Source organism: Chaetodon trifascialis, chromosome 10 (assembly GCF_039877785.1).
Source record: "Chaetodon trifascialis isolate fChaTrf1 chromosome 10, fChaTrf1.hap1, whole genome shotgun sequence".
Lineage (NCBI taxonomy): Eukaryota > Metazoa > Chordata > Actinopteri > Chaetodontiformes > Chaetodontidae > Chaetodon > Chaetodon trifascialis.
Window position 1 is genome coordinate 17,311,941 of NC_092065.1, and position 115,236 is coordinate 17,427,176.

The window sequence follows — 115,236 nt, forward strand, 5'->3', positions numbered from 1 at the left end:
TGTTGCTTCTGTCCAAGCTAACTGTCCCTCATGTCTTTCCAGTGTTGTGCCGTCTCTGCTGAACAAAAAGGCCTTCGTGTACTGAGGTGAGAGCACAGCTGCGAGCTGGCATCGCTGTGACCGGAGTAACGGTGCCGCTCCCGCAGCAGGTAGCGGGGACCGTTAGCTGTCCCTCGCCCGCACTTTGGGACCCGCTGTCCCGCACCGGCCGACCTCTGCTCTCCGGCTCTCTGCCTCCGACTCCGCCTCTCTCTGCACCAACGCACGAGCCACCGTCTCCCCAGCCTGCCTGCCGCCACCCCGAAGCCCCCTCCGGCTCCAGCCCGCTCTGCCCGACCCGGACTCCCAACACGAACCCACCTCTCTGACGCCGAACGTAGTCGAAGTTCAGCCGGAAGAAAAACAAAAGTCGGGACTTTAAGAGCTCAAGAAGCAGGAGGAGCTGCAGCGGAGAAGTTTTTCGTCTTTGCCCCGAGTTTTTGGCCCCGCTGCGGGGCAGGACAGCAAGGGCAGACCGGGGGAGGAAACGGTGACCGTATGATGTGGATCTGGTACCTTCTGCTTGGTTCGGGGTCAGGCTCAAGAACTGTAGGTGAGTTTTTGGAAACACACAGAAACTAATGTTGTTGTCAGAGTACGGGTGGGTTCGAGGAGGAGGAGGAGGAGGGGGGGGCCGAAAAATCAGTGAAGTGTTCGCTGTGTGGGACAGTTTACTGTACGAGCTGTTCTTCTCCTTTCGATGAGTTGAAACTTATCAGAGCAGCCTTTAGAGAAGCTTTCAGACTTTCTATTTCCATGAACTTCTTCCTTTTTCTGGCTGGAGATTGGGAGCTGTTGCAGCCGGGGCGGCAGCGTCTTCAGTTTTTCATGCATGTCGAACGCGTTGCGCTGGCTGCGTGTCCCCTTCACTGCCGCAGACTCACTCCACGCCACATCCACCCAGCCTGCTGTGTGTTTCTCTGACATGGGCTTCTAGGCTCCTCCGGGTTAAGTTATGGCCGGGAGGTTGTTGACAGGACGATGTTGACAAGTCAATCTGTTCTCCAGCCCCGCCATGGCAGCTGGGGCCCCGGTGGAGGACGCTTGGACGCGGGGTTTATACTTAGGACAGCCAGTTGGCACTTTTCACGCAGCTGCACTTTGGAGCTGGTATTCCGATCAGTGACATCTATCCACTGGTTATTACAGTGTGCTGAAAAACTAACTGTCCATGTCAGCGATGGCTTGCAGTGAATAGATGTGAAACACATGTGGAATCACGATGACAAGGCAAGGGACCATTTCTGAGGAAGGAACAGAGAGAGGACATTTGTTTCAGGCCCAGCGTGTTTGAAATGTGTTCATCAAGTTTTAGCTGAGTTGTAATCCCACCTGATGATGCTGATTTACTGTATGCACGCCCAGTGTACACATGCATGGAGTGTAATTAATATATGTTATCCCTCTGCATGCACAGTTTGTTTATTGGTGGGATAACAAGCCTTTAAACTAACATGTTAGAGGTGCCTTTATGCAGTGTAAACAAAGCAACATGGTTTGAGCTCACTCTCAGTCATATCTCCTGTATTGAATACATGTAAATGTGCTTTGCTGGTATTGCAGGTGCGTTGATATAAATGCTTTGGGGTCCTGGTGGTGTACATGCTGACTCTCTGTCCCAGGACTGGCTGGGACACCTGAATATGTTGTTAGTCTCACCTGTGCTCTTCCTACTCTGACAATCTCATATTTCACAGTATTTAATTGCACCGGTTTTTGAATATACCTCCAAAGACGTCTGTTCTCCGTGTAAACAAGCGCAAAACTTGTGAAATATGTGTCAACTTTTGAATTTAACACTTGCTATCAAACGCAGGAAATACACACCTAGTTAGCGTGCATGTGCGTATGAATGTGTTTCTGTGGATGACAGCGAGGCTGAAGTGTGAATAACATTATATTAGGGGTAGAACACAGATTCAGTGCGGGCTGCCAAAAGCCACCCTGGTTTGCTCTATTGGAGCAAAGGAGCACGTACACATGATTGATGTCAGAAATTTTCTGGCAGAATATTACTGCAGTTTGTTTTCTTCAGTATTGCTTATGTGTTGTCAGCTTTGAATAAACAAATTGTGTTTCAGCCTTTCATTAGCTCATAGCCTGACCAGGGTCATAATAACATCAGCAAGGCTGTGTGTGTGTGTGTGTGTGTGTGTGTGTGTGTGTGTGTGTGTGTGTGTGTGTGTGTGTGTGTGTGTGTGTGTGTGTGTGTGTGTGTTGTGTTGTGTTGGTGCCCGGGCCAGCTTATTAGTAAAAATAGAAGAATAGAGCATAGATATTAGCAGCCAGTATTGTCCTCTGACAGGACATTGCTATTGGTTAAAACTCTGGCTTACAAATGAAACAATAATATTAGGCCTAAATTGGGTGTTCTGTCACAATGTTTTGCATTTAATTTGATCTTTAACCCAGACATTAATAAAAGCTCTAACACTTTTCAGAATCTATTTCGGTCTTGGCTGACCAGATAATCACAATATTGACATTTTAGGATATGGCAATGGAATATTGCATTGGAAGGATTTCCCACCCCACACAGCGTCTACCCTAAATATAATAAAGCAGATATAATATGAATGTAGGAAGAACTTCCATTGTAGGTTTTTCATGCACTAGCCTCAGGGTTTTCCCAAATGTCCACCATAAGAATCGAAATATTTTATTCCCTACACATGATCTTAGCTGTGGAAGTTGCAGACCTGCAAACACACACGATGTGTGATGTGTGATGTGTGAGTGCAGGTCGTTTTCCTGCACACGCTGCACCAAAGATTCAGAAACTGTGAATGGTTTCCATGGTGAAGTGTGCATGCATCGTTTGTATTGCATTGTAAGCGCTGTATTGCATGCTGTCATGCAAACGCTGAACAGATCCATTCATTTTAATATCTTCCCTGAACAGTGTCCAAAATTACTGCAGTTCACAGTTTGGGTGATAAAACCTCTTAATGGAATATAAAGTGAGCCTTACACAGCAGCCAATTTCAGTCTTTTCACCTGCATCTGGCTGCGATACTTTATTTACAAGATGAGGATATTTTCTAGCTCCTGTTTTACATTCTTTCCAGGCCATACAGGATCACCTGGCCAAGTCAAACTCAAGGCGAAGACAAGATTCATCTATACTAAATTTAGAGAATTTGCCACAAATATCTGATATATATCCAGTACAAATATCACAAATTTCACAACCTCAATGTAAAAAATGGCTGTTTCCTCTCTCCAAATGTTCCCATCTCTTATAAGTTTCTATCAGTGCGCTTTTTGTTGATTATTTGCAGTAATAGTTCTCTCACAGCATCCATCCCATAGTGATGACACCACATCAAATTGAGTAACCTTGTACTCACTTTCAGAGGATGCTAACAGACTTCACAGACACTGCACTGGACCAGACTCCTACCTTTGCATCCTTGCAGCCTTGCGCTCGCCCTGAAAGCTAGATGAGGTAAATCAGCGCTATTATGTAATACGAGATTTAGCCACACGATCCCCAAACAGTGGAATGTTGCACTGCAGTTACAATCAAGGCAAGTTTACAGTGCTGTGTTGTGCATCCTGAAAGTATATTGAAGCTGCTCGGCTGGTCTGCTCGGCCATGCACTGGGGGAATATTGATATAAATAAATTGAGGTAGAACATCGGAAAGATGAATTAGCCGTGCATCAGTTATTTCCCCCTGCACCCGAGGACGATTATTGCCTGTTAAGGATCAGCTTTGTGATATACATGGCAATTTTAGAAATGTTGGATCACATTGCTCGAGCATCCAGGGCTGCCTGGATCAAATATCCTATAATGCAGCTGTGTGGTGATCAAACACTATGCAGACATAATTTTGTTTAACTGGTTGATATATTTCAGCCGTTTGCTCCCTGCAATCCCTCACTTTACAGGCGCTGATATCAGATATTACACAATGCGTGTGTTCTTGTCTGTCACTTATTGCTCGTGCTGATGGGGCCGATGCACCGATAAAACACAAGAAAGTTTGAGCATGTGTTAAAGCCAAAATAATTACTTGCACGTTTGTATTAATATCCTCTCACGACTATGTCTCTGGCCAGAGTGTCTGTTGCGCATACGGGTCAGTTCAGGACGATGGCCACATTTAAAAGATTAATGCGAACAGCCAAATAAAAAAAAAATCAGATCTGAGCAATAAATCTGCTTTGAGCGCTAAGGCTCGCAGCGTGTATATGGTCTACCATTCATCTTGAATAAGGAGGCTTCTCGACCTCTGAAGGCCCATGTCTGGCTCCAGTGAGGAATTTTGTAAGAAATCTCGATGCTTTACACGTTGCTGTTATTTACCCGCTCACGCAACACATCTGTACAGTATCTGCAAAGCGTCTATGGACCACTCCACGCACGCTCTTGTCTGTTAAATAGCTCAGTTTTGTCGCGTTACCAGGCCACACACGCAGGCCAGGTGGTCGGATATTTTCATCCGCGGCCAAAGGCAGGCTATTTGGGTCATTTCTCCCACTGAACAGGGACACAGAATCACATTGTCTCCTGCTTATTGTGCTTTGTGCTTCTGCACTGTGGCTTCTCAGAGGCATGCCAGTTGGCCCAATAAACCGCTATGTGTCTGTGCTTATCTCTGCGTGTCTTTGGAACAGGAAAGAGAGAAAGAGAAAGAGCGGCTGACATGGTTGGTGTGCTTCCAGTCATGGTCTCAGAGAGAATGCCATGGAGTAAGGACGGCCAGTGTGGCTTTAGTTCCCAGAGCTGTTCACAAAGCCACATGACTGGAGTCACGTTTCAGCCTTTGGTAACAACTTAACTTTAACTACTGTAAGCACTTGTTGTGTGGAGTCTGTTTCATCATTTTTCAGTCAAATATAACTATATATAATGCATGTTTCATGTGAAGCGTGTTGGTACATTGTAGTATCTTTGCCCATCGAGTGTAAATCACATTGTATTTTTCTCTGAGAGGAATGCTGGTGCGGTGTCCATTCTCTTTGAGCATCTCTGATATATAAGTCATGATGCTAAATGTTTCATGAAGGTAGGGATATATGGATCCAGGGAGACAGAGAGAAACAGAGAGGAGTAAAATGTACTGGAAAAAGTTAGAGGACAGCTCATTACATATTGATTTTGGATTGATCTGAACTAATTTGCCATGCAGTGATGCAGAAGCTCTGTTAATCCCAGGTGGTTGCCTTATATTGATCCAGCACGTCCTTGGATGTCAAGATCACCTCAGTCTTGGGTGAATCTTATATTTACTGAACAGAGTTGTTTTGAGAATACTAGCTGTTTCATTTTTTCAGTTTCTGGACATACGGCATGCTTTTCACTGCATGCAGTATTTGCTCAGTGCATTTACCCAGTGCTGTGTATACTATCTATAGCTATTCCCTGTGGAGTTGACCATGACGGCATTTTGTGCTAGACATTGATTTTAACAATATACTGTGCTGAACCCAAAGGGTACCTTGAGTTTGTTTTAAAGTGAAGTCTTAATAGTGGATGTTTTTGGACCTTTCTTGCTGCTGTAGTCTGCAACACATACAGAGGTGCACATACACATATTTCACACATACTGTATGAGAGAGGACAGCCAACTTACCTATCACAAGTTTAACAGTGGACTGTTGTAAGCTATCATGAACTCTCCAGGCCTTTAGGGCGTAGACACCATGTATACGGAGAGATGGGGTGAGCTGCAGCATCCCATTCATTGCCTTTGTACAGCAGCGAACCGCTCCAAGGAAAAGATCAGGCAGAGCAGGGAGGAAAAGTTAATTTCAATGAACTGTGACATTGAAGAGGTGGAGAATTGCAGTGCGGTAATCAATCACATCTGACACTTATTGTGTATTTAATGTAAGTTGAGTAGAAATCCAACTGCAGAAAAAGTTGGGACATTGTGTGAAATGTAAATAGAAACAGAACAGTGTTACAAGTGTTCATGAGTCCCTGTAGTAATCTCCTTTATACAGTCATGTGTTCACAAAGTGGTGAACCTCACTCCATCCCTGCTTATGAACGACTGAGTCTTCCAGGATGCCCCTTTCATACCCAATCACGATACTATCACCTGTTACCAGTGCACCTTTTTACCTGTGGAATGATCCAAACAGGTGTTGTTGGCTTTATTTGTGCATCATGAGGGCAGTTAACCTTTTGGATATGTTCTCTATATATGCTAAATGTATTCGACCTATAAAATAGCAAGGTAATTTAACACTTAATTGCTCATTATGTTGTTGTGTTTAATAGTCAGAGCAGTCCTGTCGAAGGTCGTGATGCAGGTCCTAGTTTAAGACTCCCACAGTGGACTGCAATCACACAGAGTGCTGCTAGCTGATGATGTTGGAATGATGTTAAATATTTTAAATTAAAGCAGAGTCCACAGCTGTTTTATCTCAGTGGGGCCGAGCTGTCAGCAGCAGGCTGAATCGCTGTCAGTCTACTGTTGAGCCTTGTCCAAAGTTTTGAGCCTTCAGAAACGTTTGACCTTGACGTTGCTGATCTGTCGCAGTGCATTCAGTCCGCGGACTTTGGAGGCTCTGAACTTTTGGAGCGTTTGGACACAGCTTCAGAGGTATGGATTATTTCTCGCGCCGCATTGGCTCGCTTTCACCCCGGCCAGTCACCTTGGTTCCCCCGCTTTTGTCTTCATCCACGGTGCCCCCTCTGAGAGGAGAGCGACCCGCCGCATGTGTCCCCTGTGTTGCTTTGCCTGCTGTCAGACGGGGAGCGGACCCTGGCAGGCTGACAGCTGGCTCCCCGGCTGTCCCCCGTGATCAGCAGTCGTTTGCTGTACGGTGTCTCACTGCCACCGTGGCAGCCAGTGTGGACACCGACAGGCTATTTTGGACTGAAATTCCAGCATCCCTCTGTCAAACCAAACAAACACTACCTCAAAGGTCAACAAAAACCCCCGGGAGAAACACAGATAACATCAGGGCAGCTGCTCCTCTGTTTGTTCGTCGACCTGTGCGGAAATTCACGTGGTCTGACTACGGTTTATGCGTTTGGATCTTCGTGTGACTTCGATTTGTCTCTTAAGATGCTGAGATGACTATGGCCTTGGAGACGGACTCAGTGAATCCTATTCATTACAAGAATCATTCAGAAAACACAAGATCGCACAAAATAAATAATCTCCTGCCCCTGCTATTTTGGACATTTACAGAATATGAATGTGATGTGAAAGCGTTTTATCCTCATAGCAGCCAAATACCTGCGATTCCACTGTGTGGACATACTGTACCTTTAGCCTCATGCATAATTGCTTTAATTGATACAGCTCTGGCAGTTTCATCATTCCACTGAGTGGTCCAACTCCATCCGCCAGCTTTGGATGCTGTAATTAGATGCGGTTTTCCAAACATCTAATCAGAAGTAAAATGGTTATTTTGACTAGACACGGTTTTTTGATTGCAATCACACAGACATTTGTTTCTCTCAATTCTCCCTTTTTGCGTGCCAAGTGTGATGACGTAAGCATTCCATGGCCCGTGTGATAACTATGCAAATTGTCGTCAGTGGCATCGTAGAAACCCGTTTTAGAAACACGGCGTTACCGCTAATGTATTTTTCTGCTGGATTAGATTCATCTTTAGAATTACAGAGACCTTTAGTGGAACTCTTTTTCTGCTATCGCACAACACAGTGATTCAGGATTGATTAATAGGTCAGGGGTAAACGCTTAAGTCCAAGACTCACACGCGGGTAATGCCAGCTCATGAAACAAGCTGTTCGCTGAAGCGGAACTCGCAGTTATAACTGAGGTGTCATACGCTGCAAAATTTCAATCATTTGCAGACTGCGTTGAATTTTCTCCCCCCATATGAACGCAGTACAGCCTTATGTCTTATTGACAACAATCTGATTGTTCAGCAGGTTTTAAGTGTCAAGATCGCATTTGTGATCTTTGCATGTATGTTATTTCCATCCATCCATTTTCTATACCACCTATAGGTGGGGGGGCTGGAGCCTATCCCAGCTGTCAACGGGCGAGAGGCGGGGTACACCCTGAGCCGGTTGCCAGTCGATCGCAGGGCAACATATATAGACAGACAACCAGTCACGCTCACACTCTCACCTAAGGGCAATCTTAGAGTCACCAATCAACCTAATGAGCATGTTTGTGGTCTGTGGGAGGAAGCCGGAGTGCCCGGAGAGAACCCACGCATGCACGGGAAGAACATGCAAACTTCGCACAGAAAGGCCCTGCCCGACCCGGGGATCGAACTGGTGACCTTCTTGCTGTGAGGCACGTGCACTACCTGCTGCCCACATCTTATTTCATTTACCTTATTCCGGTGGCACAAGCATTGTGGCCAGGCGCGATGGAGCGAGAGCAGCTAGCAGCTAAAACCTGACTTGCTCTGATCTCTGCCCCTGTATCCATGGGGAAAAATACAAGAGACGTGACCTGCCCTTCTCTCTGCACCAGATTGACATTTAGTTGGCGGTGCCAATGGAAGACTTTCACCAATTATTGCGCGCTCACTCTCGGGGACGCACGTTTGATTTAGCAACCTCTCAGGTGAAATTCCAGTCTGGGGACTTAAAAGTCATTATGTACTTGAGGCTGCTCCTCCAGGCAAGTGCATAAATGAACAAATAAGATCAATCTCAATTCGGCTGACTTGAAATAATTGCCTATTTGTCACAATTAATTTCAGAGCTTTGAGTCAAGACCCCTTGATATTGATATTGAATTTCCCATTATTACATACCTGAAAACCTGCTCATTAAACGGAGCCGAATCCAAAGAATTAGTGTGTGTGTTAAATGGATGATGAAAAGGGTCGAGGCAGGCAGGGAGAATTTCTCTGTCTCTGAAGCGATGTGGAAGCTAAAAGCGGAGGAGACATGACTCCACCTTTGTCATGTCACAAACATGGCTTAACCCCCTGAGCTGTCGGCCCCTCGCTTCAGGTGCACGCACACTTTGATTCCTTACGCTCACTCTCGCTCCTCTCTAGTGAAGATCGTGCATTTGAGTCAGCGTGCATGTGTGAATGTATGTGTATGCATACGGTGCAGCGTGTATGCACAGTATGTATAAAGGGTAATCCTCTCTTGGGCAGGGACCAGGGGAGGCGAGGCATTCATCTTCACAGGAACTAATCACCTGATCCCGCCTGCTGTTTACAGAGGCAGTCCCGCCAGCCAAAATCAAATGCAAAGCCCATGTTAATTGCCTTAATGCTGCTTCCCTGTCAACCATGGCTTGGCAGCAGCCCCCAGCACTAGGCTACAAAATGAATTCTTTTCACTTGTTCAATGAATACCAAAGACGAAAGCGGGGCGGTGGAGGCGAGGGGGGGGTCTTGCTCTTCAGGATTGAAAAGCAGAAACCCATTTTTACCCTCCGATATTTTGATCTGGGGAGAGCAGAGGAGAGATACGAGAGGGTAAATGAAAGTGGGGGCGGATTCATTGTGGAGCGGGGGAGGGGGCAGGGAGTTCAGGTCATTATTGGACCAGAGCCATTAGTTTTGCCCAGGTCCAGTGTGTCAGAGATGGTAATTGAGTCTGTCTCTGTGCAGCCTGCTCTAATGAGAGGCTGCAGGCCTAAGATTTGACTAATTTCTTTTATGCCTAGGACGATATGTCAGCCTGGCCATCCCGTGCCTAATGACTCCGGATACTTAATGAAGGATTGGTGGGATTTCCGGAGACTTGGATGGAGCTTTATGTTCGTGTACTTCAGAAGTTAGTGCTCTCTGGAGACTTGTTTAATGACACTTTCAGGGCTTTTGATGTTCCGCCGGTGTGCTGCTGATCAAAAGCAGAGTCCATTATATGTATTTGTATTTATGTGTGTATTTTTGACAGATTTGTTGCACATATATGCAAAAAAGAAAGTCATATTGCAGTTATTTTGACAGATATGAGTTACAGCTTTAGTGGGAATGGAAACTTTTGCATTTCATTTTCACAGAAAAACATACAAAAATGATGATGATGATGATTTTTGCTAGATTCTGTTCCAAACAAGTATGTTCCCTTATGCCTGGACAACATGATTTGTAAGCTAAGGCGTCTCTGTATCACCACAGTGTTTCATTTTTATGGTATGTTGAAACACATTTTACCTTTATCAAAAAATGACAGCTCCTAGAATTTGGATGTTGTACTTTGTCATATTGTATTTTTGCTAACATTGTAATTGCTCAGCCATCATGCCGATGCACATTTGCTCAGCCTTAATGCGCAGACAATGGCATGTCCATCACTCCATCCAACCAACATCAGACAGGCAATCTTTCTGATGCAGCTGAATTACTCAAGTGACATTTCCAAAATGCTAAATGTGCGTTCACTGGGAAAAAAAAAATGTGCACGAAAGAATTGCCGGGCTCCCTCAATAACCGCATGCTTTTGCAGATGCCTTGACCTGCCCGAGTTGAAAATGTCTTATACAGAAAGTAGTCAAGCTGGTAAACATCACATTTCACCCTCGTGTGATTCTCATCTCCACCGTGTCCGCCATGGGTCAGGAGCTCATCTGTCCTGAAGGAACAGCACAGCGGCTGATTATGATGGATTATGATAGATTCCTCCTTGACTGACCTCTGCAGCCAGTCACACATTCTTCACTGCACCCACACCCACACATAGACACTCAGAAATCTATGGGCGCAGAATGTGCAAACACAGACACGTAAACGCTGATGCACAAGAGTGTGCGTGGACACTTGTAAGTCCGCGTTGCAATGGGAAGGCACATTCACCCGAGGCCAGGCGTGCATGCGTGAGCACGCAATACATCCTAAGACTGTGCAGTACCATGCAGTGTTGCTTGCAACTGACCCCTTTGCAGGTTAGCTCAGATCAGTACCGCTGACACTCCTGAACCAAACCCAATTAACTGACCACAAACTCACATGAAAGCAAATAAAACCACCGGAAAACAAAAAAGAAAAAAACAAAAGGAGTGGGAGCTGCTTTCAGAGGGGGGCCATTTGTTTTCATTTGGTTTGGTGTCCTTACCGGTGCCGTGCAACGCACTTTGAGCAGTGTGTCTCTGTCAGACCAGCCACCGCCGCCTCACCCCCCACCACCACCGCTCCTTTCATTACGAGCAATGGTGCTGGTGCAGCTGCGAGAGAAATGAGGTTGATGGCACTAATCGCTGGTGCAGACTGATGCACGTCCAGTCACCTGGTCAGCTAAAGCGCTGCTCATTGCATTTGAAGCAGAGCACATGCCATTAGAAACAAAAGCAAGTGGAATAATGTCAGGAGTAGATGGCGCTATTGACCCAGGTGGAAGCTATAGAGGTGTCAAGGAGCTGCACCTCTGAGCGTGACATGAGCCTGCATGTGATATGCAGTGAGAAGGACAAGGCTGTTTTCATAACATGATCGTATTAAGTTTTTTTTTTCCAAATGTAGTGCTGAGAGTACTTTTTATCCATTACCATGACAACACAGAGATCCAGGCCTCTGTGTGTGAATGAGGGTTACAGAATCACAGGTGTGACCACTGCAGCCGATCTCTGAGAGTAGATGTGCAGCAGGGTGCAGCAGGGTGCAGCGGGGTGCAGCGGGCTCCCTGCCGGAGACGAATTAAGTGGCAACCAGGAGGCGCAATGGGGGGCATCGGCACTGTGAGACTGAGACGAACAGCAGCAGTCAAACACATGAAATGCACAAATTAGCATCGCCCACGCCTTCCACGAGAGAAGAGTTTAACAGAGAGTGTGAAGGAGTGAGACATCCCCATGCTGTGAACTCGCCGCCCCGACTGTAATTACGAGCCGGGGAGAAAGTGGTCACCTAGTGCTCTCGTGACCTTTCTCATCACCGTTCATGCCTCCTCCTGTCATGTCGCTTCTATGTCTAAGTTGGCCTTTTACTGATAGCACATGAGACTGGGATCTTATTGGAATGACCTTTAGTTACAACATCAGCTGCCACGCTGGGAACTATTCGCACAGCCTCTGCCGTTTAAGCTGAGGCCCTCCATTTGACTTATTACCATTTTCACTCATTACCATTCACTTGAGTAGATATATTATCATGCAGAGAAAAAGAGAAAGAGGAGACAGATGTGGAGACAGAGAGCACAGGCGAGGGCCACTGGCACTCTTTTAACTCATCTGCATGCTGTCGTTATAAACACTCCCGCTGTAGCGCCCCCGCCGTCCCCCTTTGCCCTTTCTCCTTAATGTAGCGTCTCTGTCTCCCCTGCCGTAATATCTTCTCCCTCTCACCTTGTGCTCTCCCTTTCTGTTCCTCCTTCGCTCTCTTTGCCCCAGTGATTTTGGCAGATATACTTCGTTCCCTCTGCTTTTCAACCCCTGCAGTGACTCCATGGCCTGGCTTCACAATTAGGAGCTCATTACTTGCTAATACACAGACTAGAAGAAGCCAGACAAAGGCAGTCTTTTTTTGGCGAGCGCTCCCTCTCCTTCCATCATTTTATCTCCGTCTCACCCCAGGCGCTTTTTGAGTAAAAGGGTGCTATTTCTCTTCCTCCTCTCCCCCACTCCTCTCATCATACCCTCTGCACCAGTACATCTTCTCGGCGGTGCATAATGAGCCCGTGTGTGCTAAGGAGAATTAATAGTTCAATTTCCATCCCTTAAACATTTGTTTTTATGAAATGAAATGTACTCTCAAGCCTCACACCTGTGACTTTTGAGTTCTTGCGCGCCTCATTTAGCATCTGAAAAGCTTAACTGCTTTATAAATTTTGTTGACCTTGTGTAAGCGATGTCTGTTTTTGTAAAAAAAGAAAAACAAAAGATGGATTCCTTTATTTCCAGATGCTCTCCTCCTGTCACGTCCAGAGCTCGATGCGCTAGAAGGACGCAGAGAAGTCTCACAGGTGTAACATAAGGTCAGCAGAGGCAGCTTCCCTCTGTGCCACTGTCTGCATCATTTTTCACTATCTGGCTGGCTCTGCGGAAATGCCAAATTGCTCAGCAAGGGGTCTCGCGGCGTAGCAGCGGATGAAGGGTGTGTGCTGTTTACCGGTGTGCTCTGCGACAGCCGACTGCATGATGAAAGAGACGCAGGGGAGTGTTGACATTTAGTTTTGTGCCGGTGATGGCCCGGTGTGTGGAATCAGAATTAATGGGATAGATGTGTTTGTTTGACGGGAGGGGCTTCTTCCTCGGGAGTGATGAGGAATTCAAGTCCGGGAGAAGATATTTGTCTGGTTGGCTTTGTGTGTACGTGTCCTCTCTGTTCATACGATGTCTGGGGTTTTTTTTGCGTGTCTCTGTGGCGAACAAGGCGAACAAGCATTTGTTGTATTGGACCGGCGAGCAGCTTGACCACAGTGCCAACATCTAAAATCTCATTTTAGCCACCCTTCTCCCCCTCATCCTTTCCCCCTCCTCGCCATCTCCATCAGCTCCTCCTCTCTGTGAAGGTAATCCCAAGGTGATGTTAATAGGCTGGGATGCTGTTGAAAATGCTACTGTCATCTCTTAGAGGATTAGATGGACAATTACCTCACTGAGGCTAAAGCCAAGTGGTTAAAAGAAAACTGCAACAAAACAACTTTTCTGAAAGTGCCTCGCACTGCCGGCGCGCCCGCATGCTTTTGTCTTCCCTCTGCTCCTCGGTGAACATCACCGCGCTGACTTTTATATCACCAATATTGAGCATTGCATTGTTATGCATTGATGCTCTGATCTCCATTTTAATTTGACCACAGATGAGCTCACAAACAGCCAAAATAAACTGACGCTGTGGGATTAGAGGCTCAGTGTGATCTGTGATCCCAGATCATTGGGACACCAGTGCGTGATTAATAGGGCCTTGTTTAGCTGAGCCAGGCTCATTTGGCCAGTTACCGTTCCAACGATCCAAAGGCAGTAGAAGCCAGTCGGTGCAAGGCTTATTTGATAAAGGAGAGGCTGCTAAACGAATACATAATAATAAGGCAGAGGCTAATGAAACAATCAGTGTTGTGCTCATGTCGCCGCAGAGCTGCGCGTGCTTGCTCGCTCGCAAAGTCTGCATCTATATGTTTCCATTAACCTTTATGTGTCCATATGTGAGAACAGAAATACTGTAGCTGCAGGGGAGTGATTACCCGACCAGACAGCTGTTAGTTGCATATTACAAAACACATCTACTGTACAGCCACTGCTTGCTGCCGCTCCATTCAGAGGAAGGGAACGCTCACATTTTTTCCCATTTGTCGAGCCACAACCTTCACCTGAGAGCAGCACAGGTGTAGACAGTACGCAGATATTACATATTCTAAATTATACTTCCATACACCCCATAATGATATAATATTGATGGATGGAAATCATTTTCATTCTTTTTCTTCTATAAACACAGTTCAAAATCACAGTTTTTCTCTTCTTCAACCTGGCATTCACCCTCTCTGTCTCTCTCTGTCTCACTCCACTCACTCTGGTACTATTTCAGCCCACAGATGCACTATCAATAATGCAGCCTCTTTAACAAGGCCGAGGCTTTTAAGAGGGTCTGTCTGCGCCCCTCCCTTTCAGATGCCTGCTCGTCGCTGGGTGGCCACATGCTAGTGGAAGAACGGTTCGTTTTTTTTAATGAAACCAGAAATAAACTGGCTGTTCAGACATTTTATACTTTATTCATGTCATTTTAAAGGCTTTTTCTTCTGAACTACACAAATGCTGGGAAGCACTTAATGCTGCTAGGCCAAGAGGTCGATGTCTCATCTGGGAAGGAGAGAGCTGAGCACTGACTGCATAGCTGTGGAAATGAGACGAGAGTTAAAGCAAGTAGAAAGCACAGCCGCTGTATCGCTGTGACGTTCATATTGTTCTTGCGCATATATTGTTTGCATATCTGGCCAGACAACAGAAGGCTTGGCAGGCACTGCAAGCCCCAGACAGCCCCACGCATCTTTTCAGGCAAAACCCATGTGATGCACAAGTGTGTGTGTGCGTGTGTGTGTGTTTGGATTAGCTGCAAGGGGGTCTTGGGGAAATAGAAGCTGTTTTCTGGAATCACAGTTATCCCTCAATGTCTGTGATGATGCCATAAGCTAAAAGAGGTTAAAACCTTTCCTTCACTCAGGCGTGTTGACTTGAAGCAGCGCCGTGTTTGATGTTAGTCCAAGAGAGCAGATCTGATGGAGAGAAACAAAAATAACTTGTGTATAATGAATGCTTTGAGATAGTGATTGCGCTGGGATGATGCCATATTGTCCTGGTTTTCAGACAGGCATTAGCTGAGGAAGAGTGAAGTGCCAATGACGGACTTTTTTAAGGCCATTAAAGCAGTGTGACTGTTGCCAAAGCAAGTCTTTTCAGTTCTCATGCTGCATTCTACAGCTAACATACTATAAACTTGTGCCAGTTATGTTACATTAAAAGGAAAAATGATATAACTTGAGCCTCCTCGGGCTCATATATTGTAAGTTCATGCAACACTTCCTGTCTTCTGCCATCTTCTAAATAAAATTTTGATCACAACACAAACTGCGAGCTATAGTGAGATGCTATAGAAGAGCATGTTTTGCACATCAGAAGACTCGGCTTGTATTCTGCCTTCCTTCCCTTCCTTGAGGAATTGACTCCGACTTTCTGTCCTTATTCCATAAAACAGCAAACACTAAGTCCCGAAGCCAAACAATTGCCTCGTTATCTGCTGCGCGGATGGCGACTAATCCAGCTTCAGGCTGTGGAGAGGACAAGCTTGTGGTCCATTGTTTGTTCCTCTCCAGATTCACGCGGGGGAATTGGGCTGATGCCCCCACCTGTGAGTGTTAACCAGCGCCGTGGCCGACCCCGCCGAGAACGAGCCGCTCTCTCCTCCTGAGACTTAGACTTTCTAGATTTGGTGTGACAGTGGGTGGTTTTTGGGATGTCCTTGGATTCCTTTTGCCAGCGTGGTGAAGTCAGCTGGCAGCAATCAGCCTGGTTGCCTTGATGCGGTCACGACACATTTTTCACATTTTATTTTTTTTATAGTTTGAGCTTGGACTAAAAGAAGAAATGAAGACCCATCTAGAGTAATTTAAATGCAAGTAAAAATCCTCAGCATTGAATAATATTTTGTCTGTTTTTCTCAAAACATGCTCAATAGAGGAAAAGATTAAAAGTACATCCACTTCATCCTCATCAAAAATTCCAAAACCAGTCAAAATGCAAACATGGAGACATCCTCACACATCCTCACACCCCCCATGTGTGGAGTGTCGCTTGTCCATTGATGCTCAGTAACCAGCTAACACAGCTGCTCAGACCACACATATCATTTCAAAGATGGAGTTAAGCATATGTGGTGCATGTGGTCTGATTGATTCGGCAGGATGTGTTCCTCTCTTCTTCATGCCAGTTTCCTCACGATGTTGGCGCACATGTGCAGAAAGTTTCATTCCATTTGCACAGAAAATTGCGTGACGGTGCTGGTTTGCGATAAAATATTTCAAGTGTCACGCAGAACGGGGAAAGCGCAACATTGCTAATTTAGTGACGGACGGGGATTCTTAAACATTATTTTGCGCTCTTCAGCAGCTACCAGGCTCCTTTTGTTTTACTTTCTTTCTCAGTGTGCCTCCCCCGCTCTGTCTAGATCTCTGTGTGTGTGTCTGCATATGCATAGTACGCTGATCGAACTAAAACGTGTGAATGTATTAGACATTTCCATTTCACAGGATTGCTCTACTTCTGTGTCAACACAGAGAGGAAATATTCAAACCGGTGTATGATATTGTACCAATAAACCAGTTCCAAAGGAAAAAGCCAATTCCCACACACACGCGCACGCCTTTGTATTGATTTATTCAAAAAAGGGGGTTAACAGTTTGCTCACAAGGACCTTTCTATCAATTAAAAAGTCATGCAGACCAAATAGGAAAGGGGTGGGTCATAGACCAACTCTTAACAATCCCACAAACCAGCTCGAGGCGAAAGACGAAAACTTTATACACAACACCCATGTGAATAAATGTTTAATAATAAATCAATAAGAAATGAATGCAGAGGTGATAAGTGTGTGCGGGATTGGATTGGATTTTTTTTAAGGGGGGGGGGCTTGTGTGTTGTCTGCTCATACTGGACCAATGAGCATCATCAGCTCCACCTGTGAAGTATGTAGCTACATACACAACCACTGGGCATCTGAGCATGATCTGGAGGTCGAGGCCAGCAGGAGGGTGAGCAAAGACAAGGACCACAGCACATGTGGACGCAGGTGTTCTGAACTGGGAGGAAAATGGCAAAATTCATAAAAACTTGTTAGTTTTCTTGATCAGCACTATTACACTCTTATTGCATCAACACACCCTACTACAGGAATGTTTTATGATATAAGCCTATCAAAACTGTCTGTGTACTGACTAAACATAGCTGCACACAGTGTATCAAATTGATTATATAGCATAGATAACAGTTTAGCATTAGCAAACTGTGAAAGACTGAGACGGCGCACGGATGCGTTAAGAGATGAAACAAGCTCTAAAGCCAAGAATTTTCAGACGTCTGATGTCTGTTTGTCCTCACTGTGTGGCCTGTGCGTTAAACCGTACCGTATAAATCTGATCAGCAGTAGAGATATGCAGTACAAATTAACATTGCAGTTAACTTCAGCTGCTTCTCTTGACCTCCTCAGTGAACACAACAAGTGATGGCGAGAGATCAACACGTCTCCATTACAGTTCCAATCCCCGACAAAAGCGCCCGCAGCTTTAGATCTGATTAAAACTGTCAAACCATGCTGCGCTGGAACTGTATCACAGTCCCATTTTCTCACTTTTAGGTTAATGAAAATCGGGATTACATAACAAACTGTATGCTCACAGCTGTCACTGCAAATAAAGCAGTGAAGCGCGCCAGAGGCAAAGATGATTTGGTCACGTTCCTGTTGGTGTGGCAGGGTGACCAATCGGCATCAGTTTTGGCCTTCAGCTCTTGTTCTTCACAAGCAAATTTAAAACTGAGACCGTTTTAAACATGTCAGCTGTTTAACAATCTTATATAAAGCACTTCATTTGGAAGTGAAGATTAAGGTGACTGTTATTATCCAAACACTGAGCTGCAAATGAGCTTCCGGTTTTGGAGAGCTGCTCGGAGGTTAACTTTGACCCACTGCACCGAACACAGTTTCAGAAAGGAGAACGTGACTTCTATCGGACACTTCAGCTGAATGTGCTTTTGTTTCACCTCCAAATATGTGCTTTCATACAACTGGGTAAATCTGGGATTTGTTTAAAACCTGTCTGGTTGTAGGATTACTCGTGTTGGTCGCACGCTGGCCTCAGCTGTAAAGCTGCAGCTGCCAGTGCTGCCGTGTCCCTAGCTGTGTCATTGAATCCAAAAGGCTAAAAGCGGAATACAGATGTACAGAAATGTACGTTTTCCTCTCAATATTAAGTCATGTTTGTGTTGTCACGCCGGCATCAGACGTGCAGCAGAAGAATACAGAGCGGGGAAGAAGTCGGCTGTCCTGAACTCTAACATCCACGTTCCTCTCCTGTTGAGAACAGCAGACACTCTGGCAGGAAGAGTGACTCACATCAACGCCTTGGCTATTTTCCCTTTGTGGGGAAGTCTTATTTTTGGAGTGTGCTCCACATTAAAGCTACAATGACAGACATGTCCTGGATGTTGAGTGTGCCATGTCAGCACACACAGAACGGCATGAAACGAGCGAGCATTGGGAGCATTGTGCATCATTGTTGCAGCTCGATGGGTTATTGCATTGCTGTGTCTTCATAATTTAACGTACAGTGTAGCAGACAATGGGAGACAACCATCGTCCACCACCATTAATCACGCACAAATTTAGCTTAAAGTTTAGAGTTTAAGAGAAGGATTGTCTGCAGCTCATCCCTGTCACCAGAGAAGCCACAATCACATTCAGAGCATATTACTCTTACAGTTGTCCACCGAATGCTGCATCCAGTCCCAGCGACTCAGCGGCAATTATTTTTTATCATTGTGTTTCTGGACTAAATGATTATTCAGAAAGTGAACCATAAAATCCCTGCAGAGGTGGTCGGTCTTCTTCCCTGTGGTTTATTTATAAAGCATGTATCCACCTTCTTTATTAAAAAAAAAGTATGAGAACTTTTGATTTACCTCCCCCTCGTGCCGTGCTTTTATTCTGCTCATTACCATTTCCTCTATCTGTCCACGCTCGCTTTCCTTCAAACGCCCCTCATTTGCATTTTCATGGAAGTTTGTTTCATTGATTTATTTTTTTATTTTTTTTCACAGGATAACGAGGCACAGCATGATCCACTACACATTGCTAATTACCTCTTTAGATTACTGGAATGACTAATATCGTTTGCTCACCCAAACAAATGACCACCAATCAGATTCCTCCTGTGGCACACTGGAGCTGGGGACTCCAGGTCCAAATCTTGTTTATCTGAAAATACATATGAAAATAGGTGTCTTATAGAATAGCAAACCTGCATCCTCAAATGGCCTTTAGTTCTTTATGTTAAGTCTTATTTACTTTCTTCTCAGCCATTTTTCCTTTTGCATTTTCTAAAGCCTAATTGCACTCATAATCTGCTTCTGTTTTTGCCTTTTCTTCATCAGGTACTTACCCTCTGCTGTGGATTTTATGGGGATTTGGTAATTGATTCACATGAGCGAGCGCAGCTTGCCTTCGTAGATGTGAAACGTTCGTATTAATGATGATCAAACTTCTCGTCTCTTCAGAGCTCTGTTCTTCTCACTTCAGAATCGCGTTTGTAATGAAGGCTGTTTTCTCTGTGGCTCAGTTTCTCATTTAGCATTGGCTGTTATGGACATAAGTGTGCCGCAGACACCGCACAAACATAGTAATTACATAGCATGTGCTGAAGCCTGTGCCCCCCTCCCCCTCGAACACACACACATTCGCAGTTTCCATGTGGCTACAGAAAGGCTGAACAGCAGCTGAAAGAATCACTCCTAATATCATATTATTTGGGTTTTACTGTCTTTTTCCATGCATGACTGCTCTTTTCTCTATCCATCCCCATTAAGGCCCTGCTAGCTCTGTTGCTCTGTGCTCATATGCTGTGTGTGTGCGTGCGTGTGTGTGTGTATCTGTAGGGGGTCTTTAATTGATGCAGACCAGGTTCTTTGCACTTGTGTTTATTTATATTGGACGCTTCAGTGAGCAGAGGGAACAGGATGGAGAGTCTTTTCCTGTCTCTGGGAAGCTCTTTCTTTCTCTACCACACACACACACACACACACACACACACACACACACACACACACACACACACACACACACACACACACACTTCCATCTCTCTGGGGAGGCTACGTAGACTTACCATAACCATTAATGATTAATTTGATCATTTAATGACTTGCATTTTGTCCCTATTAGGAAAACAAGTCCCCACAGTGTGACTGTGTAAACAAATTTATGTCCCCACAACATGAGTAATACACGTCCACGCTCACAGACAATGGAAAAGACAGCCGATGCACCCCCACCCCTCCCCTGCTGCACCTCAGAGCCTGTTTGTATAGCCAGCCCATTACACGTTGTGTGGAATTGAAAGGAAAGTTTCTAACCTTGAGCCTGAGAGAGTCCAGTTTCTACTCGTATCAATTCACTCCTCCCTTCTCACCTCGCCGTCAGTGTTTGTGTTGACAATAGGCAGGCTTTGCTTGCTCTTTCTCAGCTTCCAAGAGGATTTCACATAATTCACTGGAGACTGTGTGGGCAGAGGATGGCATATTATTGAAGACAAAAAGCCTATGTTAAGAGATGCTTGATTGTGTTTTCCTCTGGGGAGCTCATCAACTCCCCTCTCTAAACATTTAATTGTCGTATGTCTCCCATAAGCCGTAGAAGCCTTGCTCCTACTGGAGCTTATATGGTATACTGTCATGGACTCTGGTGGAGCTTCTTAGCCCCACCCTCCTGCTCACACCCCTCTGCTCATCCTCCACTCAGCCCTGCCAGCTTTTCCCACCAGTGCTCTGCCCACACCCTCCTGCACTCCCATTGCATTGACTGTCAGCCAATCTGTGACCAGCCTGCTCTGCCACCACACACCTGTTTCTCATCTGCTCAATTGCTCCTCAGTATTTATACCAGTCAGTGTCCCTTTGTTCTCTGCCAGATCGTTGTTAGTGCCCATGCCTGCTTTGTATCCCGCCTGTTTTTCTGTTCTGCCTCTTTGGATTTTCGAGCTGTGCCTCTTACCTGACTCATGCTTCTGCCTGCCGACTCTGTACCTCTGCCTGATCAACCTGCCTTCCGGTTTTAACTCTAGCTACGGATGGTATTTTGCCCTGCTTAAAGAACCCAGTAAACTTGCTGTTTCTCCCATATATCTGTCTCTGGCTGGTGTCTCTGCGTGTGGATTCTCTCTTACTTCTGACAGTATACAAAGACAGCCCGATCACTTTTTAGGTGCTGTTTCAAACCTCTCACTCAGGGCTGATCAGTGCAGGACAGATATCTAAGCTTGCTGAGGAATATGGGGTTAAAGCAGTCACAGCCAAGCCAATAGTCATCTCAGATATAGATTTATATCACTGACCTTTCATGCGCAGAGCACAGGGAATAGAACTTGCTTAGCGTGGCTATTTCTAGGAATGTGAGGGCAGAAAATGATGTTACTGTCCACCTCTCTGTTTCTTTTTTTTTATTTCCCCTCTACCATTTTCCCTTAAACTTGCTCCAGCTGCATCCTAATCTTCCCTCCCCTCCCATTTGTTCCCCTTCATTTACTCCTCTTTATCTCTCCTTTTCCGTAGTGAGCGGACCGTCTTTACCTGCTTTCCCTGCATGCTCTCGCTTTAACTCCTCGCAGCATCTTTTTTTTGGGTTCCTCTCGCCCACCACGCAGCACTTTTCTCTATCTCCCTGTTGAGTATTGTAGCAGCAGTTACTGCGGCGCCTCCAATAGCACAACCCAAAGTCCAGACGCACCCAGAGGGGTCTTATAGGGGATGCCATCTATGCACTTTAAGGTTTATTAAATTTTCAGTAGGCTGTGTCAGGAGTATTATAGATTTTATTACCAAATTAGCTGTCCAGTGTCAGGGCGGCACGCTGACATTTGGTATGAAAATATTCATAAGACCTGCTGGGAGGCAGTTGCAGATGTGGGTGGCTGGACTGTAAGCTGGTTTGCACAGCCTGTCTTTGCATTTTTAGAATATGGTTTAGGCTGTACTGAAGTCTCCAGGCTGCCATTTCCACGATCATTATGTATGAAGTGTACCCATGGAAAATCCTGGAATGACAGTTGGAAGATTGCCATTTATGCATTCTCTGGATTTTGTGGTCAAAGATATTGAATAATTGACAACCCTTTTAAAAGATTATGGGTATACGTTCCCCTTTTCAATTCCAATTATGCAAAAAGTAATCACCTTTTAGAGTAATGTAAAGATCTTATACTCAGGAGAACCAGGCCCAGTCGCAGCGTTTTCATTTCATGACTTTATTTGAATTCGGGATGAGTTGGATTTTTTTTCTTGCTTTAACCCAGAAATGCTTTGATTAAGGGTGCCCTGAGGAGTTTTCTTGTATAATAAAACAATTTTTACCATTCAGTGTTGCCCACCTGACAAACATTGGATGCATTTCCTTCCTCAGAAAACATTTGCACAGCCAGTGTTTTACATCCTGCTGCGTTTACATCTACAGCTTGCGGTTGTGTTCTTCCTTCGCCTTCGCATGCAGATTACTACATTTCACTGTGCATCGCCACCGCCAAACGCTGAGCAGCAGAATAGACACTCTCGCGCTAGCCCACTTGTAAAAATACGGCCCCATAGCACTGCAAGTGGTACTTAAAAATGTGTTTTGCTTTATTGTTGCTTCTTTTGGATGTTTGACCTTCTCGGTGCAGAATGATTTATGTGCAGGGTTTAATACTCCGAGGCTGCTTTCACATTCAGCTGCTGGAGGGGGAAAGTTTCTTCAGCGCTCACCTCAAATCTGAGTTTAACACACACACACGCACACACACACGCATGGTTTTTTGACATCATAACTCATAGTGTTACGTGGAAAATGGAAACCTCCAGTGCTCATATGCTGAGCATGGACTCCACAGTGAAGTGGGAGAAGTGAGACATAATTGCATATCATAGATCTGGATTTCTAATGAGAGAGAAGGGGGAGATGTTAACTTTGAGAATTTTGAACGAGGTATTTGAACTTTTGTTGTGGAAACACCGTATCAGTATTTTTATGTGTCTTCAAACATGATTGAAGAGGATTTGAAATCAGAATCTCTTTAACTCGACTGCATACAATCTTAACACGGCAGCCGTGTTCATATTGCATGCCACTTATGACTCAATAAGGAAAGATTGCATGAGGGATGATTTTTTTTCCGTGAGAAGATATCAAAAAATATTCCAAATGTAATTTCAGTAAGATTCGGGACCATGGGGAAATTAGACTTGTGTTTATGCTGGGAGTTCTTTTTTATTTCATATTCTAATTGAGGAAATAGAGGTGCACTCTACAGTACTAGTTCAGCAGCTCAGCTAAAATGGGGATGAGGGGAAGAGTTTCACCCAGAGTGAACCAGCAAAACTTCATGGAAGGAGCGCAAACCCAAAATGTAGATGCTAATTAAAAAAGCATCCAGCTAATGCCTCAAAGACTCTACCCCTCTATGGTTTTAACAGTCTAAATAGGGCCTTAGGGGCCGCAGGCATGATGGAGGGTTGCAAAGGGTGGAAGACAGAGGTTGGGTGTGCAGAGGCAAGGATAGTATAGTCAATATTTACCCTGAGTAATTGGTCTACGCTTCCCCCCAGCAAGATACACAGGTGTCCAGCGTTGTCCCTGCCTTATCCCCTCCAGTTCTCCCTCACACACCCGCTGTGTGACCACAGTGCAGCTGTGCATAGTGCCCGTGGCTGCGCAATCATAATAGTTAAAAGCGGATGGGATGAGTGAGTAGACACTGTCATGTCCATTAAAATTCTCCAGGTCACCTTGTTGGAGTGTGGCAGTGCCCACAGAGAACTGTGGCGACGTATCATTCTGTTAACAAGCTCACAGAGCAGGCTGTAATGAGCTGTGTAGCCACACTTACTGCAGTAATGAGGTGGGCCCGTTCGTTACCTCCACGGTAAACCACTGTAAGTATTCAGGCTTATTACCGCATCGATAGAATGACAAGGGTGTAGCAAGCCTGTCAAAAGAGGAACTCACAACCTGGATGCAAGAAGCGATGCAAAGGTTTGCCACTGGCGGTGTTAGAGACTCATGGGAAAAGATGAGCTGTCTGTCAACCTTTCCTCATTCTTGTTGGCCGTTTCTCACACGCGTAACACATGCTCCGTCCTCTCTCTCCCCCCCGCGCTCTCAAAGCAAATCTCCAATTAACCTGCGCCTCCTGCACCGCCGGCCCTTTGAAGTCATTTTACATCTCCGTCCTAGTTCTGCGCAGACGTTTACGTGGCATTTTGAGTGAGCCTAATCACATTCTTCTGTGTGTGAGCTTGTGGCTCTGTAAATCCTCACAGAGGCTCCTGGCTGCTCTGTTGTATACTGAGTGGAAGAGGTACACACAGTATGGCGGCGGTATGAAGAACACGTCAAATAGAGCTGTTTCAGTTAAAAACGTCAAATTAGTCGTCTAACAGTATCTTAAGCTGCGATGGCTTGAAAAACTCCACAGTCTTCATTTACTCCTGACGCTGCTGTGTCGTTCTCTCTCTCTCTGTCTCGGTCTCTCTCTGTCTGTTTTGAATGAACAGAGCAAACACGGAGGGGAGGGGAAGAGCCAGGGGAGATTGTGTGAAGATGCTGGTGTTTTCTCAGACAGATAACGAAAAGTTGACATTTGGCAGTTTTCAAACATACTCGGACGGCTGTTTATGTATCCTGGAGGCTTGCCGTGGTACCCGATCACCCGCGCTGTCTGCAAGAATCAGTCTCTGCAGCACCGCTGGGACTGGTGTTGTTCTATTTCATGAAATGTTAGACCACACAGGTGAAGCAGGCACAAAAAGTCGTCTGGAAGTTTAAGTTTTGCGAAGGTAGTCATTACTAATATGTAAAACAATTTTCATTGCGTGTCCTCGTCAACAGTTGCTTCCCAGCGATGAGTGAGATGATAATTGAAATGCTTCCAGTCCTCGTAAATTGCACCAGGCTTTTCTCTTCATCCCTCACTTCCCTTTTTCTATATTGTAAGAGACAAAAGAGGGGTTTGCATCATGCCCACAGAGGGAAAGAAGGGTCGTGCTGTCTCATTTTTAGAGAGGATCCATACATGCTTTCCACAACCTGCTGCAGTAAGGGCAGCGGGAGAAGGATGATGTAAGGACAGATGATTTCTATGTGTCAGTTACTCAGCTGTATTCTGGGAACTGGCTACATCTACTAAATGAATATCAACTAACGGAGTTGAACCTGCGAGCTCTGGTTATGAATTCACAAGCATTCAGAGGTCAAACCTTTCAGTTTGTGTTGGAGTACATCAGATCCCTCAGTAATGAATACTGCCTCACCGAGAATGCGTGCCTGTAATGATTAAATAGAGGAAACAAGCTGTTTCTTCCACACAAAGTGAATTCATTTGTCTGATGTAGTCTGAAATATTGGACGAAGCAGCATCTCTTTCAACTGCACTATTGTAGGATGTTTAATGTCTTTGCGTCCCCACGGAGTATGTTTAAATGCTCATATTATATGTGATATTTGTAGAATGTCATCATTAAAGTAAATAAGTCAACGCAGTGGTTTTTGGAAACATTAGCATGTGTGACCACCAGCCTCTAACGGTGAGTTTGACATTTAATAAGCCACCGGGCGTCGCAGGAAATTTGCTGATTTAACAGACCTTGAGCGAGAGCTGACAACAGATGAGTTATGAATGATCTCCTTGGATGAGGTTTATAGAAAGTCTCATATTTGAGTCAGTTGAGTTATTAGATATCAATGTGAGATAGAGGCTGGCTCATCCTCGGTCTCAATCAGTCACTTTGCTTTTGAGGTGAGTCATTCTGGAGAAAGATTGTTGATATTTGCTGAATTTGAAACGCAGTGAACATCGCCTCATGGTCCGCTTTTCCTTCACGGCCCTGGCTCTGTAGATGGGAAACAATCTGACCGAGCCACACGACAGCATTCCAGCCAATCAGCAACAGGTGGCGTTCATGCTTGCAAGAGGAAGGGGCCGGGAGATGTTTCTCCACAATGACTCCACCTTTCTCCACACTGCCACATGAGGCGTAAAGGTCCACTCCTCCTGCATCCCGCTCTCAGTGTGATGGTGTGGCCCACCAGCTGAACACAGCTCCAGCACTGCAGATGAAAGCGTTCCCCCGCCTGTCCGGAACTCCTCATTACTGCCCTATAGTTTTGTTTACGAGCTAAACCGCTCTCTGCATAGTGTCAAACCTCAGCCAAAAGGCCGTGTTTCACATTCCAGCCCATTATGCCGCAGCTGCACTGCGTCAACTTGAAGTGGCCCGACCTCGTTCAGGGTACCGTCTTTCTTCTGAGTGTGTTTATTTGTGGTCTGCGTGTGCGTCCAAGACCGAGATGTGTGCTTTGTTCGTGTGACTGTTATTTGGTCTTTGTGTCCTTATCTGCCCAATTATGATACTGCCCCGCTCTAAACGGACGCCTGCGCTCGTAATACTGTTAACACCGAGTGACCTCCTCTGCTTTTCAAATAGAGTCTTTCATATTTCTCTATTTAGAGGTTGGAGATAACAGCAGTCTCTCATTGTGACTGCGCTGATGAATATCGCTGGAGTGCAGTATCCCTGTACCTGTTTAATTTCTTCATGGAGTGAGATTGTAATTGTCTGTTCTCTTTCTGCCCCCCCCTCCTCTCTTCCCCCCCCCCCCCCCCATGCCACTCTATCTGTTTTCCAATCAGAGAGCCAGCTGCTCCCAGGGAATAACTTCACCACCGAGTGCAACATCCCTGGGAACTTCATGTGCGGGGATGGGAAGTGCGTCCCAGGTGGGTGGCAGTGTGACGGATTGCCCGACTGCTTCGACAAGAGCGACGAGAAAGGCTGTCGTAAGTCCAGTTTCGACTCCGTTGTCAAATCTTTTTTTTTCAACCCTCAGCTGTGCCTTGAAGCAGCGAAGCCAAATAGCCTATTTAGAGTCACGTCATGTCTTCTCAACTCCTGAAGTCCTCTCGCTATCCAATATTGCAGTCGTACTTCAGCTCCCGTCCCTATTCATAAAGCCATAAGGGCCATTTAAAGCTAATTCTCTGCCAACTTAAACAAACTTCTCTCCTCAATCCTCACCTCCCTCCCCCCGCAGAGTGCGCCCCTCCTCCCCCGCCAGACCCTCGGCCCCAGTTTAGCACCGGGGCAGAACTTAATACCATCAAAGCAAAGGCCGATTACTACTGCGCGCAGGAAGAGCAGCGCATGCATAATTCTACTGTAAGGCTACAGTAATAGTTCAGTTTTGATCCTCACTTTTAGTGGGCTTTGATCTTTCTGGTCTGCTGCTCCTCCTCTTCCCCCTCCCGTCTCAGCCAGAGCTCCACGCAAAGATGGGATTGCTGATGAAGATTGACTTTGAGGCCCTGCCACGCTGAATGGAAACCCCCATCTCCAGATATATTCATCTCTTTAACCATCTCGCGTTCTCACTCCTCTCTGGGCCTTCCCTCTGAATCTCCTGTGATTATCCTTGGCTTTTGGCTTGCTATTTGCTTCACAGGGGCTTGTTTTCAATTAGAAAAAAGCGTAACCCGCTTCTCGCAGAGATTCTTCTTTTTTTTTTTGTACCCAGCTAATTCCCTGCCAAAAACAAAATCACATATGGTTTATCCTCCATTCTGTCACCTCTCTCATTTTCTTCTTTTCGCCTCCTCCAGCAGTCGCTTCTCTCACTGTTGTCTCTTGCTGGCAGCTCAGGGAACAGGCAAACTACTCTTGACAAAGTTGTGTCCCATGGCATGCCAGCACTCACAGACAGAGCCCACAAGCTTTGCAGTCATCAGTCCTCTTAGCTTGTAATGTCTCTGTCATTCTAAGTCATGTATACATGTGTCCTAAACTGTATTCTTTAGTGCACATTCACTGCTGACATCTCTTTAACTTAGAAAAAGTCTCCTGCATTACTAAACTACTTAGATGGATGAGTTCTGTGTCCCAGATTTTCATCACTCAGTGGCCTTAAACTGTCAACAACTGTCAGACCTGCAAAGATAATATTCAGATTCCTTTGGACTAATTGCATCAGAATGAGATGCATTAAGTCTTCCTGTTCCAGCTAATCACACAGTTCATGTGTCAGTTTGTTACATCCTCAATCAAATTCAAGTAGAAGTACTTCAACATTCAAGTACTTTCACTTTGAACCTACAGATAAGCAAGGTTTGGGGGGTTTTTTGTCTGTTGCTGACACTACATGCTATGCTGCTGTAGACAAAAGCTAGTAAAAGTTATCACAAAGCATCACACTCAGCCTGCCTCTCCGGTTGTCAGAGGTCTATTTGTGTTTGTTGTCGACGTCTACATTATCTGCACTGGCATAAGTGGGCCTTATTATCCTCAAATAGATGGCTAGTTGTCAGTCGATATCTCCGGTGACTGCTTCGCAAAAATCCCCAGACAAGCCTCTGGCTCCATTAGTGGCCTCTGCCGGAACAGACAGACAGACAGAGGGAGGGAGGGAGAGAGGGAGGGAGGGGGAACCAAGGGAGTTAGGGGAGGAGAGGAGGTAGAGAGGAGGCCTCATTATGGTGGCTACAGCAGGAGTTCTGTCTATTATCTGAGGAGAACACAATGCCTGAAAACTTTGAGACTTGCAGCACTGGATTTTCTGCAAGTAGAATCATAATTACACCCCCCTCTAACAGCACACACACACACACATACACACACACACACACGGTATATAAATATATATATAAATATTTAACAGAGGGGGGTGCTTGATTTGCTAACTTAAAAGACAGTTTGTTGACTTTGCTTCTTCTCCTCTTGTCATTCAGCTGCATGAATACAGTTCAAAGAGAAGTTGGAAAAATGTCTTCTGTTTAGTGAAGTATTGTCATTAGACTGACCTCTTTACCTCTCCATGTTCTGATGATGTCTCCAATCACAGTCATGTTGGCGGCAGACCGCTGTTGAGCACCTCAGGATATCAAACTTCCTTCCGTCTCTAACATGATCAGATGTCTTCTAACAGGAGGTTTCTAACAACATGTGGTTTAATTGTGCATCGATGGAGAAGATTTTTTTAAAGACTTTTGACCACTTTCTTTCCTTAATTAGTCCATTTTCATTGGATGAGACTAGATCATTAAAGCTTCAGTGGGTAAGATTTAGGGGGATCGGTTGGCAGAATATGCAGAAATGGAATATGATGAACAAATATCATTCATTAAATGATGTTTTCATTAATTTATGATCCCCTGAAAATAAGAATCACTGTGTTTTTTTTAACCTTACAATGAGTTCTTCATACCTACAGTACAGAGGGAGCAGGTCCTTCATGTCGCTCCATTTTTCTACAGAAGCCCAGAATGGACAAACCAAACACTGTCAAGAATCCATTTGTCACTGCAGGTTTTTCCTACAGGCTCAGAAACATAGGGGCTGAGGCCAGGAGTATTCAGTTGGTTGCAGCCTGCAACCTCACCACTAGATGCCACTAAAGCATCCACACGGGACCTTTAAAGTATTATGTTTTTAGTAACCCCTGTGCTCTCTTGTCTTCTCTTCCTGCGTCCTTTGTTAGGTATGGACACCGTGTGCCTTGCGTACATGCATGCTGTATATACACAATAACTTATTTATAACATGTATGTGTGAACATGTACAGTCTTTTGCTCTCCAGAGCCAGTCTCTATTTTTACCACATACACTTGCACCAGTAGACAGCTGTAGTTAGAGCACATATCCCCTGTAAGCCTTGTGCTGATGTGGGTGTTTCCCATCTGAGGAATAGTTCTGCAGAGCCTGAGGTAAAGGTCACATGTGGTGACATCTCCCCGGCGTCTCATTAATGAGAATTTTGTTTTTGGAAATCGTGCCGCTAACGGGGAGACACAAAGGCGAACAAATCAATTTGGACTGACAAATTACTTGGCTGAACATGTAACAGATCAATTTTCCTTTGAATCTGTGTGAAATGCGTAAAACCCAGATTTCACCAAAGCACAAAGTAGCACACCGACTTTCACATATTGGGTTGCATTGATCCAGTCAGTGCAAAAGTGTTTTGCAAGACAGAACCACCCACACATGAACTCGCGATGGCAGATTTTTATTTTTTACCAGCAGTTGTTTGCCTGGAAAATAAACTTCTCTCTGCCGTTTTTTGACTATATTTTCTTCCAGCGTTATCACTGGGTGAAGAAGCTATGAGGAGAATTATGCAAACCTGGTCTGCTTGCCTCTGTCTTTTATTTATTTGCTTATTGTAGATGCATCCCAGCCTGCTATGCCTCATTGGCCAGGGATTGTCTCTCGAATGGTCAGGGAATGTTTATTCTCTTGGAAAAGATGGGCTTCTCCCTTCCTCCCAAGCCCCACTGCTCCTCTCTTGTTTGTTTGTTCTTCCGGTCCCCTCTAGCACAAGGGTGAACTTGAGTCATGTAAATACTTTTTTGCTGGCTCTTACACTAAATAACAGTCTGGGCTGAGAGGAGAGAGGCAAGATCTCCAGCCTGAGTCTTATTGCATTAAAGATGCAGCTTATTGTATTACTGTCCTGCTGCGCGAGGCCAGGACCCCCCTACAGACCATTTTTATCAAGTCCAATTTTTTATGGAGTGTAACCTCTGCTTTGCTCCTCATGAATTTAACTGAATTTCACATGAAAACATATCAGCAGTTTCTACAGTATCTCCAGCACTGAACGTCTTCTCTATGTGGGCATCATTGTATGCATATGTGTTGGCACGTTTGAGGGGTCTTCAAGCAATGATTCAGAGACAGGCTGCTGACTAATTCCTCACACAAAGAGGTCAAAAGTACCAGGCTGCTCTCTGGTGTCCGTAACGACAGCCTGGGAGGGTGTTAGACGAAATGGATACTGACAGAGGAGAGAAGGAGGAGAGCTGACTGAGCTTACTGGGCCTCAGAGCCAGGATTAGCCTCTTTGCCCTTGTCCGGGCAGAGCATGAGCAGACCAGAGGAGAGATACATAGTGGGGCCGAAAGGGTGAGTGGACATGATGTATAAGGCAAGAAGTGGGGAATCAAAGACGAGGAAGAAATGCAGTTGGGAGAAAGAGGAAAGACAAGTTCGTTTTAAAGAAATGACTCTTCTGAACAAGCAGTCCTGCAGGCAGAGGCTGTGCGGCGTTTCTGTGTGGAAGAATTCATGTATTCACAATTCTACACTTAAAAACTTATGTGCAAGTTCAACTTTTAACCAGAGGGGCCATCAGCAGGGCCAGTGGCTCTTACGGAGCAGCCATACGATGGGACTGCTCGTCCAAAATGAAGCGTCACCACGTGTTGAATCAAGGCTCAAGTGCTCGTCTTGCCACTTGTTCAACATCAAAATGACATTACCTGTATAGGGTTAGGGTTATCTTGGCTTCCAGTCACGTACAGGATGTTTCTGGTTCAGTCTGTGTTTTCTGTTTGTGGTCGCCGGTTAAATCTGAGGGCTCACACGATGACAAATCAGTTGGTTGAGACCCAAAAACATTTTCCTTCAACCCAAAACGTCTTCTTTTTCTAACTTCTTTCCGACAGTTCCCTTTTCTGTGCAATACTGACTCTTTTTAGCCTTTCGGGCTGTGTTACTTTTGCAAGAATAACACCATCTTCCACTTCAAATGAAATGTTGAAATCGTAAGCAATAAAATGAACCATTGCCCAATTCATACACTCTGGGGGTTTGGCTAACTTTAGATGAATGTTGCTGTGTAGCTTACATTTCCGAGTCAGTTCACCGACGTGATGACTCTTAGGCTTGAGCTACACGTTTTAGCATGTAGCATTCGTGAAGGGAAAATCACTTTTGATCCGCTCAACAGTTGCAGACATATTAAACCATGTGATCTGTGCCATTAAGCGAACTGTCTTTGTTCCATGACATTCTAAACTCTGCACATGCCAGGCGTGTCTCTAACTCCTCTCCTACTTTATTCAATCACACTCAGGAAGGGCAGAAAATTGGAGGCTCAACCAAGGGCTGATGTTTTGTCAGTTGCTTTAAAAGTCTATTAATACTTCATAACAACTCAGGAAATAACTGGAGTTTTCATTACCTGATGTGCTGTTTATTGATCCGGTTAGCGCTACCCAACAATTAGGAGCAAAATAAATTCTGTTCATTGGATTACTGGAATATTATCACATTATTGCTTTCTGCAGTCACAACACAACCAAAGCCTGGAGCAACATCAATGGAGCTTTTTGTTTTTTTGTTGCGTACTGACCTCCACAAAATGCCCACGAGATATTGAGTTCAAAGAGCCGCTAAATGCTTATCAACAACAAAGTTCTCCTCGACAGCAGGGGTGGAAAATAGCTAAAAAGACTCCTGAGACAGATCGGTTATGATTTAGATATCAAGGCTCCACACACTGCCAATTCTTTACCAAACCCCACCGTGGGTAGGGAAGGGGCTGCTGAGATTAGGAGTGTGTGTTTATAGTGATAAGAACAATGACCAATGCTCTGACTCGAACACAAAGAGCCACATTCTGCTGACAGATCTGTTTTCCTTCTTCTGTTGTCTCCTGTTCGTGCACTGCTTCATTGTGCAAAGGTGTCCTTTGCTCTGTTTGTTTTTGTGTTCCTGTGTGAGCGTATGCAGTCAGGGGGATATCATGGAAAAAAAAAAAAAAAACGCACTTGGGATTGGGGGGGTTTTGGGAGACTGGAGCATTTCTTGGTTTGTGTGGGTTGTCTTCGCCCAGCTCAGGAAAAAACAAGAACTTTCAAGAGAGAATATGGAGCTTTGATAGCAGGAAATGTAAATGGGACTGATTCTGGTGCATCTCATGTGCGGCTGATCTATGAGCTGGTGTAATTAATACTAAGGAACAGGGATGAAATATTGATTAGGGTCTTACACACAGTCTTTTTTTTTCTCTTCCAGTTTTCCCTTTTAGATCGAATGCTATCCTTGTTCGATCAATAGTCACAAATTAGGTAAAATGAATGCTTCAAAACCCTCAAAGGAATAAGAAATACTGTCTTGTCATTTTACAATACAATGTCGGGCACCACCAGTTCAGACAAGGCAATTTTAGCAACACGCTGCCTTCTATGATGAATATTGCAGCAGGGTTATTATCAGACAGATCACTCGCTGCTTTTTCACTACATGCCCTTGCTTCCCTCTCCTTTTATCTGAAGCTGTTGAAGTATTGCTGATGTTTTGCACATGCGCTCGCTGTATGGTGTACGAGCCGCACTTGCTTCCTCATCTAGCATAAAGCTTGATGGCTTCGCGGAACGCCAGTGGCCCGTAAACGCTCGGCCCTCGAGCTGAAGGCAGCTCTATCATGTTGCAGTGCCTCTCCCTGCACACAGAAGGTTGCTGTGTTTTACAACAAGCGTGCAGGGCTTAGACAGTGAAAAGCACGGAATGATTATTTTGATCCCCAAGCCCTCTAGAGTGAAACTACCCTTGCCCTTCTTGCTTACACCCTGACTCCATTACCTATTGATTTCCTCCCCTCAGAAATGCTCTGCACGGTCAGAGAAACCTTTGAAGTCCTCAGCTGTCTCCACGCTTTCTCGGCCTCCATTCTGTCCCGCTCCCTTGCTGCTGTTTTCTTTCTTATTAGTCTTTTCCTCCGGTGCTTCTCCTCACTCTGTCAATCATGCATGCCCATCACGACCAATCCTACCTGTGGCAAACAAGTTACTCTGTTCTCTGGGGAGGCGAGGAGAGGGAGAAAAGGGGAGAAGCGTGGTGAGTGGCACAGAGGTGCATGCTGGGGAAGAGCAAAGCGTACTGCCTCTGCAACAAGAGCTCTGCTGTTGGATTCAGCCTGGCATGAATGCTGAAGCCACGGGGGAGATAAGGGCGGTGGAAAGAAGAGACAAACAGCAGTATTCAGTTTCAACTTCATGTCAGATTATAAAAATGATTTACTCTTAAACCCAAAAATCTGCCATGGTGCCGCACTCCCCGGCCTAGATTTGAACTTTGTTTTGCTTTTAGCGGGAAATGTTTGGGATTGTTTTCTGTAAAAAACAAATGAAGAATGGATGTTTGGAGAAAGTGCGGTACATTATTCTCAATTTGTGGAAGAAATTTGAGGCAGATGTCAGAATCTACAGCTCAGTTTGGTGTGTGGCGGTAATTGTATGGCAGACGATAAAACAGAGAGATGGAGAGTGTTTATGTGTGTGCTTTCGTGCCTTTGTTTGTGTGCCCTCCAACCATGTGTTTTCGCTGTGTTGCAGCCACGTTTTTCTGCTAGTGATAGTCTTACCTCAAGGAATCAGCTCCACTGCTAACCTCATTCGTTCTCATTTGTGCTGCTCGGCTGAACACTGGAACCAGGTTTGGACGCCATCCAACACCCTGCCTGCTTTTTGTAAACAACTTCTACAAAGGCTTCGGGAAGAGAAAGAAAATTTGGCACGAACTGAAGCGGTTCAAACCAAGAAACATGGTTATGACAGAAGGGATGAAGACTGGAGGAAATGGATGGTTGTAGGTTGCAGAGGGAGGCTGAAATGATTCAGCATCACCTGGATCTGCAGCAAGACTTGAATTTGAATAGCCGAAGCACCAGACGTGGAATTAAACAGGACACTGTCACAGGATCATCAAAGGAAACTTAATAAGTTTTGTGTTTTTACCATCTCTTCCGCCCTCAATTTGCTCCCTCTAATTAATTTTTCATATTCTTGCTCTGAAAACTGCTCAGCTCAGGCTATAAAGGGCCATGCATCCTCCAAAATACAGCTAAGCACATTAGCTCTATCCCTCCAACCAGCGCTGTCTCTCCCACCCACCAATTTCCCTTCATGAGCTTGCCCTTCATGTGACTTTTGAGCTAATTTGGAACACAAACACTGGGTCAGATGATTCCTGCCAGCAGTAGAAGTGGTAATGAGGATTTGGGTGAGGGAGGGAGTGGATGAGGAGTCTTAGAGCTGTCCTTCTAACCGAGCCGGCCGAGCAAACAGGAGAAAGAAAAAAAAAAAAAACGGCTGTCAGGATCCATAGCCAAGAGAGTTGGGTACAAAACAAAAGAATCTAGAAATAGAAGCGAAATCCTGGACATGTAAAATAAATAAAAATGGAGACGAAAGGATGATATTGCCTTTGGTTGTGGCCAGATGAATTTCAGCTTCCCCCTCCACCACAGCATGTTTGTGTATCTTTTCTTTTATGTATTGCTACAGCTCGAAGCCATGTCTGTTTTTCAGCCTGGCCTCTAATGAATGTGATATACCATGCAAAATGAGCTTTGAGTGGTTAGGGCCTCTGCTGTCCAGGTAAACAAAGGCTTCCCAGACTATAGACACAGAGATCGGGCGCTATACCAGCTTCCTCCAGCGTTCAGCGGATTACATTTCATCCTGGAGACGGGCGCTCCAAACCCTCGTGGTTGTTATGCCTAGCCCTCCCCCCTCGCTACACATAATCGCCGCAGCTTGAAAGAGCTCATAAATCAGCCTCGCACAATATATCGTAGAGGGAAAAATGTGCGCCCCTGGCATTTGAGACGGCACAATGCCAACCTATGAGCGGGCCAATTCCACCCTTTGTATTCGGTAGAGAGAGAGAAAAAAACAGAAAGGCTGTTTGGTGGCTTGCTTTGAGATGTCTAGTATGCCCGCTCACCCTCCCCCTCGCTGTGCGTTTAAGTGTGTGGGTTGTTCCATTCTTTTGTATGTTTATAATGCAGCTGCATCATTGGCGTTAACTTCTAGTCTTATTTAACTCGTATCATAACAATGTCTCAGATGTAATTGGTAGCTTTGCCTTTCTGTGTCTCTAGTAAGTACGATAACGGCAGTGGTAGCTCTCACACAAAGCCAAATTTACAACTTTAAGCATTTGTATTGCAATGCAAATTACCGGAAGGGAATAATCCATGAGTAGTTTAACTACAGCGAGAGTGGAGAAACAGTGGTCTGAGAGAGGATAGTGCAAACTAAATAGCTTTGGCTGTGCTGCATTGTCTTTTGTAGGTCTTTTTTGTCGCCATCTGGCTTTAAAATTCCCACTTCATAGTGATCGAGCTAAAGAGGGGTCCTTTATTTTCTGATGTCTTTGCTTGCATCTACCTTCTATCTTGTTTTTCTCCTCGTGCCAGGGAAGATCAATGTGTTTCAGTTAAAACTAGGGGTTACAGCTAAACGGAGGATGCCAGGCATTGATGTTCTGCGGGCTCGTCACTCAGTCTCAGGCCTGTCCTGGGAGATAAGTCCTGTGGCCTGCTTAGGCTGATCAATGGCTGAATCCATACAAACACTCTCCCACACGCTTTGCTCTCTTTGTCTTTGTCATTAACTTGTTTTCTTCTCCTATCAGGACTTTGTGCTCAGGATCTTACCCTTGCCTCGTCATACAGAGAACATGAAGATAAGCAGTGCAGAAGAAAATGAGCTTCATAATTATTTGGTCTCTATAACAAAGCAGCTCTTTGACTCTTTGAACCTTGTGTAATGCTTAATTGTTGAATGGTTTAACATAAATTTGAGTCTTTTATGTAATTGCAGTAATAACTTTCTGAAAGCTTTGCTGACCTTATCGGTGGGTCCCTCTCTTCCCTTGTGCATCACATCAATTCTGTCATAAAACATGATGTAACGCATTGAAATCTTCCTCATCATCTCCACATCACCCATAGACTAATCAATTTTCCTTCTTCCCCCAACCCTCCGTCTGTCCTCAGCTAAGGTCAAGTCAAAGTGCGCCCCCACATTCTTCGCCTGCGCCAATGGCGTCCACTGCATCATCGGACGCTTCCGCTGCAACGGCTTCAGTGACTGTCCTGACGGGAGCGACGAGGAGAACTGCAGTGAGTCTCACACAACAACCAGTTCCAACAGCAGCAATCTGTCTCATCCCATGGCCTCCAGAGGTCGTGGTGTTCAGTGATGTACTGTCCTCCAGTCATAACAGTTTAGATTGTTTTACTGCTCATATATCCAGAGGTGGGTTGAGCACTGAACATGTGCACAACTCAACTACAATTATTCCTGTAAAATCTGAGCAAAATGTTAAGAAGGAAGTGCAGAAAATGGTACACAATCAGTTTGCTAATAATGAAGTATTCAGCCTGTAAAGACAGTTGTTGTGCTTGGCGCCCATAAATTGATAACAGAAAGCCTGAATTACAAACCTGAGGTTGTGGAGTTGTAGGAGTTAACCAGACAGGGGGGGTCTAGTAGTACCCTCAGAAAGGAAAGTAAGAGTATCCCGGCTTCTGTTGTTTCAATTGTGGCAATTCTTTTTTGACTGAATCTCTTTCTCATTATAGAAGTGTCTTACAAAACTGCTGAAGTCCACCCTTTAAGCTAGAAAAATGCTTCCTCAACAAAGTATAAACAAAGAAGCACTTTGCATATAGTGTGAATGGGTCAGTGCAAAAACAACAGCAATAAAAAAAAAATGCGTTATTTCATTTAATTAAGGAGCAGCAAACATTGTTTGACAAATGTGCATCTTTCACACTTCTGCCTCTTCCTCTCTTCTTCCCTCCTCCCTCTATCTCAGTTTTGTATTGTGTGTAAAGAGAATGTCTTGCTGAACTTACATCTCAACCTCCATCTCTGGAGGTTGGACAGTTGATTTGTGAAGCAAAGATCTCAGTGTTTTTCCAGAGGCACAACATGCGCATGAGCATCATGTAAGTGTTGCTTTTTTTTTTTAGATTTGCTCATGTGCAGTGGGGGCAGGTGTTGTCAGAGATAGTCACTAGAATTTATTGTTCTGCCTTGTTGCTTTAGTTTTTGTGGTGTCTGAACTGTACTGCTCGTACTTTCTAAAGCGTGAAGCAGGTATGTCTCTCCTTTCAGAGGAAGAACATCCTTCTATAAAGAATGCAATTTCTGTACTGTTGCTGCCCCCTTCATTCACTATGAAATCCTGCATTTAGAGCAGATGATGACAGTGGTGGCATCCATGGTAAATTGCATTACCTTTTCAAAAATGTTTGAATCGTCTTTATTTGTTTGCTTTGCTTGCAAGTCCTGACTGTGCACCCTTGGGTCCAGCGTTGCCTTGTAGACAGGTTAATACCCATGTTATATTGAACTAGAGGAGAGGGGGAACATCCAGGTGTAGTCTATATTATCAGACACATTGTTTGTCCTCACACGACCCCATCGCTGCGTTCCCAGCGGGGATCGTGCATCAAGCCAGTCACTCACCATTGTCAGAGGCAGTGTTCCTAGCCTGCAGGGCCCCACGCTCATAAATCTAATCTAGCCATTTAAATGGAGATTTGCTCCACACTCCCAGCACATACTGCGTCACAACTGTGTAATTGTCTGGATCTTTTCGCAAGATAATTCTGCCTCGTTTTGCAGAAGGGTTTTTTTTTTTTTTCAGTTTGATTTTTATCACACAGCCCAAGATCAAATTTGCAAACTGGCACTGTTTTAATGTTTCAAATATTCTTCAGCCATGTTTTTCTTTTAGTCAGTGGTGGGTCATATCAAAGAGTTGTATGGGATGGGATCAATAAGCACACAAAAACATCTTGACACAAAAACACAACTGTTTTTTCTTCAATTTTTTTTACGCGCTGCAGTTTGTTTTTCACTGTCTCTGACACAGTTGCTCCTGTTTGTCAGGAAGCGTTGAATGGAAACCTCTCACTGTAACAACACTTACTCAACTAACACTTGACCCTCGACCTCTGCCCTCACTCCTCCACGACAGGCAACCCACTGGTGTGCTCTGAGGCTCGCTTCAAGTGTCGAAATGGCCACTGTGTAGACCGCAGCTTCTTGTGTAACGGCCAGGACAACTGCCAGGACAACAGTGACGAGGAGCTCTGCCTCACTACAGCAGGTAAGTCAAATGTCTGGTTTAAAAAGGGATACAAGATAATAATGATGTGTAAATATCACTGAGACACTATGTTTCTACTTGACCACTGGTCTACGAGGAGCCATAAAGTGACAGAAAGTGCGAAGGCGTTTGGCTGCGATATAAAGACTACAATGCACGACACTTCTACATAAGCAGGTAACTTGTGAACGGAATGTGCTGACTCAGCAAAGTGAATCAAAGGCTTCTACTTGATTACAAACTTCAGATTGAACTCCATACGTGCAGCAAAAAACCTACAGTATGCGTATTGATGGTCGTGTTCATTATCTAGTAATGGACGGTGGCGCAGCAGGTAGTGCGCGTACCCGGTTCGATCCCCGGGTCGGACGGGGCCTTTCTGTGTGAAGTTTGCATGTTCTTCCCGTGCATGCGTGGGTTCTCTCCGGGCACTCCGGCTTCCTCCCACAGACCAAAAACATGCTCATTAGGTTAATTGGTGACTCTAAAATTGTCCTTAGGTCTGAGTGTGAGCGTGAATGGTTGTCTGTCTATATATGTTGCCCTGCGATCGACTGGTGACCGGCTCAGGGTGCACCCTGCCTCTCGCCTGTTGACAGTTGGGATTGGCTCCAGCCCCCCCGCAACCCCGAAAAGGGATAGTCGGGTATAGACGATGGATAAACTACACTTTCTGCAGGAGGGTATTATACAAACTTATACAAACAAAGGATCGACTGTGGAAATGTCGTAATCATGTACATGACGATCTTTTGTCTGCAGTTTTGGAGCTAGTGTGAAAAACACTGCACACCGCACTAGAATCTTAAACCTAGTGTGATTCAGTCTGTCAGAAATAGCCACAGAGATGGCAATTATGCTGGACGTGTACGTTTTCTCTCACAGTGACAAGTCCTTAAATTGTCTCTATTTCCTCTCACTTTATCCACTTCATTCAGAGGTTGCTCACAGCAATGACACACTGGGTCGTGACCACTTGTTTGGACAAACTTGCTGAATTTAATCACACTGCAATAGCTGGAAATATTGGCAATGAGCTCGGAAGCAGATTTCAGAACAGGCGGAAGCTTGTAGGTCCAGTATTTAGCTTTTTATACATCTGATAAAATGATGAGACAGGCACCATGGCATCATCCGTATAATGTGGTGAAATATATTGACGACATTGTGCTGACTTGGCATTGTCACACAAATAGCAGCAGCATCATCCCTGACAGTGAGTCTGATGTCTTCTGGTATAGAATGTCTTATTCCACTGACAGCTTCACTTCTCAGGCGCAGCTGCTGCCACTACAGCACAACAGTCGACTTCTGTCAACACTTCAGCTGCACTTCCACTGGCATGATTTCTTCCAGCAGTCCAGCCCTGCTGTGTATATAACCCCAGGCTATCAAATGTGGACCAACGTCACTGTATTTTTTTCATTTTATTATCTTTCCATCTTTCCCAGTGTATCCCTACTCTCCTGTGTAGGTGCCGCTGTCACATCGATTTACTCTGTACTAAAAAAATTTAAAAAAGTCTGTCAGAAATGACAAAACGGAAAACAGGCTAAGTGCGGAGTTATAACAAAAAGAGGCAACGATAACCTGTCAGTGTCACAAGACAGTAATGATATCACCAGCACTGAGAGAAGCAGCAAAAACTCAAAGGGCAAAACATGTCTGAGAAACAGGGAAGGAGCTCTGCAGCGGTTACACATCAGACTTCAGAACATGAGCACAGAAGATCCTGGTGAAACTTTTTCAACACCGCTTATTCTCTGAAATAAAATTCAAGTGTTCAGTATTTCCCCGACTGTGAAAAATACCCCTGATCTGACACAGATTGAATTATGGTTGCAGGAGATAATTACGCCGCTTATTATGGTTTAGCCTAGCATCTAAATCGAATATGCTTCCAGTCTATTTTTTATTTAGCCTAATTAGTGAAGCTGATTTAGTCAAATTTCTTACCTCTGCGTGTGTGTGCGCGAGCGCGTGTGTTTGCGAGAGAGACAGAAAGGAAGGGAGTCCATCCATCATCACAAGGCCTTCTTTTCCAGACTCCACCGCTCAATGCAGAGCCGCTGAATGCTGGATGGAACTGCATAGTGATGCAGAAATATTGATTGATATCCGTTTCCACTGCACTCCATTTCCTTGTTGACAAGTGAACAATACCAACTGTGGTGCCGGCTGGCGGAACGTAGCTGTGTCTCGTTACGGTGTCTGAGGTATTACAGTAGATCTCAAACCAGACTCAGTAGCTCACGGTTAGCAGAAGACTTAATGCTTGATGGATTTGAAAAATGTTGCTTACGTTTAATGCAATTAGCATTCGCTGCTAATTACCTGGTAGAAAACAGTCTGGTGCAACTCAGATACATCATATCATAAAATGTTTTTGCAGCTCTTGGGCTGAGTGAAAATCTAAGCTGTAAGCTTTATGATACACGGTACTGCTGGTCCTGAGTACAATTAATGTACTCCATTTCCCACAAAGAGAAAGTGTTCTGCCTTGCAGCGGTTTTATTAAAAGGCAGGCTATGGTTGACTGAGAGGCTTCTCAGGCTGCCTCCATCTCGAAAATGTTTTCAGGTGTCTAATAATAGTGTATCCAGTTTCATCTTTTTCTTCTCATAAAAATGCCTGAATTTTCAACTACCCAGCTGAGTCGTTTGCATGATTTCAATGCAGCTCTCACAGAAATGGACAAGTGCGCCTTCTTCTGAGCTGTTCAGAAGTGTTGTGATGTACCAAAAGGCTCCCTGTCGGCGCTGATTCTAGAGGAGTGTTTGTATGTATGGTGCGCGATTGACCTAAATGTTCCCCTGCTTATTTTGCTGCTGCAAACCTGTGTAGCGCTGTGTTAAGTACAAGTGTCGAGAAGCTGTGAGCTCCATGTTGTCGTGACCTTCAGAACCAATGAATGAAGAGCAGCTCGTTTTTTTTTCTTTCATTTGTTTTTTAAGTTATTTATTTTTTATCATCGCCCTCTGTGGAGCGAAGGCATCGCCGCAGTTTGACACTCTGCATTTCTTTCCTGTATGCACACACACACACACACACACACACACACACACACACATACTCACCTTACATTCTGCTCTGACTTTGCCTCTCTATAATAAGCACAGACCTGCAGGTGACAGATAAGGCCTACAATATCCGCTCTAAGCCACCTGAGCACAGCATCTCCTTCCTCACTTTCTCTCCTGTACTTCTTCCTCTGTTCAACTCCTCTTCCTCCTTGCCCATAATTACTTGCTTCAGTGTCTCCACATTTGGTTGCTTGATTTGAATAGTCAAGTGAAAGATCAGCACGCGGCCTGTCAGCGGACACATCAGCGTGGCATTTATAGAGTAGCGTTTGCTTATCCTGCCCTAGAGGTGTCCGATAATTAGATCCACAGAAGCAACGCCATCCTCCAAGCTCTTTATGCCTCTAGTGTTTTTATTTCCCATCAGAGTGATTTGAAACAATTTGGCACAGTTAGATGCAAACAGAGCAGCTCAGAGCTTTACTGTTTATCGTTTTATTTGATGGGTAATTGATTTTTGAAATAGCAGAGAGGCGGCAAAGTGGCAAACGGTGCAATGTAACAATACACAATCTTCTAGAAATGCATTGGTGCAATCATCGCGCAGTGAGATAGTAGGAGCAGGAGAGGGGAGACTGTAACGGATAACAGAGATAAAGAAATGGAAAGTACACCACATAAACATAATATAGTGAACCAGAAAGGGAGTCGCAAGGAGCAATGAATAGCAATGGGCGGGAAGATGGAGGTAAGCAAAGAGAGGCAGGTGATTTGGTATAGAGGAAGGCCGGGATTTGGATAGAACTGAGTGAGGGGTCGCGATAAGCTGGGGAGGAGAGCAGCATCCATCTCAAGTAGAGGCCCGAGGCCCTAGCAGTGTCACTCTGGAAACAGAAACGGGATGAAAGCGAGCAAAGCAGAGCTTCCCTTTGCTCTCCCTGGTCTTCCCGGCTGCTGGTAGCAGGTCAAAGAGAGCGTGCAGTGATGGAGCGCATGTTTGCCCCCGCAACGAATCCGCCCCAGGGCTCACAGGACGCAGCCAGATGCTGGGGGAGCCCTGGCTGACTACAAGAGAGCCACTCTGCATATCCAAGGAAGCGAATGCATGAGCGCCTGAGCACACTCACACACAATCACGCAGTCAATTCTGGGAACATTACACAGACCTGCATTCATTTCTTGAGACTTACCATAACCAAAACAATCAAGCTTTCCTCACCCTAACCCTGACCGTAACCTCAACCCAAGTGTTCACCCTAAAATATAATGATTTATCTTATTGGGACTTGATTTTTTTGTCCCCACACATACACACACACATACACGCAGACTAACAGTGCACCTCACTGCGATTGTTCTGCGTATTTAATTGCAAAAAATAACTCCAGAGGAAACTTTCTGAAGGTCATAGCACCGACAAGTTAAAGGACAGAGTACAAAAGTGATGAGCACAGAAGTTGACACTTTTTTAAAGTGTCTGAGACTCCCCTTAGAGTCGTTTAAGAAAAGTAATTGATTTAAAATGCACACATCAGCGTCTCTCATTATGCATTAATTAACACAAGTAGTAAAAGAGTATCAGATGGTTTGGTGACTGTGGGAGAGTGCGATAGTGATTAATTCTCACATCTCCTCTATCTCAAAGAAGCCTCATCGAGGCCTTTTTTTTTTTCTTTTTTAACTGAAGAGAGAAAAAGCAGCCGAGCGAGGGCAAGTGTAAGTGATGTGAAGGTAGGAACAGAGGGCCAGAGAATGAGGGCTTCAAAAGCTCTCCGTGGCTGTGTGTGTTTTTGAAGATAACGTATGCTTTTTGTGGTCGCAAAAAATCAAAGGTGTTTGTTTTGGTCGTGCGTGTGCATACGTTTCCGTGTGCATTTGTTCTTTCGCTGAACAACTCCCACATTTAATGTCCAGATTGTGTTATGTTCTTCAATAACACCATGCGAAGCCGTGAGTGCAAAGCTGTACAATCGTGCAGTCAGTTTCGTGATAGGCTGTAGCTCGAGGAAGATTTATGCTTTCATGGCTGCGTCTCCTCTAGGCTATTTATTTTAATATCACTGCAATAACTAGACAAATAAAAGGTAAATACATCCTTAAACACATGAAGACTGCACCGGCTGCGGTGCACAAACACTTTGAAAGCTTCAGTACATCAATTAGGCGTCTTTGAACAAAAGAGGCAACATCAATGCTGCAGACCAAAATGGTTGAAGAAAGTTGACATTCAGGACGCATTGTGGAATACATTTACACTGTTTGCTGGATAAACTCATTTACATATGATTTAAATTACAATGCATTGTAAACAAAATTATTTATAGTCTTCCTGCTCTGGGGTATCACTCTTTCAGCGATGGAATCACACCCAGGGGTAGGACGCTGTTTGCACACTGCCTCACTGCATACTGTATTGTCTGTTTTGGAGTTTTCAGACTCCTATGGAGACAGACAGCAAGTCACTCATCAAACTGAAGAATGCTCATGCAAACTCTGGTGTGTGATCCACCAAGTGTAACTGCTGCAACACAATTCTGTTGCACTTACGTTCTTCACCACTGACCCCATCAGTGTCATCAATGGCCTACAGGTCCTCAGAGAGCAGTCAGTCAGAGTGAGATGTTGGGCAGCAAGCTGACAATTATCATTAGTCTGCCAAATGAGTATACTGTCAAAACTCTGGCAGCTAAGTTCTCTCTTGACCCTGGTCGGTTTGATGAAAATAAGCCACCAACTAAACACGGTGAGAGATCTGCAAAATTAAGTGGTGGCAAGACTTTTCGGAAAATGTGACTGTGTATAATTAAACTCGCCAGCTGCTTTTGATTTTCGGTGAGAATCCCTTGTTTCACAGTGAAGGGCGTTTGGTAACTAACAATGTCTGTCCAGCTAAAACATTAATATGATCATAAGCTTTATTCCAGCCACCGTCGCCACATATCCACAAACCCGCCGACTGTACAAAAAGCAATTTGAACCTTCTGGTTTGTGTATGGAGCGCTGCTCTCTGAGAAGTCAAATCCCTCATTTTAAACTCCAGGGACGCTTCCCTCCCACAGAGAGTAATCTGCAGCTTTCTATTTGTTATATCCTCCTAAGGCTGTGTAAGAACTACTCGATAGATCCACTAGCACTACATCTGCTGTTTTGCATAAGCACTATGTATTCAACAACCTGCCTTCACAGCCCTGCCATTTACAGGGCCAATAAACACCAGTAATTCAGACGGGGCTGTATATACAGTGACTGTGTGCTGACATCTAGCAGTAACTCCTGCCTCTCCATTAGAGTTGCCAGTAAAGTGGACATTAATATATAGTGTCAGTGATATATAAAGAACAAAGAATGTCAGAGTGATTAAATGTCCCTCAGTCTGCATTCGCCATTGGTATCCTTTTAGCTTGCTAATAGCTTCTCCCACAGCCACGTCCTCCCCCATTGACTGCTGCCACACTTTGGGCCCGGATAATATAGCTGCTATAGATTAAAATGACAAGTTAATCCATGTGCACTTTTTGTGGTCGAGACGTCTGTGACGTTGAGATGTTGGTCTGTTCATGCCCTTCGTCAGTCGCACTCAGAGCACTGGCAGAGAGAGAAAGGTGTGGGAAGGAGCATGAAATGGTGCAGGGGAATATAATGGCAGTAGACTGAGGTGTGGGAGTGGAATGTAATAATGCCAGTTCATCAGAGCCAACGCACACTTGACAGGCTCAAATAGGGAAGGTTGCACATGTCACCGCCCATGGATTTGAACTCTGGAAAAGTTTCAGGCTTTTGCTTTTGTTAGCCTAAAGCACGCTCACAAAGCAGTGCTGAGGGGCTCTCGGCCGTTGGTCTGCAGGAGAGGAAGGCAGAGCAGTTGCCAAGATGCTTTTAGCTGCTGCTGGCAAAGCTGAACTGAGAGGGTGCAGCTTCCTATTTCCATTATTTAAATTTTGCATAAAATCGTCTTCCAGTGTAGTTGTAGTAAGAGTGCATTTTAAATGAGGTCTGGCAGTAGCATTTAGCGTCTCTACTGTTATTTTATGTTTTCTTATGTGGCACCATGCATTGTGCACAGCCTGCTTTAGTAAAGTGTGAGAATATATCAACCCATATTTTCATCTTTCATTACTTGTCACCCTCCCCTCCCTCTCTCCCGCTTACCAAGGCTAAGTGTCAGTCTTTTCAGAGCTCCTGTTGTTTAAGGACCTTGTTGCCGTTTGCTGTGGCCACACAGGGGGGTCACTCCTGGGGCCGGAGTCTGCATGAATCATCCCTGTCCTTGAATCACTTCCAGTCAGCCGTGGCTGTTCAGGCTCCTGTAAATTAACAACCTTTCCCTCAGAAACCTGTCCTTATTCAGTCGCCATGGTGATGGTGGTCAAGTGACGACCTGCACCCACGGGTTGGTGGAGGAATTTCACTCCAAACAATAGCCCTACTGTTGCTGTTCGGTGGAGTTGTACTTTGAGCGTTGGTGCTTTATTTTCTTTGTGTGTGTCCATGTATGTGGGTGCATGGGTGCATGGGTGCACTTGATTGTTTTCCATCGCTCCCTGTTGCCATTCTTACTATACTTCCACTTTAATAGCTTTCTGGATGAATGGCTCAGAGGAAGGTTTGGGTTTGCCATTTAGAGATAATATAGCTCAAGTGTCAATCTCTGGTTGAGCTGGCTTGGTCCATTATGGCCACACGCCAGCCAAAAACATTGAACCAAGGTGAATGATCTGATTTTGAACCATTAGGTCACTTAAGTAACGCTATAAAACGTAAAACCCCCGAAAGGGAAGAAAACAAGCTCATTAGGCCGCTGATTTGTGCTTCTACGCACATCACATTTGCATTAGAGTGTGTTAAGCCTGGCCTCAACTGCAACATTTCCCCACTCCATCTACACTTGGCTTGAAAGACGTGTCCCTCTCTGGGCCCTCGCTACACACTTACTGGTTGGCTGACAGCAGAAAGGAGGTGAGATCACCACATAAAGTGTGCTTGAATGGGGTACTCTTAAGTCTTTTCTTTTCACCTCTGCATCCAAATCATTTCAGTCATTTACAGTGCTTCCACTCTTTTCACCATGCACTAGCTATTGTAAAAAAATATGTGCCTGCCTAGTCTGCTTTGAGGAAAATTCCAAGGCCTTTATCTGTCCTGAACAATTTCACATTAAAGAAAGACCAAGAGGTGTTGAGGCTGCAGCAGTACTAGATATTGAGTGCTCGTTAGTCATCCTGCCAAAGTCTTCAGTAGCCGTTTAGTGCTAGCAGATACTTTGACGACTTCTTTGCGAAAGTTTAGAGATTATTAATGAAGTCTTTAATGGGTTCAGTGTGCAGTAAAAAGAACTTGAAAGGAAATTTAATCACTCCTTGTTTTCAGTTTCTCTTAGAAATGTTTCCATAAGTTTGTACAAGCAGCTTTTTTTTGGTTCTAGCTCTGTTGGATCTTTGTCGCCCAAGAGAAGGAAAAATGCTGTTTTTGCATTTTTAAATTGCAGTTAAAAATGGGGGGAAAAAATTATGAATCCAGAGCAAGGAAGTGCACTGAGTATGATTTCATTCTCTTGGATGGCTTTGATGAATGTTGGAGAAATTTCGATACAGTACTTTTAAGAGATGGTTATGTGCCCAGAACTCAATTTAATTCCTCCCCACACACACGCGCGTGCATAGACACACATTTTTTGACCATATTATCGTTTCTTCAGGCATGTCTAATGCATCCATCCATAAGTAGCAGAATCACTTAGTAGCATTACATCTCTAGTCTGCTGGAGTAAATCAAAGTGACAAAACTGCGACATCAAATTTGAAAGAAAGACTGGTGTGTTAAAGCCAATAACAGAGGCTGAAATATCACTAAAAATGGAAGTAATCAAGAGCCGGTGCTCCATTGCATCTTGTGAAAAGAAGTGGCCTCATAAATGCCTCTCCTTTAGGCTACAAAATCACGCTAATTGGTTGTTGCTTAGGATATGGATCACTAAACACATCATCTAGTCTGCTGAATACAGCATTACCTTCTCATTCCACAATGTGCACTGATGTATTGGTTACCTGACAGTAACTAATCCAGTGTTAATTACTACTAAAAGGCAGCATTATCCCCACATGCATCTACTCAAGTGGCAATGGAGCAAAATGGTGTGCAGCTATTAGGAGCAAACAGATAGACACCCTTGAGTGAGGCATAAGGTGTCAGTGAGCTTTCATGAGCCGAGTTATTCTCCGTAAATGCGTTTTCTGCCAATACTTAAAGTGTGCATTCACCCGTGATGTGGTTGAGCTGAAGGTGTTGCTCGACAGACAAAGAGCCAGAGCAGTTATGAAAGTGTGATAAAATGCAGATGTGTGTCTGGGTGGCGATAAAGGTGAGGGTGCAATGGTGTGTGGGTGTGTTTTGGAGGTTCGAGCAACACGCTGTGTATGTGTTGGGTGTGCGCGTATCCATCAGGGAAATGCAAAAAGAAGTAAGGCTCAAGTGGAACGAAGGAAAAAGAAGAGTGCCCTGGAGAGAGAAAAGAGGGATTGCATGTCAGGGAGTGTGAGAGATAGATATGTGAGAGGACGGTGGGGGTGGGGGTGGGGTGGGGGTAGAATATGGGATGAAAAAAGAGCAAAATGTCAGTGTGAAGACGATGGAGCGGAAGAGGAAAGGAAAGCGAGAGGGAAGCTGATGGAGATGAGGGATTAGGGAGAGTGGCAAAGCCATTGAGGAAAAAAAGATAAAACCCTCTGGATTCATTGTGTAGAAAGACAGGGAATCAAGGGAGAGGACAAAGAAGCGAAGGAAACAGTGAGGTAGAAGCGGTAACTGGAGAAGGGGTCATGGGTGCCGGTAGAGAGAGAAAACCCGTGAAGAGAGACGAAGAGAGGAGGTGCAGGAAAAGATGAGAAAGTAAGCAGTAAATACAGCGTCCTCAGAGAAGGGAATAAACAGGCAGAAACCTGAGCGACAGGTGCAGGGAACAAAAGGAAGAGCTGAACAGAGAGGATGTGGGGGGAACGACGGGAAACAACAAAGTGAGTGATCAGGATGAGTGGATTGAAGTGGAGCCAGAGTGGCGAGGTGGGAATGAAACAAAGCAGGGTAGACAACAACAAAGGAGAGAGAAAGTAAGGAGAGCAGGAATGTGAATGATGACAGGAGAATGGAGGGGGGGGGTGAAAAACTGTAGGGGGAGATTTTACTGTAGGGGGTCATACTTGAAGCTCAGAGATTGAATGGTGGGCCAGGATTAGTCCCTGCATGCAACAGTGGTCTTATTCATGGTAATTACTGGATTCTGCACCATATTTCTCAACTGCTGTCTTCTCTTTTTTTATTGCTCTCTCCCTCCTCTGACTCACTCTGCTCATGTACCATTAACCTCCCATCAACTTTTCTCAATTTTGGCATTTGGTTTCCATCTCCACCCTTTTCTCATCACTTCTCTTTACTCTTTACCATTTCACCTCCTCATTCCCCACTGTCTTGTCTCCTCTCACCACGGGCTTTCTCCTCTCGCCTCTCTGTTTCCTCTGGCAGCGCGCTTTGTTCAGATGGGCAATGCTTAAATACATGAGAAGATAAAGCCACTCTGTTCCTGCACTGTTTTTCTTTTTTTTGTATTTGAATCATTCCCTCTACCATCCTCTTCCTCCTTTTTGTCTCTCTCTGTCTCTGCCTCGCCCATTCTCTCTCCTCATATAGTGTCATATGGACACTCAAGCAAGAGATACAGTGAACAACAGAAAGAGATTTTTGGGATGTGTTTCACCTTTGGTCCTTCTCTTAAGCAGCTTTGTGTGATGGACAGTGCGCCTGCAGGACTAATGTGTGTACGGTTCTGTGCTGTACGTTTGGGAGCTGCTGTGCAGTGTGATTGTGACATTGATGGAGAGAGAACAAATATAATTGTTCACAAAATGCATTGCTCTGAAAAGCCAAGAAAGGGCCTTAATTATTGTCACATTCACAAAAAGCAGTCTTAACCTCAGGCAGCATACTTAATTAAATGCATATTTTTTGACATAACAATAATAAGCAATATGAGTTCCTATGAAGGTGAAAACTATATTGACAGTCAGTATAATCCATCAATGCACGTTGACGCTTTCTAAATTAGTTCTTGTCTGTATTCTGCTGATGACTCTTGGAGCAATCCAGACTGTACATGCCTGTTACTGACATTATTATAGTTGGTACGTGGTACTCATCCTCTATAGGTAGATTTTAAAGTTCCTCTCCATGCATTCAATTAAACCCCTAAAATCATCTCCGTACATCACAATGACATATTTTCCATGAAACAAATATCCATTCATGTCTTACGTTGTCTGAGATGGAACTCTACACCTTTGCCTTCATGTAGTATTAATGTAAGTAGTCCCTGCATCTGTCTCCACCCACCCCTCCGTCGCTCGATTACAGCTTCAGCTCTGCTCATCAAACACACAGACCTCGCCAGCAGCTCAGCTATCCGACAGACTGTTGTTGAGTAACATTTGCTCTAACTTTCCTCATCCACATCCCCCAGCCATATAAAATGTCCTGTCAGCATTTGACATCGATCATCATGTAGCTTGGCAGGCTAACTTTGGCTAACTTATCTTGCACACTGCAGAGTTGTTGGACGCAGCTAACGGATAAAAGACGAGAAAAGTAAACTTACTGGTGAACCAACACGTTGGCTCGTCCTTGCTGTGTCTGCAGGATAAATGGACAGAGCACCATCTGGCTTCAGTATAAATTTTGTGGCAAAACAGTACTCTGGAAAAAAAAGGCTACGTCACCATTTCTCCATTTGCAGCTTTGCAACTGAAAACAGAACACGTCTCTGCCATCAATTTGAAAATAGTGAAAATTAGCTTGCAAAATACCAATACAATGCCTGGCTTCTCCCCTGCTACCCCTCATTTCACCATAGCCCCACCCTGCAAGCTGACAGGATTGGTTCCTTATGTATGTTAGGTATGAAACTCTGGCTGAATCAGTGTTTGTGAGGCGATGGTGGCAATGCTCAGACATGGCATAGGCTGCTCATTTCACTCAGAAATTGTTTTGTGGCATATAAAAAAGACTACCTGGACATGTTAGCAAGTTTCATTGGACAGGATCTTTAACATGGATTTGCAGCCATGATTCACAGTGATAACTTATCAGTGATCAGGAGAATAATCTCGTTTACTGCTTGAGTTTCTTATCTGAAAAACACATTGCAAGCTTTTCTTAGTCTTAGAAAAGACTCCAGACTTTAAAAGCTGCGAATGTTGCACGTAGCAGTGCGACTACACATGCATCTCTGAATCACTTATACATTTTATTGGCTGAGTTTGCAGTTTAATACCCAGTCGATTAAAGATATTGATGTTCTTTGTCTGATGTGCTCCTTCACTTTGAACTTTGTCAGACCTGTTAGACTACGTTTAAACTGAACCTTTTCATGTTTTTGTTGTAATTGTCAGTGCAGAAGAGCCACTGCAACATCAGTCAAGGTCAGAAGACACACACACACACACACATCAGTACATCAAATGTGGACAATGGTGAATATGCTGTATGAATACATTTGCAGGTCATTTTTAAATACATTGTCAACATCACTAGGAGGTTGAATGTGCATTTGAGCCATTAAAAAGCCAGACTTTGGTCAGTTCATTATTTTTCAGTACACTGAGTAACAGTTTCACACAGTACTGGAGTGAATAAAAAAGAACTTACAAGTGGCTGCAGGTAGGGAATACCAAAATAGAGTGAAATTTCTGCCCTCTATGAGAAATTCTTACATGGCATAGTCATCCAAATGTGTGGGTTCCTAAACCAGCCTCATAGCCAACAAGCATCTCAGACGGAAGTATATTGAGATTGACGTTCTCATTTTCTCCAGACTGCAGGATTATTGCATTTGGAAAGATGACTATCTTTCAGATGTTTAAATAAGACAGAGAACCACGCATGCACACACGCACGCACACTCAGAAACTCCATAGTTCTTTAGGTGCAGAAGTAGAACTCTTATTGCCTGTTAAAGCACCTCACATGGGCTATAATATGCATTTATTTACTCTTGTAAGTTATGAGACACTTCTTTATGTGCCTTTGCGTTGTATGTGCTGCGCTATAGGCAAGCTCCTTGTAGACTATGCACAATGGATGTAGATGTTTAGACCAACTGGGTGTATTCCTGAGGGACGGCTTTGAGTGATGTTTTATAGTTGCTAGCCTAGTTTCTCAAAGCACCATCTTCCAGCTCTGCGAGTCTACTGGGAAACCTTTTAGCGGTGTTTGAATGCAAATGTCATCAGGACCGCAGAGCTGTGGTTTTCTTTGCCTCGTCTTTTTTTTTTCTCTTTTATTAAGTTTCTTTTTTTCTCCAAGAATGGCTTGAAACATTTCACAACTTCTAAAAGACAGGTCTTATTTTGCATGCATATGCTGGCAATTCACCTTTTAGAAAGTAGTGATTTTTTTAAAGTCATGTAACTTCTTTTTCTGTGGCTCTGCCTGGGCAATGGTTGGTCTGTGCAACACTAATTCATTTCATTCATTTTTCTGACCCTGACTTCTTATCAAGCATCACAAACACATGACAGTCTCTTCAGTTCAACACAGCATCAGAAGGACTCTTTCTTAATGTTAGCATGTTAGCATGGTGTGTCGCATGGTATGGTATGAGCTGAGAACACTGAGGATCGCCTGTCTAAGAGCTTAAACTGATCAAAGTTGGCTTCAACCTAACTAACTCTTGACTGCTGATATCAGTTTTTATCCATGCAACTTCCTCCCTGAGGAAGAAAATATTTTTCAGTGAACATTACAGCCTCATTTGCAGGCCCTAAAAACCTCACTTTTATGACCCACTGTGGTTCAGTTTCATGCATATTAATCCTCACCAAGTCTTGAGTATGTCGTGTGTCATTATCCCACAAGACATTAAATTGCACATGTCCAAAGGAAATGGAGGAGCAAGTTATTGCTGGAAAAAATAGAATTATGTTGATGACACAGGCTTCAGGAAGGTTGTGAATGACATTAAATATAGATATATGCGGATAGGGCTATGTGATATAGCAGTATGTGTTGACACTTTGCATTCCTCCGCACAGCACGAATCCAGGCAGGAAATTTGCATGACAGCAATGTCACTCCCTGATCCATGCAGAAACCTGAATTACGTTACTTTCATTATGTTCAAGCTGCACTTTTGCAGATGTTTAGAATGAATCGGGTCTTGTATAGATCAGGCAGTGACAGGCAACACAACCAGCCACGACAAAATGGGAGCTTTTATTTATCAAGTACATTATTATTATATAAAACATACATACTATAATATATGACTACAATCTATACTATATATAAAAACAGAACTACCTTCATTTAAAAGTACACTAACTACAAAAACACGTTACTATGAAGACATGTATTAATATACTGAGTAGTTCTAGCATGTAGAGTGGAATTGGGACACAGTCCTGTGCCTGTAATTACATCTGTGAGGGGTATGCCTCATCATACAAACCCTCCACAGCACGCTACATGATCACACTCCCTAACACAGTAACATATGACTCCCTGAGGCTGCGGATGATGCGTAGCTGGAGGCTGCATTATTAATTAGATGGGCATTAAGTTGACTTTCTTACTCAGTGTGCCACAGCCACAGCGTGACGTGTGGTCTGTCTCATCTGCGGTCGTGTGGGCGAGAGATTGTGTGTCTGTGTTACAGAATATGTTCGTGCATGCCTGGGCTGGTGCTGATGGATGGGATCATGAATAAATGTGCATATTTTCAAAAGCATTAATTACAGAGATGAAATGGATACATGTGTGAGTTCATGGGCGGGGATCAGTTATGTTGGAAACGATGCAGCGTAATGTCAACGTATATCACGGCTGGCTGGTATTGATTTGGAGGAATCCAGTAACATGGCTGTGGAAACCATTAAAATGGGCTCCTGCTGAGAATATGGCATATAGAGGATCAGCTGGCATAAAGAAACAGAATTGTTTGATTCAAGCTGGGAACAAAGGCATCTGGGAGGGAAACGCAAAACAAACATTCATTGAGCTTTTAGTGAGCAAAGCAAAGAGTGCTGCCAATAAAGACGGACAAAAAAAGCAAAATGAAGTCGAGGAATGAGAGTGGGAGGGAAGGAGTGAGCAAAAGATACTGAGCAGGTAAGCTGTACAGCAAGGGTACAGCAGGAAAATAGATCTGCCTTTCCCACTTATAAAGGTTAAACACACACTAAGCCCCACTGCTTCAATTCAGCCAATAAGCCACAGGGGTGCAGCGCATGCAGCACATTCACAGTAAAGTCCATGCATAATTGATTCTAGATGCATTGATCCTAATTGTCTGTCTCGTGTTAAAGTCTTGCCCTTCAGAGGGCTAAAGGAGTTTCTTTTATTTCCTTCTGCTTAATGAAGCTGTTGCATGGGAAATCGCCAGGGGAAGAGGGTCCAGAGACTGTTGTTCATCACGTCCTCGTGATTTATCGAACACTGGTGTTCAGTCTGTTTGGTCTTCGAGAAGACCTCCGTCAGCTATTTCCAGCTGTGCACTCCACATGGTTCACAAGAAGATGCAAATGGATGTGCAGGGAGAGAAAAAGTGGATCAGAGACAAGAGAAAGATTGAAATGCAATAATATCCAGGAACCACACAGGGATGGTGACATACTTAGCGAGCCTTCTGCTGAGCCAAACCAAGAGCCCTGCTGGGTTTTTTTTTTCCATCCCGTCATCATTTTTTCATCGAAACAGCTCCTCGTTGTGTGTTGCGATCTCACAGCGTGCATGACTGACGTTCTTCGCTGATTGGCTCCATTGTGCCTTCTCATAGGTAAAAGGTCATGACTTCAAACAATTATCTCGCTCCCCTGAACGAGCCTTATCTCTGACCTCCAGGTACCAGCCTCCTCCTAGGCACTGATGCCCAATCTTTCCATGCTTCCTCGACCCTAACTGTCACACTGGGAGCAAATATGTACAAGCTGCACAACTGACCATCATGCTCCACTTCTTATCACTCAGACAGGGGCCATTGATTCCACTCTAGCTGAAGCAGAGATACAAACAGGAGCCATAGACCTTCAGCAGCGGGCTGTGTTGTTCTGTTGTTCGACTTTGATAAAAGACGCAGGGGCTCCTCACGCTTCCATCAGCCTGACCAGGCTTATTGTTGAAGGAGAGGGGATTAGATGGTGGAATGGGCATCAGGGGTCTTGCTCTGTTTCTTAACCAGGGAAAGAACAGGGCAGAGCTGAAGCCATGGGAGGACTGGCATTGTACGTGGGTACTGATATTTTATGCATGTGCATGAGCGTGTCTGCATGGCTGCAAAAGACTTTAATGCTCTTTGCTTTTTTAGCATGTCCATGGTTGCTTGTGTGTGTATGCATCACAGTGTGCATGTACTCTACAGTATGAATGTGCATGTGTGTGCGTGTGTTTGCAGGATTTATCCCACTTGATCTGAAGCCAGATCCCGGCCTGACTTGCCTGCGCCCCTCTCCTCTCTGAGCTCAGTCTTATCATAGCATGGCCTGCCAGGATGAAGTGGGCCGCTGCTCACTGTACCTTTAACAGATAAGCCATGAACAGGCTGTCCATGCTGGCCTTTGGCTGCCTGAACAGCATTGGCTGGCCTTTTGCATACTTATGGATGAGCACAGAAACAAACATAGAAACTGTGTAAACAGTTTGCTAAAGCAGAGATTTGTCTACTTTTTATTCCCAACTTATCTTTTTTCCACACCTACAGGACTTAAGCAGGCCAGATATATGCAGCAATATAGTATGATAATGCTGGTCGATCTGAAAATCTGGCAGGTTTGACGCATGGTGAAGTCTTCAGTGATTATACACGATCAGTGAGAAAATAAACCCAGGCAGAAAATACCTGGAATTATTCTTCAGCTGTCCCATTTCCTACATTGTTATTAAGAAAAAGGTCTGTATGCTCCTTAATTAATCCTGTCTGTGTAATTATGATCTCTGCCCCGAGAACTAAATGAAATGCTTTCAACTAGAACCCTCACTGAAACACAGTCTCCTGTCGCCACCGCTCCTCTGCAGATAAACTCAGCTTGAGGAATGTGTTGCTTGTGTGATCACGCATGTTCTTGTGTGTATTTGTAAGTGTGTGTGCGTGGTTTTCTTGAGTGCACAGTTTGTGTCAGAGTTAATATGAGAGCACTGCGATGTTTACTCGTCCTGCTATGAAAATCCAACAGAAACATTCAGTTTGACAGCTTGTCTTTCTTGTATTTCATGTTGCAGCCCTTTGTATTTGGATTTAAAATGCATCTTTAACCCTTTAAGATTACACCTCTGGTCGTATTATGCACCTATTTAACAATATATGCCAAAAAGAAAAGTCAGTTTCTTTGTACTATTAGGCCAAATCCAATGATGTTTTCTGCCTGTAAAACTAAATATAGCATGTAGTTACATAAGCTTAACTCAACCAGTTTCAACCTGTAACATCATCACATCCACCCATCAATCAATCTTCAGCTTTTAGTGTCACAGATCTAAGATTCATTAGTTAGCCAGCTAGCAATAACAAGGTACATTGGTGTGTCTTTGGGTGTTCGCCACCTCAAACCTTGTTCCATTTCTCCAAAGTACAGTAGTTACGGGCTTGGTGGCTAGAATTTATTCACTTTGAGGTTTCAAATTATGCGCAAGACCTTTTGCAGTGGACTGCTTCAGCACCTTCATGAAGCATAACGCCTCGTCTCTCGCTCCCCAGTGGATGCTGCTATCCCATTGGTGTATACTGTTGGGCAGCACTGATTAACCCTCCACCTCAACTGAACCTTGAACCTCCAGTTCAAAGGCTGCCTGCTCCACTACCAAGGGTGATGAAGGTGTTAAAGGAGCGTTTGAATTGAGGCTAGCATCCGGCTCTGAATCACTGTAATTCTCCATGTTTTGTTTTGACATGCCCAATTCCTCCCAGCATTATGCCCCGCCTGCCTATTCTGTAGCTGGATACTCTCAAAATGGTGTTTCATCTTGACTTACATATAATTGCACAGATATAATTTTGTATACAACATTATCTTGTGTATTTGGAAAGGGCTTGGTAATATTAAGTGAGCATTAAGTGCTCTGCTTTTGACACATGCTGAAATATGGTTAGATTAATTAACTCTGAACAATATGAAAATGATTGGATTTGAACTTCCAGTCCAAAGTATTACAATTTTCTGCACAAACAGAAAAAAAAGATGGCACATAATGCTCAACTGGATAAGTTTTCTCACAGAATCCAACACTTTGCAGATAAGAGCAAAAAAAAAAAAAAAAGGACTTTGTGTGTCGTAATGTCAGCACTGATACAATAAGCTGCACCGCACCAACCTTTTTAACCAGCTTTAATCTCATCTGTAGACCTGCCAGTCACCAGGGCACTTTGGGACAAACTCAGCAGGTGAACCTGTGAGTAGCAGCTCGAGAATGACTGACGGCTTAACTGCCACTTATACGATCAATACAGCTGACATCTACACAAGCAGCTCGCACATTCAGCCTCAAACAAGGAGCAATAACCACGCACTAATCTGATCGCTGCAGTATGTGGATGTGGGGATAGGTCTCTTCGGAGACTTGGGTAAGCACTGGCAGTCAGTAATAGGCATTTACACCAGGGTATTGTGACAACAGTGACAGCTACTGTATGCCCATTCACAGCAAGTTTTTTACACCCATGCTTTTATTATGAATTGCCCTTTCGTGCCCACCGTTTTTGTAAGAGATTTTAGTTTGATTTCCCAACAAAACAAGACACTTCCTTATTGATGTAATCATTATGACATGAGAGATTTGCAAATGTATTAGAGGAAGAAAGTACAATATTTACATTAACCTTTTCATGCCACCTCTGGAGGCTTCTTCCAGGGTTGGTCTCCCAGAATGATGTATCTTGGATACCTCGAATGTTTTCACGGGTGCATCTCCAAAGAGCTTTCAAAACATTCGCTGTGCACAGTTTAATTACCATGCAACAGTAGCAAGCAGCAACCAAAATAAGAAAAAAAAAGGAAATGGAATTTCAAATATGCCACCTGTCTCCACAGGTTGATTCTCATAGAGCGCTGAAAAATAAGCCTTGCATGTTTTGGAAAGTGTTTGGCATTATGCGCAATTTGTTAATGACTTAAAACATTCAAAGGCACAAGAAAGATGCTTTAAATTCTGCACTTTTGAAGATGTTTTCACAGTCTGGGAAAAGGTGCATACTTGGTTGTTGGTTTAGGACAGGAGCGCATTTTTCAAGTTGAAAAATCCTTTCAGTTCAAGCTCGTGATGACACACAGACCTCTGAGTGCTTTGAAGAGCTGCGAAGCAAAGGTTTTAGTTGACAGTGAAACTTAAATTAGTGGTGAGCAGAACAAAGAATCTAAAGATAACACTCGGGGATGCTGGCACTACAGCACGGTGCTCACTGCTGTACCACTCAGTTATTAAAAGACTAGCCCTGTTACACCCTGCTGCTGCCAGACTCTCAGTAATAGAGCTTCTTTTTAAGTAGTTTTTCTCCTTTACTGTGTGCCTCGAAAATAGTCGTTTTTCTCCAAATAACCATGTGACAGCATCATTTGCTGATCAACACGGCCTTATCCTCCTCTGCATCAAACACAGTCTTTCATCATGGCTTTTTTTTTTTTTTTTTTTGGAGCTTGCCTCTGGTAGTTCTCAGATGACCTTGTGTCTGACTTCTGATAAATCCGGCTTATATTAGACTCCAGCTGTAATGGAAAGAAAATGTGGGGTTTTACAGAGATTTCAGGTGTTTTTATGGTTAAGGGTGCTCATCCGCAGTCCTCGCATACTATTTTTGTAGCTCTCTTCTTTCCTTCAGCACACGCAGCAGATAAATGCGACTGGGTATTTAAATTCACTACTGTGCTTACGTAATTCTCTCCTCACCGATGTTAGCGTATTGTGGCATACTTTATTGTGTTAAATCATCCTCATGGCGGAAATATATTTCAGAGAAGATGACAAAATCCATTCACTTTCTATATTCATTTTCTGTTTGAGCTTAATGAACATCCTAATTCTCTGTGAATGTCAGCCTGAGCTCTTCTTCAACATTCAAACCCAAGTAGTGCTCGTCTGTATTGTCTGAAAGTTTTATGAGTCACTAAAACCAATTTGCCCTCAACAGTCAGACGTCCCATATCAGCCCCCTGTCACTGAGGCTGTCAGATGAGTCTGCATCTCCTCTGTGACTCCAGCGTGTCATCCTGCCTGCTGTTTTGTCAGTCTAGCTGCAGGCTACAGTTTATAATAGTCTCCTGTCCCTCCTGAGGAGGCTGGTAGAAGCCTGCGGGTCCTATGTCTGCAAACGCGCACGAGCCTGAACAGCACCCTTAATCTCCACAGGCTTGTCACTCATCTCCATCACATCTTGGCTTTGGGCGTCATCTCTTTGTGCACATCTGTCAGGTGTACGTGAGTTCAGTCTGTGTCCGCTCTCAGGCTAGCCTCCACCCCTTCCTAACTCACCTTTCGGCCCCAAAGAACAGTTGCCATGGCGACCGTACCCGTCAGGTTTGTAGGGACGGGCTCGTAGTCAAAGCCTCTCAACGATCCTGAGCAGCCTCTCACCCTCCCCATTCTTCCTTTTCCTCCAGGAACAAAATAGCCTAAATAGCCTATCCCTCACAGCCATCGAAAGGCTTTCTGAAAAAAGACAGAGAACAGCTGAAACTCAGACTTTTCTTCCTCAGCTCAACACAAAACATGTTACAAATAGAACCGTGACTGGCGCATCTGTGTTTGTGCAGCTCCTACCGTCTCTGATTCTCTGTGATGCACAAGCAAAAGTGATATTCATAGCCCATCTTTTCACCAGCGCTCTGAAGCGTGTTATTCATGAACACACCTTTCAGTCTTTCCCCACTGCGCTACAGCGTCAGCCCTTCCATCCCACGTCTCACTGCTCTCCCATGTTCCCTCAACAGCAGCAACATTAAGTCCTTTGTACTTCCACAAACTGTTCATATTGCTGTGGTATTACTGTTTCTACTTCTAGCAATATAGTACAGTCATGATTACAACAATTATTTTATAATCACAGTAAATTAAGTAATTAGAGGAATAGGTTGAGATTTGCAGAAATAGGCTTATTCACTTTCTTAGATGAGATCACTGATATGTGCACACTAAACACGAAGCTGCAGACAGCAGCCTGTTAGCATAGCTCACTGTAAAGAAAAGAGCAAGCCTGCACTGGTAAAGCAATAATTAGCATGATTTATGTCACATCCAGGTAGATAATACAGAAATATATCTATAAGCACTTACATACTGCACTGTATATGCACATATATGCTCACAAATATTCGAAAGAGCAAACATACACATACATCATCTGTACATATTAAGCATTAACTATATGTAGTTCTCTTATGCCTGTCCCAAGCGTACCGGCATCATCATTATAGTAAAGCAGTAACTGTCGTCTCTGCTGTTGTTGGTTATTAAATGAGTATAATAACTTTAATAATAATCTTTAATCTCAATGCTTGTTGTGGTCATACTTAATTTATCAATTGTACCACTTTTTAATCCCTTCGTTGCACAGTATTTCATAGTCATCATGTAACCTTTTTGAATAGCTGCTCCTTAAATCTATCAGTCGGTCGTTTTCTTTTCATCTGCCCCTCAATGTCCCTGTCATGCGCTCCCCAGCTATCCCTCCGCTCTCCTCCTTGTTCTCCTCCTCCTCTTCCTCTTCCTGTGTGGATGTTCTCTCGATGCTAAAGTCATCCATTAACTCCAACCCACCTCCCCTGCAATCTTCTAGCAACTCACAGTAAGCTGTGACTGAGTGTTATGGCGGGGGGGGGGGGGGGGGTCTGATAGTGGCGAGCAATGGAGCAGACAAGTTATTACAGGACAGGCAAATAGAGGCCCGATGAAGCATGAAAACCTCCCTTCCCCAAAGCAACACTCACACACACTCACACACACACACACACACACACACACACACACACACACACACACCGGGAGATATACAGACAGACAGAGGGACAGAATTAGAGGCAGACAGTAATAACAAGGGCAAACACATACAACACATGCACTTTCCCTGCTCTCTTCCATGGAACCATAAAGACATGCAGAAGTTGTTAATGAGAAAAAAAAGGCAGGCTTCGGGTACTATGCATACACACACACACACACAGCCTGCCCATTAATTCCTTCTTCTCTCTGCATGCTAACGAGAACAGACATATAGTACATGACAGGGCACAGCAACAGGAACAGGGTGACAGCATGGGACATGAATATTAATACTGGGATGCCGAAGGGATCTGAAACAGTCCTGTCACAGAACAGTTAACATGCTTTGCTTCCCAGTGTGGCTTGGCAGAGCAGCTTTCAATCAATCAATCTTTCATGTCCCACCAGGGGAAAGTTTGTTGGCAGCGAGGTTTTATGGAAACAATATCACATAACAGAGGACAACAAGGGTGATCACACACTAAGGGGAAGGGTGAAAACCCTAAGATCTCCAGGGAGCGGGGGTTTAAAATGAGATTAAAGAGTCACAAAAGTTCAACGACCAGCATCCCATTTTCTATAATGCAAGAGTTAAGTGTGTCGATGGCGCTCATTCTCTTGTTTAAATTGCGGCGTGAAATTATTATGCAGTTGCTCAAATGGCTTGGGCAGGTCAGAGCGATAAAGTATTTAATTTGCCACAAATACATCGTGTCAAGCAGCAACCTAATGAAAAATCCAATGTGCTTTCATTGAGGAAATTGGACCTCTGTTTCCAGGTCTCTGCCAGATAAAATATACCTTCGCGTTTCATAGTTCCTCAGCGAGGATGCCTGTATCGAAAGCCATTTATCAGTGTTGCCTGAGTGGAAATGTCTCATCGGTAAGGTGCAGCACACAAACAAACACCATACATCTCCAGTGCTATAGTGAAAACATGTGAGCGGGGACGGAGGTGAGGAATGCACCCCATTTATGTGGAGGAATTAAAGATTGATCTGTATCTGGGTGGCTTGTCTCAATGATGGAGATTTTATGTTAATGGCAGGTGGTAGGGCACACAAACACTATCAGCACATCTCTGCATCAGCCAGACCACCTCTGGAGTTGATCTGGCTTGCAGAGTGACTGGATGCATCCGACGGTGTGTGCTCATGAGTTAGAAATAAAATCACGACAGGCTCCGCTGTGAGCCAAAGTGATGTACCGAAAAAGGACAATTCTCATCTCCAAAGTCAACAAGAAAACACTGAAACATTCACAGTTGCTGCAAAACAAAACTGCTCTGAAACCAACTTGTTTAGAGACAGAAAAGATGCAGTCTGCACAGTAACACCGACAGGTTTTTTTTTTTTTTGTTAATGTTAATAGAAGAACCTCCCGACTTTCCACCTACTCGCTTAACATGTACGCAAAAAATGTAACCAAATCACAATGCAGGAATAAATGCCATGTGTTACACTACAGATGAAGACTAAAGTTTTACAGCAGGCATAAATTGGGTCAAGAAAGATGGTAAAAGCGGGATAGTTTCATTTTTATAATCCTTTTTAGCAAAGTTTATTGTGACCATAACCACCGCAGCCACTTTTAAGAGTTTGTTTTTCGCCCGCTAGATTCCTCACTGCTCATAGTGCTGTCTGGAGAGAATAAAGGCACGAGTGCACCAAACAAGCCACAAGTTGCTGTTTGTAGTTTCCCCCCTACCATTTTTTTTTTTTTTGTCAGATTTCTCCACCATGTGGAATGGCTTTAGTTGACTCACTCTGGACCAGGATGAAAGGATTTTTTGGGATTTTGTTTGTGTTGCTGTTTTTACTCGTATGATCATCTGAAAGCAGTCTGTGTGCGAATGTGTGGGTGCGTGGTTGTGTTTGAACTTTGTTTCACATGAGCTTACTGTATGGTCAGTTGATTAGGTGAAGATTAATGCTTATGCACATGAACATATGTGCCTGGTTGGCGTGCACTGTGTATGTGGGGACTGTAGGTTACTTGCATGTGCTTGCAGGTGTTTGGAGGCTGATGTCATGCCCCCTCAACCCAATGCATGCCTTTTCTCTACTCTGGATGCACGCCCAATGTAATGGATGTGTGTGTGTGTGTGTGTGTGTGTGTGTGTGTGTGTGTGTGTGTGTGTGTGTGTGTGTGTGTGTGTGTGTGTGTGTGTGTGTGTGTGTGTGTGTGTGTATCCATGTATTACTCACATTGTGGGGACAAAAATCTGTTTACACAGTCACATGTGGGGACTCACCTTACTTGTGGGGTCAAAATATAGGTCCCACAATTTAAATCATTACATTTTAGGGTGAAGACAGAGGATATGGTGACAGGTTAGGTAAGGTTAGGTTAAGTATAGGGTTAGGAATAGGCAAAAAGTGGTTAGGTTAGGGTTAGGGTAAGTCGCCAGGAAATGAATGTAATTCTATGTAATGTCCCCACAAGTGATGAAAACCTCACGTGCGTGTGTGGGTTGCCAATTAAGCATGAGGAGCATCTGCCCCCTAGTGGTTTTATTCTTTTCTCTTCTCATGGTCCCTTCAATCATACAGGATTTAATGCGCTGAGCCTGTCACCGTTTCTGCGCCTCATTTTATCACTCTGTTGTTCACTCTGGCAACCGAGCTGCCAAATGAGCCAGCAGCCCCACACCTGTAATTAGCGTCAGCCAAAGTGACTCTGCAACAAGGAAATGCACCGCTGTGACCAGCCTCTATCAGCTGAAGACAGCTGGGCTCGACACGTAGCAGGAAATCCTGGAGTGCCGAAACCAGAGGACGATTACTTTTTTCTCCCCACTTTGGACTCCTTTTCAAGATGCCACTTTGTGAATGTGAAATTAGTCTTCAGTGCATAGGGGAAGTACGGCACATCTGTGCAGGCCCCATCGTCTCCCTCAGGAATGAGCCAGAGGGGGGGAAATATCTCCATTCCCTTTATTCAGAGGCGTTTTAAGTGTGGCAATTAAGATATGTGGAGTCTTTTATTAGCCCCGACTTCTTTTCATTTTATTTCGCTCATTCATTTTCCGTTGAGCGTATCCTGACAGTTGTTAGTTAGCATATTCAGTGGAAGGTAGCCAATCAGGATAAAGGAATGTGCTCAAAAAAACGCTTGTATCTCAGCAACCCAACAGCATGTCTGCTGCTGATCCGCAGCATAGTTTGATTAAAGACAGACAAAGGGGTGCTTCAGAGCTTGTTTTAATCACTGCCTGCTCAATAGCCTATTGTGCACCAACATCGGCCCTCAGTTTGCTTCAGTAGCTGCAAACACTTTTCTATTTCTGGGCCTGTTCTATGTGTGCAACAATATTCAGTCTCATCTTGTTCTCTCAATGGATTTCTGTTTTAATTTCATTTTTAGAGACATATTTGATGACTAAGCATCCCTTATATTTGGCTATTGAAATATACAGTCGAAATAATCCTGTGCCCCAGTGTGTATTTATCTCTTGGTATCGTAAATGTGTGTCAAAAAATACATTTTGAGAATCATATGTCAAAATCCGTATGTGCTCTTCCTGTAAAGCACTGAAATATTTGTGATGACTCATTGTGAACCCGGGGTAGAACATATACATTTCTCGACCATGAGCTCGTTGGTTGTAGTAACTAGCAGAGTGATATAGGAGATGTGTGTTTGGATCTAGGTCAGTAAAAACTTTTATATTTGCAAGATTGCACGGTTGACGTCTAATTTTGTCGAATTCTTTCACATCATCCTCCTAGAAACAGGCGAGATGTCCACAGAGGCTGACAGTCGCTCAGCCACACCCACTTTTGAGCCGTCCAATAACATCTGAAGGATTTGATTTAAATCCCTCTGACAACTAAACACATTTCTTTCACTTTGCCGAAAGTAAAACACATTCAAACTTCCATTTCAGTGTGACTTTAGGACAAACATATTTCAATTAAAAGATAAACGTGTCTGTATTGTTTTCTACAAACAGCATGAAACTGCACTATTTCTGAATTACTTAACAGCCATTATATACTCTTATATAGAATATTATTTATGACTGGGTTCCTTTTCTTTCACGCAAAAGTATAAGAAAAAAAATGAAACTGTCTCAGGAAATAAGGATCGTTAGCCAGATTTGGAAAGGATGGCGCAAAGATGTAGAAGAGAGCAAAAGTACAAAAAGGGATTCAGGCAAAAAGAGTGCGTTCCTGGTACTGAAGGCATACAGCGGGGGGCCTGTGTGACTCTGTCACTTGTAATAGATTTAAGGCTAGTTTGCAGCAGCATGTGTGGAGTTCAATTTTCTTATTCTGTGTTAGAGGAGATGAGATGTGAGCACATGATAGGCCTATTTCAAGAGAGAGACACTGTATGCTTATCTCGCCTCCCTCTACCTCTGTTTCTACTTCTGCCCTCTTTCAGTTCCTCTCCTCTGTCCACTGTTGTGCTGTCTGTGACCTCTCTATGTCCCTATAATTCTCTCCTCTCACGCACGGGTAATAAGATTGATGCAGGTGGCAGATAATGAAATGCAAAGAGAGTGGTGGACTATTGGAGAGGGAAAAAGCAGTGAGAGAGGGGACAAGGCGGCAAAGTGGAAAAAAGTGGAGAAAGATTGAAAAAGAGATTTGATAGGTTTTTGCTTTTGATAAGAATTTTATTGAGTGCATAATACAGGGCGAGTGCAGTTTTTGTATATCATAAAGGCGAGGTACATGTCATCTTCATGACAGTAAATTACCAGCAAGAGCGGAGCAGAGTGGAATAGCGGGTGGAGAGGAGAAGGGGGAGCTATGGAAAGCACAAAGCAGAGGGGGAGGAAGAGGGAGGCATTAGAGCAGAAACGAGAGGGGGAAACAAAAAGCACATGTGGTGGCGAGGAGGTGGGAGGGGAGGACAGGGGATAGGAGGGGAGAGATGTGGGGAGAAGGCACTCTGATGTAATTAAAGTGGTTGAGTTGAAAGGCTGCAGCCCCCCACCCCTCCCCATGGCTCTATATATGGAAGGGTTATGAGTTTATGAATACAGTATAGAAGCACTGTTGGAGGTGCCAATATCACTGGGAGAGCTGCAGAGTGAGGTTATTGATGTGGAACACAAGTATATCTGTGTCCAGCACCTTCAATCATGCAGCCATAGCTGGACATGCCCCAAAAATATTCTGAAGGTGGCGTCATGTTCACCCCCTCCAGATGGAATCCTGATAATTTACCACTCACTGATCCACTCACAGAATGGCAGCCGCACTGTGTTTCACAGACTGCCAGTATTTGAAAAGTTACTTGATATTGAAAACATAATAACATTCAAAATAGTGTCTCTGCTTCTGTTAAAGCAGCCTTGAAGTCCAGCAATGTCTGGCCATCAAAAAGAGTCCATTCCTTCAAATTCAATTCCAGCAGCCCATCTCCGAAAAGGTTAAAATGTCGAAATTGTTGCAATATTTTGTTCATGCAGTTGAATAGTCGGTGTTTAGGTCAGCATGGTCAAGTTTGCATCTGTACAACTACCACATGGAGTGGCAAAACAGCCAAAACAGTGGCATAGAAGGGTCAAGATAAGGAGAATACAGGATAAAAAATAGAAATCAACCATGTATATGTACATTATGTACAGAGTCTACAAATACTAATTGCCATAAAAATACTACTGCCCATAAAAAAAACTATTGCCGGCTGGAGCTGCCACTCGTGCGGCACCACCTTGAGCACTTAAGCTAACTATTTATTACTTTTAGCTAACTATATCAACCATTTATCCATTATCTTCAGCTAACTATTTGACCTCTTCTGCTTGCTTGCATGTTACCACCTTTCAATGGAAGTACTCTTTCGCATACAAACACCTCTAGTTGGCTCTTGACTGACTGTAAGCCTGCAGCAGATCTTAAGAATTTCAATTTTTGATATGTCACTGTAGACTTATGTGAAATTGAATGAGCTAAAAGGGAAGCTTCCTTCACTTTGGACTGTACCCCTTCTGAAGTCAACAGCGTCCAGCAGCTTTGCCATTGGTCGACAGCCCGATTGTAGCCTACTTGAGCCTTTCGTGTCAAGTTTGAGAAGACAGGAAAGCCTCTGGTGAACTTTGATGTTCAACTTTGATCCTGACAGTTCCATCAAATAAATTTGATACAGTAACACTGTCAGAGAGGCTGGCGGGACCAGGCGCTGTGAGCACACACTGTATGAGCTCACCATTCACAAGAAATTTGGGTGAAAGCCAATAAACATAATGATGTTCACTGCTTTGAAATACCTGTCTTATCTATGTGTCAGTCAGATGGTTTTTAGTTGTTTTTTTTTATAAGAGGCAATATGTGTTGAATATTGATCCATAAAATGTAAAATCAGAGTTATGAGTGTGTGGCTTCTCCCTTTTTTCCTTTGATGTACCCTACACACAACATCTGGCTCAGCTATCCAGGACTTTGATGTGTGAATCCATTCTTCATCGAGAATAAATTTATAGGCAGAAGCTAAGATTTGCAGATAGAAACCAATGGAAACATCCTGAGTGGTACTGCTATCAAAGGACATAAAGTGTCCGTAAGGTATGATTTGAACTCTTCTTTTATCAATCTGAATTACCAATGTTATTGTGAGCCCCCCCACGTAGCTTTGCATGTGACGATCTACTAACAGCTCAAATTGTGAATGTGAGGCTCGGTCACACACACAGGGGGAGGGAGCTGCTGGCTTGCTTCAGTCTCTTTTTCTCTGTGTCTTTTCATCTCCTGTGTGATTTGAAACAGCCTTTCAGGCCTCTATCGCTAATGTACCGAATAGGTTCTCATTGTTAATGTTACAGCATTATGAGTTCCTTTTGTGTGTGTTTCTCTCTGCCCTCAGAGGATTGCACTGAAACATGATAGGCAGCATAGGGTGGCAGCGGTGGGATCTCTTTATTTGTGCTTTTTGCGAGGTAATTATGATAATAATTCTTCTTTGTTTTGGCTTTTCTCTGCTGAGAGTCCAGTTCATAGTTAATTGGTAGCGTGAAGGACTAGCCACTTTTAAATCACAAGGGAGGGGTCGAGGGGCCTTGTTTATTGGCTGGTGCCTGGTTGGGGCAGAGAGCGGGTGGAGCATCTGAATTAGATTAGATTTAATTAAGGCATGGGGCCCCTGACTACACACTGGTACGTAAATAGGCTGTATGCCAGGCTAGTTGTGGTTGGGAATTCAACAGTATCTGCGCACACACGCACACACAAACACAAAGACATACTGCTGAAGACTCCCACAGGCCTTCAAGGTCAGATAGACAGAGGAAACATGCAGCATGGTGCCTGAAAGAAAGAGAAAACAAGTTAAAAAAAAAACAAAAAACCTTCTCTCTAATAATAACTTACAGCTTAGTCCACACAGGTGCTCTGACACACTGAGCTATAGTCTCTCTCACCCCCAGCACCCTTTTCTCTACTAAAGCAATAGTTTGGCATTTTGGGAAATGCACCTACTTGTTTTCTTGCTGAGAGTAAGATTAGAAGATTGACACCACCACAGCATCTTAGCATAACAAAAACCGAAATGTGAAAATGACGCATTGCATTGTCGCAGGGGTCATGCGCCAGACTATTTCTTGGAAAGGCACAGTGGCTTCCTGGATGAGCCTAGACTCCAGGAAGTCAAGAAGCCAAGAAGTAGTCTGGCACAAAAGTGTGGTGATACCTCCATTTGTTTTCACAGATTAAACAAATAGAGCCAGGGTGTTTCGACCTGTCCTGTTTGAAGTGTTTATGCTAAGCTAAGCGAGCCAGCTACTGGCTGTAGGATCATATTTATTGTACACACATGAGCGTGATATCGATCTTCTCACCTGACCCTTGGCGAGAAGGCAAATAAGTGGATCTCCCAAAATGTGGGGCTATTCCTTTAAGTATACATTGTGGTCACTATCAATGTATGCTTCTGGTACATATGAACTTGTTCTACTGGAATCAGAAAGTGTTCTTTCTTTTTTGATCTGACCTATAACTCAGTACTACGTGTTTGATTTCTCTGAACTCATGCAGCTCTAGCTTGTATGTTTGGGGGGGGTCGGGGGTCTCTACCCTGTGCTAAACACAATATCCCCCAAGAGCCTGTAAGTCTGTATAAGCCTGGAATACTTCAAAAAGCTCCAAAAAGGCTTGCCAGCTTTGCAGTGTCAAGGGATCTAATCCTTACAGATGGTAGCATTTTCAGACTATTGATTCAACCTCAAGATATCTTGTAATGGTCATTTCCTGGCAAGCTTTCTGGGCAATATCCACGACTGTCTGTGTGATGGCCAGTGGACAGAGATGTGCAACCTTTTAAGCGTATATTAGGCCTTAATGTACATAGTCTGTTAAGCAGAAACCTAGAAACCTCGAACACAGAACATTGAAAGTACTTCGATGAGTGTTTTGAACTTTTAGGAGGCACACAGAGGTTTGATGGTTACAGCCCCCTGAGGCATTAGTGTAATTTGAACTGAAACAGCAACTGTAAAATACTTTTATCTGGCTCATTCCTCATTAGCTCAGGCTTACTGCAGCTCAGTAATAAACAGGAGTCTTTTCACCCTCCCTCCCTCTCTCCTTAATACAACAACAATAGTGCTGCTGGTAAGACCAGCAGAAACACCATTTACATGGGCCTCACCCTGAGTGCCTGATTGAAATTCTCACACTGTAATATCAGTCAGCGGAAATGTTTAAGTGCTATTCCCCTCATCCCATCTGGAATAATAAACTGCACTGCTCTCTGGCATCACAGTCGTCCCTTTCCTCATTTCAGGCCGGGTGTTGGCTGCTCTGCATCTCTTACTGCTGGCCAACTCTCTCACGGTGAACTTAAAGTTCCCTGAGGTGGTTCGCAGACACCCCCTTTTGCCTGCGACAAACATGGTAATCTGTGGCAGCCCCTGGTGTTCGTATGCCTACTGTGCGTTCGTCTGTCATTGCAGAGCAACTCACGTCGTGTTTTATCTAAAACTGCTTTGAGCTGTTTTGTCCTCACAAAGAATTATTTAGCCTCTCTGTTCTGTCTCTTTCTTCTTATTAAAGAGTGAGGTCCCTCCGTTTGAACTAGGGGCTCAGAACTAGCCTCTGCACTGTACGCGATGTTCCGTTTGTTCTCCTTGTTTCTGGAAGCTCTTGGGGGGAGTCTGACTGCTGTTATGCTTATTATTTAGTGCTCTCATCTCCAGGAGTGGCTGCCTCCATTGAATCACACAAAACACATTTTCAGAATGAACCTGGAAACAATTTACTGCTTAATATCCGTGCCTCTCTCCTTCCCTCCCTCCTCCATTCCCCTGGCTCTGCAAGCCCACAACTCATCCTCCTGTTTCCTCAAACTCTCGTTCCTTTAAATAATTTTCCTCTCCCTCCTCATCTCCATCCTTGCTTCTTCCGTACCGCTCTGTCACCGTCCCCGCCACCACTCATCCTCCCTTTTCCCCATCCTCCTACACCATTCTCAACTTGCTCTTCATCTCCTTCCTCTCTCCTGCAGAAGCTCCGGGGCAGGACTTTGTGACACTGGACTATCGTCTGCGCTACTACCCCAGCATCACTTACGCTGTCATTGGCAGTGCCGTTATCTTCGTCCTGGTGGTGGCGTTGCTAGCCTTGGTGCTCCACCACCAGAGGAAGCGGAGCGTCCTGCTGCCCAGAGGAGTAAGAGGGAGCTCGCATCACCACCACCAGCCCCTGCTGCTGTCCCGCCTGGTCATCTTGGACCGGGGCCACGTCCACTCCGGAGGTCCAGGACTCTCCCCTGGCTCTCCCACCGCAGTGGGCCAGTATCGCTCAACTCCTCAGGCACTGCAGCTGCTGTCCGGTACCCTGTATCCCTCCGGACTCTCCATGGACTCACCTCCGTCATACTCACAAGCTGTTCTGGATGTCAGGTAAAAGGAATAATAATTCTCACAGCTGCATGGAAGTTTATCATCTTTTGCCTGTATCTGTAAAGCTAGCTTTGCACTGTACTCTGTGTATACTGTGGCAAAGTATAATATGTTTATGATTTTAATAAAGCATGATATGACATGTTTCCTTAACTATGGGTTCTTATATCATGGTGTTATTTAGTCAGAAATCATCCTGAATCTTTGCTCGTCCCAGTCAAAAATATTCATTGTGCAATCCACGTGTAGCTCATGGCCCTGACATCATATTCTCCCTCTGTTTTGTTTTGTTTTTTACCCTTTAGTCGCCCTCCCTGGTTTGATCTTCCTCCTCCTCCATACCTCTCAGATGGAGAGCTTCCATCAGAGGGCGAGCTGCCTCAGTACGAGGGCCCACAAGAGCCTTTGAGCCACCCCACAGCACATCCCTCAGCACCCTCCACACCCAGAACTGTGGCCTCGGGCGCACAGCCAAGCTCAAGCTCCAGAGAGGAGTCGGACCAGCTGTAGCCGCTCTCTTGTAGAACTTAGAGACTGTAGTTGGACTGCAGAGACTGCAGGACTGAAGGACCAGGCTGCGGGGCCACATGAGGCCAGGACGGTCCAAAGCAGAGACCTGCTGAGGAGAATCAAGAGACAATGAGAGACTGTAGACTAAACAGTGCCCTTAACTCGCTGCCCACACATCGGCTTTCAGAAGCACTGGACGGAGACAAGCTCATCCTGCTACACCAATCTTGTATGCCGGCTCCCCCTGCTGGGCTCATGGCTGCACTACACCTTAATCCGATACACATTCACTTGTCATCAGTTCAGTTGAATTGTGCTCCCCTTGAAGAGATACTGTGTACGATACCTAACAGTGACCCTAACCTGCACCTCCAGAGAGGTAGGAGTTCAACTGCCAATCACTGACATGTTCATGATCCAATCATATATGATGATAGCACCTGAAGTGATCATTGTGATGTAGTATAATCATGAGAGGTAGTGTTCTTTGGCAGCATGAGGACGGCTGTGTCATATTCTGATTCTCCTCCCTGTACTTCACATTTCACATCTACCACACTTTCCATAGTGGAGTTTATAATGTAAGTTTTGTTGTATTAAAACTGTAAACTAACTGAATGCTAGATAAAATCTGTACTGTCGAGAGTTACTGATACATTTGATGACTTACTGTTCTTAGATGATTTTAGCAGTCGCATGTTCAAATAGTTTAACAGAAGCACATGCAGTTGTGACATAGAAGAGCAGCTCAATCAGAGGTACTCAAAAGAAAATTGACTATATGGCTACAGTGAACTGATTATAGTAAAAGCAGCATTTTGTTGCTTCTTTAGTGGTACTTCAGACGCACATTGTTGTCACCAAGTAGTCGGAAAAATATGCATCTAAAAAAAAGCATTATGCTTTTTTTACAGTATTTTTCACACTCTTGTCGTTTGGTCAAATTCAAGCTACAAGTGTGAAGAGGACCATTGAGGTTTTTTAAAAATAATGCTGAGCAGAAATTATAGAATTATGTCCTTACCAAGTGAGTTTCATAAATCATTCCTCCATGGAAAAGATCCACCTCTGATGGCAACAATAACTTTTTATTACATTTCCATTTGAAGACCAACAATGTATGTAGAGACAAAAAAGAAATTCATTGCCAGTTTGGCAGTTAGTGCCTTTATATGTGACATGTTTGTGGGCACAAACAGCCTTTTTAAAACATTTTAAAACAGCAGCTTGGTCTGATATTTTACAGTAAGCTCGCATGACAACACACAGTACATTTAAGGCTATCTGAGATCAGATTGTTCAAATTTTGCTTGAGATTTTTTAGTGTACATAACTGGTTATGAGTCATTCTGGAAAATCCTGCTCAGTTGTATCAGACAATGATGATGAAATCGACTCTGTATCTGAAGGATGTGTGTTCATAGATCTTCTCATGTCTTTTGACCTTTGTTCGTTCGTTTCATAGCGGTTTGTTTGACACTGTACATAGGAGCCAGGCAAAGTAAGGAAAGCTATTTAAAAGCAGAGTTTAAAGTGAGAGATGAATGTGTAAATGTGGTTATGCTTTGCATTTTCCTTTTCCTCAAGAGCCAGCAGTGCTAATGCAGGCACAAGAAATACAATCAAACCAAAGATAATCATTATTCACCTTAACCCAATGCTATTACCCTCCAAAGGAATGATTATGTGTCACAACTGTTTATACGATTATTATATTCAAATGTGCAACGGTTTATTGAGGAAAACAGAATTCATGTTATTTGCTGTAACTGGAAGACATTTCTCAGGACTAAATTTATACCAGTCTGTCTGTTCTGTTGTTTATATCTTGGCTCTGTTTTAAGGAATGTTTAAGATCAAATTCCATTTTCTTTCTCTGATTTGATCTCATGAGTTATTTACATATTTGTGACGCTGTCACATCATGATCTTTTTATCTCATGTATTCTGTACATTGAAAGTAATATAAAATTCGGTCACTCAGTTTGTGTGTGTATTAGTCTTCCCGGAGATTTAATGTTACATTTTCTCAGCAACTCAATATATTGTCAGCATCTGTTTTGCAAAGTCTGCAGCTGTGCCGCCAGCCTGTGCCCCAGACAGACAAACCTTAGATCACAGACCCCTGAATGATAAAGACTCAGTAGCAGGAGCGCCATCTGATTCTCCACCGTGGGTGGAGAGAATGACACTTTCTGTGGTGGAAGTGTTCAGTATGCAGATTGCTTCCTGAAGACCGAATCATGATGTGAAAGTACAGAAGTGTTATCAGCTAAATGTACTTATCGAAAGTATCAAAAGTAAGTACTTGTTCTGCAGTAAAAATGGCCTCTCTTACAGAAATAGTATCATTTATCACATCAGATTGTTAATATTGATGCATATCAGTGCAAAAGTCGCATTTCACTATGGTAGCTGGTCAAGGTGGAACTACTTTTAGCGACTTAATATACACTCAGTTTAGTTCAGTGGTGCCCAACCTCAGGGTCAGGCCCACCTCTCACAAGATTAATCTGCGGGGTTGTGAGATGATTAATGGGCTGGGAGGGGAATGGGAAAAAAAGTTCATATTTTGGACTCAGCCCAAATTTGGACAATTTTGACTGTCATTTAAATGAAACTGTGTAAGAATGCACTTTTTTGTAAAGGGTCTTGGAACTACTTGTCTAACCTTAACTTTGATAATGTATCATATGTTATTAAGTAAAATTTCATCTGCAGTGTAACTAGTTACCCTATCTGTCACATAAGTACAAGTACATACAAGTAGTGCTGCAAAATGTAAAGATAAAAGATATCTCCTTATGAAGCCTTTAATCACTTTTAGAGAGCCTCTGCTGATGTGAAGTACTAGTCAAGAGACAGCCAATAAAATCAAAGTAACTATTATTTAGCTGGAAAGCTCTTGAGTCATCTCAAGTATCCATATTTTTCCTCCATGCCTGAATGTTATATTATCGAGACAGTGGCACAGAGCCCTGCAGTTCTACATTTCCACCAATAGATGTCCCCATGTCACCATAATGGACAAAGCTCAGAACAGAATCAGTGTGTAACACTGAAGCTCTACATTTCTGAACTGCTGCATTGTTAATCTAACATTTCAAATTTAGGTTTTGATGCCTAAATGTTAAAAGGTTTAGCATTCAAGCTGAGATCTGCATTGACTCATGGCAACTATCTACATCTTATATGACACCTACTCCAATGAATGCATAAATCAATATTATCTCACCCGTCACCCCCTATTTTCATTGTAATGTCCCCCAAACCCAGCATCTCATCCTGCCCCTCCCACCCCAATATCCGCATCACATTATGATACATCAGATAACGAGTGATACCATCTCTGACAGCGCATATCCTCTCCTGTCCTCCCCATCCTTCTACCTGCCCCTCGCTTCCTAATGGTCCCTCTCTGCTCATCTTTTATCTTCCCACACTTGCAGATCTCTCATTTTCACTCCCCTCGCCCCTCCTCCCTCGACCAACGTTAGGAGCTTTTTTCTCATCGCCCTGCTCTCCTTTACCTCATCTTAAACTCTGATGCCGGAGGCCCATGTTTGCTTAGCCCGAGCCCTTAACTACACAGACTTTAATTAAAAGCCTGCACGCTTCTCTTTTGCTGTCTGTCCTGTCTCTGTCTGCCCGGCAGCTGGTGAATTGGCAGGATGGAATTTCTACGTATGCTGCATAAAATAGTGGTGTTGCTGGACCAGAGGATGCTGTTCCTTCAGTTATGCCCCACAGGAGATGACACCAAGCCCCATTACTCTGAAGTCAAGGTGGGCAGAGAACAGTAAAGATGATGCAAACTATGACAAACCAGAAGAGGAGTAATAGTGGCAGTGGAGTCTGTTATGGTGATAGCGAGGGCAGCGGTGACGCTCATGCTCGTGTAGATGAGGGTTATTGCTAGCAGACACCATGGCAATATTCCAAGGTGATGGAGCTGAGAGACTTGTTTTCCTCTCTTGGGGGTCTTTGGTTTGGCATTACCGTAGCCGTTAGCTATTGGATACAGTGCAAGTGAGATAAAGCTGGTTAATATCCCACTCACAATAAAGACCTTGATTCTTTCAACTAGTGGTGAATGAGACTATTGAGTTACTGTGTATTTAATCTGCTCATGTAGTTTCTGATAATCTTCCTCAACTGGAGAAAGGACGCGAAATAAAGCTCCATTGGAACTTAAATATAGATTTAGCCACATAGGTGTTCTCAGTTTACTTGGTATCATTCATGCAGCTTTCTCCCACTTTTGCTCACACATACGAACGCTCACACTGACTTGGCTGCAGTGCCATAGCTCCAGTGAACTGGAGATAAGACCCAGTGTTTTCACATGTAAATGGCATGAGCGTGGAGGGGAAAGGAGGGTGTATTGTTAGCATGGAGGGCTCTGAGGGGCTCTGAGGAGCTCTGCTGAGGGTTTGGCCAGCACAGCCCTTATCAGATGAAGAGCAGGCCTCTGAGGGGAGGAGGGGTCGGCGAGGGACAAGGGCTGGGTAGGGTTGAGGGGGCCAACAGGAGAATAGAACAGCTGGCGGAGTCACGCGTGCAACCTCAAAAACACACAGAGCCCAGACACGCTGAGCACGGTGGGAATCTCCTCAGCTAAGAGATCCACAAACACACGGCCTCTTGTGTTATTATCAGCCACCAGGCAGCAAGTCTGAGCACATAATCACACACACATCAACACGTAAAGAGGAGCATTTCACACAATCGCAGACACGCACACGCACGAAAACACAATCATTGAAGACAATCAGACAGATTCACAAATACACATTTCCATACAGGCGTCTTTACGCATCATTAGCCTAACACACACACACACACACACAGACCATGGTTACCCCATCACACAGATCACCATTGAGAAATCAGATAGTTTCACTGAATGAATAAATCAGCAATAATTTCAACTACCACCTGGTTTCATCATCCTTGCATGTTCAAACTTTAGCATAAATCCCAGAATGGAATAAATAACATAAGCATCTTTTGCCTTTCTATGTGATTCTTTCATGCCATCACTGTACGTCTGACAACAAACAATATGTATTTTTGCTATATAAATAAGTGGATGTCACAGTGTGATAACCCCTAACAGACCAATTCCAGTACAAGGGACCAGCTGACCACATTGTTAGGAAATAGTCAAGGAAAGGTTCATGAAATGCAAGCTTCTGAGATATGACTTAAAACCCATTTTTATTACATAATGTCAAGTCATAATTTTTGCAATGTAACTTTTATTGCATCAGATTTCACCTCAAACAGTGCAGCTGTCATCAAGTTGGTCAGCATACCGATAGAAACAAAAATTCCTCTCATATATATGCATGTATGCGTACATATATGCATAAGTCAGACCAGCATTAGCAGCTGAAACAGTAACACTTCCCTGCTTAAGAATAGACCAGGGTGCTGGCTCTTGTCCTTTCCATTCAGGCCAGTGTTAAACACACAGACTAGCATGCTAATGGGTAATCCCTGAGGACCAGCCACCTTTGTCCCAGCCCTAAGAGGATGTCTCTCTCTGGGCACTGGGTGACAGCCACCAGGCTGCCGGCTACTGGACAACCAGCATGTTGTCAGATACTGATCTCAGTCCTCCAGAGGGATGCCAGCAGGTTGCCAGGCCCTGATTGGTATCTGATGGGTGGAAGATTGGCGTCTGTCCTGGTTTCCTTTATGTTTGTTTTCTCTTCTCTGTGATGCACCAGGAGGAGGTTTGCTATCTTTCTTGATGAGAGGAAAGTGAAAGTGTGGCGGAGTTGTCATGCAGCAGGTGGTCTGTATATATGAACAAAGACTTCCAGTTAATCACAGCGGGAGTGGTATGAGGTTGCTGCTTTGGTCTGAAAAAGTAACATCCTCATACTTAACATCTTATAGTCCCAATCAGTAACCTTGGCAAGAATCTGAAGCATCTTGAAACAAAATGAGCAGCAACAGCAGATCTATGCTATTGATAAAAACAGGTCACTTGATATTAAATGCATTTCGGCAATTACCTGTCAAATTCTGAATTTGAATGGTGTGAGGCAGCTGAATGGGGCTTTGATTTTTTTATGCAAATTGCTGAAAGGTGTTCCCGGGGTTATAAGCACTTGTTCATGTATCTCTATGGATTAGGACATTCCACATTGCAAGGTGGACAGCGGGAGAGGGAAGCGAGTCGAGAAGCAGGCTGTCATTGATTTGCTGAGAGGACATTCCACAGTGCAAGGTGCACTAAGGAGGCCCTAGGAGGAGGGTGATCCCATGGGAACACTAGTATTCCTAATCCTTATGAAGTGATGAAGTAAAGAAGAAGGACTTCTGTAGAGACACACGAGCGCAGAAGAGCAAGTGAAGCTTCAAAATTGATGACAACGCCATGTATCGTGTGTGTGGTATTATATGTTGTTGGCCAAAGGATAGCCATATGATGATTATATTAGACAATTTATCCAGCCCTGGTTTTATACTGTCTATGATGAAATATTGTGCTCTCATTCCAACTCTGTACCCTCATCTGTCTTTTCACCCCCAGAGAACTGAGCTCCACATACAGCAGCACCAAGAACATATGCACACATACACTACGAGCACGCGTGCACACACCCTTACAGGAATAGACAGCGCAACACACCGGTCTCTACTGTTTCCCAATAAAGATATCATAGATAAACTGGATTTTCAACTTTCATATGTAAATGTGTATGGATATTAAATTGAGCATCATGAAGGTATTTGACATTTAAGTTCATCGTATATACATTTTTGCAACTGGGGACAGTATCGGCCAACTTGAGAAAAAATCTGCTCGTGGTGGACTTTTCTTGCAGATTCATCAGGGAAGGCGGATCCCCCATGATGCTTATAAACAATTCTTTTTTTCTCAACACATACCCTCATTTACAACAATTCCCCACCCGCAGCAACATTCTTCTTCACGCGTATGTTCTCATCCATAGACTCTGCATGGACCCTCACATCCCTCACACACTCTGTCTCACCACGGCTTGTGCCCTCCCCCCCTATTTCCATCGAAACTCCTGCAAAATGAAACACGCACACAACATAGAAAGCATACCCCCCAGGCATGAGTCCGCCTACCACCCAGGGCCACCCCATGCCTCGCACGTTCCACTCAGACAGGGAGCACGACACTGGGCCCCTCCAACTCCGACTTCCCTGCGGCCCCCCCAACGCGTCCATGCCCCCCAGTTCCATCCATCATATCTGCCCCCCGGCCTCCATCACATTGCCACAAAGGCAGCTAACCCAAAGAAAAGAAAAGGCAAAAAAGAGGCGAGAAGAATACAGCCGCTACCATGCAGAACAGTGCTGGCCGGAGTACCGTCTTTTGTCCCCGGCCCTGCCTCTCCTCGCCTGGTCTCTCCTGCGTACACACCCTCTTCTCCGAGGGAACAACAGCCTGGAGGCTTGGGGGATGGAACCGGGTATGGTGCTATCTAAAGCAGTATAGTTTGGCCCCCTCGATGGCCCCCTGGTCACCAGCAGACCCTGTGTGTTGAGCTGTCAAACAGGGCCGCCCTGGCCCTCCCCTTGCGTCCACGGGCACTCCCTCTGGGGGGCAGTAGGGGCCCCCGCACTCTTGACTCAGGGGCCCACAAGCCAAGGCTCACCGTGCTCTGCTGACCTGACCACTGATGCTCTGTGAAATGGAACAGTAAAACTCAGGTGAGGAGGGGGGCTCAGCGCACATCTGCAAGGAACATTTGAAAAAAGATGGATAAAGTAGGAGATTTACATAGGCTGACATCAAAGACACCTTTGACTTTTGTGTGACGTGCATTCAAGTGTAATACTGCTGGAGCGCAGAATTTATTTCTGATAGCAAAGAAAGAAGGAAAGAAAAAGAGAAACCCCTTTTCATAGCAGCACTGCTTGTGCTAAAAGAAAAGAAGACAGAGAGCAAAAATAAAAAGAGCTGAGATTGAGGAGGGGAGTGTATAAGTGAATGGGCAGCATCCATTAAGTGCAAACAAAAGCGGGTGCCTTTCTGTTGCTGCTGATGTTCTGTTGCAGGCCACCCTGCCTTTGTGGCCCAAGGAAGAGAGGGATGTCCCTGCTTGGTCACGTTCACACCCTCTGCTGATAGAGCACCTCTCACTGCTAGTCATGGATGTTAGAAAGTCCTGCAGCTGCATAGGCACAAATGGAGGTGACAGGAGAGAGACAAACAGAGAGATGGGACAGACGCAGGCACAAAAACAGAGGCAAGTATAAATGATGGATTTAAGAAGAGGAGGAAGAAAGCAAGAAGCGATCATTCAAAAGAAGACTAGTAAAAACATGCCAAACTTCTTTGATGTCTAAGCATTATTCATACAGAGGAAGGACGGGAAAGGAGTGCAATAAAAGACATTAAAAAAAGTAGGCAAACAAATGAAGCAAACCTGGAAAACTGTTGGGGAAAAGGTTTATGCAGAAAAGGTTAGAAGGCGGGAAAATAATTAATGAGGGGAAAAGTCCTGGTTGGGGGAAACAAAGCACATGTTGGATTGTCCAAATTCAGTGTGCTAGTATATGAGACCCCAGAGACTTGTGAGGCAGATAGTAGACTGGTGGAACGAGAGGGGGCTGGAAGGGTGGAGAGAGGAAATGAATGGGGCTATATCAGGCATTGCTATTGTTAATTGGCATTGAAGAGAGGTAGGGGCCAGAGCATTTTATATATTATATGTATTGCACTATTGGCAGTATTAGTAATAATAAATAAATCCAATGTTTATTATTATGTTAGACCAAGGTGGGGTCGTTTGGTCTCTGGGACACATGCAGCCCACAAGGCAATTCATACACTGAATTCTGAGTGGTCCTTGAATGCAACACATGTAGCGGTTACGTTGTTGTCAAGTCAATGAATTATGGCAACTGTCGACAAAAGTTATGAGCTGAACCTCAAGCTCCAGCCAGCTTCTCAGCTCCCTGCTTTCAAATGTGGAATCATTTGAACTGAAATCAAAGCTGTGCCAAGTGCAACTGGAAAGAGGAAACACTGCTCTGCGAGAACAAAAGCCTGCTCTGACATCTGAATATGCTGGCGAGTGTGAAAACTCCTTCAGGCATTTGGTGAGAGGTTCCAGGACATGACACATAAACGAAAGGAACTGAACACATTTGCTGTTTTTTGCAAAGACTCAGTTCTGCTCAAGACTGACTGACCCTGGAAAACCAGCTGCAAGTAGCATCATCATCGTCATCATCATCATCATCATCATCATCATCATCATCATCATCATCATCATCATCATCATCATCACTACCATCTTAAATCAGATGCCTCACCAAAGAGAAGCAGGTCCAGCCATCACAGAGGTTAGTGTGATACATGAGAAGCACAAATTTAAATGAAAAAAATAAATAAATAAATAAAAAAACACACAAACACACATCAGTCTTCAAACACACAGTATCCTAATGGAACCGTGACTGACCACGTTCCAACCCTATTCATCAAAAGGACAATAGTGTGCTGAGGCAGCAAAAAGCCAGTTGAATGCGCGCGCGTGTGTGTGTGTTGGCTGTGTATATGTGTGTGTGTCTATGTACGTGGGCCTGTGTCCGGTCCTCGGGGTGCACAGATTGTGATTTTCCCAGGTGAACAACGCCATACGGAGCACTGCATCTTCAAGCTCATTAAAGACCATTCTGAGCCATTAGAAAGCATTCAGCAGGGCGTGCATTCCCGCAGACTCCGGTGTCAGGGCACAGAGCCACGTCTGAAGGCCCCAGGGTGGGGACCTATGCTAAACGGGCTGAGGGAACACACCAGAAGGAGCTGATCCTTTTCTTCAGTAAGCACTGGTTGCTGTGTGGATGGATAGGACGGCGCGGGGTGGGGGGTGGTTGGGTTGTAACAGCTTGTTGAGTTCCCTTACTCGTGGTATTCAAAATGTCATAGTAACTGTTGAATATAGAGAGGGATGATTTTCAAAAGAACACATCATTTGGTCTCACTGGGGTGCATTCAATAGAAAAGAAAAACGGAAAATCAGTTTAAAGGTTATTAATTATGCAACATCTTAATTATCAACTGAATATGGACATGTAAATGAGTTGAAGATGACATAATGCTGTGGTGACTGTGATGATAGATCGGCAAAGACGAACAGTCCCCCTTGTGGACAGCAGCCAGATCCTCAAACATCAGCCGTCTATTGATTCTGCTGACTATAGAGTTGGACCACAGAGCAGTGTGATGCCATTCAGCGCCGAGCGTTGCTAGGTAGAGTGCACTAGTCCATAGTGTGTGTGTGTGTGTGTGTGTGTGTGTGTGTGTGTGTGTGTCACAGAGAGAGACAGAGAGAAGGAGAATGAGCTGGGTATAGCTGGGTGCAGTATCCACCCCTGATGGTTATAAATGAGAGTCATGTCAGCAAAGGGACCCCAGGCCATCTGTGATACTCACAGATGATCTCATAGTGTGCATGCTTCAAACATACTCGACACTCCACACCCACACCCACACACACACACACACACACACACACACACACACACACACACACACACACACACACACACACACACACACACACCCTTAAGAAAGAGAATAAATTGCAAAGAAGAGCAAATGTCTGTGACCAAAACTGCAGAAGTAAATGTGATGTTTTATTTGGTTTAAAGAGGAAATAATAATTTATTTATAGAAAATCAAAACTCTGTAACAGAGGTGGGGAATGTAAAGTTTGCTTGACCCACTGAGAGCAAATTAGCCCACACTGAGTTGGCAGCAGTTTAAGAATGTTTCTCAACATACAGGTGCAGGAGAAATAATTTGTACGTTAAGCATGAGGCTGAAAAGCAACACTGAATGCCTGTGACCTTCAAATCCCTCAGGCAGCACTGCATTAAAAAACAACATGATTGTATAAAGGATATCACTACACACACTCAGGAACACTTCAGACAAGAAAAGTTTTGTCGGTAAACACAGTTTGTTGCTGCATCTACAAATGCAAGTTAAGACTTGAGCAAATCCATATATCAACAACAACAACCAGAAACAATGCTGACTTCTCTGCACCTGAGCTCATCTGACATGGACTGACACAAAGTGGAAAAGTGTGCTGTGGTCCGACGAGTCCACCTTTCACATTGTTCCTGGAAATCATGACGTTGTGTCCTCCAGGCTAAAGAGGAAAAGACCATCGAGATTGTTTCCAGTGCAGAGTTCAACAGCGAGCATGTGTGATGGTATGATGGTGTGTTCATGCCCATGGCACGTTTAACATCTGTGAAGGCACCGCTGATGCTGAAAGGTACAAACAGGTTTTGCTTATTGACGTCTTTTCGGGGACATCTCTGCTTATTCCAGCGAGGCGATGTCAAGCCACGTTCTGCAGGTGTTCCAGCAGCACGGCTTCACAGTAAAAGAGCTCAGGTACTCGACTGACCTGCCTGCAGTCCAGACCTGTCTCCCACTGAAAACATAAGGCATATAATGAAGCGCAATAAATGACAATGGAGAGAAACTGAAGTCACATGAAGCAAGAATGGGAAAGCCTTCACTTTCAAAACTTCAACCCAAACGCTCGCTGAGTGTTGCTTAAAGAAAAGGTGATATAACACAGAGGTAAATGCTGTCCTGACACTTGGAATGTGCTCAGGCATCAAATTCTGAAGTGAATATTTACAAAAAACAGTTGAATACGGGTCAAAAATGATTCGCAAATCCTTCCATTTTGTTTTTATTTACATCCTACACAGTGTCCCAACTCTTCTGGAATCGGGGCTGTAGATAAGAGAGCATTGGTTTCTACATGGCTCAGTTCAAAGAAAAGAATGTGGGAAGAAGCGGGGCAAGCTTTAGCAGCGTAATGTTTCACCAATAACAGGCTCAAATTTACTGCTGAATAAGATGTTCTGTAGGATACAGAGGAGAGGGCCAAACTTTTTCTAGGTCTCCCAAAAAACATGATCGATGTTCTCTTTAAGTCAATTAATCAGGCGACTTGCCACCCTGTTCCCTCTGGTAAGGAGAGCAGGAATAGGCAGAGCCTCTTCTCACGGTGAGGGCTCAATGAAGGAGAGTCAAATATTTATAGAGCTACACACTAGGATTCATTTCTCTCTCATGACATTCACTAACTCCCGCTTCAGCGAATAGCGTTTTGGCAGCCGTCTCCAGGTAGATAAATAGCTGAGTGTCCAATCAGATCTGAATTTATTTTAGCTCTTCTCGAAGTCAAATATAAACATCAACAGGCCCGTATAAGAGAGCAAATCATGAATCATACACAGCAGAGAGAAATTAAAAGTCAAAGTGACCTTTTGGGTAGTCACTGGAGAATACTGGCCAGAGGAGGAGGAGGAGGTATGCTGCCATTTCCTCCAAACTACAGTAGGGTGGTTAAAAAGAACAGCAGTTGCCAGGGTAACTTGTGGCGGCATGTTTTGGTGAAGGCCGAGACAAAGCAACATGCGACAGGCTCGCCGTCCCCCTACAGCTGTGACCTGTCTCCCACCCTGGAGAGTGACAGAAGAACAGGAAGAGAGAGGAGATGGATTAAAAGATGTGTGGAGGAGAAGGGCAAAAGAAGAATAAAAGAATGCGAAGGAGAAGAAAAAAAGAAAATTCAGAGCAATAATAAAGCGAGAGGAGAGATCTTCAGTAACACATGTGTCTGTGGCAATACGTTTCCCCACCAGCTCAATCCGTCCTGCCCACTGCTACTTCTACCCCTCCCAACAATGAGGAAACAAAGAGGTCGTAAAATAGCACAAAGTTGTAAAAGACAAAGAAATATAAAAGAGTGGCTTCACACAAAAAATGCTGTAACTCTGAGGGGTCAAAGTGGCAGAAGACCGAACTCTTGACCTCCTCTGTGACCGCGAGCTGCCACCCAGTTAAAACAATACATTCATAATATCTCCCCCCTGTGTGTGTGTGTGTCTGTCTTCTAGTGCCTGTGGGTCGAGAAACCTCCTGGTAGGCGTCTTTTAAAAACGTCTCCTTCATCAATAACTATGTCTCCCATCCTCCCTCCGTCTCAGTCATCTCCTCCCCCAAAACCTTCTCCGTCGCAGACCCTCTCCAGCTCAACTCGAGTGGGTTGCGTCGCTCCAACAAAAGACAACTTCTTCTCATCCTCCTCGGAGGAGACAGAGGGACGGATGAGGAGATGGAAGAGTGTCAGCTCATCCCTTTAATCCAGAGTAGACAGAGAGACTCTTCAGTGAAGAGGTGGGAAATCCACTGATCAGGGGCTTAAGATGCAAACTCTACAATGGACCTGTGGCTCTCTCTGGGGTCATCGCAGCAGGATGGGACACCAATCTCTGTCTGTGCATTGTGGAGCACACACTCTTGCTGCAACTGCATAGTGCACTTGTTCCAAAGTGATAATGCTCATTATGCAAATACTTACATTAACATAACAGCACTGCTTAGATGTTGCAACTGATTCACACACATCCACACAAGCACAGATTGACATGAGTGGACTGGCAATATGGCTGAAATCGCTACCATGATATTATTTGGAATGTTTTTACAATATTGCTGCACATTACAAACTAACTGACATGCAAATTACATGTAAGAAAACTTAATTCAGGTTCAAGTGCACTGTGAATATTGCATTAGACAAAGCTCTTTACACAAACTTCAGTCAGTCACGAAGGTTTGGTAGAATTATTGTCCTTGGTTATGGTTAGACTCAAGTCTTTTTGCTGATTGGCTTCCTATAAAAAGGCCTTGTTCATTCCAGACTGGCTTTGATCTTCTGTACTCATCATATAAATAACAAATAAGTATACATTTCCTGTGAGAACGGGCTCACATTTGCATTAATTATGAAAAGTTAATAATCATGCATGTTGTGCAAACCTGGCTCGTGTTTGAATGTCTGCACATGAGCTACAAATTGTGAGTACGTACACATGTGTATCAGTATGAGCATGCGTTTCACTATGTGCGTGTGCGTCATTGTGTTTCCTTGTGTGTGCGTGTAAGGCAGTGAGTGTGCGCCTGCATTCAGCATCTCCCTGCAGCTAATGAGTGGCGGCCCACCTCTCCAGCAGGCCTGGCAGTCCTTGGCTATGAGGCTGGAGCTGGCTGTTTTCTCATGGTAATCACACACTTTGTCCTGGGGTGGATAATCCTGCACTGGCATTGTCTGGGCCCCAGAGGAGAGCCCCACAAGGTCGACCCCGCTTCACAGAGAGCCACAAAGACCCAAATGCAGCAGCAGCACCCCACTCCAGGCCTGCGCTCCTCAACACGCACCCGTACACGCAGACACACACAAAAATGCATGCTTGCACAGAAATGCACGCACACCCACTGGCACACATTCATTAGTTATTCTCAATTTCAACAGCGAGGCCTGGAGTCATTAAAACGGGCTGCTTGTGCAGAAGCACAGACACACTCATTCTCACACACACACATACACATGCTGTACGTCTAAGCAAAAGCAAGCAGCGGTACATTTTCATGCATTTCCAACCATTTTGTGGGAAAGGTTCATTTGCTTCACTTGTACCACAAAGCAACACTCCCCCTGCAGTGAGTGAGAACAAGCAGTGCGAGACAAAAAGGCATCATTGGAGACCATTCTCAGCAGTATCTACAGTATTATATGAGCAATACACATGCAGTAATAACAAATGACTGTACCTGTGAGCATAAAAATCAAAACATTAACATTCCACATTGAAATGAACCTTCTTTGATCAAAACTAATTTTTGCAGCACTTAGCTTCTCCCACCATTGGCGGTGTTCCACTCTATAACCCCGACGTGTATAAATAGCCCATATTGCTGGAAGGAGTGTAACATGCTCAGGGCTTGCCGTGGCATCAGGGAGGATCAGCTCAGTGGAATATCTGGAGGGGCAGAGTGCGAAGAGAAAAGGCTGTAGCAAAGGAAAGAGCAAGACAGGCTCCCACAGGTCTCTCTTACACTCCATCTACTCCCGAATCGTTAACAAGCAGGCCTGGGAGGGACGCGGCTAACAGTGCTAAAACCACCACCTTGTTGATCTCGTGAAGCATCAGAGCAGCTGTGAGCAAACAGCAACTGGAGCTCGGCGGTCTATGCTCAGGCCTCGCACAGTGACTTTAGCATCAGAATTAGCCTCCGAGCCGTTACCTTCAGAGATACCAAAAAGGTCTTGTCTCTGCGGTGCTTTAAAAATCCAACGTAGGATCGCTCAGATAAAATTGTCATTGTTCAGCAAAGTCAACAAAAGCCTTTTTAGCAGCTGCACTCTGCAACATGAACTTCTCAAAGTCCAGAAAGAGGCGAGTAGCAGCACAAAGAAATCAAGGGAGTGATTTTTGAATTTCCCTGATTTTGTGGCCTCCGGTGTTCAAATGGTAGATGTAGAGGAAATATCAAGGATGAGCCCAGATCTGAGGTCTATTTGAAGGAATGAATGTGTCTCACTGGGTCATTAGCCAGGGGGAGTGGAGCACTGTGGGCCAGTGTGAAGAGGCAAAGAGAGGGTTTGTAATCCTCTATGGCCATTGGGACACAGCCAAATGTCTGTCTAGGGACACACTAGGACATTTTTGTTCCACAAACAAGTGAGACACACATACACACGGCCACGCATACATACATAAATGCACACAGACACACACAACCCTAGAAATCCCACTGCTTCCAGTCTAGTAATCCTCATTTGTTATTCTGATAGAGTTTTGCTGTGGACACCAAGTTGACAGACAAAGTTAGAGAGTAAAAGAGAAACAGAGGGAGGGAGTAAAGGGAGAGGAAAACAGACAAAAAAAAAAAAACTTTCCCCTTCTCTACTCCCCCAGCCCTCATTGGTTGATGGCACAGGGTCTTTTATTTCCTTTTTGCTAATTGGCCACCCAGGCATTGACTCTGGCGTGAGTTCTACCCCAAAACACGTGCATGTCTCTCAGTCCCATGAAACACCCCCTGGCTATTCTCCACTCACCTTGCCATTTAAATGACTGGGGGAAGCCTGTTACCATGGCAAATGTAAGCAACTCCAAGAGGAGATGGTGAAATCATTTTGTAACAGGTGAAAAAACAGTCATCCTTCACATCCACTGTAATTCTGCAGCAGCCTTAAATGAATGTATCCATAGTTTTAGACTCTTAAACAACAGGTGCTCTCATTAATTTGAATGACAAGTTATTGGCAATGGAGAGCAATATGTTGCTAAACAGGCTTCATTTTCATCTATTTGTTAGTTTAAATGTATGCAAGATGAATAGGCTTATTATTTTGTGCTGCTCAGCCATTTAAAAAAAAAAAGTATGTTTTTCTGTGGAGGTCTGAGATATCTGAGCCTTTAAGTGTCCTCGTCTTTAGAGCGAAGCACTTCCTCACAGAATTCTTTAGGGCGTGATGGACAAGGGATGATCTCATTATTTCATTAACTTATTAGGAGCAGTGGAATTTGGTCACATCTTCCACTTATGCCCTCCCAGCCTTGGGGTGGCAAATGCCAAGGTCTGCAATAATTTCTTTAAGAAAATAAAAGAAAGAAGGACGAAGGGGCGGGGGAGAAGACAGGAGAAAAAAGTAATTTGATTGTCTGGAGGCTCCATATGGTTCCATGGCTTTTTGCTTCACCCTGGCTGGCTGCGAGCAGACTGAGGCCTTTCACTGTTTCAAACCGATGACAAACTTCCCTATCCTCCCTTCATCCACCTCTCAATATCCCCCCAACATCCCCACCCTGAATCTGGTTAGGAGAATAATAGAAGAGGCAAACAATGAGGGGGCATGGGGGGGGCTGTTGGAAAAAAGAAGGAGGGGGGTGTCAAGTGACCCGCAGAAAACACTATCAAACAAGACTGGAACTCTAAGGGGCTGACAATGGAGCGGCCTGCTCTTTTCTGTGCTACGCCACTGCTGGGGTAAGATAAGGGAATTCCTCAATACAGCAAAAAGGGAAGAAAGGGGAGCACTGCTTTTGAGAGATTCAGACCTCAAATCCAAACACTCCCCCCTATAGATTATAGCTTGTGTGTTTTAAAGGGTGGCTGAAATAAAGCAGCACTTTGTTGGACAAGTTAGCCTTGTTGGTGTTGATCTGCACTGCCATTGTGTGTGACAGTTTTATGCAGTTCTATGCAGATGACGGGAGATTAGGAAAGGCCTGGACTACACAAGGCCTTTAAAGTTCTGATACAGAGATCTATCGCAATAATTCAAAGGGTAACACAATGGCACTAACTGCTGCAGCTGTCTGAATTTATTGAGCCTTAAAACACTATAGAATAAACAGTGGATTTAGCTGCTGGTCCCATACTCCTTATCAAACCTTTCAGTGCACTCTGTTTGACTTATGTGCTCCAAGCCAGAATGTCTGCAGTGTTTGAAAACCAATCCTATGGTAATGTAATAGATTGACTGATCTGAAAGTCAAATAGTGGGCAAGATAGTAATGTCAGCCTCCAGGCATGTGAAAGGAAATTTAAAGTAGTGGAGAAGTCGTGCGTCAGAATAGCTAGATTTACACTCCCCATGCAGCCTGGGGCCACAGTACGAGCCTGGTTCCTCCACCTCAGACACGGTGAAACATTTCACTGAGGCTTGCCCGTGCCAGCTAACTGTCCCACACAAACACACGACTGTCCCACTCGTACGCATACACGCAAAGCACAGAACCCAGTTTCACAGATGCAACCCTCATTTCTCGTCACTAACTAGAGCAGCACGGCGCTACCTACCTGACTGGTTGGTGGATTGCCTGACACGTTAGCAAGTGTGTTTAGACAAGATGAGAAACCTGCCCGCTTGCTGGTTGGTTTTAATGCAAAGATGGATGACGTGCTGACTGACTACTCTGTTCACAGATGTTCTTCGTATTCGTGATTTTAGTTATAAATCAAAGCACCCCACATCTAAACACACAGGACATTTTGGGGACACTAAATTAATCAGAGGAGTGTTTTTCGTAACTTTCACCCGGAAGTGTCTCTCAAACATGAAGCTGAGGTTGTGGGGAATGAGGAGACAAGGGAAGATAAAAACCACAAAGAAAGAGGGGAGAGGGATGATTAGAATATTCCTGCAGCCACTGTTTTGCATCATTCAACAGTATCTCTTGTGTCACTCTTATTGTCTGCCATCTAATGAAAGAAAAATGTCATAACACTTTCCACCTTTACTTCCTGCAGATAGAGACACTGATAAGCTAAATTGCTTTTAGAACTGCACGGTTGCCTCCGCAACAGTCTTCAAATCCTCCCTGATGCCGGTATATTCAGGGTGATTTGATGCGTTATGCACCTCTGCTGGAAAACAACATGGCATGAGAGAGAGTGCCAAAAAAAAAATTGACCGTTAAGACGTCGCTCTTTGAATAAAACCAAGCCCAATGCTTATCTCAACGTTTGGGGCAGAAGGGGCTTTACTTTGGAGCAGAGCTGCTCAAATATGCGCTATTTGCACAGCGTACAACTTCCCAGTCACTGCGGATTAGGCAAACAATACCAGCTCCCCCATACTGCCCCCTCCACCAAAAAACCTCCACCCAAATTAGTCTTTCTTTGGCCAGTTATAAAGACCTGAGTATGAATGAGGGCCTCTGTTAGTCCAGGGAAGATAACACACACTCACTCACAGTGAGGGGGAACTAACGCTGTGTATTCCAGCCCTCCTCAACATCTGATTGGCAAGAAATTATTTATGTTGTTCTGATTGGCTGATGTGCATAACTGACCCAGGCACGTTTTACACCTGTCCAACAGTTCGCTCACATTGTGTGTTTATGTGTGCACAGAGCCTGTAGACATACATGTATGTCTCCTTATCCATGTATGTGTGTGACAGAGAGGAAAGGCCTTCTGCTACCTCCTGATTAGGTTTAGAGCTCAGAGAGTTTGGCCATTAAGCCATGACAACCTGCCAGACTTGTACCAGACTTGCAGAAAGACAGAGGAGTCTGAGCCAAGCATCACACAAACAACACGTACGCAGGAGCCAAATCATCGAAGTTGCCACTGTTCGGCGAGCAATTTCCAGAAAATTCTTTGTGTGTTTGCCTCAGACATGCATGTACACAAAGGTGTGCGCTTGCATGGGTGTTTCGTAGTTCTCAATACGTGAGCCACTGGGTTGAGGTGTGGTTGAACGTTTGATTTATGAACTTCAGACTTTATCTGCAATATGAGGTTGCAGAGATGCTTGGAGCAAATTCCTCGCAGTCAAAGAAACTGTATCATGCCCTCCTTTAATCACTTAGTAGAGGAATAACACAACAGTTTTGTAGTACTTCAAGCTGTCTGAACTGAGTTATGAGAGAATCTCTTCCAATTGCACCTGTAAGATGTTGCTCCGAGAACAGTAAAATAAACATCTGAGCAGCTGAGGTAATGAATCATACATATTCTGATGACCTGATCTGCATCGTTGACTGCTGCTGCTCATATATATGTTTAATTTTGTATTGATATTTTCTATTTTCTCTAAAATGATCAATCATGCAGACAGGTATGAGGCACAGCCACTGGCAGGTAAGAAGGTAAACATAATGTGAATTAATTCCACCAGTTGGGCACTGGGGCTTAAGAGTGCACACTGACATGGGAGAGACCTGATTCCTTCACAAATATGTACATAGAAGTCGTCGAGTGGGGATCGTCTGGATTCCAAAAAAGGTTTTTAAAAGAAGTCTCGGTGTGTGTGTGTGTATGCGTGCGTGTGCATGTCTGAAAGAGAAAGCGAGCGAGTGCAAGGTAACACAGCGACACCAAGAATGTTTAATTAAATTCTGGAACGGGCTCTGGGTGCTTGTGCTCTAAATGGCCCTCCAGCTGAAAGGAAGGATTAACACAGTGCACGGACAGGCCTGCAGCTACAGCACGCTCATTACTGCAGAATGGAAAGATAAGTCAGAGAAAGGAGAAGAAGGAGAGAGACTGAGCAGACGGAGTAGAGGGACAGTCGAAATGTAAAACAGAGCGATGACTGAAGAGGTGTGCATGTACAGACTGCCAGACTGCAAGAGAAGAGGGCAGGTACCAGGGGTCAGCGACTTCAGCAAGGATATATTTATCATGAGCGAGTTGTAAAGATGTGGTTGGGGTGGATGTGTGAGAACCAGGGTTTACATCCTGACTCCTGCATGTGGTTAAGTTTGGGCAAAGGTTAGAGAAACGATGTGGTTTCTCCTCAAAGCCGCGGGCGCCCCAGTAGCTCAACAGTTAAATGGTTACCACACACCACAATTCCAGCCCGGGACATTTGCTGCCTGTCATAACCCTGTCTCTCCCCCTTTTTTTCCCTTTTCGCTATGTTCATCTATTCATGTCTCATGCACCTTTGAACTTTTTCAGTATTAAACCACAAACACAACCTTTTACCGACCATAACCAGGTGCTGCGAGCGCCTAAACATAGGAATAATCAAAGTTTTATCGTGCTATCAGATTTGCTACAAGCACATAATGTCTTGCGAGAGCAAATGTCGAAGGGAAAACAAATCAAGTGTGTTATCAGGGAACGTTTCACTGATATATTCTGCATCAATATTTGTGACTCGGAAGATACAAGCGTACAAGGAGTAATCCAGGAGGCATGACATTGCTTATTTGTTGTTGTAAATTCGTGTATAAATGTAACTTCTAGGAGACAATGGGGGATTATTGCTGATATTTCAGGTGCTTTCACTTTCTGTTTGTTGTATTGAAGGGGTGTATTGTGTTTCCAGTTCTCTGAGATTACTTTATGGTACAGTGTTGTCATAACCAATAAACAATAAAGATAGATAAAGATTAACCGTATCTCTCAAACTGTGACAGGGATTATCCTTCAATACTCTCTGTGTATGTATGTGAAACTTCAAAATAACATCCATTTGATCAAGTCTTAGGTGACCTTTTATGGTTAATGGCTAGGTGAAATTATTTCAGTATGGTTAAGTTATATCAATTAGGCAGGGTAATATTTTGATGCTGTCAATGGCCTGGGTTGACCCGAGGAAACAGATATTATGGGAAGCTTTCCTTTTGAACCATCCATCCATCCATTTTCTATACCGCGTATCCCTTTCGGGGTTGTGGGGGGTGCTGGAGCCTATCGCAGCCGTCAACAAACGGGAGACGGGGTACACCCTGGACCGGTCGCCAGTCGATCGCAGGGCACAAACACACAACCATTCACACTCACACTCAAATTAACCTAATTAACCTAACCTAGTCACCAGTTAACCTCATGAGCATGTTTTTGGTCTGTGGGAGGAAGCCGGAGTGCCCGGTGAAAACCCACGCATGCACGGGAAGAACATGCAAACTTCACACAGAAAGGCCCAACCTGAGAATCGAACCGAGGCACACGCACTACCTGCTGCGCCACCGTGCAGCCCCCTTTTGAACCAATAAACTAAGATTCTCACAGAGGAACAGTCCTAATATGAAAGGAGACAGATGTGACATTAAGATAAAAGAAGAAACAGACTCAATTCAAGAAGGGCAACAAAAAGGGAAGAAAAGACTGCAAATTTGCCCTCATTTTACATCATTTTTTAGAGCGGGCCCTGGCGTGGGCAGTGCTACAAGGATTAGCCCTCTTCAGCTCAGACATGTTGACAGGCTCTCTGCAGGACGTCTGAACAACTGGGCATAGTGGGGTTCGACCCCAAGCCAAGCCCCCTGAGCCCAGGCCATGTCCATATTATAGCCACAGCCAATCTAACTGTGCTCAGTGTCAACAGCTCATACATTGGATTCTTGGGGGGCAGTTTGCTCAACCTGCAGGCTATACCCTCAGACATCCTGTTGACCCAACCGCTCCAGCTGGCAGTCAAATACACAGGTTTACACTCTCATCCACAAACACCACTTCATTAAGCTGCTTGTGACTCTGGAGTGGAAGCGGTTTGTTAGGGAAGAGCAACACAAATAAAAACACATGCACGTTTGGGTGCTTCAACTATTCCTGGGATTTCTGTAAGGCTTCAGTCAACTTACGCAAGGAACGTATGTACACACTGGTAAATGCAAGTGTTACACACATACCATCCTTGCTAAGTGCCTAATTTAGCGAGAGGAATGTAATGGCGGTAAGTATGTGAGAGTATGTTTGAGTGAGATCAACATTCCTGTGCAAAGTGCAATGTCAACAGGCAGGGATAATTTGATTAAGTAGCTGCTTTGCTGTTTTTGCACTTAGACAAGTAAACCAAATAAAGCTCCATTCACAGTTTAATTCTCTGCCTCCAATAATTGATGCAATTGGAATGGCAGATAACTGTTATGCCTGAGACAGGAAGCACAGTATAATATAATATATATAACATACAGCATGTAAGGTAAAGGAGGGTGACATTAGACAATATAAAAAATAATGGACATATTCACTTTAAACTAACTGACCCATTATTCCTTTGTGCTGCCAAATAAACCTACAAAACCAAACTAATTCAAAAGCCAAATTAATGATTCTAAAAAACATCTGCAAGAATATTTACCATTTAGGTGACTGCTAACACTGAAGTCCAGCCAGTCCGACATGAATGTATTCATATATCATGCTCTACACAACATAGATTATTCTTAAAAGAAGAATTTAGGTGCTGAATGTCTTGGGACACTATAAACTGAGTATTCTTCATGTTTAACTTCCTGGGCTTGCCTTATGCACTTATTTTGGAAAGCAGCATTGAGGCTAAATTGGGCATTGGGCATCCACACCCTCCTTTCTCTATGTGTGTTATTAGAGATTTATATCCTGTACAGAATATTTTTTACTCTGGAAAAAGCAGGTGGACCTTGAGGTAGTTGGGGCTTTTTACAAAAAAAAAACAACTACTGTCTTCAAGGTAAAGAATAAACTTAATACTGCACTTACAGCTTTATTTCAGTTTATTTTTCAAGACTGAAAAACCAGGAGAAAGTTCCTTGGTACAAAAATTGTACTTACCATCACCGTACAGGTGGTAGGGTGGCACAGGCTGTTGCCTCACAGCTAGAATATCCCGGTTCGAATCCCGCTGTGGGCGCTGGTGGCGTGTCCTCCACCATGCCTTTGGTGCCTGTTGCTCGAGGAAAAAGGGTCTTTCTGTGTGGAGTTTGCATGTTCTCCCCGTGCTCACCTGGGGTATCCTCCATAAAAAATACCCCCACTAAAAACATGCAAGAAGATCACCACCTGACCAATGGTGACGAAAGAGATTGGGTCCCCGGGTGCCAGTCGGATGGCAGCCCACTGCTCCTGGTCTGCCATGGCGGAAGGTGACCAGGATGGGTTAAAGGCGGAGTACAAATTTCACCAAATTGCATGGTGTGTGTTGCATGTATGTAATTGTGTGACAAATAAAGGGGATTGTACCCCTGATTCTTCTTCTTCTTCTTCTTCTTCTTCTTCTTCTTCTTCTTCTTCATTTACCTTTTGCAGTATCAAGGTGTGCCAATAGCCCTGAAGGTTTTAAAGTATCCAACTCTAACATTTCACCTATCTGCGTGGAGTAAAGGTGGGATAAAACTTTTTGCGTGATTTGCATGAACTGACCCTTTATGTTATGAATAACTCGTCAAATCCTTGTAACTGAATGATAATAGATTGTTTGACACATTTAAAAAACTATTGGCCATTTTCTGATGTGGTCAATGTTCTAAAACTACTTGAAAACTTGAAAGTTATGCAGATTGCCTTCATGGTTAAAAGATACAAATGCTGAACCGCAGCCTCTTGTGTCAGCGTCAGCCTCTTTGCACACCCATCCCTCCAGCCAAGCTAATAATGGCTACATTTAATCACCAGCCGTTTGGGATCAAAAGGAATATCACTCTCCGTAAAGTTTGTGCATCAAGAGTAAAATTCTTCTTCTACCGCACTGAGTGATTGAAGTAAAGCCATAAGCAACTTCAAATCAATCACCTCAAGGTCAAACTGACAAACATATAAAAAGAACTACAGGAAATTAGAAGCTGGGGCTGTGTTGAAGTGGCAGTTTATCTCCTGACAGTTAATATTGACTTGTATTAGACAGACACAGGCTGGCAAATTGGTCCGAACGGCACGTCTCTTCCAAATCACTCCTGCTTTGTGATAGCTGTGAAGGTGAAGACCTGCCTGTGAAGCTCCTTATCTCTATTTATCTAGCTGCACATCAGCAGCATCTGAATCATACCTTTGATACTCATGGTGTTTTAAGTGTGACAGCATGACAGAGCAGATAGATTGCCCGTGAACTTGAGCGTCAAAAGTTCAAAAAAAAAAAAACCCAGGGTGAAAAAGATAATGCTGCGTTGTCTTCCCCTTTAGGCTCTGAAATTCATGTTGTTTTGAGAGTCGGTGGAAACAAGTCAGTTTATAAAGCAAAAGTGCTCACCTTCATAAATCCACACACTCCCAAGCCAGAATCCAAGCCCAGTGTGTGTGTGTGTGTGTGTGTGTGTGTGTGTGTGTGTGTGTGTGTGTGTGTGTGTGTGTGTGTGTGTGTGTGTGTATGTATGCGTGCGTGCACGCACATAGCACCCAAGAGCGTGTGTGTGCCTCATGGAGTTGCCTGTGGGATTTAGATCCAAATGAGTGGAGTGTTGGTGCATTAATGAGTAACACACAACCCTCATCTCCAACAATAACCCCCTATACACACATCCATTCTCTTTAAAAAAAAAAAAAAAAAAACACCCCAACCCTCACACACACCACCACCACCACCCTACACCTCCTCCCTCTCTGCTGACATTTCAAGGCTGTGTTGGGAGCCAGAGGAGGAACTTCTTCATTTGGAGTGTGAGACAATGTGGCAGGCCGGTTGGCTTTGTGCTCCTGACATCCCGCCGAGGCACAATATGGCCCCGTCAGGGATCAGTGGGAATACACAATGCCCATTACCCACGGGGCCGTGCGGAGGGCCTCAGGGGCAGGGCCGGGATGGGCCAGTTTCCAGACTATGGGGTGTCTAGGCCACACTGAAAGAGAGATAGAAGGAGGAAAGAAGATCAGAAAGGAGATAGAGAGACAGGAGATTAAAGATAAAAGAGAGGGGGAAAAGATGAGATGGGAGAAAAGAGCCATGCCGAAATGAAAGTATGAAGAAAGAGGAGGGAAAGGAAAGGATGAAGAACCAAAAAATGGGTAAGGGTTATGAGAAAGAGTGGCACGCAGGCGTTGATAGCGTAAGACCAAGAAGAAGGAGGATACAAAAGACGGGGTACTGAAAAGAGAATAAACAGGGAGCAGGTCCTCTGCCAGAGATGGGGTGCAATGAAAGAGAGAAGACACTCTGCCTGGGGGTGCATCTCCCTGGGGATACAGAGAGAGAGGAGAGGGAGAGCGGGGTGGGGGGGTGGGGGGGGGCTCGGTTTATCTTGGAGCTGAACTTGGTTGCTTGATCACGCCCAGCATAATGGCAGCCTTGAACAAACGGGCAAGGAAAGAGATGCATTTTCACCTTCACTGCTGCTGGTTTGACCCTGGGGCTCTTTGAGGGGATGCAGTGGGTGGACAGGAGCACACTGGGGGTGGACGTCAGGGGCCAGAGGGCCAGAGGTGGCGACCAGGGGCCACAGAGGGGCAGCTACAAGGACAGAGAATAAGATAGAGAGGGTGGACGTGGGTCAGCGAGTCAGCTGAACTTAACCATCAGTCTCCCACGAGAATCTACCCTCTGTCACTTCTTTCCACCTTTCAGAAAGCACTAAACCAGTTAGCTGGGCAAACAGTCTGTGATGTAGAGCCAGGAATCCTACCTTTAAACGAGGAGGGAGGGTGGGAAAATTGTTGCAAATGGGATACCATGACCTCGGTGTTGAAACATTAAATTATCCCAAAGTCAACCAGCCCCATTCAGATGCTACCTGCAATTTGCACCTCACTTTAATTTCAGATGAAAGACCGCTGGGCACGCATGATCTGAGCCATTCCTGGAGCTCCTGACCAAACGTTTGCTCTCACCTTAGTTAGGGGTCAGTACAAGTCTGATTAAATGGGTCAGCGCTCACCTATTTTCAGCCCTTGCTGACAGGGAGATGCATTAGTAATCTGGGAGTACTTCCCTGGAAAGAAGGGGAAAAGATAAAACTGCTGTGCCGGTGGGTTCGCATGTGCCCCGGGAAGTTTCTCCACAAACCTCCCAATGGTACATCTTTCCTGTGATAGAGGTTTTCTTATCTATATACAGCCCGCTCTGGCAGAAATTAAGTGAATTTCAGTTTTGCTGTGGTTCATACTCCTCAGAAATATCCTGCACTCATTTGGGGCTGTGCACCAAATCCTTCTCTGCCCCCCGTTCTTTCATAGCGGCCGGCTAAAAATTGCCAGATGGCCCTCTATCGCGCCCTCACATTTATTGTCTCACAGTCTGTTTCTGCAGTGCACAGTTTTTTTTCTCCATGTCTCTGTCCTGCACACACAAGATCTTGTGCAAATAATCTCTTGTAGTTTGGATGCATGACAGACAAGGGGAATTTGGTTCACACAGGGTCAGAGGATGGAGGCAGTTATGTATAAGTCCAGTAACGCAGAGCTGCAAAGCTATGCACAATGAGATTTAAACTATACTAAGGCCGACACAGAGCTCAGGACAAAATATGTGACGGCGCACAGTATGCCACCAAAACAACAAACAGGCTCCTGTGATGTGCTCCCTGGTAACATCTCTTCTCTCACCCTCCTACCTACTGCTCTCCATGCTATAGGCTCCACCCTGGGTGCTGCCACAGGTTTATTTAGAGCTGGGGGCATGCCCATACTGCACAGCTTGTCTGAATGGAGACCCTCAACATGTTGCGGCCCCCCCCCCAACACTCACCATCTGGCCTGGTCCTCTCCGCGGTATGAGACCCACGCACAGCAACACGCTAGGGAGTACACGGAGTGCACAGATGTGTGATCAAACTATTCTCATGCTCGTGCACATATGGAGACACTGTGACCCCCCCCCCCCCCCTTCCTTGGACTTGCCGCTTCCGAATATCCAGCCCCTCTTTTCCTTCTGCTGTTGTGACACTTCTGTTTTTATCAGCATGTGTTCATTGTGTATGATATCAATGTAATATGGCTTTTTTTTTAAAACAAATTGAATAGTTGGGTTTTGTTCCGCTCTCAGTCTGAGAAATCCAAACTCCAGCTAAAGTCTGCGAAGACCCCCAAGGTGACAGACTGTTCTCCAGCAAGAGCTGAATGCCCATAAGCATGTTGACCTTTAGGGGTCAGAAATCATTGTGTCCTGTCCTTCCACTGTGTGGTCTCTGGTGTATAATTGACATTTAATGAAGGCCTCTGTTAGCGTGGGGCCATAATGGCACTGGGTAAAAGAATGGAGAGGGGGGGACGGGGTGAAAAGGGGGGGAAAGGGAGAAATACGGGGGAAATATGCTGAAAGTGCAATTTGGGGTAAAAAGTGAAAAGAGGTAGATCGGTTGAGCAATATCAGGGAGGAAAAGGTGTTAAAGGAAGCAAAGAGAGACAGCTATATGAGGAGGTGGAGGAGAGGGGGCACATGGGATACATGGGAGCAAGGAAAGAGAGCCCAGCAACAGACGCAGAGGACAACAGCCTGTTGTCTGGCTGCCAGCCCCATCTGTCTACTTTCACATCACCTCCATCAACCACAGAGAGCGAAAGAGCTGGTGAGAGAGATGGAGAGAGAAAGTGGACGCATTAATGCGCCTCATGTTGACACTGATATGTCATCTTAATAGCATACCACTGCATGGGAGGAGCAGGCAAGTGATCCAGTTGGATATGACAGAAACCTCTGAGTAAGATGAATCACGGTTATATAACCTGCGCTACAGTAATTATGCTCTTCTCAGGGCATGTCTGAGTTCAGCAGAATTAAACACATCTCTTAATGTGCATAATCGACTGTCACAGTCTGCTTCCTGCACATCCTCCTCAGTGACTTGATCTAAGTGGCTCAGCGCATTCGCCGGCCGGACAGCCGAAGAGCATCTACTGTAATGCGAAGGTGCCTGTCCTTCTCCCCGCCATCTCATTTGCCTACCTCTTAGAAACTGAGTCTAAGGAGTGGCTGTTTTTATCATCTGCTTCAAACCAACTGAAGTTGGCCGGGTATCAAAGTCTCCACTCAGGGGAAAACCACAGTGAATTGCAATGGTCCGCAAAATGTGAAAAGTAAACAACAGTGTGGGCAGAGGTTAGCCGTAGTGGTGTGTGACTTAATAATGCTGCAGTAAAAAGGGTTTTGCCTGAGGTCAGATGACTGCGGCCTCTCAAACACAACGGAAAGCAGAGATAAGAAGCTGTGGGAAAGGTTAATACAGCACGCCAGAGTGGAGGGGAAACCCGTGAAATATCTGAAACAGGAAACATGATAGCTTAGTTTATTTTATAGCACACATGGCAGACAAGCAGCCGACGTGCTAGCTTTGTTACCACATTGTAGCATCATTATCTCATGAAAACTGAAGTTATCTTTATTGCTTTAGAATGTGTAATGTGTTACCTTGTATGCTGAAAATACAGCTGAGGCAGTGTATAAATATGAGAGTGATTCATCACATTTGTTTGGGCTCTCAGCAGACATTTTTAGAAATACCTAAATCCATATGACACAGCAAACTGAGAATTTGGGAAACTCACACTGAGACCTAAATAATTACTTTGTGCTACATGTGACACAGTCATGAAGGACACTTGAAGGTGCACGCACACAACCAAGGATTGAAATAAAAAAGCATGTGTGAGTGGATGCATTTAATACCCATAGAGACAGGGTTGCATATCCAGTATCTAAAGTGATAAAAGTGATGAGCCCTTTATTGATTATCTTACCTTATTGATAATCACTGTACCCCATAATGAATTTACAATTTATTAAGAATTTATTTCCGAAAACATTAAAAATGGTTCTGTTCTATTCAAGTGTCCCAGTAAGTCATAATAGTGACAGTGAACCACTATGCAGAATACCAGGACCTTGAAACTGAATCATTCATTTTTTATTATTTCCACCTGTGCATTTTCCTAGTGTGACATGTCAGAATATCTGCTGATGTGAGAAAACTCCCTGACTTCACTTGTTTCCTCATCACTATATACTAATACGTAATTGTCAGATCATCCTGAGTTTATAAGTAAATACAAAGCTGGCAGCCGTTCATGAGACTTCTTTTCTTACACTCTCGTAACTTTTCATACATTCCTCTTTAATCTAAAGCATCTCCCAGGTGAGGTTTTGCAGTGCCTGGTTTGAATGGCACTTCTTTTTTCATCGCCTTGTCTTCATTATGAGGTCTTTGGGATAGAGGGTAAGCTATTATTTGTTTGAATTTATAGAGTACACGTTTTCTTAACTTTTTTTTTAACTTTACTTTCTTTTAGTTTCCAGAGAAACCAACCTTGCAGAGTGCGAGGCAAGCAAAAAACTATTAAAATCTCCCCCTCTCTGGGGTTTAAAAACACTCCAAAATAGAGAGCTGCGCAGCAGATTTGCCTCTCGGGAGGGAGCTCAGAAAGGCCGCACTTCCCAAACAAACTTAGCCAGCACTCGTTCTCACAGCTCTGTGATCTCTTTGCAAAATTACACATTACTGCTGTCTGTCACTTCCCTCACAGTGTCACCTTTATAACATAATGGAGTTCCTGTGTTCTGTTATGCATTTGCATAAAATTCCATCATGTCTATCTCATTCACACACACCCATTCACACACACACAGAGGAAGGTTTGAACTCTCTTTATACCTATCATCATCCTCCCTCCTTTCCGGTCTGTCCTCTTTCTGTCTGTCTGCCATTCCTTCAGTGCCTGTAACCGCATACTTAAAGCAGTTAACGGTATCAGTGTGTGTGTGTTTTTGTGTGCACACGCACACATGTTTAATATAAACAGACTTAGAGACATCCATCTGTCAACACAAGTACCCTGTCGACACAGGGCAGCAAACAGTAAATTATACACACACGTATAATTTTTGTTCACGTGCCCACTGTAAAATGCTGTATGTGCGTGTGTGTGTGTGTGTGTATGTGTGTGTGTGTGTGTGTGACTTGTTCATGCTGTAATGGAGATTGGCATGTGAGAGGTAACTGCTTGTACCTGGGTGTCTGGATTACCAGGCCCAGAGCTATTCTCACCATGATGACAAATCATTAGCTAAACCACATTCAGGACACTTCCAGAAGCTCCAACTGTTCACTGCGTTCCCACAGAAAGGTGGAGATGACGAAATAATGAGAGATTTTTGCTGCTGTAGAGGTTTGCGTTGCAGGTCTTCGCTGACACACACAAACAGGATCACAGCAAAGTTAAGGCTGTGCGGCCGGCTGTCACTAGCTATCAGGTGTTCACACATGTGGAGATGGAGGGGAGAGCCGCGTGCATACCTGGCCCTCTCCCCTGCAGGTTACCTGTCAATCACAGCATGTCACGGCTCACAGAGATCCTGTCCTCAACACTGCTGAATAAACTAGGGATTAGTGCTCACAGCTCTTATGAGATCAGTCACTTTAGTCACATGGTCAGTGGTCGTTTAAACAATTTGTTCAAAATGTATTATTTCGCGATCTGTTTCTAGTCAATTCAAGTTTGCTTTAACCCCGTAGCACTAAACACTGCCAATAATGTGAGAGCAATCATTTGTTTTGCATTTAAAATCTGGTTGTTTCAGGATTTTTCTTGAACTGCATGTTTCCATCTTGTATCAATGTCAATCAATATAATTGCTTAGGCGATGTATTGAAATGAACTCAGCTCGCTACATTAAATTTAACAAAAACATTTATAATTGATATGAAAAATAACAATTGACCTTAAGGTGGACAGTTTTGCAGTTTGATAAAACTACATATAATTCTCATCATTATGTACAAGATAATTTAAGAAATTAAAGCAGTATAATGATTACATCAGGCAGGAGAGAGGTTATACTCTACTGGCCATTGTCTGTTAAACTGAGGTTGTTCCTACCTTCAATTTTGCATTTTCAGTTAGAGTTCATACATGGCCTGAAGCTAGACAGCAAGAGAAAGCTAAAAGGTCAGAGATGTAAAGAAGACGACACTGTTATCTGTCATATTTCCGCACTGGTGCATATTTCACCTTGAGAAATGTTTGGTGGGAAAGTACAAGAATAGCTGCCCACAGGGTCACTTAATTTCCTCTAAATTGGTGCCCTTTGGATATTATCATAGAGATCTTACAATTAAGGCCTGTGTGATTTGATGGAAATCCAGTTTTGCTATAAAGCCTTTTGACACGTGGCTTCACAAAGGAAAACTGTGAGAGGCAAAAGAAAGAAGTGTTTGCTCAATTATTAGATGTGTTTCCATCTTTATAATTGTCGAGGGAACTTGTCAGTGAACTGTTGAAAAGAAAATGCAAAGTAGACACATTTCCATCAGCTGGCTTGCAGTGAAAACACTATGCAAAGCAAAGTTTACCATCATCTCCCAGAGAGAAATGGAGGGAGGTCTTCAGGATTTTTTTTCAGTTGGATAAGTTGTAATTATTCTTTCATCTCAGCGAGTCGTGTATATAGTGTAGAATATGTAGTACAGCTTCTTCTTCTTCTTCTTCTTCTTCTTCTTCTTCTTCTTCTTCTTCTTCTTCTTCTTTACTGGGAGCGGAAACAGCTGATCAGCCACGTGACTCAAATGTTTGTGAAATCAGAACTTGCTTGGAAAAGGTGTTAACATCTCCCGTTATATTCAGTAACGTTTTCCAATGCAATATGCTAAAATGTAATCAAAATCAAAAAACATGGTTGCAAACAAGTCTGGTGAGAATAAAGATGGAAGAAACTGCATCAAAAAAGTTATCTTCTTGTTTTATTCTGTTCAGATCCTGCACTCATCTGCTCTATATGCTGCTCACTTTCTCTGTCACACACAGAACAGCACAGGAACCTGCAGGCTAAGTTTCTTAATGTTTTAATGGCGCGCGCGCGTGTGTGTGTGTGTGTGTGTGTGTGTGTGTGTGTGTGTGTGTGTGTGTGTGTGTGTGTGTGTGTGTGTGTGTTTGTCACTTTGTCTTTGCTTGACAGGTAGAGGGAGAGAGAGCAACTCCTTTCCTCTTAACAGACTTTGCATCTGAAAAGGGCGCACAGAAATACACCATACTATACTATATATACTATATACTATAATACATACATATATATGTATATAATGTGTATATATGTATATACAGTGCATACAGTATGTATGCCTGTATGTGCGCGTATATATAAATTTGAAATAGTGCATGCTTTGGGCTATCTTTTTCTATTGATTTAGTCTGTTACTTGACTCCACCTGCCCACTCATTCATTTTAATATGTGTGAGGAAAGACAAACAGAGAGAATTACGAATTACTGAAATGATAATTAATTAAAAAAAAACAAAAAACTGTCATGTGAGCTTGCACTTACATATGTGCATAAACGGATGCATGTGTATGTGTCTGTACTCTTTCCAGTGCGTGAACAGGGTGGGGGTACAAAGCAGCATCAGGGACACCCAGCAGCCATTTCTTGTGCTTGACGGAGCTGTCAGAATGCATCGGCTCGTCCCCTCTCTTTCAGGAGCGCAGGGCATGCATTCTTCCATCAGAGAATGGAAGGATGAGACCTGGGAGGTGTCTTCATCCATAAAGACAGACAGATATGCACAAAGAAAGGTAAGGTGGACTTGTAAACATACAGAAACTGACAGTGCGAGTCCGCGGAGTGGGACACGGTGTGAGGTCCCTGTGAGCCATCCCTCATGTTGGTCACGCTAAGGCACCTCAGCATCGGACACAAGGGCAGAACTAGGCGTCCACAACCGGGCGTTTTCCTTTATAGAGCAAATGTAAACAGACTAAAGTTTGGACGAGCGCTGCGAGTCATCGTAAAAAAAAAATGACAGTAAAAACATAGCTCATGCCTTATGTTCCCCCCTCAACTTTCTGCTGACACTGACACACATGCTCAGAGTCAAATCCATCCTTGCTCCAGGCTACTCTCATTCTCTGCTGTGTGCTGAGACGTGAGCAGACCTGCCCGCCACATCCCAAGCCAAATTATTGCAAGAGAATGCCCTTAACCACCAACTGACTTCTAATGTGTTCATGTGTATGTGAACGTGTAGTACAGAGTATGAATATTGTTAGGCTAAGTCGGCCAATGTGTGTTTTATATAGCGTACATAAACAGCTTTTTATGGCCTTCACTCCTAAACACATTATGTAACTGCAAGTGAACCTATTGCCAAGGGTCAAGTTCATAAATCATGCCTCCACACTATCATAATACATTCCTTGAAGTTCAATCATTTTCCATAACTGTGACATATAAAACTCATAACTCATACCAATGACTGTCAACACATTTGATTCAAAGCCAAAAACAGAATTAGGAGATTTTGATCCCAAGCAAAGCAGCATTTGGTTCATTTTGAATTCCAGCAAGTTGAAGAGAGCTGATAGGAATCTCCCGTGTTCGCCTCAGTCTGGATGTTACGGAACAATAAACGAGAGTCGTTGCTGAAATCTAGTTTAGTCACCAGGATGGAATCATCACAACAACATCACACCGCTATCTGACTCCTTCTTCATGCTTTGTGTAAACATAAACACTGGCAGGGGCTGCCTTTACAGCTCCAGTGTGTGTGTGTGTGTGTGTGTGTGTGTGTGTGTGTGTGTGTGTGTGTGTGTGTGTGTGTGTGTGTGTGTGTGTGTGTGTGTGTGTGTGTGTGTGTGTTGGAACCTTCACACAGAGGGATGGAGCGGTTGGCCTCCACTTGGATTGTCTGCTGCCAACGCCTTGTCTGTTTGTTTACTGTACAGCGAGATAAGCGAAACCCAAAACATAGTAAACGCTCATCTTGCTCCAACGCTCATCCTTTTCTCTGGAATGCCACTCAGTTTCTCCGAAGGCAGTCACTTCCCTGGCAGGCGTGGGGGGGTGGGGGGCGTTCATTTGAACAGCGCAGCATTGTTTGATATACTGTACATTTTGTCAAGATGATGTCATTGAAGCCAGATTTTCACTGGATGAGAGCTGAACATCAAATGGAAAAAATCTTGAAGTGCTTCGTCTTATCCACATTTGTCTGATATATTTCGTAGAAGCTATGTAACCTTGGCTAGAATATAAAATAAAATAACTCTTGTCACAGAGCAGGTGGTTGCCAAAAGATCCATCTTAGAGTCTTTGGGGAGGAGAGGTGAAAAGCTCAATCATACCATCATTCATCTGCTGCAAGTTGATTCACTTGTGGGGTAAATTAAATCAGCACAAACCTTTTGCATCTTGTCTGACTTTGGTGAACTTGTGATTTAGTGCCATTAGCCACCTAGCTAACTCAAGAATGACTGAGCTTTTAAAGGTGCTGGTAGGTGGACTTTGTTACATAGGAACAGAGTCAGTCTATCGGTTTCCTGTTTCCCATCTTTATGTGAGGCTAAGCTAACAGCTGCTAGCCGTAGTGTAATATTTAAGGCAGTTTCACTGTCAAACTGTTTCTCCAATAGATATGTCACCACTTTAAAAACTGTTCAATAAAAACTGCTCCTGTTTTCAGATAGTTAGTAGACTAAAATATCTGTGAATATCTGAGTCGTGAATCTAACCAGCTTGATAACTGACAGCCAGCAAGTAAGCTGGTTCAAAGAGTTATTTTCACAGCGAGAGCGGTCCTGACATCCCTGAGCTTCTAGAGCCACATATTTCAGGTGACATGCAGGTGAATTTTGCAATGGCACTTTTCGGTGTGACCGGCCTTTAAACTTTACAGGGATGTAGGCTAGAGAAAGGCCCCCTGAAATCATCTTTTCATTTAAAATGAAATAACTACCAGTCTCAATTCAACCCTCCTTGGACCTGGATGACTGAGAATCTTCAGCGACGCTATTTCAATTTACATCAGTGGTTATGATGATCACTGCTCGGAGGTAATAGATGAACAACTTTTCGATTTCCACATCAGTCTCTATATGGAGCAACAAGGAGTGGAGAAGCTGAAAGCCTCATCTAAATAATTCCACCGTAGGCTAAGTGCACATGCACACACCCACATGCATCCAAATCCACACACACAAATACACATGTATGAGCACATACTCTCACATAAATGCACAGCCCAATCCTGTATCTCTTTTTTTTAAATTGTGCATTCCTGCATCTCGCCTGGTGTATTTACAGAAAGCGTAACAAGGCCATTGGAGCCAATTATACAAAGAACGGTCTCCAAACCCATCGTCCAGGCGGAGGAATCACAGAAATATTTATCCTGTTTAAAAGTTTAGGAAGGAGAGAAAGGGCCTTGGCACTAAACCCTTTAGTGAGGCAAGAGGAATGAAAACCTCCAGTGTAAAAGGACCTATTAGTCTCAGGACATGGACATTAGCATGATAGTAGACTTAGCCTTGAGGCTGAAGGAGAGGGACGCTGTCTCTACGCTTTCAGCTAGCGGGAGAAGGGGGGGTCCTATACATACACACACACACGCACACACACACACACACACAAGCTCTCTGATAGGCAGGGAAATGCAAAGTGGGGCCCTATACAGAGCATGAGGCACACCAACGACCCAGTAAATAAGGAGGAGGAGGAGGTGGGGAGGAGAGAGGGCGGGTCGGGCAGTGAAGGAGGGTGATGAAGGGAGAGGAGAATTAAGCTCGCTCACAACAGACCAAGAAGAGGAGAACCATTACAAGATGTAAGGAGCAATTTGTAAAACTGCAAGTGACAACAATGGTTTGCAAGCATAGAACAGGGAGTTTCAACCTTCTTTTTGTACATAACAGTCACTCTATTAAAGCTGCCGTTCTGCTCTGCTCCTGTGTGCAATGATGAGCAGGTGAACTGTATCCCGAGACAGAATCCAACAATGTGTATCAATATAAAAATGCATGCTTTCAGATGGTGAATGAGTCCTGATGAGTTCTACTTCTTCACGCACAGTGGAGAAAGCGAGCAGGGAAGGATGCTTCAAAAGGATGGGAGGGGTTAACCTGCGCAGGACAAGTTGACCAACACTTCACGCCACGTTTGGAGAGAAAGAGTCTGCACAGGAAACATCGTGACGCCAAACAAACACCCAGTGTACATTCAATCTCAAATAAAAACGCAGTCATGTGTGGTTATAAGAACATGCAAATGTGTTTGTGTGTGGGTGTGTGTGGGTGGCAGATGAAGGGAGTAGCCTCAGTCTGGGGTCAGAGAGGGCAGTTATGTACAAAGCGTGTGTTGATGTAGTGTAAAGATGGAGGACACACAAGCAACTCATGGAGGGAGAGGGCAACAAGTGGAGAGAATGAACCTCATTGTATGTCCGTTTGGGAGATGCCGAGCATGGAGGGGCAGTGGTGGAGGTTTTAGTAGGAGGGGGTGTCTAAAACTAAACACACAACTGAAAGTGCGCACTGGCATTGAACTGTGCATTGACAGAACAATCAGCAGGCAGCAGAAGGAAGGAGGGGAGGTTACACAGAGAAGACACCACCACTGAGACCCTGAAGATATGATAAATGGGCTGTTTAATGTCAGCATTCATACTTTGGAGACAGCGCAAGACGTTGAGGGATTAGGCTGTAAGAGTCAATATTAGTGTTGGTGGCATTAGGAAAGCCCTGTCTGGTTAAACAGAGCAGGGAATAAAGCGTTTCCAGCTGATGTCAATGTTTGAACAATGATTCTAATCATTAGCACAGAGATGAGGTCTGCCTTGGTTTATCTAATAGATCAGGAGCTGGTGTGGGACTGATAGTAAACGGAGGCAGAGTAGTTTTCTGAATAGAGCGATGTGGGTAAAAAGCGTTGAAAACAAGCCGCTAATGGCAGGATAGAATCTCCAGCTATTTAGCCGGAATTTTGCTCTAAGGTGTAATATTCATGCGGTTCTTTTCACAAAATAACCATAAGTGCAATGATCAGCAAGTGTAATGATCAATGGTAGTCACTCCACTGTTGTGGTAAAGGGCTGCTGAGTTTTAATTAGCTGTACAGAGGAAGAACTGGCCCAGTTCTATGTATGAATGCGCCAAGCCTCCAACAGTCTTTGAACTACCCACAGTGCTAAGCTCTCGGTTTAATGTTCCAAAACCCGGATGAACATTGTATGAGGAGCTTTGGACTTGTGGTACATAGCCTGTGTTTTCAGCTTATACAGGGATACAGTTATGAGATGTAAGTATTACATTTTATGTGTATTAGGTATCATTCAACAACATCTGAAGGCGAAAGTGTTTCTACCTGTTCTGAACAGCCATCCCACTGCCTTCCTGCTCTTTGTATCTTTTGCATGTCTTTGTACGTAGTCTCAATGCAATTAATACTACAAATGTGGATAACGATGCACATGTGGCCACTTGCTCTCACAAAACTACACTAAAGAAAACTACAGGTACAGTAAATTATTTGCCAGCTCTTCACTAATCTAACAAGATATCAATTTCGAAATAAGTGTAACATCCACACACACACACACACACACACACACCATTCTTTCAGTATTAAGCAACATCTCAAAGAAAAAGATATTATGAAGAGATGAAGATACAACAGAGACCAAATCTGGAACACTAACAACACAGTCACAACTCACCACAGTCAGTCTGCCAGAGTTAAGTTTCATGTTTGTACTGAGCATTGTCATGATATGCAACCTCAGGTCTTATTATCTGGAAGTAGTTCTTTATTGTGCGTTCTATGCACTATAATTCTTATAATGAAATGCTAATCTTTTTGTAAATCCCGGTGGCAATCAATGACTGCCACCAGACACATCCATTATTTACAGATAGCTGGTATGGTAGTTTATATCTTTCAATATAGATATTTTATTTGGATATATAGTACAAACAGTCACACAGTGTGCATGAGGTCGTTGGGTCAACACCCACACATCTGACTGATTATACCTCTGCTCAGCTCAACCTCGCCGTCAAATAAAGAAAAGGGTGTAAATTCCACTGCTACTACATGGAAGATGAGAGAACAGTCACAGCAGACATGTTGACTTGTCATGTAGGAAAAGAATAGGTATTATTGATAACATTAAAATAGCTGTATTCTATTCATGTGCCCCACTAAGTTGTGATAATGTTACAGTGAGCCAGCATGCACAATATCAGGACCCTGAAACCAAAGCTGCTACATGAAATTCAGCTGTCATTCATTTTAGTCTTTACACACGTCTCGTATGAAAATGGCCTATAAAGCACAGTCGAGAAGGAGCCTAATTAGCTAAAATAAGTGAAAACATAGATATAGGTGGGCCATTGATGCTGAGACGTGACTCTCACCTGCAACCCTGATTCCAAAGAAGTTGAGATGCCAACCAAACAAAAAATTAGATCATGGGTATGAAATGTTAAGCAAACCAAAGAGGGGATAACTGAATGAAGCAGGGAATAAACAAAGACCTGTGTTCCATCTTCCAAATGGAAAATTGTTTTGGTACTTGGGAATCTTGATTTGCCAGCACAGCAACACAAAATCCCAAGATGCTCGAGGAAAGACAATACTCTGTGTGTGTGTGTGTGTGTGTGTGTGTGTGTGTGTGTGTGTGTGTGTGTGTGTGTGTGTGTGTGTGTGTGTGCGTGCGTGCGTGCGTGTGTGCGTGTGTGTGTGTGCGTGTGTGTGTGCGTGTGTGTGTGCGTGTGTGTGTGCGTGTGTGTGTGTGCGTGTGTGTGTGCGTGCGTGCGTGCACTGTGTAAAATATAAACAAAACAATGTGAAAACTTGCTAATCCTTTTTGGCATATACTTAACTGGAAACAGTACAAAGATAATATATTTAATGTTTGACCTCATCAAGTTCATTGATTTTTGTAAATATAAGCTTATTCTGAAGAAGTTGGGACAGGAGCAGCTAAAGATGTGGAATGCTCCAAAAACACCTGTTTGGAACATTCCACAGGTAAACAGGCTCATTGGTAACAGGTGATAGTATCATGATTGGGTATGAAAGGGGCATCCTGGAAAGGCTCAGTCATTCACAAGCAAGGATGGAGAGAGGTTCACCACTTTGTAAAACTGCTGTCAGTAAACACAATTTGTTTGTAAATGCCTGTATTCTGTTTTTATTGACATTTTTTGGAGTCAGAGTTGTATGTAAATATGTTGTTATCGTTCACTTTGTATACTGTCTGTTGATGCTTCATATTTTGTGTGTCACTATCCAAAAATTACAAGGTCATGTGATTATTCAATCTGAGATTCGGTAAAAGGAAACGTGTTGGATGGAGCAACTTTGGCTTGTTAACACAGATGAATATGTATGAACCTGAGGTTTAAAACCTCTGCATGCTTGCAGAGGTTTGTGCAAGTTACAGCACGATTGGCCTCTTTGAGGGGAGCCAATCTGTGCGTACAATTCTAAATGTAGCAAATACAACAGAGCAATGACACCTCATAATTTAGTGTTACCCAAAACTCATGCATGCATAAATTCTCCTTGTCTTGCAATTGTGTTTTTGCAGTCCAGCATACAGCAGCTGTGAATTCAAGACTGTAACAAAAAAAAGAAGTGAAATCAAACAAAACAGGTGCAGCAACATGCATGCTAAAACCCTCTTTTGGAAAAAAGTCCTTGTTTTTCAGGGGATATTTTGCATCTCATGTTTCAACAGTTTGTCCTGATCCAAATGATTTATATTCATACAACGGGAGCCCAAGGTTGTAACTGGGAATTCAAACTAACTGGCAGTGCAGCTCCTGCTGCATTATGTCGGTTAAATGAGGCAGGATGGCGGCTCAGATATGACAGATAACATGCAAATGAAACCACGGTCAAGATTTCACTGATAATTCATCAGTAGTTCGTAGAGGTGACTCACATTCATGCCCCATCGAATAACTGTTCCACATGTGTTCGCACACACACACCATTTAGGCAATAGCAAACAAGAACCATACTGTTATACATGGGGTTGATCTGTGTGTGTGTGTGTGTGTGTGTGTGTGTGTGTGTGTGTGTGTGTGTGTGTGTGTGTGTGTGTGTGTGTGTGTGTGGTGTGTGTGTAGAGGTATCCCTATAAGACAGGGGGAATATGCTTGGCCCGCCTACAGCTGTGATGAATGGGTCTGAGGCTTTGTACCACAATGCCCCTCACTTCATTACTGTCACATGGAACAGATGGTGCCTTTCACCGTAGCATCACATGTACACACACACGCAGTCACACACACACACACACACACACACTCTCACTTTCTTTCCGGGGATGCCGTCGTTCTGTGATGTGCGCACACACACGCGGGGGACAAGGAGGCTTAATGAATTCTACACCACATGCAGCTTCTGCGCTCAGCTGAGGCATTAATTTACAGATCTGAAGAGCAACCAAACAAAAAATTAGATCACGGGTATGAAATGTTAAGCAAACCAAAGAGGGGCTAATTGAATGAAGCAGGGAATAAACAAAGACCTGTGTTCCATCTTCCAAATGGAAAATTGTTTTGGTTCTTGGGAATCTTGATTTGCCAGCGCAGCAACACAAAATCCCAAGATGCTCGAGGAAAAATAATACTGTGTGTGTGTGTGTCTGTGTGTGTGTGTGCACGTTGATGCCTTGGGGACAGCAGGTTTCGCACCCTTCTTTTCACTACGCTCCTCAACCGGTGTTCAGCATATGACAAACACACAAAGTGCAAAGTTTGAGCAAGCGCTTTTCTTTATTATGCATGCAAACACATTTACTAGATCAAACACGAGATATGCCAAGAATCACATCAAACATTGCACTTGTTTTCACAGTGAAAGAGCATCAGATGTGCATAGATCAAATAAGAATAAAAAATCTTTCTCCTCTTCTTCTCCTTTCAGGCCTCAAACTCCTGAGCCTGCGGGTGTGTGTCACATTTGTGAAGGCCCACCGCTCGAACAACTTTCTGCTCCCTGCAGCCTCAAACCAAATTTCCCCTACCAAACCCGACCGTGATCTCTTGCCTTCTACATGGGTCACAAACTAACAAGTCCCCGCTCACTCAGCCGCACAGGAGAATCCCCGAAGCTAGAGTGCTGGAGCAAATGTGGAGGGTAAATGGAGCGCGAGCCAGGGGGGCTGAGCTGTGGGGTGGAGAGGTGTGAGGAAGCGGGGTGGTGTGTGGGGAGGTCACCTCTGGAGAGATGTCGGCGCAGTGATCATGGCAAGAACGATTTTTTCTCCCCAATCTTATTTAAATATTTGATATCTCTCTGACGACGTGCTTTTGAACTGAACTCCTCTTCAGTATAATCACCGTCGGTGTATTCCTCCTTCTTCTCTTTCCATTTCTTGGTCCAAACTGTGTCTCACCTGTCCTGCAGAAAGAAAAAAGAAGTGACGAGCGCTTTTCGACAAACACTCGCAAGTCCAAGGAGCAAAGTTCACAGGGCGACATGCTCTGCTTTCAAGTTACACCTGCCAATAAGCGGGTGCTGTAAACACTATCTTTAGCTTAGCATACACACACACACACACACAGACACACTTTGGTCCCACTATCTAACTGAAAATCAGAGCCACTGATACAGAGACCACACGCCAAACAGTGCCGAGTCCAGACTCCATGGTCCCTGGACTATCTTATTGGTTTAACATTAAGCAAACTGTGGCAGCACACCAGACCCCCAGTTATTGGTTCCTCTTTGCTTTATCGTGTTCTTATTTGCGCTCCTTTCCTTCAGCTATCTTGAAGGGAGCTATTAAAGGTGCATCTTTCTTATTTACGAGCGAGCCAAGACTGGGTGTGTGCGTGTCTGTGTGTGACCATGTGTGTTTAGGTACTGAGATCAGAGAAGGAGAAACCACAGGTAAATAATGAGATGAATTGTCTTTTATCATGTTTTTTGTCATGTTTGTGAGTAAAGTGATGGAAAGACACCAATGATATCAGGAAAAAAATCTCCCTCCATGTACAGGTAGACAGTGTCTTGTGTAAATAACATCAAATATGAGCTATTACTTAACTTAAAATACAACTATACTCCCAGTTTCTGACTTTAGCAGCCGTCTCTTTATCTCATTACAAGAAACACCATGTGCATACTGTATGTTAACAGTGTGCCACAATATACAAACAATGACTGATTGGACTGACTTTTTTTTTTAGACTATTAGTGGAGTAAGTGGTCCCGGTGGGCAGCAGATGCAGGACAACCTCCCAACCATGTAACAATAGCTCCCAGTCCATGCTGTCCATCCATCTGTATTTGTCCAATACAGTAAAGAATCCCTGCAGGAAAACCAACTGGCATTCTTCTGTTGTCTATTGTGATGAAACTATCACAGGAATGGATCACTAGGAAGACAATCCAACCTAATTCTCTCATCCCAAACCAAAAAGAAGGCCAGGGATGGGGCTTTGATTGATCAGGGAACAAATGGACCAGATTCTCCCTGCCTGCAGACTAGCATCTGAATGGCTAACTTAGTTAATTTCCGCAGCCTGTGGCTTCATCCCTGTCAAAGTCTGATGGAGTAGCTGGTTTCAGTAGGTGGCTCGTAATGACTGGGGGTTCATACATACATGCCGCTGCTGCTGCTGCTGCTGCTGCTGCTGCTGTAGGTCGTCGCTGCTGTCTCTGAGGTGAGTGAATGTGGACCCCCCAGTAGATGTGAAAGCACGTCCAACATTCCTGCGTTTACAAGGAGATTGCTTATCACTGCAGTGACACTGGACGCCTGTGGGTCAAACTGGGTCATGTTTGCATCAGCCTCTCAAGTAGTATACCTGTCCCATGAAGTGACCTGATGCATTGATTTTTATAAATCGGTTCAAAAGACTTAAACTTTCTCAGCAGTCAGCACTGGGTAATGCACCACCTCAGCATTTAGTAGTTTAAAATAATAAAAGCCACGTGACTGTAGCTGAGTGATCTATAGCTTCTGAGTTGGAGCTTGTCACAGCATGAAGAACAGTATAGGTGTTCTGAGCTACTCTGAGGTGTCAACCTTACTCAGCACTCAAGTTTTATGAGCTCATCAGCCTGAAATCTGCATCAAATAGGTAGATTTTACAAGCATAGAGAGGCTGCAGTGAGAGTATTTATTTAATGATGTAAATGTTGTGTATTATTAAGGTGTTTTTATGCACACTTTGAAATATCACATTCAAAAATCTTGATGGAAACAGCAAAATTTAGAAAAAACACTTGCTTGAGGTGGTTTCCTCTTTTTCAGAAAAGTGTTAATGCGATAAATGGGAGATGGAGAAACCTCTGCCATTACTTTGGACATTACTCACATGATTGATCAGCTGTTTCTGCTACAAAACCCAAAGAAGAAGAAGAAGCTGTTTTCACTGTTGTCATCTTCCAGGATATTCCCACAGTGCTCTTAGTCTTCATAATCTTCATCTCCAGATAGCATGAAACATGGCCAATATTCGCTGACATGAAAGAACAACTACAATTTGGCCAAACAAACGACTTCCTCTAAACCTCTCACCATTTTTCTGTCAGATGGTTGAGGTGACTCATTCTTCTTCTTCTTCTACTGCTCTGTGTAACATAACCAAGCTTTTTATAGCCTACATCAATCGCTCCAAACCAGTTTTTTGAAAAAAAAAAAATGTGTCAAATTCACATTTTTCTTTTCTGCGACATTTCAAAATTCGCTTAAAATTGGCTTGACAGTAGATGTGCTAGTGAGCCTCGGAGAGCGGATCTCCGCCACGTTCAGAGCAGCTCGCACTGCTAGAGTTTGAGAATTGATGTACTGTTGTGTGTGCAGGGGTTAGCCTAAAGCTCTACCTGGTGTTTTCTTGCCACTAAGGAAAAAAGACAAACAAAACAACTACTTACTGATACACTTCAATATCTGTTAGAACTCCGACATGGTTTTCTTCAGCCTACTGCACAAATACTGTATATTAAGTAATTCTACATATTATGGCCTGTGTATCCAACTTCGTAATGAGCTTTCAAAAGATTTACCTTCACATGTATGTAGTCAAACAGGTTGTACAAGTGACAGAGAATCATGCAAGAACAGAATTATATCATAGTGTGGAGGCTGATTTGAATGTGTTAGTGAGTGTATCGACCACAGGCTGGTGTGCTCTCTGCCCCTCTGCCGGGTGGTAAAGCCCCAGCCTGGACACAGCCCAGAGAAGAGGGGTGGCTGGAGGGATGAAAGGAAGAAGGGCTTCAACCTTTATTGC

At 44.1% G+C, this 115,236-nt stretch overlaps 1 protein-coding gene across 1 annotated transcript; it reads left to right on the plus strand.

The window, feature by feature from the left end:
- Nucleotides 1-272: 272 nt before the first annotated feature.
- On the plus strand, nucleotides 273-73,389 carry ldlrad3 (low density lipoprotein receptor class A domain containing 3). The gene is made up of 6 exons (XM_070972348.1): nucleotides 273-592; nucleotides 26,806-26,952; nucleotides 36,735-36,860; nucleotides 38,729-38,860; nucleotides 70,339-70,735; nucleotides 71,041-73,389. Exons 1-6 carry the CDS (start codon nucleotides 538-540, stop codon nucleotides 71,243-71,245), a joined length of 1,062 nt encoding a protein of 353 aa, XP_070828449.1. The 5' UTR covers nucleotides 273-537; the 3' UTR covers nucleotides 71,246-73,389.
- The last annotated feature ends 41,847 nt before the right edge of the window (nucleotides 73,390-115,236 follow it).

What these genes read in the sequence shown, in the direction of transcription:
- ldlrad3 (XM_070972348.1), top strand. Translation starts at nt 538, where the DNA reads ATGATGTGGATCTGGTACCTTCTGCTTGGTTCGGGGTCAGGCTCAAGA. An exon ending in GTCAGGCTCAAGAACTGTAG is followed by an intron (nt 593 to 26,805) that starts GTGAGTTTTTGG and finishes TTTTCCAATCAG; the next exon opens with AGAGCCAGCTGCTCCCAGGG. An exon ending in GCTCTGCCTCACTACAGCAG is followed by an intron (nt 38,861 to 70,338) that starts GTAAGTCAAATG and finishes TCTCTCCTGCAG; the next exon opens with AAGCTCCGGGGCAGGACTTT.